We start from the raw sequence: 144,179 nt of genomic DNA, 5'->3' as shown, positions 1-144,179 counted from the left end.
TTTTGTTATCCTCACATGTCTGTGCTCTGAGCCTTGATCAGAGAAGCTTATTTTTGCAGTGGACAGTAGGCAGTGCAGAGACTCATATCTGGTCAAAGAGATGGAAATTATTAACCAAATTTTCTTTTTAACCAGTGTATTGTTCTTGTTTGTTGGATTTTTAAAAATCTTCCCTTAGTTCATTGACAATATTTATTGTAGTTTTCTATACATGTATTTCCTTTACTTCCTAAATCAATAACAGGAAAAGTTGGGTTTTTATGTTAATCTTCTTCTGTTCATGTTTTTTATAGGTTTCTTAAATTCATAATGGATTTTGTCACACATTTAAGAGTGAAGCATCACAATTTTCAAAGCTTTATGAAAATTTCAGGGCTTAAAATCTGTATCTTTCACAATAGTCATATAGCTTAAGCTATTTAGTTGGGAAAACTCTCATGTCAATACATGAAGCTTTTCTTTGTATGAGTCAAATTCTCCACTTAAAGTTCTTTAAATCTCCAGCCCCGTGAAAGCAAGTTTCCACGCCATTATTTAAGTGAGTATTTGGAAGGAGGTGAGTAGGTAAATGTATATGTATGTAACTCTTCATCTTTACCCACAAGTGGAATAAGAGGTCATAATCACTGGCAAATGTATATCTATCATGATGGCAGCATCATTCTCCATAACATTAGGTAGCTAATGTGCCTAATGTTCTTCAGATGATTTCTAGATCATATCTGTCAAAAGATCACAGTTATAAAGGCATTTTTAAAAAAAACTTATTTTTGAATGATTTTTCTTTGAGACAATAGCTCCATGGTGTCATGATCTCACAGGGATACTTTGGAAGTGTTCTTTGAGATCAGCTACCTAGAAACTCAGATACCACCTCCACTGTGTTCCAGAAGAGGCAAGAGACCTTGGCAATATCCATAAGATGCTGCTTAGGGGGTATGCAGAATGTAAGCTAATAGAGGCTTCCATTCAGGTTTCAAAAGAAGGTTTGAGGGGCTAGACTTTGTGTGGCAGGCTGACTCTGGGTGTCACATGAAGCTGTGAGAACAAAACCTAAGATACAGTGGAGACCCCTAGGATATAGAAATTTCCAGGAGTGTGGAATGTCTGCAAAGGAAAGCTACATACAATGAGTAGAGTCAAATCAATAGAGAGATCATGTGATCTGCAAACATCAATGTCAAAGGGTAGTGGCTACCCAATACTTTGGAGTTCACATTATAGCATCATGTTTCAAGACACCACACATTAACAGGAGTTAATGTTTGCCTTGCTGATTTTCAGTCTTGCTTTGCTGCAATCCTTCCTAATTCTCCTCTTTTTTCCTTTTAGAATGAGAATGTTGGAGGTACATAACCTTTTTATTTTTATTTTAATGGGTGCTTATGGTTAAGAACTTGCCTTGAGTCACAGGGAAAACTGTTAATACTGCAGAGACTCTTGAATTGAATGTATCTGGTACTATGAGATGGTTCTGGACCTTTGGGGGTCAAAGGCAGAATGCTATGGTTTCAATATGAAGTGTTCCTACACAGTATCATATGTTGAATGCTTGGTTCCCAGATAATGTCATTAGTTTGTGATGTGGTATATACTTTTAGAGGTTGAAACTAACTAGAGAGGAAGTAGGTCACTGGAGGTGTATACCTTTGAGGATTATAACTGGTCCCAGGTTTCATCCTCCCTTTCTTAGTCCTGTGTACTGTTAGATGAACAATCTCCTTCTCCCTGCACTCCCAACAACTACACTGATGTATGATGTTCTGCCTCATCATATGCATGGAGTAATTGACTATGGACTAAAATGAACAAAATAAATCATGCTTCTTTAGGTTATGTTGGGTGTTTTGTAATAGTCACCATGGAATGTATTTAGCCAAATGATTTTTAAAAAGCTTACAGTGTATTTATTATTTTACTGAAGAGAGATAATTGGTATGAATGAACACTTGGCTAGTAATAACATGGACATGGATCTAACAAGATGGAGTTCCTGCTGTTTATTTGTTTATTTAATGTTCTGTACTTAATATATTCCATAGACTGTTACAGGATACAGAATTATATCCACAAAAATAACAAAATTCTGGCTTCATGGAGATTTCTTGGTGTTAAACACTATTTTAGTGACAAGAAATACAGTTTGCCAATACTTAAAAGTTTCCTATTCTTTTTTACAAGCTTTATTAATTTTTACCTTGTGCATGAAGTTTTTATCTGCATGTCTGTATATATATCATGTTTACACCATGTCTGTGGAGGCCAGAGGAAGGCAGTAGGTCCTCTAGGACTGGAGTTACATATGGCTGTTAGTCAACATGTATGTACTGGGAACTGAACTTAGGTCTTCTGGAAGAGAAGCCAGCTCTCTTAACCACCGAGATCTCTCCAGTGCCAAGTTCCCTATTCCTGTATAGCTTACAGTGTACTTTAGTATGGGAGGTGATGGACAATAAAGGCATAAAGTGTTATGATGAAGAGTAACACTTGGTGACATTAAGTTGAGAACTCATCCAAGTAAAATTTGTAATAAAAGCATTCATAGATAGAGGAAATGCAAGTGTGCTACATAAGTGGGACAGAGAGGGCATAGTGGTTAAAGTATAACAATAAAGAAGGGAGGGCTATGGGATGAAATGGGTAGAAATAGAACAAATAGTGACTAGTTGTGTGTGTGATAAAGTGTTTCACCACCTTTATTCTGAGAGTAACAGTGTAAAGCTATCAAATGTATTGGTAAATTCAATGATATAACTTCTATTTTAAAAGAACAAGTCTGACTATACTGGGAAGGTGGTTCACAAAATTGTATACGGACAGCTTCCAGGATGTTGTGTTAAATCAGTTAAGAGCAATAAAGAAAGGCTTTGTTTTACATGCTAACAGAGAGAGGGGGGATTGAAATGCAGTGTTATCAGTGGATGTGGAAGTAGATAGAAATGGGATATGTTCCCAAGGAGGAATTAATGGGAAGATATGATGAACTGGATACAAGGCCTTGGGAAAGGAGAAGTATCAAGAACTCCATTTAGGGGCTTCTTTCCTGAATTGGAGGAGTTTAAGGGTTGGATGTGTTAATGCATGGACCAGGAACTCCCTTTTTGACATGTAAAGTTTCAGATGCCAATTGAACATGCAAGAGATGAGGTCAATTATGTAGTGTGATATGTCAATTTTGAATTAAAAAATGTAGTTACAGTGATGGAACTCAGTGCATGTAGATGCTCTGTGTAAAATCTATGAGGTCAAGTAGAATTTTCATGTGAGGGTCTATAAATGGAAAGGAAAAGTGTTCTGGGATATAAACGTAGTAAGAAAAAGTAAGAAGGAAGGCCCAATGAAGTAAGAAAGTACCCAGTAAATACGATGTTTATAAGGTAAGAGAAAATGTGTTTCAAGAAAGAGGAAGAGTGTCATTAATAAAGTTGACTGTGAGCTGGTACCATATTAGGTAATATGGAAGCCAGATAATCAGTGAAAGACTTTTGGTGAGATTTAATTAATGCAAGCTTATTTAGAATGAGTTCAGAAACAGAGGCAAGGAAGTGGAGCTGATGACTATTGTAGTTTGAATGAAAAATGGTCCCCATAGGATCATAAGGAGTCATGCTAATGGGAGGTGTGGTATTGTTAGAATAGGTGTAGCCTTTCTGGAGGAAGCGTGTCACTGTGCGAGGGAGCAGCTTTGGGGTTTCAGAAGCCCAAGCCTGGCCCAGTGGCTCACACTTTTCCTGCTGCCTGCTAGTCTGGATATAGAACTCTCATCTCTAGCACAACTATAGACAAATAATTTGATCACTTTTCCATTACTAAAGAACAGAGAATTAGGGAAAGACTAGGAAGGAAAGTAGTTTTTGAAAAATCAAATTTTATTTATTTTTATAATGATAGAAATTATTTATTAAATCAGAATAAATTAATGATTCAGGAGAGTTTAGCTTCCAGTAAAAGCGAGTGTTACCAAAACAAAACAAAGCAAAAAAACTATCCAAAACAAAAGTAACAGAAACAACAACAAAAAACCAAATAATACCCCAACTTGACTGAAACTAGACATAGTGAAGTCCTTCAGCTCTTTCTTAAGTAAACTTATGCTATGATTTCTTTCATTTGCCAATTTTTCCTATTTAGGAACTTGTTTTTTTGTCATAAATGGAAGGTAATCTTGCTGCAAAACGACTACTAGACCTGAAGTATCATAACTGACTTGGCCTGCTTAGACCTGAAGTATCATAACTGACTTGGCCTGCTTGATTAACTTATTATTACCACCAGTGTAAATAAGTTAGTGCTTTGGGGGCTAGCACTATTATTTATGACCTTGTAAGATTATTCCTATTCAGATACAGGAACCATAGATTTATTTTCATGACATCTGGGCTCTGTAATGTTTAACATGTACAAATATGGATTATGCTTTATGAATTCTGAATTTTAATAATAATATGAATTGTTACTACTGATAGGGTAGGGTGGATACCCTATGCCAAGCACTACAATGACTGGTTTATATGTTCAGGGTCTTGTTTTATTTAGTCTCTGCAATAAATTTATTAATTTGGTATAATTATCAGTCCAATTTTGCAGATTAGGAAAGTGGGTGTTAAGAAGGATGGTACAGCAGAGGGCAGAGGTGAGCTCCAGGCCCTCATCTTGATCCCAACTTCCTTCTGCTTGCCCTCTCTGGGATCTCCGGGCCTGCAGACTGCAGTCAGCTCGACTTGTCCCGGGAGGACCGAGCAACCAGGAGCCTGCTGAGAGAGCAGGTCTACTCCTGCCCCCACTCAGGGCAGAGGGTAGAGGGAAGAGCTCCCACCCACGGGAGAAGGAGTGCCTGAGACCTGTCCGCACCCACCATGAGACTCGTCACTGTATTGGACCTGCTTGCGTCCACTGGAAGACAACCTTGGACCAGTACTCACCAGGAATGGAAGAGACCCCACCTGTACCCACTGAAAGAAGGCATGGGAAGACTACACTATAAGAACAAATTCAATGACAGAAAAACCAATATGACACCACCAGAGTCTAGAGACTGTACACCACCAAGATCTGAACATCACAACACAGATGAAGCAGAAGAGAACGACCTTAAAAACATATACAGCAAACCAACAGCTAACATCAAATTAAATGGAGAGAAACTCAATGCAATTCTAAAATCAGGAGCAAGACAAGGCTGTCCACTCTCTCCATAGCTCTTCAATATTGTACTTGAAGTGCTAGCTACAGCAATAAGACAACAAAAGGAGATCAAGTGGACACCAATTAGAAAGGAAGAAGAAGAACATTCAGTATTTGCAGATGATATGATAGTTTACATAAGTGACCCCAAAAGCTCTGCATGGGAACTCCTACAGCTGATAAACACCTTCAGAAAAGTGACAGGATACAAGATTAACTAAAAACAAATCAGTAGCCCTATTATATACAGATGATAAATGGGTTGAGAAAGAAATCAGAGAAACATCACACTTTAAAATAGCCCCAAACAACATCAAATATCTGGGGATAACACTAACCAAACAAGTGAAAGACGTGTATAGCAAGAGTTTTGTATCTTTAAAGAAAGAAATTAAAGAAGATGCCAGAAAATGGGAAGACCTCCCATGCTCTTGGATACGTAGGATCAACATAGTAAAAACGGCAGTCTTGCCAAAAGCAATCTACAGATTCAGCGCAATTCCCATCAAAATACCGGCACAATTCTTCACAAACCTTGAAAGAACAATAATCAACTTTATATGGAAAAACAAAAAACAAAAGACCCAGGCTAGCTAAAACAACCCTGTTCAACAAAGCAACATCCAGAGGCATCACCATCCTTGACTTCAAGCTCTATAGAGCTATAGTACTGAAACAGCTTAGTATTGGCACAAAAATAGACAGGTAGACCAATGGAATCGAATTGAACACTCTGAGATTAATCCACAAACCTATGAACAGCTGGTTTTCAACAAAGAAGCAAAAATTATACAATGGAAAAAAGATAGCATCTTCAACAAATGGTGCTGGAAAACTAGATATCATTGGCATGTAGAAGACTGAAGATAGATCCATGTCTAGTGCCATATCCAAAACTTAAGTCCAAATGGGTCAAAGACCTCAACATAAATCCAGCCACACTGAATCTGTTAGAAGAGAAAGTAGGAGGTTCCCTTGAACGAATTGGTACAGGAGGCCGCTTCCTGAACATAACAGCAGTAGCACAGATACTGAGATCAACAGTTAATACATGGGACCTCCTGAAACTGAGAAGCTTCTGTAAGGCAAAGGACACAGTCAACAAAACAAAAAGGCAGCCCACAGAATGGGAAAAGATATTGACTAATCCCACATCTGACAGAGGGCTGATCTCCAAAATTTACAAAGAACTCAAGAAGCAAGTATCCAAAACACCAAAGGATCCAATTAGAAAATGGGGTACAGAACTAAATAGAGAATTCTCAATAGAGGAGTCTAAAATGGCTGAGTGACACTTGAGAAAGTGCTCAACATCCTTAGCCATTTGGGAAATGCAAATCAAAACAACTCTGAAATACCATCTCACTCCTCTCAGAATGGCTAAAATCAAAAACACAAATGACAGTTTATTTTGGAGAGGATGTGGAGAGAGGGGAACACTCCTCCACTGCTGGTGGGAGAGCAAACTCGTACACCCACTTTGGAAATCAGTATGGAGATTCCTCAGGAAAATGGGAACCAGTCTACCACAAGATCCAGCAATTCCACTCTTAGGCATATACCCAAAAGGCGCACATTCATACAACAAGGACATCTGTTCCACTCTGTTCATAGCAGCATTGTTTGTAATAGCCAGGACCTGGAAACAACCTAGATGCCCCTCAACTGAAGAGTGGATAGAGAAAATGTGGTACATTCACACAATGGAGTACTATTCAGCTGGAAAAATACAATGGAATCCTGAAATTTACAGGCAAGTGGATCACACTAGAAGAAACCATCCTAAGTGAAGTAACCCAGTCACAAAAAGACAAACACAGTATGTACTCACTCATATATGGATTTTAGGCATGAAACAGGGGAGTACCAGCCTACAATCCTACCACCATAGAATCTGGGAAACAGGGAAGACCCTAAGAGAGATATGCACAGTACCCCCAGAGAAGGGGAATGGGACAGGATCTCCTGAGGGGAATGGTAGCAAGGGGGGCAGGAGCTGGGAGAAAGAGACGGGTTGAAGAGGAGGGAAGAGAAAGATATGGGGGAGCAAAAAGGTTGAATCAGAGGAAGTGTAGAGGAGAGCAGGATGAGAGATACCATAATAGAGGGAACCACTATAGGTTTGAGGAGAGATCTTGCACTTGTGAGATTTCCAGAGATCTATAGGAATGACACCTATTGGCAATCTAACCAATAGTGGAGAGGCTACCTTAAATGCCCTTTCCTGATACTGTGACTGATTGATTAACTTGTATACCATCCTAGAGCCTCCATCCAGTGGTTGATGGAAACAGAGGCAGACCCCCATAGGTAAACACTGAACTGAACTCCTGGAAACTTATTGCAGAGAGGGAGGAGCGATAAACAAAGGGGTCAAGACCAGGCTGGTGAAACCCACAGAAACAGCTGACCTGAACAAGGGAGAGCTCATGGACTCCAGACTGATATCTTAGAGGTCAGCATGGGACTGATCCAGACCCCCTGACCATGGGTGTCAGTGAGGAGGCCTCAGCCTTCTTTGCCGCCTTGGGCAATAGATTAGTATTTATCCCTGGTATCCAAATGGCCTTTGGGGGCCCATATCACATGGAGGCTCTCTCAGCCTGGACACATGGGGGAGGGCCTAGGTCCTGCCCTGGGACGATATGACAGACTCTGGATATCCCCTATGAAGGGCCTCACCCTTCCTCGAGAGTGGAGTTGGGATTGGGTGAGGAGTTGGGAGGTTTGGGGGGACTGGGGGAGGAAGGGAGGTAGAGGGAGCTGGGATTGACATGTGAAGCAACCTTGTTTCTAATTTAAATAATAAATAAATAAATAAATAAATAAATAATAAATAAGAAGGATGGTACAGACTGCCCAGTGCTCCTGGCTGACACTCATGTTCGAGGGGCCTGGTTTGGTTCTGTGTTGGTTCCCAGCTGTCAGACTGGGGTCCATGAGTTCCCACTTTCTCAGGTCAGCTGTTTCTGTGGGTTTTCCCAGTGTGGTCTTGATCCCTTACTGGTTACTCCTCTCTCTCTGAAGCTGGATTTCAGGAGTTTGGCTCAGTGCTTGGCTGTGGATCTCTGCTTCTGCTTCCATCAGCCACTGGATGAAGGCTCTAGGATGGCATTTAAGGTAGTCATCATTCTCATTATAGGAGACGGGCATTTAAGACAGCCTCTCAGGTTTTGCTTAGATTGTTAGTTGGTGGTCAACCTTGAAGATCTTTGTATAACTCCCTAGTGCCGGATTTCTCTTTAAATCTATAGTGGCTCCTTCTCTTGTTGTGTATCCTTTCTGCTCTATTCCACTCTGCACTCAATCTTCCTGACCCCACATGTTCTCCTCCCCCCCTCTTCTCCTCTCCTCTTTCTCTTACCACCCTTCACCATACTGATCTCCAAAGTGTCTGTACAAGTTTGCACTCCCACTAGCAATGGAGAAGCATTCCCCTTTCTCCACATCGTCTCCAGCATGAGCTGTCACTGGTGTTTTTTATTTTAGCCATTCTGACAGGAGTGAGATGATATCTCAGAGTTGCATTACCCTGATGGCTAAGGATAATTTCTTAAGTGTCTTTCAGTCATTTTAGATTCCTCTATTGAGAATTCTCTTTTTAGTTCTGTACCCCACTTTTTAATTGAATTATTTGGTGTTTTGGAGACTTGCTTCTTGAGGTCTTTGTATATTTTGGAAATCAGCCCTCTGTCGGATGTGGGGTTGGTGAATATCTTTTCCTATTCTGTGGGTGGCCATTTTGTCTTGTTGATTTTGTCTTTTGCCTTACAGAAGCCTCTCAGTTTCAGGAGATCCCATCCCTAGTGCATGAAAGGACTTTGGGAGCCCATTTCCCATGGAGGGCCACTCTCTTAACCTAAATACACAGGGGAGGGCCTAGTTCTTGCCCCAAATCACTTGACAGATTTTGATGATCTCTCACGGATGGCCTGACCCTCTCTGGCGAATGGATGGGAATGGAATGGGTGTTGGAGAGCATGGGAGGATGGAAGGGAGAGGGAACTAGGATTTATATGTAAAATAAGATTATTCCTAAATTTGTAAAAAAAAAAAGAAGGATGGTACATACATCAATGGAATTTGCTTCAAATCGTGTTTGACTCTGTGTACTTGCTGTTCAGTTATATGGCTTAATTTGTATTAAGGAATTTTATCAGTTCAGGTTGTTGCTATAATAAAATACTAGAGACTTGGTATTTTATGGAGAATAGAAATTTCTGTAGCTCACAGTTTTGAAGACTGAAAGGTCAAATTAGGTGCTCTCATCTTCCCAGTCTCTGATGAGTTCCTCATAACTATGTCACAATATGACTGAGAAATAGAACAGGAACTAGCTATGCATATAACTGGTCAAGTAATTGGGATGGTCTTTTATAACAAGTACTCTAAAAGGACTCACTAAGAATGGCCAGCATTAATCTCTTCTAGGAATCATGTACCCATGACTTTGTTATGTTAACCTAGACTCCACCCTTTTGAGTTCCACTTCAACACCATTACACTGGGGACCAAGCTTCCAGCAATGAACTTTAGAGGGACACACCCATATCATATTCACAATAGCAAGGATTGATGGAGCTAATTCCAATTCTTCACTTCATTTTCAAATACAAATTTAATCAGACAACAGTTACATTTTTTCTAAACTGTCTCTCCAGTACTTATCTTGATGGGCTCCCATCAAAGTCAGTACATTTTAGTGGTGTACTTGCAGGACCCAAGATTTTCCAACTTTTCTTTAGGAGCCTACCCTATACTTCTTCAACATCACTAACATTTTACCAAAGTGTTAGAGGAAACTGACTCTCTCTGTCTGTCTGTCTCTCTCTCTCTCTCTGTATCTCTCTCTCTGTATCATCTATCTATCTATCATCTATATCTATCAATCATGTATATATACATATATATATATTTAATTGAGGCATCATCTCATAGTATAGTCTAGGCCAGTCTGGTACTCATTATGTAGCTCAGGTTGGCCTTGAACGTGTGGCAATTATTCTGCCTCAGCCTCCCAAGTACTGGGGTTACATATTTAGCTAAGCCAGCTAAAAACTAATCTTTTAATCTGACCCCCAAAGTCAGAGCATTTGGAGAACTAGTGCTAGCTTAATATCTCTGCTCAATGGAGCATTAGCTGGCATTTCTTGCTGTCTGACGTCTGATTGCAAACACACCTGCTCCTAAGTTAAAACTCCCTCTGGTAGCAATAGACAGAGACTTCTATTTAAGCATCTCTATTGCCACCTTCTGGAATGAGGAAGCCCTCTGTTAGCTAGATAGCTAGAGCTAGAAGGCAAAATCCCTTGAGCGGTAGGGAAGGATTCATAGAAATTATGAACCATATACCTGATAGGCAGAGTACTCCAGGGGAATAGAATGGAAAGTGTGTATGATAGAAAGCAAATGCACCAGAATGTCTTGCAACTTGTAGGGCCTGGGTAGTTCAACTATGGTGGCATTACACACACTAGAGAGACTTAGAACCTGGTAGTTGCTCAGCCCATGAAGCTGGCAGTCCCATTCTGGTTTTTACTCTTACTCTTCTTGTGTTTTGCTCTTTGATCTTTGGGTTTCTTTTGTTCTTTGGGGACCTGCCATCCAGTTCCCAAATTAATCACATATATGGAGGCTTATTGTTAGTTATAAAATCCTGGCCTTAGCTTGGTTTGTTTCTTGCCAGCTTTCCTAACTTAAAGTATCTTGTCTACCTTTTGCCTCTGGGCTTCTCCCTTTTCTTACTTCTGTATATGTGACTTTTACTCCACGGCTGGCTTGGTGGCTGGTCCCTAGCATCCTCCTCCTCTCCTTGTTCTCTTCCTCCTTCTTTCTTTGTCCTATCTTGCTGCTGCTGCTGCTGCTGCTGCTCAGATTTCTCCTCCTATTGATTCTCTCTGCCTGCCAGCCCTGCCTATCCTTGCTCCTGCTTCACTATTGGCCATTCAGCTCTTTATTAGACCATCAGGTATTTTAGACAGGCAAAGAATCACAGCTTCACAGAGCTAAACAAATGCAGCATAAACAGAAGTCACACAGCTTAAAATAATATCCTACAATACTTCCTCCTGAGGGTGGTGTCAGTGGCGGTGCTGGTAGCAGCAGCAGCAGCAGCAGCAGCAGAAAGAAGAAGAAAACACACTCACCAGCAGACAAGCAACATTGTCTTTTCCTTGGACCTTTTAATATATTTGGACCACCCATCAATGGGCTACCCACTCAGGCAAGGACCTTCTCAGTTAATCCTTCTTGGAAATGTTCTCAGAGACCTTCCCAGAGGCTTTTCTCTTAGTTATGTTAGGTCGTGCCACACTGACAATCAAGATGAACCATCAGAGACTAGTAAGTAATCTATGCAGTTGTTATCAGAACACCTTCCCTCCAGATTTGATTAGAGAGAAACACTTAAGACCCAGTTTCCTTTATAACCCCAGCTATAACTCATACTGAAAGGCCTATTCCACAAATCGGAGTCACTGTATCTGGAAAATGTCTAGGTCTCACTAATAAGGGGAAGGGTGATGGATCCTGATTGGTGGGGTGGTTGGTGGAGAGATGAGAGGTTTAGTGGAGGAAGACAGCATGGGTCATTTCCATAGGTTAAAGGCATGCTATGTGTGAAAGAGAAAGCCTGATGAGACAGGGAGGTAAAGGTAAGGGGACAGAAGTTGAGGGACCCAATTGCACAGTGAGTTTCCCTTGGTTGTTAAACTTTGCAGTGACCTCTGGGTAGGCCTAAAGGACAGCAAACCATTTACACAGCTGGGCTTCACTAATGTTTCTGTTCGCCTTCTTATGCCCTGGTGGATTCTCAGTCTCCATGGGCTGGGTGACCTCCAGTCTCCTGTCCTCAGACTTGAGTCTTTGGGCAGACCAAACGGAACATTCATGCGCAAGCTTGGTGATATAAATCAAGTGGGGAAAAATCCATTTTGGTGTGGTCACTGTGTCAACTCTTATTATTTCAGTTCAGCATGGCCTCTTATATAAATCTCCTTTAAGGAACCAGAAAAAGAGCTATGTGAAATAACATTTCTAAGAGGCATGGTCACTTGCTTCTATTAATAATTACTACTTGCAAAGCCTGGAAGTGCTTAAGATGTTCATAGTTTTTGAACGATTGACTGGCTCCTTTATTTATACATATAAGAAAAAAGCCAAGTGGGGAGAGGAAATCGTCTGTTGCTGCAGAAATGTGAAAGTCACATTTTTGGCACTGTTCCCTGGTTGATGTCATTCTGGGGAATGTGCTAAAGGCCATGATTTTCCAGAGGGAATATATATGTGCCCGTGCACGTGTGTGTGTGTGTGTGTGTGTGTGTGTGTGTGTGTTTTCAGCTGTTTGTGGGCACTTATTATCCCCTCTAAAGTAAGGCCCAAACCAAAACACAGTCAGCCTTTTTCCTGCCTTGTGTGACAATACTAGGTCACACCCACTGAGAAGCAGCATTCCAGAAGTTTTGCTGGTCACTGTGTCTGGCCACACCCGGCACCCTCTTATGCCTTCTAAGTTGTCTCTTCAGGAGTCTCTTAGTTGCTTGGCCTCTGCACAGGCTTATGGGAAGGTTGGTTTTCTCCTGCTGTGGGGAAGCACTAAGGGCTGCCAGGAGTGTGTGTGTGTGTGTGTGTGTGTGTGTGTGTGTGTGTGTGTGTGTGTGTGTGTGTAGAAGCCATCCCTGAGCTGGTTCCTGAGGTATGCCATAGTACAGTTAGGGCTTGTATCCTGCTGTTCTCATCCCCTTCTTCCTAAATGGTTCCAGACCACAATGACTAGTAAAGTCACTGCTGTTGGGGAACACAACTTGCCCCTTCCCCTTTATCCTTTGCTTTCTCTGCTCTCTGTGCTCCTGTGTGGGTGGAACTGCTCAGAGACCCTCTCAGAGCCACCTGCCAGTTTTGAGGACTGACATTTAAAAAGAGGTTGTTATATTTTGTTTAAAAAATGGACTAGAAGCTCAGTCTAGGTCACACCAAGACCCACCTTGGTGCCCCCTGTTCCTTCTTTCCCCTCAGCACAGAGGCAGACATATGAAATTTACTGTCATTCCCACCTCAGACTGTTACTCTACCCATGGTGAAATCTGTTTTGTCATATTCCTCGTACAAAAGTCATCAGTAGCTCTTTATTGTAGCCTCATCTACTTCAGCCATCTCTCCATGCATGTGTACATGCATGCATACATGTGTGTTTGGAAACAGGATCTCATTATGTATTGTAGACTGATTTTGAACACACTTTGTAGTCCAGACTGGCTTCAAACTCATCATCCCCCTGCCTCTGATACCCAAGTGTTCAGATTACAGATGTGTACCACTTCATTTTTAAGGCCTTTGAGACTTCAACTTTTATCTCCTTCTCATGCCCAGACTCATTCATTACACACCAAAGAGCACAAGCTCAGGGGAGAGAGGGCAGCTGAAGAAGCACTTTTCCTAGAGGGTCATCAGTAGGAGGTCAGTGAGTTAGTTCATTTATTTCTGAAATAATAATCATCCTAAACAGGAACTGCCTAAGGCTACACAACAGCTTAGGGGCAGAGGGAGCACTAGCAGGACTTCTGCCTATCACTCTAGGGCTCATTCCATAACTTGCATCGTGGCCATGACACATCTATTGTATTTCTTCTACATGTCTTAGTTCTTAATGTTTGTATGCCAAAAGGAGTAGGAACTGGCTGGTAGCTCTCTATTTTAGCCTGATTGAAGGGATGTAGGCACAGAGGCTCCATCTTTGTGTGCATTTGCTGGAGTGGCATGCAGTTGGCAAAGTGATGGAAACCTCTTGTCCTTTTCTTTTATTTTTGAGATTCTGATATACTTACATCATTTCTCCCATCCCTTTCTTCCCTTCAAACCCTCCCATATACCCTTTCCTACTCTCCTTCACATTCATGGCCCCTTTTTAAAAAATTGTTACTGCATATGTATACATACATATATATATATTCCTAAATATAACCTGCAGAGTCTGTATAATGTTACTCATATGTGTGTTTTCAGGCCTGACTGTTTGGTATTGGATAACCAATCCTTGGGGAAGACTATGTCTCCTGTTCTAGGCATCCCTTAATTACCTGTAAAGCTCTTCTTTTGAATTTGATCCCACTGAAGTCTGAGATGAGGGTAGGGGTTGCTTTTATAGGATGTTTGAGGCAATTTAGATCTGGAACCTAGTTATTTTGACCCAAAGACCAGTACTTCCAGTGTACCCACACTGCCTCCTTGAGCTGGGTATATTGTGGCCAGGGAAGCTCAAAAGCTTTGGGGTCTGTTACAAGCAGAGTATAATGGCAGTGTGGGCCAGGGTGTTTGCAGATGTTCAGTCTGAAGGGGAAGGACCTGGAATTGTGAGTGAAGAGAAAAGTCCATTTGCCTCCCCATATCCTAGTTGGATGTTTCACAGATTTCCTTAGACCTAAATCTCTATATGAATGGGCTCCCAGGGAGTGTTTATTCCTATTTTCCTCTTTTGTAATTGCTTCATGTTCATGCTGACTCTCATCTCTTGCTTCCATTCCCATCTTGCTACCATCTACTCATAGAGATAATTGATCTCTAGACCGATTTACCTCTTTTTCTCAATACCCCCATAGTCACTTTAAAATGAGAAAAACATCCCACAAGCCACTTTTGTATTTGCTTTTACTTTCATGCTGCTTTAGAGGTTAATTGATTTTGTGCTCTCCCAGAATGCCCAGGTGGGGAAAGGAGGGAAGGAAATAGCTAAAGGCCAGCTTCTTCCCTCCTTAGGAAGAATGTGGTTTGTACGGTACAGGAGACCCCTTACTTATCACTGTATTTACTAGATTCTATTCTTTGGATTGGTTTGAGTGGTCTCCAAGCAGTTGGTGCCTCTTCCCTGTAGGTATTTAGAAGGTAGAAGAGAAATGGTGTTCAGTTTTTGATATGATGAATTTGAGAATTCTATTTGACAACTGAATGGAGATGTTTAATAGGTAATTGGATATGCTAGTCTGGCATTTGAGAAATAGTTGTGGCTGGAAATATAATATGGGAGTCTTTGGCAAAGAGATGGCATTTTAAGCCATTGGAGCTGATGAGATAAATGTGACACTAAGTCTAGAGAGGAGAAAGTTTTGTGAGACTTCTCAGGCCCTGGTTTTCCAAGGAACTGGGAAACAGTAGAAACTGGACCCATCTTCCAAGAAGAAGCAGTTTTGCATACCACCCCATGCTGGATTGGCATTCTATCTCTAATCATGCCATATTGGAACAAGCCAAAGCAAAGTCATCCACATGTTTGGAGTCACAGTTTTCTTATGTTCATGAGAGGGCTAGATGGGATAACATTAAATTCTGGCATGCATCATCTTAAAGAATTTGTGTTAGTGGAACTGGCAAAGTCATACAAACATGTGCTGTTAGGGCAACAGGTATGCAAACATAGTATGTAAAGCAATAAGCTCTACACAAATGCTAATTGGCAATATTATGGTTTTCATCAACTTTATCTACTTTGTGGAATGTTGACATGTAAAATCCCACATTCTGCTATAGCCTTAACTTTTCCTGACAAGGCAAGAACAAATATCCACACATTTACTCTAGATAGGGCCTTGATAACAGATCAAAGACTAACTTGGTAAGCCAATGAATTTAATTGGCATTACTTGTAGGAACATAAGTGAGACAAATTTCCCTTATCCCAGAAACCCTATGGTGGGGTGGCAACTTGTATGTGTCTAGAGGGTTGACTCATGGCTGCTCATGTGCTGTCTCTTAACCCCTCTCCCCCGCCCCATAAGGGAGTATCAGTGCGCCCAATCTTGTGCCTCTTTCTTTCCCTCACAGGAAATCATGGTTGATCTGCATGATTTCCAGACTTCATTGGCTATGTCATGTGGGATGACAGGGTCCTATGACACCTGGTGAGTCAGCATATTACTTTCCTTTTGGCTCTGAATAACTTGGTGAATATGACCTTTCTCTAAGATGGTCCTCAGTTCTCATATATCATAGTGGGGGTGGTTCTTCCAGTCATTGATTTGTAACATTTTCAAAAGCAAAGCAACTGATTTTAGAAATGGAATTGATGCATCCTATCTGGTGAGTGGGAAGGAGGTAGAGATTCAGGTACATCAGAGACATCAGAGGAACCACTTCTAGAAATCCATCACATCAAGAAATGCTGTTTGATCTTCAGCTAAGTGAGCTTTCAAAGTACTTTTCAGTCTGACATTTGGAACCTTGAGGGTTCACAAGTCCAGGAATCAACATTTTTTTAAATAAAAGAGTGAATAGTAAATACATTAAGCTTTGTGGTCTACTATGATCTGTTGTTGCTACTGCCACCATCATCTTCTTTGGACTCTGAAATCCCTTTAAATATATTTTAAAAACCTTTCTTAGATAATCTGAAGTACAAAAACAGGCCAAAGACAGCATTCCACCTGTGACCCATACATTGTTAAACCCTGTATAACCTATGGTATGACTATTGCAGAAGCTTCTTGCACATGGTGGGGCGTGCGCATATGGGCATCCTCCATTTCCAACAGAACTTGTATATGGCCTGTAGTTTCCAGGCTTCTCATGGTTGGGGGTATGTACAGGTCAGAGATGGAACCTGAGCCTTAGTCCCATCTGGAGCTCTGCTTGAAGCAAACTAGGCACCTAATCAACCTCCTTGGTTGTACTAGGCCTTTCCATCTGCATACAGCCTCAGGGAAAGCACAGCTAGTAACTGTGACCCCAGCTGGCTCTGGGCCAAGAAGGGTGGCTCTTTGTTGCAGACACAGCTGGGAGAGAGGGTGGGGGCAAAGAGGATCATCTAAACATGAGTCCAGGCAGTGAGCAAAGAGCCCTAATTGGGATCAGATGTCTCTGTAGAGCAATAACACTGCCACCTGGTAATGAACATCTTAACTGCGCGAGACCCAAAGGGCTTTTCCAGACAACATTTAATTCATCTTCACTGGACTCTTGGGAAGGGAGAAAGAAGTAGAACAATTTGAGCTGTGATGGGGAAGAAAGTGCTGTGGCTTGGGAGCCAGGAGCCACAGCTTGACACTGACTTCCAGGGTAACCTTAGACAAGTTTCTTTCTCTTACTGGGTTCTCGATTTCTTCATTTATAAAAAGTAGTAGGATCAGACTAGGCGAGCGGTTCTTGAAATATGATGCTCAGATCATCATCAGCAACATCACCTGGGAATTCAGAAATGCCAATTCGCAGGCATCATCCTAGACCCAACAAACCAGGCATTGTGGGGTCAGGGCCTTTGAGAAGCCTTCCAGGCACAAAGAATAATCAAATGGTAATCGTCCAAAGCCATTCATTCCAGCTTTGATTCTCTTGATAGTATGTGACAATGGATAGAGAACGTATTAAAGAAGATGCTCTATATATTTCAGGGATGGTGGTGGTAGTGGTGGTAATGATAAGGTGATGTCTCATTGAATCTATCATACCACAAATCCTTCACTTCTCATTACTTATAGAGTCTCTGTGAAAGCCTGGACAGACAGACACCCTCAGGAACTTATTCACTGTGGTAGTAGATGAGTTAGGTAAGGCACACTGTTCTAGAAGAAATCACAGTGTGATTCATACAGGACTGGAAACTAGGCACAGCCATTATTAGAGATAGAAGAGTAAAGGAATGCACACTGGGCCAGGAGGTTGTGGCCCAGTCCTCCTGTGGAAAAATGCCCTAATATTACAAGTGGGGTGATTTCTTAAACAGAGGGGACTCAGGCATTTTCTAGGATGGTAAAAAGACTTTAAGAAACATGGATGTGAAGGAAAAGCTAAAAGCAGAATAGTTAGCATGTGAGTTTATCTTGCACAGCATTAAAACTAGGAGAAGCTTGGTTTATCTAGGACTCTGGTTGACTCTATGGAAGCTGGTTATAACTTACATAATGTCCTCCTCACTCTGGAAAGCATAAAGCCAAAAAAGTGAACATGGATGACAATGTAGAGAGGATATAGACTATGTTCTAGTGTTTGTACATTTGTATATGTATATGTAACAAATATGATTAAAGAATAAGAAACTATAAATTTGACAAAGAGTGTGAGGACATGGGAAGACTCAGAGGGAGAATCATAAAACACTCAGATACAAAACTCTCAAAAATTAAGTCATCCTAAAAATGAGATGGATCAATGGGGTAAAGCACTTGCAATACACATGTGTGGATGTAAGTTTGGTTCTCCAGAACCCATATAAAGTTGACTAAAGTAGCATGTGTATGTTAATCCAACACTGCTATGATGAGGTGAGAAGTAGGGGCAGAAGAAATGACTGTAACCTCAGGGTTAGTGAGTCTGGCATATGAATTACCAAACAGGAGACACTGTCTCAAGGTGGAAGGCAATGACCCATATTCAACATTGTCTTCTACTCACACTACAAACATACAGGAAGATTAAAACACCTATACTTTAATTTACTAGCAAATAGATTTGATATGCTTTGCATCTAATGATAGCATTGTAGACATTATGGTCAAACACATGACTTAGATAAAATCACCAAGAAAGTTGATTTGAGAACTGTGACTGGAGCTAGTTCTCTGGACTCCTAGTGCAGTGTGTTCTTCATGTGATGCATGTTCTCTTTGTGGCTTCTGGAACAGAGAAATTTAGCCAAAACACAGATGGCATTCATTTAAGGCACAGCTGGAAACAGGCGAGAGCAAGATGATTCAGAATCTGGAATGCCAGGTTGAAGCTTTTGCTCCTGTTGGGAATGGGATGCTGCTGATGGTTCTGGAGCTAAGCTGTGCCACTACTTGCGATTTAGTAGGCAACTGAAGTAGGGCAGTGCAATGATACCTGGTGGAGTGGAACGGGACAGTGCTTGGAGGGAGCCAAGCACTGCAAAGAAACATTTACAACAGGGTGCAAATGCTACAGACCCACCCCTCTTCCTGTGCCGTGAACACACCTGTGTTTTTAACAGAAGAGACGACTTAGCTTGAGAAGCCAGCATTTCCTCTAGGATTTCAGTCATTAGTGATGATGACATTTGAGAGCGGCAGTCATTTTGGCACTGGAATATGTCAAAGCTCATCCTAGATTCCTCTCAGAGAAGACCTGTGAAGGCCCAGTGCTGTTCTCGACTGTCTGGATTTCTTCTGCTCTCACATTTCTATGTGTTACAGACCCAAGGCCCACAGTTTAGAGAGAACTTGGATCTTCCTTCCTCTCCTCTCAGAAAGCCCCAGGTCAAGGGAGACCCCTTGTACATACCCCATGCCAGTTATATCACCTAGTCTGCTCCTAAGACCCTAGCTACAAAAAAGGGCCTTATAGTTTACAATTTTCAAAGCTCCCTTGTACCCATTATCTCATTTGGTTATCACAAAGGTTGTGATGAGATGTCTGCCACAGTCTCAGGCATCTGAATACTTGGTCCCAGTAGGTGACACTGTTTGAGTAGATTTAGGAGGTATGGCCTTTCAAGAGGAAGTATGTCACTGTGGCTGAACTATGGGGTTTCAAAAGTCATGTGTCATTTTAAGTGCACTCTCCCTGCTTGCTGCTTGTGATTAGAGATGGGAGCTGTCAGCTGCTCATGCCATCGTCATACCCTGTGCTCTCTGTAACACTTCCCTGCAGTGATGGTTACAGACTCTTATTTTTTCACCGGGGACCTTTTTAAAAATATTTTTTTATTTCCAACCATAGCTCTGTGTCCCACACCTCTTTCTACCCCCTCACCTTCCCTGTAGACACCCCTTCCACTCCTCCTCACAGGTAAGGACACCTATGAGAATTCAACATAGTCTGGCACAATAGGTTGAGGCAGGGCCAGGCCCCTCTCCTATGCATTAAGACTGAGCATGGCATCCTACCCTAAGTAATGGGCTCCAATAAGTACCAGGTTTGTGTCGTGGTCCTACTGCCAGGGGCCCCTCAGCTAGTTCAAGCTTCACAACTGTCTCCCACATATGGAGGGCCTAGGTCAGTCCCCTGCAGTCTCCATAATTGTAGGTCTAGAGTTTATGAGTTTCCATGAGCTTGGCTCATCTGTCTCTGTAGATTTCCACATCATGATCTTGGCCTCCCTTGCTCACATACCCTCTCCTCTCTCTCTTCAACTGGATTCCTGGAGTTCAGCCTGGTTCTTGATTGTGGAACTCTGTGTCTAGTTCTATAAATTACTAGATGAGGGGTCTATGATGATAGTTGGAGTATTCATGAATCTGGTTACAGGGGTACACCATTTCAGGCATCCTCTCTACTTTTGCTAGGGGTCTTACCTGGGATCTTCTTTATGGATTCTTGGGAGTCACCCTAGCACCAGGTTTCTCCCTAAGCCCATAGTGGCTCTCTCTATTAAGATATCTTTTTCATTGCTCTTCCACTGTATCCCTCCCCGCCTAGGCTATCTCATTCCCTAGTGTTCACATTCCCTCCCCTCCTCTCATCCTTACCACTCCCTACCCCCAGTTTATCCCATAGATCTCATGTAATTTCCCTTCTCGAGGTGGTCCATGTGCCCCTCTTAAGGTCCTCCTTATTACCTAGCTTTTCTGGTGCTGTGAATTGTAGTCTGCTTATCCTTCGCTTTACATCTAATATCCACTTATGGGTGAATGCATACCATGTTTGTCCTTCTGAGGCTGGGTGATCTCACTCAAGATGTTTTTTTTTCTAGTTCCATTCATTTGCCTGAAAATTTCATGAGGAATAACAGACTCTTAACTCTCTGGAACTGTAACCCTAAATAAACCCTTCCTTCTACTAGTTGCTTATAGTTATGGTGTTTTATCACAGCAGCAAAAAAATGAATACAGGGCTTATTATCCCTGTAGATTAATGTGATAAAGCTAAAGACCAGTGAAGGGGAAGGAAGTTTTCAGGCAGCCAGTGAGTGGCACAGCCTGCTTCTGCTGGTTTTCAGGTAATAATTCATGCTTCCCCTTGTGCAGCTTTGTCATTTAACTTTTAAAACAAGTATTTTAATTCTCTGTCTGTCTGTCCTCTCTCTCTCTCTCTCTCTCTCTCTCTCTCTCTCTCTCTGTGTGTGTGTGTGTGTGTGTGTGTGTGTGTGTGTGTGTGTACAGGTGCTTGCAGAGGCCAGACGAGGGTGTCAGATTCACTGAAGCTAGAGTTACAGGCAGTTATGAGGTATCCCCTCCACCCATGAGGAAGCTGGGAACTGATGTACTTTTAACTGCTGACCATCTCCAAGTCTCCTTCCGCAAGGATGGCTGTTTTTATGAGCAAACTGAAAAATCTCATATTTCAGAGAGGGACTAGGCTGGAGTATGGAAGAAGAAAATCAAGAGACTAGATTTCACTTCCAGAGTCCTTCCTTTAATATGGCATTGCCCCCACCCCCAATCTTGGTGGGAAATCCCTTGGTCATGTCTGATACCAGTGCACTCTAGGAGAGAATAAATAACCATTATTTGCAGCTTCTCAGGCTTCCTTTCAGCCATCCTTTGCTCTTACCTTAGGTAGCTAGAAGAAAGATGCAGCCAATCACTTCCTCTTGTGCTGCTCCAAGAGGTGCTATCCACAGCCCCAAAACTTCTTTGGACAAAAGTACACAAAGTCAATCATTTTTTCTGAGACCGGGTCAGCACTCTACTCAGCAGCCTTTAAAATCTGGATGGCACAGGGTCTTTGGCTTAAGCTGCTTTGGCCAAACCTTTCCAAGGCTCTGACTAGGTCTTCAGTGGGAGCCAAAGGCAACACCAGCCAGAGTAGCATCAGCCCGGCTTTCAGAGTTCATACAATGTCATGCTGTCTAGATTTTCATCATGAATGTTCCCGAGACTCAAACACAAAGGGAATTGGGTTGATTTCAACTGGAAAATATTCCTGCCATCTCAACGTTCTCTGGAATAACCTGCTTGCAGCTGTCATGGGGAGGCCTCCTCCCTGAAATGTGTAGCTTTTCCAAGGCTCAAGCTCCAGGGATCTACAGGGGAAGAAGAGGAGGGGACCAGATTCTGTGTTGCACCCCCACAGCCTGGCTGATGCTTGCATTTTTCAGGCCTAGAATTGAGCCTCTGGGGTTGGACTGGGGGTGGGAGGAAAGGAATTCATGGAACCAGCTGCTGCTGCTGGGGGGATCCTTGCTTGCCTCTGGTTGCATTTCTTTTATTGACCAGCTTCCAACAAGAAGAGGTCATCATCCTCTGATGAAGAAGTGTATTCCATTAGACAGAGATTCTAGCTGTTGGGCAGAGGTGGGGACAAGAAGACCTGGGTTTAGTTATAGATCTGCCACTAACTGTCACTGTGCACCTCATCAAGTCAGTCGTTACTTCTCTGTGTCTTAACTTCTTCCATTTACAGTGGAGTTCCTGGTACCTCTTGTTTACAACTGTGATGTAAGAATGAGATGGGGTGCTTGATGAATGTGCTAGCAGAAATGAAGGGATGTCAAGAATACAATACCATCTGTCTTAGTTACTTTTCCACTGTTATAAAGAGACACCATACCATGATGCATAAAAGAATGCATTTAATTGAAGATTTGCTTTATAGTTGCTGAGTGAGTCTGTGACCAGCATGGTGGGGAGCATGGCATCAGGAAGGCAGGCATGATGCTGTAGCTATAGCTAAGAGCTTACACCCTGATCTGCAAGTCAGAAGCCGGGAGTGAAAGGCTAGGTCTGGCATGGACTTTTGAAATCCCAAAGCATTAAAAAAACAAACAACAACAGCAAACTCCAAACGCAAGCATTCAAAAATGAGCCTATGGGGGCCATCCAAACCACCACACCATCTCTCTCCCCAGACTCAGTAGCTCCTCTTTTCTGTTATCATGTGGGATTTACATGACTAGAAGGCAAGGGGGAAAATCACAGCATAAATAGGATAATTTGATATCAAAGTAGAGATACTCTAAAATCTGGTCCTGGAGATGTTGGCAACTGACCAGAAGTAAAGTTGTCTGATAGGTAGATACAGGGAAACAAGATATTGAGATCAGACATGTTACCTGGGTGGCAGGAAGCAGAGAGTATCAAGAGCAAATTTTCTTGCCTCACACACCTGTACCCTGGATTGGTGCTAATCTTACTTAACTTCCTTTGCAATGACCTTAAACCCTTGGGGAGTCCTTGTTTCATAGTCATTTTCCCCACTTGAATCTTCCTAGCACTGTAGGAAGCATAACAGAAGTTATTGTAGCCATCTGACACACAAAAAACTGAGGACCAACTAGGCAAAATGATGGGCAAGTGCCTCTAGGTAATAGATGTTAATGTTAGCTGACAGTAGGGAAAATCCTGAGCAGCATGCTTCATTCCTCTCCTGCTTGCTAGTTAACTGTCTAGTATGGATGATTCTCATCCTCATACTCTCCTCATTCTCAGTAAGCTTCTCTCCATCATCATTCTCATGGCAGCCATAGACTTCCACTCCTGCCCCCATCTTGTACTCTGGAGTCTAAGTGGTCTTTGCCATGTGTAGATTCAACTATGGCACATGCCAGATTAAAACTCCCAACTGCCCCTTAGGTTCAGCAGCAAGCTCTTAGACCTGATGTACACAGCTCCATATGCTCTGTTCAACTCAGCTCTCTAGCATGTCTTTTCCAACTCTTTTGTTGCATTAATTGAACAATGTCTAGTCTTTGGAGATGAATTTATTGCTTCTGACTCCAGGCTATGCACATGCTGTTATTGGATAACTATGCTGGTTTCATAACTTAGATATTATGAACAGTGCTGTGATAAGCATTGATGTGCAGGTATCTCTGTGACATGTTGACATGGAGCCCTTCAGGTAAGTATCCAGGAGTGGATAACATGGTCATATAGTTAGTGTTCTGAAGAAGCACTATACTAATTTCCATAGTGACTGGACTAGTTTATATTCCCATCAGCAGTGTATAAAGGTTCTTTTATAGCCACATCTCATCAGCGTTTCTGGTTTTCTTAATGACTGGCATTCTGACTGGGGGGAGATTAAATTTCGATGTTGTTTTAATTTCCATTTCTCCAATGGCTAGTGAGGCTGAACTTTTTCATATGTTTATTAGCTATCTGTATTTCATCTCTTGAGAACACTCTGGCATTTTATTAACTTGTTATTGATTGGTTTGTTTGGTTTCTTATTGTTTTTTATTTCTCTGTATATTTGTATTAGTCAGGGTTCTCTAAAGGAACAGAACTAACAGAATGAACACACACACACTATTAGAATGGCTTACAGGCTGTGGTCCAGCTAGTCCAATAATGGCTGTTTACCAATGGAAGGTCTAAGAATCTAGTAGTTGTTCAGTTCACAAGGCTAGATGTCTCATCTGGGCTTTAGTATATGCTGGAATTCTGAAGAAGTAGGTTTGAATGCCAGTGAAGGAATGGACTTGCCGAGAGAATGAGGACAAACAGGCAAAGAGAAAGTGCTTCCTTCTTCCATGTCCTTTATAAAGGCAGCCAGCAGAAGGTGTGGCCCACATTAAAGGCCGATCTTCCCACATCAAAAGATCTGGATTAAAAGTGGGTCTTCCCACTTCAAATGGTTTAATTAAGAAAAAATCCTTCAGGTCCAGATGGCCTCAGTGCAGAATTCTACCAGAAATTCAAAGAACAGCTTATACCAATTCTTCTCAAAGTATTCCATGCAATAGAAGCAGAAGGGTCTTTGCCAAACTCTTTCTACGAGGCTTCAATAACTTTAATCCCCAAGCCACATAAAGACACAACTAAGAAAGAGAACTTCAGACCAATATCCCTCATGAACATTGATGCAAAAATACTCAATAAAATATTGGCAAATTGGATCCAAGAACATATCAAAACAAACATTCACCATGATCAAGTAGGTTTCATCCCAGGGATGCAGGGATGATTCAACATATGAAAATCCGTCAAAGTAATCCACCATATAAGCAAGCTGAAAAACAAAACTCACATGATCATCTCACTAGATGCTGAAAAAGCCTTTGACAAAATGCAACACCCCTTCATGATAAAGGTCTTGGAGAGATCTGGGATAACAGGGACATACCTAAACATAATAAAAGATATACAGCAAACCAACAGCCAGCATCAAACTAAATGGACAGAAACTCAACGTGATTCCACTAAAATCAGGAACAAGACAAGGCTGTCAACTCTCTCCATATCTTTTCAATATTGTATTTGAAGTTATAGCTAGAGCCATATGACAACAAAAGGAGATCAAGGGGATACAAATTGGAAAGGAAGAGGTCAAACTTTCACTATTTGCAGACGATATGATAGTTTACATAAATGTCCCAAAGAAATCTTCCAGGGAATTCTTACAGCTGATTAACACCTTCAGCAAAGTGGCAGGCTACAAAATCAACTCAAGAAAAGAAGTAGCCCTACTATATACAGAAGATAAAAGGGCTGAGAAAGAAATCAGAGAAACATCATCATTTACAATTGCCACAAACAACATAAAATACCTTGGGGTAATGCTAACCAAATAAGTGAAAGACCTGTGTCACAAGAACTTTGAGTCTTTAAAGAAAGAAATTAAGGGTTGGATCAATTTAGTAAAAATGGCAATCCTGCCAAAAGCAATCTACAGATTCAATGCAATCCCCATTAAAATACCAGCACAATTCTTCACAGACCTTGAAAGAAGAATAATCAATTTTGTATGGAAAAACAAAAGACCCAGGATAGCCAAAACAACCTTACTCAACAAAGCAACATCTGGAGGCATCACCATCCCTGACCTCAAGCTCTATTATAGAGCTGTAGTCCTGAAAACACTTTGGTATTAGCACAAAAATAGACAGGTAGAACAATGGAATCAAATTGAACACCATGATATTAACCCATACATGTATGAACATCTGATCTTCGACAAAGAAGCTAAAAATATACAATGGAAAAAAGAAAGCATCTTTAACAAATGGTGCTGGCATAACTGAATGCTGTCATGTAGAAGAATGTGGACAGATCCCTGTCTATAACCATGTACAAAACTTAAGTCCAAATGGATCAAAGACCTCAACATAAATCCAGCCACACTGAACCTCTTAGAAGAGAAAATGGGTGGTACCCTTGAACGAATTGGTACAGGAGACAGCTTCCTGAACATAGCACCAGTAGCACAGACAGTGAGATCAACAATTAATAAATGGGACCTCATGAAACTGAGAAGCTTCTGTAAGGCAAAGGTCACAGTCAACAAGACAAAAAGGTAGCCACAAAATGGGAAAAGTTATTCACTAACCCCATATCTGACAGAGGGCTGATCTCCAAAATTTACAAAGAACTCAAGAAGCAAGTTTCCAAAAAACCAAAGGATCCAATTAAAAAGTGGGCTATAGAACTAAATAGAGAATTCTCAATAGAGGAGTCGAAAATGGCTGAGAGGCACATGAGAAAGTGCTCAACATCCTTAGCCATCCTGGAAATACAAATCAAAACATCTCTGAGATACCATCTTACTCCTGTCAGAATGGCTAAAATCAAAAACACCAACGACAAAAAAAAAATAGCCAGGCGGTGGTGGCGCATGCCTTTAATCCCAGCACCCGGGAGGCAGAGGCAGGCGGATCTCTGTGAGTTCGAGGCTGGGCTGGACCGATAGCCTCCAAAACAATACAGAGAAACCCTGTCTCGAAAAACCAAAAAAAAAAAAAAAAAAACACCAACAACAATTTATGCTGGAGAGGTTTTGGTGAAAGGGGAACACTCCTTCACTGCTGGTGGGAGTGCCAACTCATACAGCCACTTTGGAAATCAGTATGGAGATTCCTCAGAAAAATGGGAATAAACCTACCACAAGACCCAGAAACTCCACTCTTAGGCATATATCCAAAGATGCCCATTCATACAACAAGGATGTTTGTTCCACTATGTTCATAGCAGCATTATTTGTAATAGCCAGAACTTGCAAGCAACCTAGATGCCCCTCAACCAAAGAGTGGATAGAGAAAATGTGGTACATTTACACAATGGAGTACTATTCAGCAGAAAAAACAATGTAATCCTGAAATTTGCAGGTAAATGGATGGCACTAGAAGAAACCATCCTGAGTGAGGTAATACAGTCACAAAAAGAGAAACATGGCATTTACTCTCTCATATATGGATTTTAGACATAGATCTGGGGAGTGCCAGCCTACAATCCCATGACCAGAGAGTCTGCGAAATAGAACCTTCATTCAATGGCTGATGGTAGCATAGGCAGACTCCCACAGCTAAGCACTGAGCTGAACTCAAGAAATCCAGTGACAGAGAGGGAGGACTGATGAGCAAAGGGTTTAAGACTGGGCTGGTTTAACCCCCCAGAAACAGCTGACTTGACTGATGGCTGGGATTCCAGCATGGGACTGATTAAGATCCCCTGAACATGGGTGTCAGTGAGGAGGCCTAGGTAATCTATTGGGCCTTGGGTAGTAGATCAGTATTTATCCCTGGTATACACATGGACTTTGGGCACCCATCCAACAATGAGAGACACACTCTCACCCTGGACTCCCAGGGGAGGGTCTAGGCCCTGCCCTGGATGAAATGACAGACCATGGACACCCCCATGGAGGGCCTCACCCTCCCTGGGGAAATGAGGGGAGATTGGAGGGGTTGGTGGGAGGGCGTGGGAGGAGGGGAGGGGAAGGGAGAGGGATCTGGAATTTATATGTGAAGCAACCTTGTTTCTAATTGAAGTTTTAATTTAAAAATAAAAATTAAAAGAAAATAAAAAAGAAATTAAAGCAATATGAAGTCGCAAGGATATGTGTTCTGGTTTTGGGGAAAGTTGAGGTGAGGGATTGGGGTTTGATATGACCTAATACAGTGTTTATATGTATGAATTTCCAAACGAATAAATTATATTGTATTTTCAAAGAATAAAATGCATTTATTTGACTTAAAAAAAGAAAAAAAATCCTTCACAGGTGTTCCCAGCCATTGGGTTTTAGTTAATTACACATACAGTCAAGTTGACAACCAAGAATAGCTATCACACTATTGTAGATGTGACTCCTGTTAGATGGGCAGCTAGTAAAGACTTTCTCCCATTCTGTAGGCTCCTTTCATTTGCTTGTTTCCTGTGCTGTGCAGAAACTTTTCATGAGGTTCCATTTGTCATTTTTTAGAATTATTTCCTGAGTAACTAGAGTCCTCAGAGTAGGATACTTTTTTCTCCAGTAGCTTGGATGGACACTTATAACTAAGACCAGCAAAAAGAAAAGATGGTATACAGAAATAGCGATTCCAAACTCCGGGGGAAGCTGCAAAGAATAATTTGGGGCTGTCTCCCTGACAGCATGCCTAGGATGAGGTTTACTATTGTTTTAATAATGCTACTAGGTTATGTCCCACATTGCAATTTATAGGCTACTTTTCTATCTGCTACTGACTATGAAACTTAGAACTTTGCTATTCAGTAGACAAAAAAATCAGGTTTTTAATGGTGCTGTGTTACTTGGGCCAGATAATAAAGAATGGCAACTTAGAGATTTCCCAATAACTAAAACCATGACACAAATCACAGGATACAATGTTACTGCACTTATGATATTTTTCTGAGGAGAGAAGTTGTCTCTGATATCTATGGGTATATTAGTGGTTAGGTGATAGAGAAATTAGGTTTTGAAAATGTTAAAAAATATTGTTATTTATTTTGTGAACTATACCCTATTGATTGTCCAATACTATTTATCGTTTTCTGAACTAAAGAACATTTTAAACTAGATACAAGACTGTATAGCTCTAGAGTATCTCCAAGCCTCTCTACAAGCTAGACATGATGGTTCTACTAAATTTGTCCCAGTATAAGAGCTGAATAAAATTTGGGGGATTTTTCATTTATTTTCCCTATAGCTGATTGGCAGAACAAAACGGGAACTTGTGTTCTCATTAGTATTATCACCACTCAATTTATTCAATAAATATTTACTGGGTGACTAATATCTGAAGAGCACTTTGAAGGTACTGAGGACAGGGAAGTAAACAAAACACCATTATTTACTTGCAGCATAATGCTTACCTTGTGGTTGGAGAGTATGAGAAACAAACAGGAAAAATAAGTGAATCACAGTGAGTGCTAAAGAGAAAGATGAAACGTGGACAAAATATAGGTTATATGTATAAGAGTTATAATCATAGATAGGGTTTCAGAATCTCAGTGAAGGACATGATGGAGCAATAAATACTAAGGAAATTAAGGAAAAGGGAGAAGTGGAGAAAAACAAGATGATTTTGAGTCTGGCAAAATAGGATTCATTTAGCAAAGATACACAAAGTTAACTTAATTAGTTCAGACCAGTCTTCCTGGCATGGAAATAGTCCTTGAAAAATGATGGGAGACGCTAAATGATGTCTTTGAGCTGTGGGCACATATGGAACCCACACGAGTGAGAACTGACCACCTGAGAAAAGTGAATGTCTAAGTCTAAATGAAAACAAGGCATCTGAATTAGAGCAGGAAGGGCACAAGGAGAGAGTTAGGATACTTAGGTGTAGGCCATGAACTTGGTTTGTAATGGGACAACATTCTTCCTCCCTGGATCTGAGTACCCTCATAGCATTCCCATTTTATAGCTCCTTCCTCTCCATCCGTTAAGACACAGCTGGAGTCTTTGCCTGTCTATGATAGCTACATCCACACACTGGGTCCTGTCCACCATCACAGTACTTGAATTATATTCCCCATTCAGTCACTTCATCTTTGTTTGGGTCTCTCATTGATTCATGTATAGATGTCTGTGTTCTTTCAGCTAGCACACTTTTATTTTTGCTTTTTTGAGACAGAGTCACTTTGCATTGCCCTTTCTGTTCTGGAACTCACTCTGTAGACCAGGCTGGCCTCTCCAGTGCTGGGATCAAAGGCATTCACTGCAGCCAGCTAGCATACTTTTAACATAGCCTTCTAGCCTTCTAACTGGTTTTCTTGTTCCAATTCCTTCTTGCCCCTTTTATACTCCAGTCTCAAGAACAGTGCCTAGTATTCCTTTGAAGATACAAGTTATGTTATACTACTTTCTGTGAGCAAACCTTGCAGTAGTTCTCAGACTCACTCTGAATAAGATCCAGGCATATGATGTCCCACAAGGGTCTTCTGTTACTCTGTTCTTCTATTATTCTGCTCCAGACACAGCAATCTCTGTGAACAGTTCTAACATGCAATTTCACAGCACTTCTTTTTTTGTTATTGTTTGTGTTTTTTTCTTTTAAGACTGTTTATCATGTCTGTTGATTTTCCATTTCTTTTTTCCTCAATGTATGTTTTTATTTAAATTAGAAAATGCATACTTCACATGTCAATCCCAGCTCCCTCTCCCACCCTCTCCTCCCTTGTTCCTCCACCAGCTCCCCCCAATCTCCCACCCAATCCCCACATCATTTCCCAGGGAAGGTGAGGCCCTCCTTGGGGGATCTCCAGAGTCTGTCATTTCATCCAGGGCAGGACCTAGGCCCTTCCCCATGTGTCCAGGCTGACAGAGCATCCCTCCATGTGGAATGGGCTCCAAGAGTTCATTCATACACCATGGTAAACACTGATCTACTATCTAAGGCCCCAGAGATTTCTGAGGCCTCCTCACTGACACTACATTCATGGAGTCTGGATCAGTCCCCTGTTGGCCTCTCAGCCATCAGTCTTCACAGCACTTCATACTTTTTATCACCCTGGAGTTATTTCCCTCGGACATGTACCTTGCTGGATCTCTCACATCTTTCATGTCTTTAATCAAACATTACTTTATAAAAAAAGACTTTTCCTAATTATCCCATATAACTGCAATGACATTCCATACAACCTCCTTTCCTTCTTGATTGCATTTTTTTCTGTTCCATTGCACTCACTGATATGGTATACCTTTGTTTATTGATTATAGTTCATCTTCCCCATTTAGAATGTATGGAGTTAGAGAATGGGGATCTTGTTTTGTTCAGTGCTACATTCCCGGATTCCAGAAGAGTGTTTATTGCATAATAAACAAAATTCAGTTGTATAATAAATGTCTTAAGGAAAAACTTGGTTCAAGTCTTCCATTCATATTCCTCATTCTAGACACACTTGTCTTAATTAAACAATGGAATTTGAGGTAGAAAGGGCCCCTAGAGATCTTGTATCTGTTTCTCTCGTGTGATAGCGGAAGGATTGGGAGAGGGGTAATGTCAGAGGGCATTTAGCAAGCTGTGGGTAGTCAGAATAAACATTCAAGTCATGTGAGTCTAGATCCAAAGTATTTTCTGCTATACTATGTTAGGCATACAAATCCATATTATTCCCCAACTACAAGGTGAAACTCAAGGCATTATCTGTCTGGGCCTGTAAGCTCTGAGGAGAGGAAGTAGGAGAACGTTACTTTTCCATACAGTTTCCCTTAATGTTTTTTTCACTATTTTTAGAGGCCAATAGACACTGAAGCGAGTATTCCCTGACCACTTCAACTGTTATACTATAAAAAACACCATTTTGATTCTTTCTTTTATTTTTAATATTATAATATAATGGCATAATTTCCTCCCAAACCTTCCTGTATATCCCTTCTTGCTTTTCTTCAAATTCACGGTCTCTCTCTCTCTCTCTCTCTCTCTCTCTCTCTCTCTCTCTCTCTCTCTCTCTCTCTCTCTCTCTCTCTCTCTGTATGTGTGTGTGTGCACATGTGTGCACGTGTGCACATGCCTAGGAAATCTAAACACAATTTTCTAACATATTAATGAGTCTATCTTTGGGGCTTAGACCTGTGCTATGCATTGGGGCCTTGAAGGTTTCATTGCTGATTCCTGTTTTTTAAGAGTGCTCTAGGACTGGCAAAATGGCTCAGAGGTAAAGGTACCTGCCACCAAGCATGAAGGCCTACATTCAATGCCTGGAACTTATACAGTGGAAAAAGAGAACACATTCCCACAATGTTGTTCCCTGACTTCCACAAGTGTGCTACAAAACTTGTATATGCATGTGTGAATGTGTGTGTCCATGTGCACTTGCACATGCATGCAGACACACACAAATATGTATCTATTTTTTAAAGTAGTCTGAATCAGGGGAGTGCCAGCATATAATCCCACTGCTGGAGAGTCTGGGAAATAGAACCTTCATCCAGCGACTGATGAAAGCAGAGGCAGATACCCACAGACAAACACTGAACTGAACTTCTGGAATCCAGTGTCAGAAAGGGAGAACTGATGGGCAAAGGAGTTAAGACTGGGCTGGTTTAACCCACAGAAACAGTTGAGCTGAGCAAGGGGGAGCTCTTGGACACCAGATAGATGGCTGTGTGGAAAGCATGGGACTTACCCAGACCCCCTGAAAGTGGATGTCAGTGAGGAGGCATAGGTAAACTATGGGGCCTTGGGTAGCATTTATTCCTGGCGTACAAGTAGACTTTGAGTGCCCATGTCACATTGTGGGATGCTCTCTCAGCTGGGATTCTTGGGAGGAGGGCCTATGCCCTGCCTTGAATTAAATGACAGTTACTGGAGATCCACCATGGAGGGCCTCACCCTCCCTAGGGATCGGGGTGGAGATTGGGTGGGAGACTGGGGGACCTGGTAGGGAGGGCAGGGGAGGAGAGGAGAGAGAGGGAGCTGGGATTGACATGTGAAACAAGCTTGTTTCTAACTTAAATAAAAAAAATAAAAAAGTAGTCTGACAGTAGAGGCAAGGTTCACACGCTTGAGGCAAATGGCTGCCAATTTATGAAGTACAGACAGGAAGTGCTGGTTAAGAATAGTGACTGACACTGAATGTATTACAGAGGAAAGAATAAATCTTTGCATCTAGTTCAGGCAGTATTGTTGCTGATGTGGTGTGTTTCTTCATTTAGAAGTGGTCACTTGCACCTATGGACCTGATCCCCTATCTCCATAGTTCTCTAAGGAAAGATGTTTTGGAGGCAGTTTTAGACACTTGGTTCCTACTCTAATGCACTTACATGGGGTCTGCTTTCAGGTTAGTCTATGCTTACTGAGTGCTCTGAGACTATCAGGCACTGAGCTGGGTTAGTATAAAACAAGAGTCAAATACAGTACTGTCATTTGACTCTGGCACACCAGTGTTGAATAGGACAGTAATGCACAAAGGTTTGTAAATTAAAATTATTTTAATGAGTTTATTGGCCAGGCATAGGGGGACACACCTGTAACTTGAGTACCTACAAGGCTGAGACAGAATTAAGTCCGGATAACAAAGAGACACCCTGTCTCAAAAAAAGTTGTTTATTTCTATTACCCTTATTTAAAAAGGAGATTTGAAATGGCAAACATAGTACATTCTGCTTATGAACAAATTGTTATGAGAGGCTAGATGAGAAGTAATGGTGTGGAAAGTCAGCCAAAACTTTCCAGACTAGAAGACACTGGATTGAACTTGGAGGCTGATTCAGAGTTTTCTAGGGACTACGGGGCTGGGAGTATGAGTGGGGGTGTTCTTCCAGATGACAAATGGAATAGCATACAAAGGTGTTCTTTCTCTAGAGTAGGAATGGTAAATGCCTGACATGATCACTGCTCTCAGTAACTACCCTGCTCTTGGCAGCAACTGCTAATCAGACATGATGTTCTTTCCCACTCAAACTGGACTTGCAATCCTCAACACAGCATACCACAGCACTCCAAATGGCTACTTGCAGCCAACTTGAATTGATTCATGAGGTGAAACATACTTGCCATCCTTGGCTGATTTGTGATGCTTTTAAAATGACAGATTTTCAGGAAACCAAATCTTGTTGGGAATCTATGTTTCTAAACATACTGACTACTCCTCCATTTCTCCCAGCCCACGATTCTGATCTGTTGAGTTCATGGAGTTTCTGTGGTTTATTATGTTACTAAGTTTACAGTCTTCTACAGTGAGAAGTTTTAAATCTGAGTAGTGCTCTGCATTTTAGAAAGCTGCCTTTGGCAACAGCATAATGAAGTCTGTAGGACAGAAAGAAAGACTGGTGGCAGGGACGCTACTTTATATGCAGCTGTGGTATTAGAGGCAAGAGATGAGTGTGTGGGAGAAGAGGGTAAGTTAGAAACTTTAATGAAGGCAGATGTTGGAGATACAGGAAGAGTCAGAACCCAGGTTCTTTGAGGGAGCATGAAAGAGAAGGAAACAAATCCTAGGTTCAACCGGGAGGCTGCCATATGGGTGGAATTTGAGCCAGGAGACTATGTTTGAAGGTCAATTAGCACTCGCAACTGAGAAGAAACGGAAAAAAGCCATTTATGACCTCTAGACCAGGAAGAGCAAAGATGTGAAAGTGGAAAAGTCACAGAGCTTGTATGAAATGCAGTGACTAGTTGGATTTGGCAGGCTTTACACTGGCATTCCCATCATCACCTATGTTCCCAGATGACGTCTCTCACGATCCAGCCTGCAGGTGCTATGGAAACAAACTGGTGTTAATATCAACTGAAGAGTGGTTGAATGAGAAAGGTCTCTCTTCTGCAAGAACGCTGTTGTAGTGCAGGTTCTGGGACTATTGGTGCCTACAGTTCTGGACTGTTCCTACTGTCATTTGCCAACCTTGAACACTGTGGAAGGAGGAGCACTGAAGGACAAAATCTTGGACTGTCTAATGGAGAGAAGAGAATAGGCCTATAGCAACAACAACAGCATCCCACAGTGGGGTTGGGGGGCATCCGTATGTACAATGGCAATCTGCAGTGCTCTGAAGAAACCCCCATCTAGGCCAAGGCCAAAAGGGTTATGATTTTTAAGAAGCACTTCAATTACATCATACATTAACTCAACCTTTTTACAAGATGAGGCATTCCCTAAATGCTTACTAACACATTTTGGTTCCCCACCTGGACTCATGGTAAGGTCTCATGGTTTTACCACCATGGCCTCTACCACATCCGTGTATGCTCAATTTAACAACGACAAAACGACAACATTGCAGCATTCTTATGAAAATAAGGTGAACTTGTACATTTTCTAAAAGAATTCCATGGACCCCAGAGTCACATTTTGAAAACCACCAGTTCTGAAAATTGTTTTTAATTTTGCAATTATACAATAAACACATTGATATTACTCAGCAAATATTCACCTCAAACATCATTCTCTCAGTCTGGTTTAAAGGCGAAATAGATGTTGCACTATACAGGACAAATATATCTGGTAGATTCTGTTAAAGTTAAAAATATGGACCCTGAAAATGTGGTCCATTGGGGTCAATGATTAGGTATCTAGTTTTCATGAAAATGTGTGCAGTCTTTTCTTTGAAATAAAAATATTGGCAGATGAGGAGGTGGCTCAGTAAACACTCTGAGGGAAAGGAGGTGGATAAGTCAGTAAAGTACTTTGGCACAAGCATGAAGACCAGAATTAGGAACCCCAGCACCCATGTAAAAGGCAGGGTGTAGTGGTATACACCTGTGACCCCAGCTAGGGAGGCAAAGACAGGAGGATGAATCCCTGGGGCTTGCAGTCCAGAGAGATTAGTGGAATCAGGGAGTTCCCACTTCAGTGAGACACCATGTCCCAAAAACTAAGGTGTAGAGTAATTGAGGAAGACCTCCTAACTTGACCTTTGGTTTCCACATACCTGTGCACACATACACAGACATGCACATGAACATGTATACACACTAAACCAAAAGCTTAACAAGACTATTCCACAATATTAAGTTTTCACCTAAAGAGAATCCTATATTCTACACTTTGAAAAGTGTAATTTTACCTTGTTTCTGTACTTAAACACTGTACTATTACAGACTTAAACTCTTTTTCAACTTCTTATTGAGCTAACAATGCTTTTCAACACCCGAGAAATGAAAATAAAAATACATACCCACCAGAAAAGTGGAAAAGCACTTTATGGGCAACTGTTCTATTTGCATTTTTCTGCTAGGCCAACAGGATGCAGAGGATGAGAAGACACAAGCCCTGTCCTTAAAAAAGTCAGTTTTCTGAGAAAGACGGACCTCTGCACATAGTCACAAGTCAATAAAATAAGTGATAGCAGAAGAATGTATTGCCATGTGGATATTTAGAAGGAAGGAGCTACTTGTCCAAAGAGGCATCAGAGTGTGAGGATCAGAGTTTCCATCTGTCACAACAGTTTGATTTCTAGGAGACAATCACATTCTTGGAGCTAGGACAGAAGAAAGGATTGGATGCATACATTTGAAGGGCCTTCCTGGAAATGTCTTTTTCCCCCCTCTGAGGCATGGCTTCTCTGTGTAGCCCTGACAGTACTGAAACCTGCTGTGTAACACCAGGTTGGCCTCAAACTCACAGAGCTCCGCCTACCTCTGTCTCCTGAGTGCTGGCTCTGGAAATGTCTATGTGGTACTCTGATTGCAATTAATTGACCACATTTGTGGTAGTCATCATGACACTCTTAGCATTTGCGTGCTGGGTTCACTGAGACCCATGGCTCATGCCAGCAATTTCTTCACTGACTTTTGGTATCAGGTTTGGTGTAGAGCATTGGATGCTGGTCTAGCAGACTGAACTGAGACATACACAGCTATTCTGCATGTGTCTCGAGCTGAAAGGTCAAGTTCTTGAGCCACCAGAAATTTTAGTAAGAATAGGGCTGGGCATCATTTGACCCACCAGTGGCAGGGGAACTTAATTGGTTAACACTTGACTTTAGTTTTTGGAGGGTCTTCTGATGCTTTGCAAGGCATTCCAAATTTACTATACAGTAGAAGATAATATAGAGAAGTAACTATTGATAAACAACTCATTGCGATGTATTCTAGAGTAAATTTATGTATAATGGCTTATGTATATACATTGGATAGAACAATAAATTGACTTTTGAGGTACAGATAAGTCTTCTTCAGATAGCCAACACTGAAACTGGATTTTTATATATGCATGGGCAGAGGGAACATTGTGATCAGTGATTCAGGAAAGTACCTCCCACAAAGGACATTTTGACTGAAAGCTATGGTGAAGCCAACTAAAAAAAGACAAAGAAAGGCTGAGGATATTTTTATTTGCATGTCAGGAAAGTCCAGCAGTTGGACAGGCTGCACACTGGTTCAGGTATGACACTGGCTCATTTCCTTTGTGGTTCTCTTAAAACTACTTTCCTGTGATTTTTGGTTTTGTCCCTACTTTAGGGGAGAACAATGGTAACTAGGGCTATTTTATATTCCATCATATAAAAGATAATTGCTTCTTGCACTATAGTACAAAAATGAATATAAATGTTTCAAGAACATTAAAATTTAGAGTAACATCTGTACCACCACTGGCTATATACTCAGAAGATACTAAGTGAACATATCACAGAGATACTTGCCATTCATGTTTATGGGACACTATAAACAACAGCTAAATTACAGGATCAGCCTCAGGGTCTGACTGGATAAAGAGAATATGGTACATATGGATAATAGAGCTTTATTCAGCCATGAAGAATAAAATTATTTTGTTTTCTAGAAATGGACTACTATATTTGTTGTCATCATATTAAGTGAAATGAGCCAGACAAATATTGCATGTGTTTTTCTAATTCATTTTAGATCCTATAGATTATGTAGCTACACAATACCATATCTATAACATAAAAGCATAAGGGAGACTGCTGCCAGGACAAAGATGAGAGGGAGAACAAGAGACAGAGGGCAGGAGGGAAGACAAACTAAGGGATATGGAGAAATGGGTATAATCAGAGTACTTTATATACTTGAAAGAACGTGTCCTTACTAAACCCATCATGATACTATTGTACAATGAATATATACTAACAAAACAAAAAATTAAGGTCAGCTTATTTAAGGCATGGAGATCCCCCAAAGTTTGTTAAAAAGCAGTTGAATAGTTGAAATAGCTTGAAAGGTATCTGGATATTTACTTATATTTAGTATTTATTTTTAGGCAGTGCCTCTTCCTTATACCTCTTACAGTATCTATTTTGATCTAGAAATAAGATACTTTTGGACTTCTAGAATAATACTAATATTTCAATATCCCAAAGGACATTCTGTCCTTGGAAGACACTCTTCTGAGCCTACAACTTCAGTTTGCCTACAGCTAATTATGCAGAACAGGTTAAGAAAACACTATCTGGAGTTTCCTGCAACTGGCTCTCACTGTGGTGTCACTTCTTGGGTATCCTGGGAAATGATTTAATCACTTAGAGCTTTAGTTTCTTTAAGAAACAGAAACAATATTAGGACTTGCCCCATAATGGCCAGAGATTACATGAAATAATATATGTAATGCATATACAAAAGTGCCCGGTACTTTTTGGTTCATTGTACCCTCATTGACTCAGTAATTTTCTTTATGGCATGCCTAAGTGAAAAGAACTATGTTACATTTGTACTTACTGAGCAATTAGGTATAAAAATGGCAATAGTACTATTTTATGAGCTGTATGTTTCCCTCAAAAATTCAAAATATCTTACAATAAACTATGCGTTGTCGATATAATCCTGGGGTCTGTTGCTGACCAGTTTAGGAATAAAACATCACTGAGGACACATTTCTCATTAACTACAGGCTGGTTTTTATTGAGATATGTCTATTATCATCATTAGAGTAGGTTCATTGGAAGAGTAGTTTCTACATGTACAGTCAAGACAGTGTCATACCTACTGTAGTGTCATTTTTCTAGGTTTACTCCCCCCCCACTCTACTGTCACTCGTTGATTACATATCATTTTTAAAAATAGATTTCATGTGCTAGATAGACATTCTTTTGCCAGGTCTGTAATTCCAGCCACTTGGGAGGCTGAGGCAGGAGGATCACATTTATATTTAGTATGTATTATATTCAATTTATATATTCAATATTGTACTTCGACCCTGTTTTAAAACAAAAAGTTAAAAGAGGACTAGAGATAGATCTCAGGGGTAAAGTGTTTTCCTGGTGTCTATGGGGTTATGGGTTCAGTCCTCAGTACTGCAAAACAAAACCAAGAATGCAAGGTTTTCTTCAGTCTCTTATAGGCCTTTCTATCATCTTCCTTCTCTTTCCCCCTCTTCCATTCTCCTTGCCCTCCTTCTTACCCAGTATCCAAATCCTGGCTCTTACCCAGGCTCTCCTCACAGTGAGAAGAGACTGGCTACCTAATTCAGGAAGAATGATTGGTCCGACTTTTGATTCTTCATTTGGCCTGTGAGCTAGCCAGAATATGGGGTGCTGTTAGCTCATTCCTGTATACATCCTTCCTTCCCGTAAGAACCAGGAGCAATCAGTTCAAACTGAGGCTACAGAAGGTGACCTGAGAAGTTGAAGAGAGTAAATCTTTGAAGTTGAAGTTGGTAGAAGATTTCTGAGTTTTTCCTAGAGGCTAGAGCTGCCTTCAGTTCTATTTGCATTTTCAGATTCACTGAAGGGAAATCTGATGTTGGAGTAATTAAAGAGGAATGAAATAGAAGACCTGTGCGTGCACTGTTGACTCCGGGCCTCCATGGTGCTGGCCGGCAGAGGTCGGGAGCGGCTGGCTGGCTGTTAGCCCCAGCCTGCAGCGTTTGCTTTGGCCATTGGGGGAAAGAGCTCTTTGTGGAAAGCCAGCCTTCCCAGCCAAGCGCCTATTTTGGTCCTGAATCTGTTGAGTCCAGCCTGAAGGTTGGCTCCAGGATCAACAGAGGCCATGGAAAATGGGACTGGATGCTTGGCAGACATCACTGTGGGCTTTGTCTTCCTGACCAGGTTAGTTAGTCCTGAGCTCATGAAGTCAGGCACAATGGGGAGCTAAGGACCTTGTAGTATCAGTACCAGAAAGAACTTGCTTGTTTGCATGGTCACTGTATCTCAGACTGGGCCTGACTTCTTTCCCATACATCCAGTCTAGTAAGGTGGGTGTGGAGGAAGGGCTGACAGAGTCTCCAAAATCCATGAGGTCTCTTAAACGAAAGACCACCAAACTATAGAGTTGCTTATCTTCCCTAACTAAAAAGGCAAGCCTCGTGAGATTCAGCATTTGTTGTCTAAGAACCCAGGCAGTGCATGTTACAGTTTCGAGAACTGAACTGGTTTCTATGTGCTTATTCAACTCTTCCTTGGTGACAGGGAAGCAGCCCTGCCCTGCGAGAGAGAGAGACAGAGAGAGAGAGAGAGAGAGAGAGAGAGAGAGAGAGAGAGAGAGAGAGAGAGAGAGAGAGAGAGAGAGAGAGAGAGTAGGATCATGCCACACTTCCTTTGCTTTGAAATGTCAAAAACCATTCTTACCTTGTGTTTTGCGTGAAAATGGTGGTAGGTTAGATATGGCCGGTGAATCCTAGTTTGCCTTTAGCAACCGCTGCTCTAGAAAATAGAACACAGACAATGGAACCAAAATGGGGAGGCTTGGCTTGACAGAAAAAAAGGATAACCAGAGTAATAGGAAAATGGGACAAGTTTCCCAGGAAGTTACAACAGTTACCTTTAAAAAAGATATAAAAGATGTTCAAGAGGTATTGGTTAGGAATGTCATAGGAAGATTCAAAGGTCTGACCATGGATTGGTTTTGATTCTTTAAAGCCTGAAGGATGGTTACTGTGTAAGGATGTTTCCATTTCTGCATATCTGTTATTTTCCATGCACTCACCATCTACATTTAAGTTTGCTAAATCATTTTATACGGTCTATTCCTCCTTGACTAACATTTGTTGATAATTGCCTCAATTTGCTCCTCATTTTTCATACATCTTATTTTCCTTTCAGAAACTAAGGGGTTAATGTCAAAAGGGCAAGGTTCGCTGGGCAGCTGCCACACTGTTGCCTAGCAACCCTCAGGGGCACCTCAGAATTTCTGCAGAAGCTTTTGTGAAAAGATGGTCTGATCCAACCATCAGGGTGGAGTAAAGAGGAAAGGAGATAATGTATGTCGAACACATTATAAATCATGAACCAGGATTTGACTCTGTCTCCCAGAATATTGAATATTCTTTTATGTCACTAGGGGGAATTAAATTTGCTTTAAGAGATTTCAGCTCTTTCCTGCTCCCCTCTTTTCCCCAGTGGTTTGCTCCAATTTCTCAGAACAGCATCCTTGTCACTAAACCTCAAGATTGGCCTGTTTCTGTCTCACAGATTATTAGGCCCTCTATACTTTTTACCCTTCCCTCTAGTTATCTAGCTAGTAATCTAGAGTGGTTTGATGGTGTCTTGCAGTAAAGCATCCTCACTCAGTTCCCTGTGCACGGCAATGGTTTGTTCCTATCTGCTGGGTATCAGCATCTTTCCCCTCCTTTCTCACAGGAATGATTAGATACTGCGTCATTGAGCATCAGGCATTTAGCCCCTCCCCCGGGGTCCACAGTGGTTTGATCCTACCTCATGGACTATTAGGTTCTTTCTGATTCCCCCTCCAGCGTCACCATTACTAATGGTATGGTCCTTAGCATCAGGTCCTTTTTGTCCCCCACTGGTCTTCTGAGCACATTTGACGCAGCTTCATTTCATTCCTGAAGCATCCTGAGCCCCTCAGTGCCTTGCTTCTGCGTAAACGCTGTAAACTGGACCAAATGGGTTGAAAATGGCCAGAAATTGATCTTGGTCACTTTAGATATTTTATGACAATTAAAAGAAATCATTTTCTGTCCATTTAAAATCCATTTGGGCCAGTTTAAGCTAATGGCGCAGGGCTGGAGCCTGAGATCCATAAGCCCAAGAAGATGGCTGAAGATGATGCTGACTCAAGCCACTCAAGGAGCCAGGTATTTATAGAAATTGAAAGTAATCTGAGGGAAAGAAGAGAGACCAGATAGACAGAAAAACACAGGAACTAGGGTTGATAGAGGGAAGGTTCAGAAGAGGTTAATACAACCTGAAGTGATTATTTTTCATATTTTTAAGGTTGAAAGGTCATTTCTAGGATGCAATACAGGGTTTGGGGCTCTAAATTCAGGCATCTGGAAGGCAGTCTGGGCGATGACGTCATCTGGCAGGCTGGAGCTGAAACTGGGTGGTTTGTGGTGCAGTGATGATGCCTGGCTCTGCAGGCCAGTTCCTAGGGCCGTTCTTTGTATGTGACTCACCCCAGTCTTTTTGATGGATAGTCCCACTCCATGAATGACAACCTTTTCACCCCTTTAACTGTGCTAGCCATTTAAATTAGGAGAGCGGAACAATGTTGAAGAAATAGCTAATTACAATAGATAAGACAAGGTATGAATGACTGAGTTGATTAGAATTGAGTTTGGGCTTTACTTCCTAATTATTTCTCAGCAAGGTACTTGGGGAAGTGGCAGCTAGAGAATAGGGCCCCATTTCTCATCCCCAGCGTGGGCTTCTCCACAGGGTTGTGGCTTTATATATAAACTGGACTGTATGGTCTAGGTATCTGTCGTATGTGTTCCTGTTGTTTGTGGGGACTGCAGTGGCAAAGATGGAGCCGAAACATGGAGGATGAAAACAATGCCATTTTCAGAGACTGCGGCATTTCTGACGCAGTGGGATGGACAGTGGGCATGCCCGATGATTCGATGACGATGACGAGTGATGTACTGCTGCAAGATGGAGGGTGGGGTTAAAGCTGGCTGGTGCAGCTGCGGGGGCGGGCGTGGTGCATGCTGTTCTATGGCTTTCTACCTGTAAGGAGAAAAACAAAGCTTTTCTAGAATGATCTAGAAACTTGGCTGCCTGGGAGGGAAGGAGGGAAGGTGATATTTGAAACAAAATTGGGAGAATTTGTTAGGATTCTGCGTGTTTAGACAGCTTCAGTTAGCCACTGCCCATTTCTCCAAAGGGAGGATGGCGGCCATTTTACTGAAGGCAGTTGAATGGCCTTTTCAAGATTAAGATGAAAAGAAATAGAAGGTTTAGAGTCATATAGCACAGGTTTTGAGTGTCATCTCTGTTATTTGCAAATTAACCTCTTAGAGAATTATGCTTATTTCTAAAATAAAGCTAATACCATCTTCCTTAAAAGTAGAAATCTTAGATGTTAATGTCTTTTGGGGTAAAGTAGCTGACATTCAACATTTTGTTTTATTAAACTGGATTGTGTGGCAGGGATTATTTTTGTGTACATATATGTATAGCTTAGCTTGATAAAGACAATTTCTTTCTAAGTTTTTAGCAACATTTTTCTATAAATGAAGCCACTGAACTATTTTGAGGATCAAAGAGAAAATTATTTTCTGGAGAATTTTATAAACTATAAAGCATACATGTAAATATTTGATGTTTCTATAATAATATGTTGATTATTACCCAAGCAGTACTAGAGAAACCCAGTATAAAATGTCTTCTGGTGTTACACACTCACAGATTTCTCAGATTCCAGATTCACTCCTTCTTCGACCCTCATCCTGGACCTGAGGTGACTGGAAGCCTTGAGATGAGGTACGCAGCATCGTGAGCCACAGGGACCCAAGATGGGAGAGGCAGGAGTGGTGGGGGGGATTGGAGATCATGTCAGAGATGCGGGTGTGAGCAGGATGGGGTATCACAATTTGCCCTGTAGTCATAGAAATATGGAAACTACCTGAGTTCAAGACCAGCCTTGGTCACCTCACCTGCATTCTATTACTGGCCCTGTAAAAATCAGGGTGAGGTAAAGGAAGGGCAATGATGTGGGCTGTGAATAATATGGTATAGTGTTGGCCACAATATCCCCATTGAGGAACTATGCTATGTAGTAAGAATTGGGAACCAGGAAATGTGGCCTTTTGATGACATTAATTAGATAACTGATCATTACAATGTAGGGCAGAGAAGAGCATGACAAAGATTTTTGTTGTGGTGCTCTTGTGAACAAGATGGAGGAACTGTGACTCAGCATTGCTCTTCTAGCTAGATTCTGAATATGTTTTTTTTAGGTAATCTTTTATTGAGTATTTACTAGGTATCAAACATGCTGATGCTTTACATATGTTGCTTATTTACTTCCCAGAACCCCCTATGCAGATGAAGAAACCGTTAACAAGGGGTGTCAGTTATTCTCTGTATTTTTCCTGGATCAGGAATTCTCATTAAGTGTGGAGGTTGAGGACCCATTCTCTTTGGGATTAGCAGCAGCAGACGGAGAAAGGCCTGTCTCCCTCTTCAGCTTTCTTCTCAGGAAGCCTGCCCCCCCCTGAGTCTCTAAGATGCTATATGAGCCACTGTGATGATGGAAATGAGTGGGTGCAAGGTCAAGTTAGGGAAAATGTTTAGCTTCACTGTAATAAAGCGGTCCTTGGTAGTAGGCTGCAGGACTCTACCTGACTCTGGCTTGGGGTCAGCATTTTAGTTCATGCCTTGGGTGGAGCTGTAGAATAGCACACTTACGAGGTGAGAAGACAGAATTGGAATGCAAGGGGGAAGTAATATGCTGGATGACAGAATTAGAAATCTATGAAGAATTTACTAGCCCACAAAGATAATCCAACAATAACAAAATAAATTTGATAAGAGCAACTGTGACATTTTGCGCTCATTTTATAAAATAGACAAAATTCTTTTAAGAAATTACAGTTCTGAAGAGTGAACCCATGTTTGAGGTGGAAATGGCAATGTAATCTCAGGTTATATTAATTATAGTATAGGCTCTAAAATTTCAGGAGTTGAGAATTTTATTCTGATCAGCATTTGTAGAACCGTATCTCAAGTACTGTGCTTGGTTATATTGTCTTTAAAAGGGGAATGAGACAAAATGGAGATTAAGAAAAGAAGCCTAGAATGTGAATAGGACATGATTGTTGTCCTCTGACATCTTTAGACTTGTCACGACTAAGAGGATTTTAGCTGTACAATCGGACCTCAAGAGGCAGATGAGAGTGATTAGGTGGGAGTAGCTATAGAGCTGCCTGGAGGTTCTCCGTGGGAAGGAATTTGCCCCTTGTGAAAGGAAGCAGAAACCACCTGATTTGTACTAGTAACTGAGCTGTGAGTCCCCAGATGTAGCCTTAGGTCTTTGAGAATTCTTTGGCAGGTGGATGATGGGGCAATGATCAGAATGGAAGGACACAGAAGGGGCCCTTGATAAAAACTAGCGAATCCAAAGCACAGTTGGCATTGGTTGGTCTGGCTCAGCAAAAAAAGTAAAATTTCATAATGATTAGGTAAATTATGTATTAGCCTTTTTGGATACATTGTACAGGTTGACCTTAGCATTGCTTTGTAGCCAAGGATGACCTTGAGCTTCTTGATCCTCCTACCCTTTCTCCTAAGTGCTGTGATTATAGGTGTGTGTCATCGACTTGAACTCCGGAGTTTTGCATGCTAAGCAAGCATTCTACCAGTTGAACAACATCCCTAGCTTTGTATGTCATCCCTGCCCCCTTTCTTCTTTTCACAGATGAGAAAACTGGGGTTCAGAAAAGTCCCATGACTTGTCCAAGGCCATGAAGCTAGTAAGTGACCCATGGGGAATGCATCAGAGTCTTGGGGTGGGGGGTACTGTATGTGCCTTGGGGTTTGCATTCTTACCTGACCATTTCTCCAGTTCAGTAACATGCTGATACTGCCAGAGGCGCATCAGGACTGTGTACAAGTACGTCATGTTGGGCTGGGTGCCTGGAGTTGATGAGAGTATTGTGAAGATATATGATCAGCCTGCAGCCCAGCAGGTCCTGGAGGATGAGGTTGGAACACAGCTGAGCTATTACACAGGCCAAATGGCATGAGCACTTATTCATAATGTCTGTACCTTCCCCAGAACATCGTCCGCTATAGATACTTGGAAGAACCTGTCTGTAAGAAGACATGGAGACTTTCCACTTAACGACCAAGAAAGTATGGTCTAGAGAGGGGCAGGAACCTCTCTCCAAGTTTTTCTACTTAATGATTTTGTCTCTGATGGTGCCAGAAATTATTTTTTAGTATAATCTAGAAAATTTAGGCTTCAAAGCACATTCATTTATGAGGCAATACCAAATCCCCTGTGAAACTGACAAGATAGGCCTGTAGGGTTGTGCTTTCACTTCTTCCTGACTATGATGCAAGTTAGTATCATGGAAATGTAAAGATACACACTCAGAGAGTCACTCAGACTGGGATTAATTCCCTTCCTGGAGCCCAGAGGGAAATCTGCTAAGAATTTTTTTCATGCAAATTTTTTGTTTATTTTTGAGATAATACTTTATTTTTTAATTTTTTAAATTACTTTAGTTTTAAATAGCTTGCTTCACATGTCAATCTCAGTTTGAGCCTCGGGTTCTTGAGAAAATTTGATTCTAGTCCTGTGAAGGTGGAGGTTAAGTGTGGATAGAGAGACCCTGGCGAGGACTAAAGCTCAGAGGAGTGCCCTCTTCTGGATAAACAGATTTGAGATTACTAGCCTAGGCGATGGATTACCTGGGCAAAAGGATCTCACCCACAAGACGGCTGTTGAACCACATTTTTTCCAGTTCTCTGAGCTTGATAGCTCTAGATATTAGCCTCTAGATTTTACATACTTGGTTATTCTGCATTTGTCTTGCACTCCAGCCTCCTTGTTAGCTCATTTGTCCTTTTGAGGACATATTGTATTTTGTTTTTTGTCACTCTTGATATATGGTACTCTAGAGCTAAACCCAGTACTCCTGAAATGGTATTAAGTAAAAGGAAAACCATCTCCTTCATTCTGGTGTATCCTAAGATTCATTAATACATTTTTGGTATTTTTGGCTCAACACTGCCTTCCATACACGTGTGTATATGTATTAGAGGTAAGTTCCCTAAGTGTTTCAGCAGGCACACCTGATAAACTATACTATCTTTCTGAGTCATTATATGCCAATTATTTGTGGCAGTGACACTATTAGCTTCACCTGGGAATCTTATTGTTTAAACCCAATTCTGAGCTAATCTGTGTCATTTATTGTATAAAAATGTTCAAGTAAAAGCAACCCTTTTTTGAGTCTGATTTTGTCATGTAGATCAGGCTTTCCTTGAACTTGCTATATAGCCCAGGGTGGCCTCTAACTTGTAATCCTCCTGTCTCAGCCTCCTGAGTTCTGGGATTACAGGTGTGTGACATCATACTTAGCTATAAATTTTGTTTTAGGACCCCTCTACATACAGTATATTTTTCCAGAATTGGTGATCAAACCAAAGTTCCCATGTCTTCTATGGAAGTGCTACCACGGTGCTCCACCCCTCTCTATTTTGGTTCTGAGAAAGGGTCTAATTAAATTACCTCATCTGTCCTGCAATGAACATAGCTTAGGCTGGTGTCAAACTTTTAGCCCTCTTGCCTCAGTCTTTGCAGTACCTAGAATTATAGTGTGTGTACCTACACTCAGTTTGCTTGTATACTATTAAATGTTTTGTGGAATTCTTGGACATTTTGTTTACGTATGCTAAGCCTATTGACATCTAGCATATTAGAACTGAAAACAATTCAAAAATCTACTAATTCAAAAACAGCTTCAATAAATTCAAAACAGTTCACAAACTAACTTTTCAATAGAAACATTATTTTCCAAATAAAATATCTATGAGTTGTGGTCTTTCATTTTTTGGTCCTTAGTGCCCTCCTCATTCAGTCTTTTGCCATATCACATAGAGGGTATTAGATCCCCTGGATTCTGAGCTACAGGGTGATGGGAATTGAACTTAAGTCTTCTGCAAGAGCAGCAAGTGCTCTTAATCTCTGAGCCATCTTTCTAGTCCTATCACGTAGTTTCTTAATATCAGGTAATTGTGACTCCATGAGTTCCTCTGGCAGAGTTTTGGGACCCTGCGAAATGTAAGATTTTCTAAATAAGTGATGCTGCCTGAGACATGGATGTGCTTTAGCACTTACAATTTTCTTATTAAAATAAACTTTTTTACACAAAAGGGCAAATACTGTTAGACTCTACTGCTATGGGTTACCTAGAATATAGAAATTCAAGAGACAGAATAGAGTAGTGGTTAATGCTGGTGAGGTAGGAGAGTATGGGGGTTCCTGTGTAATGAGTACACAGTTTCAGCTGAGAAAGTTCTGGAGATAAACAGCTGCAAACAGTGGGATTGTGGTAAAATGCCACTGAACTGTATAATTTAAAAAGATTAAATGATAAAAGTCATGTTCTATACAGTTTAACATGATTTTAAAATGCAGATTACAGATACACAGTCACCCATATTCTGATTCAATAGGTTCACAGAGTGGCACAGAATCAGCTATGGAAGCACTTGAGAGAATACAGATAACATTTGTGGCCTGGAGAGACAGCTACTAAGTGGCTTAAGATCCAGCACCTCCATGGAGTGATGAGGTAAGGCCATTCTCCCCTTCTTTTCCAGTTTCTAGAAACTGCTTACATATTCCAGAACTGACTTACATGTGTTTGGAGGAGCCTGGACCCAGGAATTGGAGTGACACAATGTTCATGATGGGGTCATTATGACTTGTGTTTGACACCTGTCCAAATGATTTCACATATCACACATGAAGCGAAGTTTGGAAAAATTTTAGAATAAAGTGTCTACATATATGTACACACACATGTATATATCAAAATGTAGGTGACTAAATTATTTCAGCTTTGGATAAACTAAATATGTGAAATAACAAAAGGATAGAGTTACATGCTTTTATAATTAAAATATAAAATTCTATAAAAGCAAGAATGACATTAAAATATAATTGGTCATCTGGGCACTCAGACGATAATAAGGTGCATTCTGTCCTTATATGAATTGCATATTAGCAAAATCAGCCTTTGCTGCAATTTAGTGATAAATCCAAGATCAGTTATAGTACTTGTGTGGTCATATTTGGATAAATGCAGTGCTGAACACCACAGACCAGAGCTCTAGCAAAGGTCCAACTATGGCTTTTGTTTCCAGTCGTAGGCTGTAAATAAATCTCCCTGCATGGTGTTTGGTGTGACAATCATCACATTTTTGATGATTTCACTGTTCAAAATGCTCCCCAAGCACTGTGCTCTCTAGTGCTTCTAAACTTAAGAAGGCTTGGAGATACCTTACAGATAAACATGTGCTTCGGCCATATGCGATAGTGCTGCTGGCTGTGATTTTGTTGTTAATAAATCAGATCTATATGCTGTGGGTCAGCATTCACTAGTACAAAGTTATCAAACTTATCAATTGTGAACAGCAGGAATCATGATTACTATCAAACATGCTGATTGCATAAACTACATGTCAATTTATGAGGGAAACAATGTGATCTTTAGAAAAAGCAAGCTATAGAAATACACAGGTTAGCTGGGATTGACATGTGAAGCAAGCTTGTTTCTAATTTAAACAATAAAAAAAGAAAAAAGAAATACACAGGTTAAAAGACTAGACAGGGACAAACAAATCATGCATGTTAACATTATTGAAAAACTCTTCCATTTTACTAATGATAAAAGAACTCAAGTTGGATAACAATGACAGGTCAGTGTTGTTCCCTATCATATTAGAAAAGATTTATGAACTGTGCTGGCCACAGTGCAATGATCTTATCATTCTTGTATACTACCAGTGGATTAAATCAGCACGACATCATTGGAAGTGGCTCAGTAATCTCTACAAAAACTTGTATAAATTTTAGTACCTCATGACTGAGAAATTGAACTTCAAAGTATATCTTCTGAGAAATAGATGTTCAGCTAAAGATTTATACACATTTAGTATAATGTTATCTGTAAATACAAAAATAGAAAAAATAGAGGAGCCTTCGAAGAGGGGGAACAGATATACTATAGATCAAAACAAGATGAAAGACTTAACAAAATCATTAATTTATTTTCAAAGAACAGTTGATGACAAGAAAAACATTTTAACTTCATTGAAATAAAGCAGATATCATATAAGTTAAAAATTAAGTTACACTTACATCATATACACTGAACTAGGTCAAGTTGGAAATAAATCAGTTTCAGGGTGAAGCACACTTTAATTTAGTACATATGAGTTGAGGGAACTTCCTAACCTGCTCCTCAGTAGCCACCCACCTCGTTTAGTTGGACAGGCCTTAGGAGGCGGGATAATGAGTTGCAATGGATAATGGAGTCAGACAAGAAAGGACAGACTAACCTTTGGCAATGCACAGAAAGGAACAATTTCATTCAGACTTCTGTGAAAACATATGAACTGGCACAGTTTTTGGAAGGCTTCAAGAAGATGACTTTGGAGATGAGTCATAAAGGATAAGTAGAATTTTAGGGTTGAAATGCAGGGTAAGTATTGACCTTTTCAGCCACTAAGTGACAGTGATGCCACACTAGACCCTCCTCTAGGGTTCAGGTAAGTTGTCATATTCTAATATTCTGATCTTGATTTCATCAGAAAAACAGACATAAATATTTTGAGAATTGTGCACCATTTGATGAGCCACATATATATGTAATGTGGAGGATGGAGGAAGGGTGGTGGGAAGGAGACATCAGAAGGAGGATGAGAAAGAAACAAATATTTGTTGAGTGCTAATGAGCTCTTCCAGTACTTAGGCCATTTGATTTTACCTAAGGTACTTGAATCCATTAAGTAGGCATCCATTCTGAATTCCTATTTTGCCTGTGAGAATCAACAAGGACCTGAAAGATAGAGATAGAGTTGCAAATGGATAGTGGTTAGAAGTACCTGCACTTGGAAATGTTTTTCAGACTAGCTACAGTGGAGGTGCAGGGATTATTAATTAGCCTAACTATAACTCAAAGATAACTAAGGAGAAAATGAGTTCATAGAACTGCACCAAAGTTACAAGAAACAGGGGCTATGGCTATACCCTGCAAACTGCAGACCATGGTACCAATAGGAGGGGTTTAGAAATTTGAACGGAAAAGGCTATTAAGAGAGGTAGCAAATTAAGAAGAGGATATTGAATGAAATGGCATTCCCTACTTTGACACTTCTACACAAACCACTTCCCTCTGCTTAGGGTGTCTTGGGGCATATTCTAAGTCAGAGACTAGAATACAGCTATGCCAGTATTTGTAAATGTATCTAGGACACAGAAGAAACAGTGATCACACCCAGAGAGGAGAATCTGGTAGGACTGGGGAGAACACTTATTCCATTTTGTACCTCTTGATCTTACATTATACATGTTGCCTCCTTCCAAGGATAAAACTGTGAAATTCATACATGCACATGCACATACACACACACACACACACACAGAGAGAGAGAGAGAGAGAGAGAGAGACAGAGAGACAGAGAGACAGAGAGAGAGACAGAGAGAGAGAGAGAGATCTTCATGTTTAGCCAGAACAGTTCAGTCTGCTTAACTGTAATCATAAAGTGTCCCCTTCTTGTTCATGAAGCCTCTCCCTGTTCATTAAAACCGAATTCTATTCTTTTTGATTTTTGTTCAAATTCTGTTCTTATCGACTACTTGGCATAGGATCCAGTTGACAGAATGAAGCAGAGCTACCAAAGGTAGCCTCTGAGTGGGAAGGGGACGTACATTACGTAGAGTGGGACCCTGAATTCAGCAACACTTCTAGTATTGGTAGAAGACCAAGTAACTTCTTCACTGGTTTGAAGGTGGAGGACAAAAACCTGGAAACAAAGATTTGTTGAGAGAAGCTGAAGAAAAGGGCCAGGGCAAGGTCATGCAGAAACTTAGCTGTGTAGAGGTGGAGTTGCGAGTGAATGTGTTGCCCTAGATCTGCTCAGAACTGGTTCAGAAAGATTGGAAAGCCCACTGTCAACTACCAGGCCCCATAACAAACGTACCCATGGCCATTTACATTTGCAGTTCACCTTTTGGTACCTCCTGGGTTTTATCAGGCTTATTTGACAAAATTTGAATGCCTGTTTCAAGAAAGGCCCAGTACAGTGGTCACAGGCACTCACAAAAGAGAGGTTTCTGTGAGAATCAATGGTTTTGTGATGGGTTAGGGCCCAACTACTGTGGATTCTAACAGAGCCGATATAGTGCTTGGTTCCTAGTAGGTGCTCAGTAAGTGTTTGTGACATAATTCGTTTATTGAGCACCTCCTATCAATCAAGCACTGTGCTAGGCTCTGGGGCCACATAGCCAAGTTAAGTAAGAGGCTCCCTCTTGAGGTCCTTACGTCTAGTAGGCTACAGTAAAATTATTCATTTTAATAGCAGTTCTGATAGGGATAGGAGAATTTTCCCAGGAAATGGAAGCAGGCTGTGTTGTGGGAAGGGAGAGTGACTATACACTATTTGTTCCAAAACCTTAGGAAGAAAAGGAGAGAGAGGAGGCAGCAAACGGAGGGGTAAGACTGAGAGACTTTTCCTTATGAATGAGAGGTTTGAGAATAGTATTCCCATTAGAGAGGACAGGGATAAAGATTCAGGAGTTAAGGCAGTGACCAATGGAAAGACATGAGGCTGTAGAGGCAAATACAGTGGAAAATGACCAGGAACTCTTCCGAAGCAGGAGAGTGTGGATTTATAGGCGATACCAGGGGATGATGGAGAAGGTTAAGAGTATGTAAAGGGAAGTGACTGAAATAATGGATTGCAGATCCCAGGCCAGTCAGAGAAGGTAATTATGCTGAGTGAGTCTGGTAAATTGGGAGAAATCAAGAGGTCTAAGAATGCAAGTGATAGAAACAAAGAAAAGTTCTTAGTGTAACAGAAGCAACCACAGAGTATGATATATGAATAGAAGATGACACAGGTGGGGCAGTTTTGGGTGACAAAAAGATGCTGGGTGGGACTGAGGATGTATATAAATGATATAGGTGTAGGAAGAGGTTATGGTAGTTGAATCAAGGATGTTTAACACCCTCTGATCATACAAAGGCTTTCACCAAGAGTTTAGGAACAATTAATATGTGGGAGAAAGTTAGCAGATGCCAGTGACAAAACTTTTTGGTGGGAGAATGTAAATGTCTTAGTTGCCCTTTGCCTGGAAAGGGAGGTGAGCAAACATGGGTGATGCATCTGTGAGCCTGGCTTCTCCTTCTCACAGGATTCTTAATGGGAATGAGATGGAAGACTTCAGCTACAATGGGAATGAACCAGTGTCTATGAAATACAGCCTATCCCAGCAGTCCTAGCTGCCCAAAGGCCTACCTAAGGATAAGGCAATGCATTGTCTGTGGCCAGTTAGTAACATGCAACTCTGCAGAAGCATTGAGAAGTGTAGGAATGAAGACAAACTGAGTCACACAAAGGAATGGAAGCACTGCTCTCTACATTAATTCCCAGAGAGTGTAGTGTATGCTGGCCTGCTCATATCTTTCCATGGTCTGTACAAGAACAGCAGTGAGGAATGACACGTGAGGCAGCTTGTTTCAGCATTGCTGTGAGAGGAATGATGGGCAGAGAGGTCAAGCTTTCCTTGTGTCCAAGGGAGTTTTTGAAGTACAATTTTGATTAACAATTCATTCTAGAGTTTAGCTTGTGGTGGGGGTGGTAGCTCAGAAAAAGAGCAGTGACAAATAAACACTCTAATCTTTGGAGAAATCTGTAAGAAAATACTGTAGAAAATATGTAATAGCTTCAAAAACTCTTTCACAGTAACAGCACCAGGAGCCACAGCAAACAGCTATAGTGATGACAATAGCTAATACATATATTGCCTTATCCTATGCAAGGGTCTGTTTTAAAGACTTTTATGCACAAGAATTCTTTTAGTACTTACAACAGCACTGTAAAGTCTAAATATCTATATTAGCCCATTTAGTGTTATGTAGAAAAATACAGGTGACTAGATATTTTATAAATCAAAGACTTTACTTTAGCTCAAGGCCCTTTGACTTCACAACCATGGTCTTTATAGAAGCATCATATGAAGAGGGGCAAGGGTCATGTAATGACTCTGTATCTTCCCTCTCTCCTTAATTTACTGGAACTCAACCATGAGAGCTCCACCATAATGGCCTTATTTTAAATGTAGTCACCTCTTAAAGGCCTTATCTCTAAACAGTATCATTGAATTAATTTTGTATTTTCCTAATATATTAAAATGGGGGAAATTTTCAACATATAAAGTTGTGAAGCACACTCACACCATAAATAAATCATAGCGGTATGACTATTATCATTATAATTTCTGGTATTCGGTGGTAAAATGTTTAACTAGCATGTGTAAAACCATAGGTTCCATCTCTAGCACCACTCACAAACACACTCACAAAGCAAGTGACTACTAGAACTCAAATCTTGCTATAACCAATTCTAATGAAGATATAGTTATGAACAGTAATGGACATCTATTTTGCTCTGTGTAGACTATAAACTATAGAGTGTACACTTTTAAAGTTTGTTCTGGATCCTCAAAGCTCTTACTGCATTTTTCCTGTGAGTTAGTTCCTGTGTATATGAAATAGACTGGTGCCTGTCTAAATTTTTGGTGATTCTGACATGCTGTGCAAATTGTATATTGCTGTGAAGGAAATCTGATACCGGAGAAGCCTTCAGCAAGTCATACGATTAGCTAGAACATGCTTGGAGAATCAATTGTTTCTAAAAGATAATACAGGGAGCTTCTACAGGGCTGGAGAGATAGCTCAGCATGTACTGAAATGAACCCAGGGCCCTGTACATATCTGATAAGATGCCTACTAATGAAACACAACCATGACACTCTTGGAAAATTTTATGTTGAGACCAGGTAGCCCATTAGGTCGACCAACTCTAGTTCAGGAAAGTCTTCAACTTGTGATCCTCCTGCCTCAGTCCCCCTGGTAGGCAGGATTACAGGTTTGTAACACCAGGCTTAGCTCACTGAGTGTTTGCTTTAACAGAAGCATCCTATTTCAGTTCCACCCTATATAACTTCATATACCATGAACTGAAAAAGTTACATATATGTATGGCCATTCAAAACAATTATTTTTACCTTTATGGTTCATTGCAAATTCATTTTTAATATTAGAACTGAGCATAACTGCTGTGTGTGCTGGCCTAGCATTTCCTGTGTTATTTTGCTGCTTTCCTTCCAGGTCATATATAAAGTCCCCTGATTTTTTTTGTTTTCTTGGTCTACCTTCCTACATAGCTTATAGCCTCTTTCTTCTCTTAACTTAAAGTCTCTCTGTCATTTATAATTGCTAGTTTTTGGGAACTGTTTATTATAGTTAGGTTTGGAGATTAATTAACATATCTCTATGGCCATTTCCTGTTCTGTAAGTCATTGGTTCCCTTGAAGCAAGTACTTTACATTTACAAGGTCATGTTTTCCTCTGTTAGTTCTACTTCTCTACTTCAGTACTTGTGGTGTCAATAATTTTTCTAGGGTCAGCCTAGGAAATTCCTGATGCTTGAATTATCACCAACAGTGATCTGTATAGTCTCAAAGAGGCTGATGCTTGTATGGAGGCCTTCTTGGCATCTCCCATATCTGTCTGCCCTTGTAAATATCACTTCTTCCTCTGCTGTAGACAAGTAATGAGCCAGAAAAGCAGAAATTCCATCATTCTTATGAACCTGTTTTGATGTCTCTTCTACCCCAATATTACTTTGCCTGTTTGAGCTTGCTTTACATAGCAGACTTGCTCATTCTGGTCACTGTGGATGAGAATCACATTGTTGAAAAGCCTTCAATACGTGAACTATTTAAAATCATCGTGGCATTGAGCCAGTGGGCTCTTCTGGCTCTGGGATGAGGGCTTCACCTCATGTATTTGCACTGCCCTTATACTAGTTACTGCTAACCTCAGAATCAGGTTGAGAATTCAAAGAAAATCAAACCCTTATGCGTTGCCCTAAGGCAAAACTGCCCCCTTACTACCTTAAGTGCCTGATTTCCACTAACCACTTTTTTTCATGGCGAAAATTAATACCACATTGAAGAAAGATAAAGTCACATGGTCTTTAGCACAGTGCCAGTATATGATCTTGGCTGATGTATAGAGGCAAACAAAAGACAGGAGGAACCCCTCTGTGACAATATAGAGAGGATCTCCACCACTAGAAAGCTGCCTTTTAGGCCAGGGTGGAAGAGCTACAGTACTAGTGAACTCTGAGTGGGCTCCAATGAAAGCTTGACTTGGAAGAATGGGACATACCATTTTATAGAATTATCCTTGGCTTCTTTTGTCAACATATGTAGTACCATACTGAAAAGGAACAGAAGGAGAAGGGTTCTGGTAGGAGCTAGAATGATGTTCTTGCCTTTCTTCAACTTTAAAGCTCCTAGCTCTGTGCCTGCTCAACAGCTGGTGTCAGTCTTAATTGACAGCAACAACAATAGTACTCAGATGACTGAATTTCACCATCAGAAAGGGATTATGAGGCCACTAATTCGTACATTGCCCCAACCCCTGCCAAGCTCCTGTGTGGGGTTACACCTAAAACAACCTCTATAATGCAGGGCTTGTCAGGAAAGGCTATCCTGCTGTTTTTCCTACTCAGGGAAACTGGAGTGCAAAGGACCAAAGGAAACAGCAAACTCAGCTTTTCTCTCTGGCCTTGCTGCATAAGGGGTCAGGCATGGAATGCCAATTTTCCAGAGCTCATACCTGGAGAGAGAGAGAGAGAGAGAGAGAGAGAGAGAGAGAGAGAGAGAGAGAGAGAGAGAGAGAGAGAGAGAGAGAGAGAGAGAGAGAGAGATGACACAGTGAGGCCTGCAAGTAAACCATCTGAGTCGTGAAGTTTCTGGGGGGTCTTCCTGATGCCTTCCAGTCATATGGATATTCACTTCTCACAAAGGCTCCTTCCCCAAGATCCCTAGGCCCCAACTCACTTCTTATCCTTGGTTCCTAGTTGCACACTGAGTGTGGTGCACACGCATGCATGCATTAGGAAAAGACTGTTTAGGATACAGCTCCTTTACTCATAGGTGGGTAAGGTGATTTTAATGTGGATGCTTATATATAAGAAAATATACAACTATCACCTTGATATTCCAGTCAATTTTCAGTTTAATAGCTATGGCCCTGGATGGATCAGAGTTGTTGAAGAAAGTAGACACTCTTAGGAGTTACAACACCGAGTCTGTTGGGCATTTCTGGGAGGGGACACAGCTTTCAAGAGTGGAGTAAAATCCAGTAAATAATGAACAGTATTACAAGTGAGGCTTAAGAGGGTGAGAATTAGGGTACATTTTTGTATTATTCTCCTAGCTATGTAAGATATGTTAGTTATGTAATACATATTAGTTTCTTTAATGACAAAATGTTATGTAAAAAGAAAAAATCAATAGACATAGAAATTTAGATAATTATTTTTAAACAAATGAAATGTAGATGGAATAAAAAGAAACAAGGGAGAACATTAAAAGGTAAAGGATGGAGAAGAGAGATAGAGGAAAGCAATTGAAAATAAAAATGAAGTAAACATGTGTCAAAGAAAAATAAAAGGAAATAACTTAGAAAGTTAAATTAGTGAAAAAATATATGGAAGGGACATTACAAGGGAATAGAAAGACAATCTGAAAGAACTGGAGAAACAAAATAATGTGGAGCTTAATCCTTTCTATCCTAAGCAAGGATTTGATTCTAAAAAGTGCAGTTCAGAATAAACGCAAAAGTCAGTTCATAATGGAGAAACACAAAAAGGTTAGCATAGTTGTGTTCTAATTGAGGAACACTTTCTAAAATCTCTGCCCACTATGTCTCAGAACTATCACTATAACCAGAAAATATGAAAAGACAGATAAACTGTCCAAGCAAGAAGAGCCCAAAGAGATGTGACAAGCAAATGTCATGTGGGATCCTTGATGGGATAAAAGCATAGAAAGAGGACATTGTGTAGAAACTAAAGGCATTTGAATAGAGAATTGACCTTAGTTAAACAAGGTAGACAATAAAATATAAAAATTATATATCATGAATGAGAGACGTTGGTAATACAGAAAGCCCATTGTTGAGGATGTTGAACCTTCTATACTGTCTTTGGAACATCTCTGTGAATCTAGAGGTGTGTTAAAATCAAGATGCTTATTTAAGTTAAAGACAAAGGAGAACACATGATAAAATGGTGGAGGAGGAGAGGAAAACGGATCTCTCTTTTTTTGAGACAGGGTGATGTCACTGTGTAACCCAGGCTGACCTTGAACTCATAATCCCCTTGCCTCCATCTCCTAAATTCCAAGATTATCAGGGTGTACCACCACAGGTGGCTGAGAGATAAACGTTTCTTAATTAAAGAAAACAGTATAGGTAAAGGAAATTTTTGAAAGAAAAATATCTACCAAAAATATCTAAAAAAAACATTTTCCCCTCCCAACAAACCTCCTAAAAAGCAAAAAGGGAAAACACAGCAGTTAAGACCCAAAGGAAGAAAAAAAAAGCGTGGCAAAGAAAAATTAAACCAAACCCCATTTTTAAAAGTGAGAAAAAGAGATAGAATAAAATACAAAATATGGAAACAAACCCAAATCTCCATAAAACAGTAAAACAAAACCCAACAAAAACATAGTAAAAGAAGTTCTACTAAACAGAAAAAGAAATTACTAAAAGTGTGACATGAATAGCAAAGAAGTAGAGAGAGAGAGAGGGAAGGGGAAATATCCTCAGCAGCAACAACAAGGAAAAATAGTCCTAAACACTGAAAGAAGAAAGAGACAAAGATTGTAAAATGTGTAAGAGAAGGAAAACTCATGACAAATAGACAATTAAAAAAATAACAAGAATGGGAGGGGACCTCAGCATGTTAAAAAAAAAACATTGGGGAAGTAGGAAGTGATTTGCTTTTGGTAGGCCTGGGGAGTGGGAGTTAAATACCCAGAAAACATGGCTGTCCATAGTGCCCTTTGGGAGCTGTTGGAAGGAATGAAAAGGGCATGTTGTTGTAACATAGGCAGACAGGCATTTAAGTGGCTCATTACCACCATATTAACTTTTTCCCATGTGAGTCTGGGAAACTGACTGTTTTACTCAAAGCCCCCGAGTCCTGTTTTATTTTACCAGAGTCTGAGAGATGAACATTTATTGATGGACCAGATCTATGATCTGTACTGGGCTCCTGCCTGCCCAGAGATAGATATTAGTTTAACTTCTTTCAAAAGTTATTTATTATGAACTATGCAGGTTCTGTCTGAGCCACAGCTAAGTGACTACTAGCTCTTCCCTCTCAGTACTTTTGCTGAATCAGAGTCCTGGAATAGCTAACCACCAAACTCACCAGGAGTCAGAGGTCATCTTTGCTAGTCACTCAGAAAATGTGATTCTTCCCCCACATAAAGGGGCATAGATTTGGGGATCATCACATGCAACCAGTATCCCAACTTGAAGCGATCCCTAACAGCCACAGTTCCACACAGGAATCTCAAACATGCTCAGCTTTGGATCTGGAATATAGTGGTCATTTTGTCAGTATTATTTACTCTACCTTTAAAATTCTTGGCTAATACTAATGGTTAAATCCTTTTTATGATCAGATTGAATATTAATTCAGCAGTGCCTAGGAGGAAGTATATTCCTAACATGATCGTTTAGTCAAGTCATCCCAATGAGGATGATGAGAATTTGAAGAAGATGAACACAGATTCCCTGTTCTGGCCTTTATCTGGCCAGAAGCAATAACAATATGGCAACTGCAGTGATGGGACAACTGGGGCACAAATTCCCCATAGGTCACATCAATGGGTGGTCAGGAGCCACCAGAGATCTTTACACCCCTGGCAACTTTTCTGGGACCTGAAGCCTGGTGCTTCTTTGCTTTGGCATATAGAATGGTGCTTCTGAGTATTTAATGATGGGGTTAGAGTGCCATGGTCCAGGTGATGGATCACACTGAGATGCTAAGTTAACAAAAATGGGATAGACATGTAGACTAGAGGAGGAACTAAGAGATCTAGAGCGAAGCACAACATGGAGGAACCAGTTAATTTTAGACAAGTCACAAAACCTCTCTAAACTTCTGTACAGGGAACATACCACATGGAAAATGAGTGTTAGGCTTTTAGAAACAGCCCCAAATTAAAAAATATAACTATATAGTAGCAGAGATGTTTGCCATTAAGGCAGGATGTAATGGTAAATTGAAGTTGTCATCACAAAATAACAACACAAAACAAAGCAGACTGAGAGTTTGAACCCAAGGCAGCTTGGCTCTCCACAGTCTTCCAAGTGCTTCACCCTTTCCTAGCTCACCCTCCATGAACATCCCAGTCAAACCATCCTATTTCAAATGCTCAATTTGCTGCATAACATTTCAGTGGGGTTTTCAATGAATTCCAAACTTAGGTTCAGATGAGAATTTGAAATGACTGATGATATATGGCAGGGGACCGGACTAGACTACTATTTTTACATGCCAAATATTTGCCCCCAAATACTGATGTGTCACATGGAGCTTCTATTTATCATTTTTGTTGGTTACACTATAAAACATAGAAGATCTTTATAAACAACAATTACTTTCTAGGGTCTTTGTTACCCCAAAAGATATTTTGACATTAAAAATGTAGAGATGATATAACATCAGGATTAGAAATTTTAACTTTATGAAATAATCTTGCACAGTCCTGCCTTTCTCATTTTCTTGTGGAACAATGGAATGTTCATTATGAACATGTGGGAGCTGGGTGCCAGTCTTTTTTCTGTGGCTAATAGCAACATTTGACTGTGCTATTTTCCCGTTTGGGGTGTCACTTTTCTCATCTCTACATAGGGATGACTAGACTCAATGACATGCAAAGGATTATCCAGCTGGAATATTCAGGCTATCCTGATTCTAGAGCTTCTCTCTAGTCCCCATATCCTTGTATTCCTGCTGCAAATAAAACCTCACTTCTAATTAGCAACCCCTGAACCAGGTGGCAGGCAGTTCACATTCCTGGCATGCATGAAGCAAACAGCGTTTGCCAGCAGCCATGATGCAAGGCACCAGACTTTTTGATGTCCTTCAGAATTTTGGAGGGGTTGCTTCTGTGACTCCACCTTGCTGTTTCTTGAATTTTCCCAGTGAATGCTGCTTTAGATTGTTCTGTTTCATGTTTATCCCCAAGTAAACAAATGCCTCTTGGGACTTGTCTCCTCTGTGTGTCTGTTTGGGCTTGGTTGCTATAGAGATATTTTTACCTCTCATCTCTTTTCTCTCTCCCTTTTGCCCCCCCCATATGTACTTTCCATGAATTCCTCCCTATTTCTTTTTCCCCTTTAGACAGAAAGCATGACCTCAACTGTTGGCACGGTCCATAAATGGCATTATCTGAATTCTTGGCAAAATCCCAATTGAGGAATGTTGGGCTGCAGTTGGTTCTAGGTAGCTGGAGGAAATATAAAATTAATTAGCAACATAATTTCAGGCTTTACCTGCCTTGTAAAAGTGCACGAGTGTTTGTACTAGAAAGCACTTTCTGGCCCCAATCCTCCTCTGCTGTTTTGAGAAGACTTGGAGTTTAAATGAGACATTTTGAGCTAAGTGGTCATTTTACTGGCAACCCCAACTTCACTAGTCCTGGGCAAGAAACTCAAGAGAAAATTTGGGACTGCAAGGCTACTGTCTTGGAGTTTAAGGCTATTCTCAGTCTGCAGTTGTCTTTATTTGTCTGCACATATGAAGTTCTGCTTCCTTGCTTCCTCCCTGCCTCCAGTGTCTCTCTTCAGATAGTTTTCTTGGCATCTTACTGTGTGACACCTAAAGAATGGGCCACTGAGAGAAAACAATAGCCAAAAAAATTCCAAACTATTGTGACACTCAAGAGCCAGCCCAAATTACAGTGGTTTCTTTTTTATTATCAAACTTATTTAAAAATAAGCCAAAGTGATACAATCCCAAAATTCGACTTGGATTCAGTTCCTGTAGTTGCTCACTGTTATGGGTGCTGTGCTATTTTGTCTTTGGGAAGACCCTAGCTGAGGAAATTTCCTTGTGAGCACAGCCTGCCCAGCCCTCTGTCTGCCTTCCAATCCCAGCCTTCTTCATTGCCCTAGAGCTGGGCCTTCGAAGCCCAAGGTAGTGGAAGCATGGCACAGTACACTTCTGGATTCTTCCAGCTGTACTCTCACTGGGGAAAATCAACTTTGAAGTAAAGCTGGGGGCCTGCCAGGAAACTGAAAAGGGGTTATTAAAAATGGCCTTTTTCAAACCACCAGTGATGTTTTGCTAGCAGAGGGTAACAGGTTACTTGGAATCTGAACTGCTTTGGGTTTTGGATTAAATTGCAAAGTTGGCCGAGATTTCAGACCCCCAGGGTCTTGAGGGCTGAAGACACAATTGAAAGCATATTAGATGCTGGCTGCATCTATACAATACCAACCAATGAGTTAAAAGGGGGGAGAATTCACTAAAATCTGTTTATTTAGTGTCATGAACACAAAAACATAAGTTTGACTTTAGCCTTGTTCTTTTTTATTTAGTTTTATTTTAATGAACACAGACTAGAATATTTTGAAAATGGAAATAGCCTGTATTCTACTAAGCATTATACTGCTTAAAATTCCACTGTATTCTCCCTCACAGCCCTCCCCCAACCACTTTAGGTAGGGACTGCACTATCTTAAGAATGCAAGGACAGGGTCACATGGAGTTCTTTCCAATGCTGTGGTTCTAGTCTCCCAACTCTTCCCCCACCACACCCTAATGCACCAATGTACCTGTAATTGTAGGATTATCCCTTTCCCCTATTGTTTATTGAGGTCTTGAGAAGTTTTTGGTTTCCAAGAGTTCCCATTCCAATATTTATGTGTTATCCAGGCCTTTATCACTGTCTCCTCTAGCTCCTAGTTGAAAAGTCCTGGACCATATTCTCCAAGGTACTTCTCACTCACCATGGAAGGTTTGCTTGGTAAAAATTCTTAGGGAAAAATCTGCTATGAACTTTATTAGTGTATAAACTTGTGTCTGGCCAGAAAACTTAAGAGTTTTGAGATATTCTTGCTTTGAACATGATCACCTGGGCTTTACAATAGACTTGGTGTTTTGTGGCCTACTTATGTTTCCCAGGACTTCCAGGCCCCTAAGAAACATGGTCAGAGGGACCTGTGACCAAGGGCTGTCAATGTTGGTGGGGGTTTGGAGTCGGGTAGATGATAACTTCAGGAGTGTAATCCCACTAATGTGTTTCACAATTCAGGACTCCAGAAGTGCCTTGAACTACTTGACTGGCAGATATCCCTTGTAGTGACCTCAAGTTGCTATGACAGAAGACCCAAAGTTAAAGTCTACATGTGCCTGAAACACACTCCTAGCCAGTGGAGGACAGGGATTAATGCTTTGGTCTGTGGAGTAAGTAGTTTAAGTCTGTAGTTGGGAAGTAAGCCGTGGTGCTGAGTATAAATCTGTGGCCAATACAACTCCCAAGAAACTGTCTTCTTCCTCCAAGTGTCTATTTGCTAGGAGCAAAGGTAAGAAAAGCAGAAGATATCAACTTAGGCCTTAGAACTTTTCAGGTTGTTCTATTCCAGTTAAATCATTTTAGGCTTTGCTGTGTTGCTCCTAGTTGTTCCTTCCCATGGGCTATCTGAGATGAGGGCTTGTCCTTCATTTTCCAAAAACAGTTGATGGAGGGAAGGTGAGGGAAATTTTCTGCTGCCATGGAAGGCCAGTGCTGGCCCAAGGCCAACTTTCCTGAGTTTCTCCCAGGCAGATTCCACAATAGATGGGGGTAGGAGGAGGCACAATTGGCCCAGACTGTTTTTATTTGGTCTGCAGTGTGGGAGATCAGACGTTCTGAAGAGAATTGAAAACACTTCTTTCTTTGGATTCCTGGGGCTGTGTAGGGGGAGCTCAGGCCCCACTTGGCACACAGTTGATTACAATGCTTTAAAAAAAGCTCCAATATTGTTGCCCAAGGCTGAATGGAAAGTTTTCCTTCCAGTCAGAGCTGACTCCTAAACCCCACACCTTCTTAAGCCTTTGACTAGCAGACACCTGCCACCAAGGAGACCAGAAAACAATAAAGCTGTGAGGGGCTGCTCACAGCACTGATGGAGGCTGGATGGGAGAACAATAGTCTACCCCCTCTGCTAGATCCCTAAGGACCCCAAACTCAGAACTTGCATGCCAAATTAAAGAACAACAACAACTAAAAAGCAACTCTCTTTGAATCTGCTGAGTTTTTCTATTTCTGACTCATTTATATTTGCTGAACTTATCAAGACTATGTTTTCATTAAATGGCACTGTGTTCAAGCATTAACCTCAGCTGACGTTTCATCTGAGGCAAGAATGCCAACCATCTCACATTTTATCATAGCCTTTTATTCAAAATGTTCTCAAGAGAAGAGACCAGAGACAGGAAGATTGCTATATTACTGATGACTTCAGGCGGGTTTGTGGTTGACAAGACAGTATTGGAAGAAACTTATGATTAATGCAAAGGAAAAAAATAACAATGACTCACAGAGGACTCTGCACTTACTAGATCCCTCAAATTAACTCGCAAACAAATGACCTCTGGAGCTAAGCCACTCTTCATCAGCGTAAAGAATTTTGTGGAAATATTAATGGTTATTTATTTATAACCCCATGTACTTGCAAAACATATTTTGGATCGCTGAGCATAAGGGTTTTGATCCAATGCGAGGTCATTGTTAAATGGCCCCTTCTGCAACTGGCCCTGTTGAGCTATTTACCCAGAGCAAAGCATATTGGCCCAGTTGTCTTGGTGATAGACAGCTTGGCAACAAGAGCTGTCTGCACAGCTCTGAGGTGGGGTTGAACTGTCTGTAATGTCTCCATTCAAGTTTGGCTAATTGAAATCAGGAAGAAAAATTAACGTAGAAAGAAGGCGAAAAAAATGACACCTCCAGTCGGGTTTTTGTATGCCTGTCAATGTGCTATATTTTACAAAAAAATGGTTTAGAGAATTCCTATTCTGTTATTTTTTACTGTGTTATTGTTATACACTAGATGGCATGTTAGCTTCCAAGACAGGGCTAGCAGTTGTGGCACCGTGCCAGTTTCCCAAGGACCCCAAGTCAAGTTGAGTTAAGCCACTAGCCATACTTCATTAGCATAACATTTGAGGCAAAGAGCAAGTATGGAACCTGTTTCTGGAAGGTGATGCTGCTAATAACTAGCTAAGAATGCTGTATGCTTAGACAAGAAAGGAAACAACGTGCTCAGGACCAAAAGAAACTAAGACAGGAGCCCTCAACTTCAAGCCTATGAACCTCCAGAAATTACAGACAAAAGTTGTGTACATTCATATTCATTTTTCTTTGAGTACTTGGTTCTAATCAGACTCTCTGAGGAAATGGACCACTTCTATAGGTATTCATGTTCACAGGCTTTACCCCTGTTTAGTTTTTGCAGCAACTGGGAGACAGGGGAATGGTTAGAACCTTTAGACCCACTATCTAGACTTGCTATAGTTTGAGAAATAGATCACTTGGCATATTATCTTTCAGATAAAATGAAAACAAAAATGTCATTTTTCTTACCTATTGTAGTATGTAGCATAGAATAAAGTTTAGACAAATGTAAACATGTATACAGGTTTAAAATTTCTATTTTTGTATCTTTATTCAGTTCTTTTTTATTTTTATCTCTCACTTCCATGGGGTATCAAAATGTTTCCTCATGGCTCCATTTCATAAAATTGGTGCATCTCTTGGCAGCTATTGGTCATATTGGCACCTCATTTGATGACACAGTTTTCCTTACTCTGGTAAGGCTCTCAGTTACCACTAACTAACCAGATTCTTTTATTCTGGACCCTCATGTTTTCCAGGGAGGCTGGGGTTATGACTCAGTGACAGAGTTGTTGTCTACTGTGGGCAAGTCTCTGGACTCCTTGACCAGGACTGAAAAATCTGAAGAAGGACATTTTAAAATATCTGTTACAATGAATAAGCCAACAAGGAAGCACACTTGTTTTGAAACTAATTCTATATGTCATAACATCCCTACCTAATTTCAGTGCTAGTTAGCGTAGAGGTTTACTTTTTCCTGTGTTGCTTTCTTTGATTATGATTTTATTGTTTGGAGTGTGCATGTGTGCTTGTGTGTGCATGCACATGTGTGTGAGTGGTGTGGATCGAAGTCATCAGGTGACTTCTTCAACCCCTTATATTTTTTGGTGTGTGATGTGTATGTATGACTGCATGTCTGTGGATGTGGTTGTGCATGTGCCATGCCACATATATGGAGGTCAGAGGACACCCATGTATGTCATTCCATGCCTTCTGCTTTAAGACAAGGTCTCTGTTGTTCCCTACTGTGTATGTCCAGTTTGTTGGCCCGGCAGCAGCCAAGGATTCCCATTTATCCACCTCTTTTTTTTCCTGGCAGCAGTGCTGTGATTACAGGTGCTCACACACGTCCAGGTTTATGTAGGTTCTAGATATTTGAACTCAGTTCTTCATGCTTGTGTGTCAAGCACATTATCCACTGAGCTATCTACCTATCCCCCACCTCCATCTTCCTTTTTGAGATAATGTTTCTCACTGACCCTGGATCCCACAAATTCAGTTAGAAGTCCCAGGGACATGTTTATCTCTGCCTCCTCAGAGCTGGGATAACAGGTACATGGCCAGGCCCAGTTTTTTATATTGATGTTCAAGATCTGAACTCAGGTCCTCATGCTTGCATAGCAAGCACTTTACTGAGCAATGTCTCCAGCCTCTCTCCTGATTTCTTGATTTTGAAAACATCAAGCGTATTACCTTTATAGTTAGAAAAACAAAATGGAATATATATACGTTATATAGATATATTATCCCACCTTCCCCCTTCTCTTTCTCTCCATACCTCTCTGCTGCAGATCAAATCCAGGGCTCTGCAAATGCAAGTACTGTATCACTGAAGAACATGCATCTACAAGTTGACTTCTAGGATATATCAATCATACTTTTGAAAGTTACAAGTTAAAGAAATGTTATAATGCATGAAATAGCAGTTAGAAATCCAATTGAAGATTTCTTGTACACTTTGAGTCCTTAGACAAGAGAACACAGTGTTGGTCAAACATCATTTGTCTTTGGTATCACTGAATTTTAGAGGAGAAAATCAGATTGTTTGAAGTATATAGATCCAGATACATGTAAACTCGCAGGGAATGAGAATATAATTTACTGAGTAGGATTGTTGGACGTTAGAAATGACTAAAGGAGGCCAGGCCACCATTCTTTGTAAATGGAAAGTATAAATATGCCAACTCTACTCTGCACCCTGCTCTTCACCTTCTGGTAAAGGCTAGCATTAGGACAAGTCTCAGGAAAGGGATAAGGACATCTGTTTTACACATTACTTGGTCATTTATAACACTGACGAAAACATGATGGTTTATTTATCTTAAGCCACATCAAAATGGTTGGGTAAAAGTAGCCAGGTCAGAAAGTTCCTGGCACAAAATGGGAGTATAAAATTGGAGCTGATGTGTAAGTGCTGCTTTTTAAGGGGGCTTTCTAAAATACCGTAAGTCAAAATTAACTGCTGTCCTTATACTGTCATAGGCCTCCTTCTGTATTTCATTCTGGCACTTATTTTATAGCCAACTAAACTACTTGAATGGAATGTTATGTTGGGAATTCGTTGAGAACATGAGACATGTCTTCATCATGTTTGCTGACGACTTAAGTGCCTTGTAGGAATTAATTCATTTATTTTCAAAATATATTATATACCAGACATTCTGATATTGGAGGCCTCCTGATGAAAATACACGAAAATACACAGTTTTTCCTGTCAATGAGCTTAATAAATATTTCATTATATAGTCTCCTTCTTCTATTATTTTGGTTTAGAATAGGAAAATAATGTGCAGGAAATGCCCATATTCTTTAGTCATCTTGAAGAACATGCCATTTTCTTCTTTTAATCATTCCAAAAGAACTCATGATAGAAACTTCCTCACAATTACTAAAGAACACTTTGGTGGTTATATAGGCTGAGAAATTAAGGTCTTAAGTGAGACATTTTATCATACAAACCTTAATTGGAACTGTAATGCATTGGGGATGGATTTGAGGTCAGAAGCAGAAAACAGGGCGTGCTAGAGAATTTACAGTGTTTCAGTGTATTTAACATGTGGCTCTGTGGTCCTCACATGGTAGACTGTGGTCCTCACATGGTAGACTAAAGGGGAAATGGAGGCGTAAGAACATTTGCATTAACATGGGTTTCCAACTTCATAATATCTTCTGTTATTAATTCAAAGGTAATCAGAGACTTCCTTGGTATGACATAGGCATATACTCATGAGGTATATTCTCTTTTGAAATGGAAGCCTACAGGATAATGGTTATGTACATTCTAAATTTAATATCTTAGTGTAGTTTTGCATATCTGCTATATACAGAATATCTGCATATGGTATATTTGTATATCTATGCAAAGAAATCACAGTGCTTGTGAGACCAAGACAAGAGGACTGGGCCACATCTCAAAAGCACCCACACAGGTGTGCATATATTTAGATATACACAGAAAAGAGTTTATTTTTACTTCATTTGTCAAAATCTTTCAAAATCTCTGTGCCCTTCTGGCCTAAGCATTTTTATTTATTCATCAAATTGAATGAATACAATCTATTAAATCTTGCCTGAATGAATGGATTGATTAATTTCATTGACAAAACTAAGTCAACATTATACTGAACCAATTAGTTGTGAGGCATAATCAAGCCATTATTAGACTGAATTATGTATTATGTAGTCATCAATCTGATAACAGAATGTTTTTTTAGACCAAAATGACCTAGACTTTTTACTTGAACATGAAAAGTAGACTTGGATATTTTTTTTATGAGTGGATCAATTCTTTGCTAGAGACAACTAACTTATTAAAATAGTTTATTTAATAGTCCATTTTGACTGTAAGCAAAATCTGAAAGCCCTTGTAGAACTGGACATTTTAAATCTACTTTGAGTATAGGAGTTTAAAAGGAATAATTTTGAATTAAAAGTCAGATTGAGAAGTTTGGAATTAAAAAAAATACCCCAAAGCCCCTACTAGTCCTCACTCTACCTACAGGCCCATGGATCTGGTGAATTAGAGGTTCACACTTCATTTTTCTTTTGGGAGAGTGCAGTTATCCAAAAGTAACAGCAACTCTTTGCTGGGCACTGGTTCATTCCTGGAACCAGATGAAAAAGTTAAAATTAGTTATTGGGAATTGTGTGTGACCTACAGAAGCAACCAAAATAGCTCATTTCAAAAGTAACATCAGAAATATATTTGTTGGGGGAGGGTAGAAAAAAGCACATATACTAAAAATACACTTAGACCTCACTGCAAATGTCATAAACTAGTCAGACTGCTGGAAACCAAAACAATGCTACTCTATCTGTTGTCAGGTAAGTGTCTCTCATAGAGATGAGACAATCTGAGCTGAGTTAACTAAATGACCTTTCATCTTCAGATAAGTATTTTTTGACATAAAGCTCTTTGATATAGTCCTGTCCTCTCCATGTTTAGGTCTATCCTTCCAGCAGTTAAAATGAGACTCAAATTTCTTTCATCCTCTAAGATCACCTTTAGCTCTTACCCTACACTAAAGATCCACCTTTCACATTGCCTTTTGTTTTGAGACAGACAAAAGTTTTCCATCTCTGTGAGTCTGTGGCTTTAAAATCAACAAAACCATGGATTCCCTGTGCATTGAGAATTCATGTGTAAAAATGTAAGCATATTTACTTTCTGAGTACCACTCCCCATCCATTATTTTACTTCAGTTCTGAGTCAAAATCTCTGATATCCTCTGAAGACGCTTGGGAAACTCATAGTCATAGCTAAAATGGCTTAGGGGTGGTCTGAGTTGCTTTTGTTTACAATTTGAAGACAACAAATGTGAAAAGTATGGAAAGTATGTGGCAGTCCCTTCTACCATCTTTCATTCTCTGGAGCTCTTGCTGAATCAAGGAGGTTTATACAATTGGTCTTCCCATCAAGCAGGAAAGTTCAGTAGGTAGGGATTTATTGGGAAACAGTTTTAAGGAATCCTTTATATCACATTTAGTGTGTGTGTGTGTGTGTGTGTGTGTGTGTGTGAAAGAGAGAGAGAGAGACAGACAGACAGACAGACAGAGACAAAGAGAGACTCCAAATTAATGAAAATATAGTTAACCTTGAAAACCAGATGACATACTTGAAGTGTTGGAATTCTCTGAAGAATTGGCCATATAGGTTACATTCTGAGCTAAGAATAGAATTTAGTGACAATTCTATCTCTGTGCAAGCTGTGGTTCAGCTCTTAGGGTCTGGGAGGGAATAAAGCATGCACAACTGATGTCTTGATGGATAACTTGACAGTCACTACCACAGTCAAGTATCAGATAACTGGAAGTATTAGCTGGCAATAAGTATCTATGGTGTGCTTGGGCAATGTTTTAAATATGTCATATGAATTTTCTCATTTAACCTTCAACAGAATATGAAAAAGCATAACTATTAACTCTATTTTGCAGATGAAGAAAGTGATTTTAAAAATCCCCAATCAGGTGACTGATCCAGGCTTCAAATCCAAGCAGTCTACCTCCGTACTCAGTCAACTCATGTTAATGGTCATTGCAACCCTAAGCCTGCATTTATAAAATTACTTTCTTTGCTAAATACAGTATTTGTACACGATACTTAGTTCAGGATGTCTAATAGCTTGGGAGTTATGTAATGCAGAAAATATAGGTGCTATTTTTCTAAGTTAGAAGACAGCTACACAGATAGGACTGGAAGCTGAGTTTAACTGACTCACAAAAATATATGTAATTATTTGACAATTCTTACAACATCTGTGAGGCAAGATTAAATGAAAGAGAATCCGAAGATAACTGAATATGTAACAATGTTCTACCAATGCCATTAGAAGATCTACTATGTATTTAGTAGGAACTGAGATACACTATTTTAGGCACTGGTAGCGTACAGACAAATGGGATGAAATCTTTACCATCAAGGAACTTGTAGTGCATATGGAGAGTAAACTGTGGTTACAGTAGTATGATCCCTACTATGATGAGAAATGAGGCATGCAGAGAGCACATTATAGATTGTCTTGGGTATTTTTATTAAAAGTTCATGTTTTTATCCTCAAGGCAATGTAGAGCCTAATGTACTAATCTTCCTAAATCTCCTGGAAATTTCATTCTAAGTAGAGAGAGCAGATTGGAGAAAAATTAGATAATATGCTTCCAACTTTGACCCTTTCCTGATTTTATTATATAATCTACAACACTCTTATTAATATCTAGATCTATTCAAAGATATCTGTGTGTCTATTGTCTTTGTTCTATTAATAAATGAAAGAACTACCATCAAAGACCTCATGGCTCAGCTGGGGAAGCATTCATTACAAACACACAGGTAGCAATACAGCCACCATTATGTTTTCCTTGTCCTATATACAGTCATAAAGAAACTAATGTTTCAAGCTTACCCTGTTGGAATGTAACCATTCCTTGAGAACATACACGTGTGCTTTATTTGCCTATCTTCGTAGAAGGAAGTGCAAATATACAGTTAGCTCAATCAGAAAGTTTTGTTGTTGTTATTCAGTATCTAGTGCGTGCATTGACAATGCCCCATAGTGGCAGCTCAGGGCTTAGTACTTAAACCTGTTCCCATGTCCTTCTTATTTCAGACAACCTTTTGACCCCTTGGTAAAATAACTATGTGAAATTGTGTTAAAATACTTTCATGGCTCATTCTTTTCTTCTTAACATAACATACAGAGTAGTTGGAAATAGTCAGTCACACACTGAATAAGACCCTATTTTAGATGCCTAGACCGGTGACCTTATTCCTCTGTCTTTGAAAGCCTTACTAGATAGGTTTCATGCTACATAAATTCAGAATCCTTAGGAGTTTTGAAGGTTGGTAAGAGTCAAGCTCATCTATTTTCTAATATCAAGTTGATATTCAATAGAGGTATTTCAGTTGGACACAGAGAGAACTGAACTCACAGTCTTAGACTTAGTAATAGCCCTTTGGGAAGGCTTTGGAGGACTCCTCAAAGAAATCTGCTCAAAGTCTGCCCTGGAAGCCTTTCAGTCGTGCTCGGTACTGGAAAAGGCAGCTGGTTATGAACAACTGCTTTCATTTTTCCCTGGTTCAAAGGCGTTCACCCCAGGCTTGCAGCTTGTGACTCCAACTTGCCTTTAATTTATAGCCAAATTGTGGTTGTTAACCCCGAGTAGGCTTTTCAAACTTTTAGATGCAAAGATTGTATCATATCCCAAGTTTCCATGCAAGAGGATAAAGATAGTTAAAATACATGGGGTGAACATTTATGGGGGTCAGTACTTTTAATTGAAAGAATTATTATTTTATAGCCCTTTGCTATCTGGGGAGCTTCGAGCTGTCAAATTGTAATTTGTCTTTTCTGAGTAGATGTATGGTAGGCAAAAAGTAGTTCCCATTTCTCATGTATAATTACAAAAGGGAGTTTAGTAGGTCTATCTGAGAAGGAGGGCAGAAAGATGGAGGTTGATAGAGAAAGCAATGAGGAAAGAGTTTTCTGTAACTCAATAGAAAGTAAAGGAAGTGAAACCAAAATAGAATTCTGAAGAAGTCTAACAGGAATGTTGAACTTAGATTATGCTAAGCAAATAACAAAATCTTGTTGCCATTTTACAAACTATTCCTAAATCCCATCTTGCTGTCTAAGCAAAAACTTGCTTCTGATAGTCATTCCAGTTCCAGGTGACTGACCCTAAACTCAGAGGGTGGGAAGGAAGGGAGATGAAGCAAGATGTTGGTTTTGAAAGCAGTTCAGGTCTGATTCAAATCTTCGTCTCTGCCCAGCTACCTAAAGCTGAAGATCCATTACATTGCACTTTATTTGATCCCTGTAGCTCTGAAACGGCAGGATGTCCTGAAGCTGGCTTGAGGGGAGACTCTCAGAGGCTGTACCAAAGGCATTTTTACCACCACAGCACAGTATTTGCTCTGTGTTGTAAATAGTATTTTAAAGTACCCAATGGAAACTACTAAGAATATTAAGTAAAAATATTGTAAGACTTGAATGATTTCCCAATTCAGAGAAATCCTTGATAGTTTTATTTGATTTGAAAGTACATGACCCAATTTTATTCATGGTGTTTTAATTTACTGTAGTCATTTCATATATTTTAGAGTACTCACAAGATAGCTATTTTATAATAGTAGAGAATCTATGACAACTAGAGTTTTGTCTAGAGGATTCTATAGGATCAACATTCCTTGGTACAGGGAGCAATAACTTATTTTAAAATAGGAAGCCTGTAGGGTCTGACATTTCAGCTCAGAAAACCTCAGAACATTGGGAAGCTGAAGTCAAATTTCAAAGGAAGGATATGTGTTGGGGAATTTTGCTGGGAAGCAAACATCCTGTTGTTTAGTGAGTATTTAAGTGTATGCTTGTTTGTGTATCTACTCTATATGGCTGTAAAGCATGCTCTTAAGACATTTAGATTAGATCATAGGATCCTTAAATAGTTGAATATCAAGTCTGTCTACCTTCTTACAGTTGAATTACAACTATAACGTCTTGTCCTGTAGTGATCTACCTCCAGGGACACAATTACAGGTCATTCCATTTTTGAACCTTTTTTTTTGAGAAAGTATGGTGTTGATTAAATAATGTGGTCTTTCAAAGTTAGATAGAGAAAAATGTGTTTCCAAGATCCACACCTTACTAGATTATATTATAAAAGATGCTTTTGTTCTTTGGACATCAGTTAGCAAATTTCCTCACACATTGCCTTTATCTGGGACAGAATGACTCGAGATCTTATAAGAAAATTTATTTTAACTCATGTTATTTTATACTTGAAGAGACAGTATCTTGAATGCTTCTTGGGTTTGTACTTACTTGGATTAAAAAATATAAAGCAGGTTGGCAGAATATTGCTGTAGGTATTTCGCTACAGACTATATTCTCCTCCTAATAAAGAACAATCAAGATCAATCTAAGTTTAAATTTCATACTTAATGTGCTATAGGCAAATAATGAATATTTTGAATTGCATAGTACATATAATGCTCCAAATAAAATCCTGGACTTAAAATGAAGACCTAGTACTGAGCACTGGCAAAGAAACACTGCTTAGCTACTAAGTACTATGTGAAAAAACTTTAGTTAGTATCTTCCAAGCTGAGTGTACTCCCTCTATAACCATACCTAATCAGGTCTATATTTTGTCAATGTCTTCTAAGATCTCATCACAAAGATGTCCCAGTGATGTCTGTTTTTAACAGTAGAGTGTTTTCTTATACTGTTTCTGCAGTTTTGTTCGTGCTATGCCCAAAACTTGGAATGCCATTTAATTTTCCTCTCATTCAGTGTAAATCCTATCCATTCTTCAGGGTAATATTCAGTTTCAGCTCCCATCATGAAGCCTTTTTTGGTCATTCCAAAACACGATGCTCTTTCCAAACACATGGAATCCATAACATGCATAATAACATTTACCCCACTCATTATGAAAATCCTTTTAAAGAAATTTCCCATGTGTTGAATACCTACTACGTGCCAAATTCTATAGGGCACACAAAAATTTGAATGAAGTCTTGAAATGTATACATGGACAGAGATGATTATTTGGGCTTAAAACAAAGCCATGGTAATGAATCTAACTGGCTTCTACCAATAGGTACATGTTTATGTGAGGTGTAGACGGTTTTGATTTATTTATTATCCTTATACATTAAAAAACAAAAGATTTTCATTGCTATTCTCATTTTCTTCTAATAGATGAATAGCAACTTTGTATTTTGTGATTATCTTATAGATAGGCAAGATGAATGATAGCAGTTTTATAAGGAATGAGAAGAATAATTTGGGAATATTGTTATAAGATATTTGTAATGTTTATGAAGTGGTGCAGTGTTTATTGAAAATGGAGTTTGATCAGTTAGGAATTTATGCTAAAACATCAGTGCCAAACACTAAATGTAAGGCTGGGATGTAGCTAATACAATACCCTGGGTTATATCTCTAACAGTAACGAAAAAGGAAAATGTATAGCTTACATACTAAGAAAGGAAACAAAATGGAATCATATACTATGATTAACAAAAGGTAGAAATAGAGTAGAAGGAAAGTGAGATCAAGAACAAGCAAACAAATGGAATAGAGAAATAGTAAGAAATGTAGACACTAATCCAACTTCATCAGTGGTGACTTCAACAACAATCGGTTTAAGTACTCCCGATTAAAAGTTAGCTGTGGCTGGAGAGAGCATATGCTGCTCTTGGAGGGAGGACCGAAGTTCAATTCTTAGCACACCTATCAGGCAGCTCGCAGCTGCTTGGAACTTCAACACCAGGAGTATTCAATCCCTTTGGATTCCATAGGCACTTGCACTCACTTGAACATATCCACACATTATATATACTTAAAAACAATAAAGTAAATCATTAAAAATCAGGGATTGCCATTTTGGTCAAAAGTAGACAATTCTGATACTACATTTCAAGATTTTCCTTAAGTCTATTAGTTCTTGAGAGATTCAGAAGGCAGAAAATCTGTAAAAATATAGTCAAACTGAACAGGACCACCAACCAACTTGGCTTAGCTGGCATTTGTATTTCAACAACAGAGTATATTTCCCTTCACTCATATCATGTATGTAGATGTTATAATGACTATTACTTTATATAATTAATATACACTTAATAGAAAGTTCAGACAAAAATATGAAAGAAAAAGTCATAAATTACTGAAATCTGAAATTAAAGAGGAGGCAAAGCCATATAAACCTTGTGGAAAACAAGGAAATGTTATGATAACAAATTTGATAACCTGTATTAAGTGGACCATTCCTCAAAAGACAATCTAGCAAACCATTTAATATCTAGCCTAACTAAATATATAATTCAAAAAAGACCACCTGTCAAAACTCAAAAAGAACTGATTCTTTGAATTATCTACTAAGAAAATTAGTTCAATAATTAACTTCTTAAAAGTATTAGACCAAGGTGGATTCATGAGTGAATTTTACCAGAATTCCCTGAGACAAACCTACATCAATTCTCTATAGCCTTCCTAAGAAAGAAAACAAAAGCAGAAGGGGCACAGTATAACAGAAAGACAACATAGTGTAACAGAGCGAATGCAGGGTCTAACCTTGACCTCAGTTACTTACCAATATGTGCAAAACACTAAACCTCTTTGACAATACTGTTATGGATTGGATTGTGTCCTCCAAATTCATAGCTTGATACCCTAGCTCTAATGTGACTGTATTTGGAAATAGGGGTTTTAGGTAGGTAATTAAGGTTAAATGAGATCATATTAGTGGGACCTTAATTTAGTAGAATTGCTATCTTTATAAGAAGAGAAGAGACATCAGCTCTCTCTCTCCCCCATTCCTCCCCTTCTTCTTCCCTTTGCCCCTCCCTCTCCCTCTCCCTCTTTCTCCCCCCTTTCTTCTTTCTCTGCATGAATACAGAGGAAAGGCCATTTGAGGACACAGTGAGAAGATGATGATTATCTACAAGCCAGGAAAAGAAGCCTCTTCAGGAACCAATCCTGACACAGAGTTTGACTTTTCAGCCTCTACAACTGTGAGACAATGAGCGTGTTGTTTACAGCACGCAGTCTGTGATATCTTGTTATGACAGACCAAGGAGTCTAATCTAACTATTCCTTAATATTGGGAACATTACTTAGAAGCAAATGATCTATGAAAATGGTAAAGTCATCTGTGTTTGCTATTCTTATTCCCCCTTTTACACCATTGAGCATTCAAAACGGTGATAGACAACTTACACTATATGCCTGGGACTCATTTCTCTTTAGCTTTTAGCATTTGATTTCTAACATCATGGTTAAGGTCTGAAAAATCCTGTCTTGATAATACACTATAGAGAGTTACAGACATAGAGAAAGGCTACACTCCCAAATTGCAGTCCCAAGAGGATTCTAAGCTTGGGTAGTGCTGATGGAGCACTCCCACCTGTGGTGCACCATTGGTTTAAAGACTTTATTTTTACTATTCTTTATATTGCAGTTTGGAACTGAGTTGTAGAACAGAGTATATCTCATTATTCTCTCCATTTGGTCTTTCTTCCCTCGCTAATTCCAAAGTATGCAAGCTATATGCTTTCTAGTTTTTTTTTCCTTTACAGACATTATCTAGGCACCAAAAACAGCGATGGAAAGAGACAGATTAAATCCAAAGCACTAGTTTCCATTACCTTAAGCTGCCTCAATGATTTTTCTGATGGGGTGAAATTTCTTGTACTTGGTCTTAGGCCCAAGATATATGCAATGCTTCAATGAAATTGCTTGCGACACATTGAAGTAAGTGCCTGGGAACTATGAGTTCGTCAAGTATTAAAAGAAAAAAGACTCAAAACTTCTTGTACAGGCAGTGGACTGAAAAATGGATAGCTTTCAAAGTTTTACTTGCTATAGATATCTACCCTCATATTGAGAGTGTTCTGTTCTGTGAAAAACACAAAGATACATATTCATAGGCCATGTCAGAAAGCATGTATTCCACAAGCTTTGTGTCAAACCCTCCACATTTTGGTGCCGGCCTCCCTCTCCAGTCTAATCTCCTGTTACAGCCCCTACTTCAGTTTAGTTACTTATTTATTACTTTACAGTTCAGTTGTTGGCCACATAGTAGGCCTTGTGTGTCCTTCCAGGCACCCAGGAGCTCCTAGCCTCAGAGGAGAACCTTTTAAAGTATCTCATGTGGTTAACAGCATTGTAGAAGCTTGGTTCGCATTGTCACACATGATGGGATTCCATTTATGACAGCCTAATAGAAGGAATAAGGACCAGGGATCAGGCTTCTGCAACACACAGTACTATGTTAGAGCTCTCTTGTGTGGAGTTTGAGTAATTCACTTCTTGCAACATATATAATATGTTGTTTTAGCTTCTCCATAGGGAAGAGTTTATCAAACTCAAAGAATAAGATACAATCAGCACTGAATTTTCTCTCAGCAGTGAATCTTTCTCCCTGAGCAAGATGTTTGGTTCTTATAACAATGTTCAGAAAGTTATGGAAAGTGCTGATAGTCCAGCACACATGTATGCAAAGGTCTTACCTTTAATCATCTGGGAATAGCAGGTTCCCAAGTTCTACTTGTTTCCCTTGATGTCCCAGTTGACAGGTAGATACTTGGTGTAATGGAGATGTGAATACTCTAGATGAGAAAAGAGAAAGGTGTGCTGAGGGCTGCTGAATATCAAAGGGACTTGAGATGATGGCTATTTTGGCTTTGGCACTGTGCCCTGTTGGTAGTGCACTCCATTCCTCCAGAGATGTCCAAAGCGAGGTCAGGGATGAGATGTAAAGATTAAGGGGAAGAAAGGCTGCTCCCCAAATGGAGGCTTGGTGTTTGAAAAAGAATGTTATAAGGCCAAGATAAGATACCCAGACTCTAGTCCTAAATCTGCCCTTGACTTATGGTCTGACCTTGGGCAAGCCATTTCTTAGTTTTGGATCTCAGTTTCTTTGTATATTAAAAAAATTGTTTGGAAGCCAGGTATGGTTGTGGGGTGTGTATACCTTGAATTCCAGCATTCAGGAGGCAAAGAGAGGTGGATCTCTGAGTTGAGGCTAGTCTATGTAGTGAATTTCAGGCCAGTCAGGGATACATAGTGAGACCCTATCTCAAAAAAAAAAAAAACAAGAGTGGTTTGAGACTGGGGATGTTGCTCAGTTGGTAGTTTCCCAGCAACACAAAGTATTATGGTGCATGCCTATCTGTAATCCTAGATTTGGGGTAGTATAGGTAAGCGAATCTGACATTCAAGGTAACCATCAGCTACATTGTCAGTTTGGGGACAGCCTGAGATATATGAGACTATCTTAGAAACAAAAAAGTTCAGTTTATCTATGGGGTGTCTTTTCACACTGACCTTAAGTATTTTTGGTCCCTTGACTTCTCTAGAAAAGGAGCAAATGCCAAGACTGTTAAGTATAGACTGGAAGTTATAAAATATGAAAAGAATAAAAGAAAGAAATTTAAAGCACACAACTGCAGAGTATGTCATGTTATTAGTATTCTACTCTGTGTATTTCCTACAATAATATTTTGTCCTATAGTTCCTGGGGAACAACTGAAATATCTTGGGACATGCAATTTTCATTGTTTCAGTTGTAGCTCCTAAATTGCCTCATTGAACCAGAAAATACTTCAGCAAGTTTTTCAACAGGAACCAGTGTCAAATTTTTGTTTCAGAAAATATGGTCACCACAACTCTGTAGCACTCACCTTATGTTCCTTAGGGTGTTCTCATACATATTAAGTTTTCCAACTATGTAAGTAATGGCCAGGGAAATAGAAACTGATTAATATAATCTGTTGGGATCACTTATTACTCACACATGACATGTGTTTGGAAATATAGTAATTCTTCAAGACAGATATTACATGTATTGTGATACCAGTTGAGAGACCAGTTAGGTTCTCCTACAGTAACATTCTGTTGCTAGAGGGCAAAAGAAACTGGGCAGCGGGAGAAATTAGCAGTTAGAAGCAGGAAGGCAGAAGTTTCAAATATACGCTGTTTACAGCCTCTGCTGATAGTGACTGGGAACCAGCAGTTTTGGATTTAGGTAAAGGAACATGTAAGCTATGCCTGCCTGGATGTCTGTCTCCAGCTCTCACCTCTCTCTTGGGTCAGAGAAGAATTTTAAAATGCTTGTTCTAGTTCTCAGTCTGACACCCGAACTGTATTTCTCTTCTCCCCAAGACCTGTTCTTTTCCCTAATTCACTGTTCTTGTTACTGGTGCTACTTTCATCTTACCAATCACTAAAAATGATAAATATGGCATTTACATTTTTTCATTACCTTGGTAAATCTAGTCATTTGCTAAGTTGTGGTACTATTGCTTCACGATTTCATCTCACAAAAGGCAACCTCTTTCATATTTCATTTTCTCATCTCATATGTGTGAGTAATTCTTACCTGGTTCATTTTCTCTAAACCTTATCCACCCCATTCAATCAAAATACAAACACACACATAACTGTTAGCATTTTTCCTTCTAGTTGTTAGGCTAAGTATATGGAGAGGTGATCTACAGTGCTACATACACATTTTGCATTGAAGAAAGGGAAGAAGGGATTATTTTCTCAAGAATATTTTGAGGCAATTTCAGAAGTCCATAGTGGCATAAGGAAATACTTGCTCCTAGTTAAGAATTATATTTTATCTTGAAACACTTTCACTGTATGCTTTTCCTCTAAACTTGATGTTCAAGCCAGCCTGACACTTGTAGTTCTCCCTGACCACAACAGGTTGGTATTTTTCATTTCCTTCTGTGTACGCTTAGAACTGCTGAATGTGTTCTTGTTGCTTTTTACCCCGAAGCCTCATCTGATCTTTCCCACAGATGTTGGGGATTCAGGGATTTCCCCATAGGTTTGAGTGTCTCCTCCCTCATTACTGGCCTTGGCCTCTTCCCATAGCCATGTTTCCATCACTCACATGGACTTGGCCACGTGGCAGCTTTGCTGATGGGCTCTTCAGCCATCTTCCACAAACCCAGGCCAAGAGGTGACATTCAATCTGTCCTCAGTGTATACCTCCATTCTGCCAAAGCTGTAAAACTGTCTGGGATTATAGTCCCATCCAGTTATGTGCATGAGAAGGCACTTTCCAAAGACATTGATCAATTCCCTAATGACCTCATGGCACAGCAGGTAGAGCTCCTGTGGTTTGCAGCAAGAAAGCCAGACTGTAGCAACAAGTCCTTCAGACTCTGCGCTCTGAAACTCTCTCGAGTCATACGGCTTGAGAAGACCACTGGGTATTTTGGAACTTGTCCCAAACACAATTAAATATCCAGGCAAAAGGGAAAAGAACTGTTGGAATACAAATGGCCTAGCTCAATGGGGGTTGGGAGTGACCCATCCAACTGGTGATCCCATCCCAGCCACCACAGATCTACCATCTCTTCACTGGGCCTGCTGAAGTCAGCCTTGTCTGCATCCAGGGGCAGCTCTAGTGGGCTTGCCCAGTATCCCAGGCATGTGCAACACTTCCACCTAACTCAAACCACATGCAGAGGATCATGTCATACTTGGCGCATAACCAATCGAGAAAGGCATCAGAGGGTGTCCAGACCTCAGCTTGTTTGAACAAATGTTCAAAAAACATTTCTGAAGGGATATTCCAGAAAAACATACTCACTCAAGGTCTTAAAACAGATGTCCAGGCTCTAGGATTGGGTTGCTTTGCAGCTACTATTATCAACTACAATAAAGCAGGACCAGATCATTTTAGGCTTGAACTAGGGTGTATGTTTAGCTTTCTTTTGCATGTTTATTGTTGGCCATGAGAGGATGTGTCAGAGGGCAGAACATAATGCCGAGAAGCAGCAAGCTATTGTGATTCACTCTCTGGCACCCGAGTCAAGCAGGCAAAGGCTTTGACCCCTGACTAGCTTGGTGTGTTAACCTATCGTAGTCTTGCTTTGTTTAGCTACAAAGCTAATGGCAACATTGCTGACTTATTACTTTTGTCAAGAGGACTAAAAATATATTACATATATAGTGTATAACATGGATTAAGCACCCAGCCAGTACAGCACTGTTATTAACACTATCACCAACAGAGCCTGAATATTTAGTTTAGCTGCTACTTTTATACTATTAACACTACTGCTGCTGCTCTCTCTAGGACAGCTCCCCAAATTACTTGGGGAGCTGAAGAGGGCCTCAGCTTTGTTCTTTAGTCTATGGAGAAGGTAAGCATACCAAGGAAGAATACTGACAGACTTCTAGCTTAAAAAGAAGAGAAAGAGAGCAGGGCAGAGCTCTTGTAGTTTATTTTCCTTATCTCAGACCAAAGCCCTTCCATCCTTCATTAGTTTGCTATGTAACCTAGCTCCAACCACTTTAGATAATTGTGTTTCACTACTTAGCCTTGAAAATGAAACCCTGTGGCACTTGTTTGCAGACAAGCTGACCTGTATCAGAGGCCTAGTCTTTGAATGGAATATACATGAGCAACTGGCTCAAAAGAGGCAAGGCACTAACTTCTTTTAATGACTCTAAGCTACCCAGCTCACAATCCAGATGTATGTTACAGCCATCACCATAATCTTTGTTAGCTCCTGGCAAACAATGACATCCTGGTCTTACTGCTGGAAGGAAAACTTTCTATACAGCTATTATTTGTATTTCACTCTTTCATTAATACTTGCTGTGCCATGATAGCTATTTTATTTTACTTTGTGTTGGGGATATGATCCCAGGGACATGTAAATGCTAGGCAAGTGCTCTATCACTAAGCTACACCCCAAGATGGATCCATAATAACTCTTTAAGGAAGTTCATCCATCTATTTATTCATCAACACCTCTCCCAACATCCATCCACCTGTCATTCAACAGGTATTTACTGAGCAATGATAACATCCAAAACATGGTTGTAGGTGCTAGAAATAAGGCAGGGAACTGCTGTTATGAAGTTTAGAATCTAGCTTCCTAGTCTCGCCAAATATGGCATACCATGCAAATTCACTGGAAAAACTTAAACTAGACTTTTGGAACCAATTTTAGTCAGCCCTTTTCAACTGGACATGTCTTTTAGGGTGCTTGGGTGGAGAGTGAGGAACTGTCTTGCATCCAGCCTGAGAAAAAGGTTCTGAGGATGGCCTGGGACAGGGCTTTAGTAACAATGTGGCTGCATTTTGATTTCTAAGATTAATCTGGTTGATACAAATTGTATACTTACTATGCTGAATGACTAAATTTTGAACTGTGAGAAGAAAACCATGTAATTTTGTTATTGTCTCACTCATAAACTGGCTCAGAAGGCAGCTCTCAAAGCAGCTTTTCAAAAATATTCTGAAAAATGGCAACATAAGAACATATTCGCAAGGGGCTGCTTCAGACAGTTCAGTACATATCTGAGTGTACAAACCTTGGTCTATTAAAAATATACATTGCCAGTAGCTCATTTATACAAAACAGTAAAAAGAAAGAATTGTAGATCCAAATTTTAATTCAATTATTGAAATATTTATGTATTATATATTTGGATATATTACTGCCATACAATTAATTCACTTTAAAATCATGAAAGAAATTTTTCTTTGCATTAGTTTTTTTCACCCAGTTCATCCTTAGTCTTCTGTATGTGAATCTTTGAAGTGAACACCACAGCTATTAAGTCATTGTCTGTTTTTCTATATCAAAGTGAATCTTCCCATTACGTGATATGCCTACAGAAATGCTACCTTCTGCTTTGAAGCCATTGTATGATAAAATTAACATGTAATTTTTTGCAGCAGAATGTTAAATCAGGAATTGTAAACAATTCCTAGGCAATGTGTATAATGTTGGTAAGTCATTCCTAGAAATTGTTCACAATGCCTGTAACATATATGCAGCTAGCAAGATACCTGAAATACATAGGAAGCCTTCAAGAAGCTAACTGCCATTCCTAGGACATCTGTGGATCATGAACTTTTTTGTAATCAATTCTACTTATTTATCTGTTAAAATAAATTACCTGAAATACATAGGAAGCCTTCAAGAAGCTAACTGCCATTCCTAGGACATCTGTGGATCATGAACTTTTTTGTAATCAATTCTATTTATTTATCTGTTAATTTATCTAGATGTTAATAATTCTGATAATAGTAGTACTACTTGATTTTCATAGCTCCCAAGGATTTCTGCAATTTTCCCAGTAATTTGGTGATACAGCAAGGTATTGGACATGCTTATTTTAAGAGGCATTAGAAAAAACAATAATTAGGAGTAAAGGCAATTATACTTGTCAGGTGAGCTAAGGCCCTGTCTAAACTTTCTTATTGCTTTACAGAGCTTTAGGCAAAGCTTCATTGCCTTTCTCCTAGCTCACTTCCAACCAGTTTTTGATATTCTAATTCTTTTGGGCTTTCCCAAGTCATGCCAAAAACTTAATTATTTTTATCAATCTTACTCTGTCATGAAAGTTTCTTGCCTTTTCCTGTTCAGTTATCTGCTAATGGAACTTGATATTCACATAATGTAGTTGCTTAATTTATGTACTCAATTCCTATTTGTATTTATTCATTTTCATTTAGTGGTTTGAAATGATCTACCTATTGGTTTATATCAGCATGGTGTGGGTTATATCTATGTAACTACTTTACATCGATTAGGTATGAAAGTAAAATGTTGAATGAGTTTTGGCCTTGAGTGTTATGATCATATCAAGTCACTGATTGGGATTCTTTGCATGTATACAGTAAAATGAATTTGCTTGACTTCTAATTGACTAGCAAAGATGGACTATCCTTGGAGCCCACTCAGATGAAGTCAGGGAATGAGATGGCTAGATCAAGGGATATCAAAAGATTGGGCAAAGACTTTTGATAATTGATCTCAGAATCTAGTACTGGTGTCAAGGAAATGACCAATGTTGTGGGATACAGCTGAGCAATATTTTAGAGTCATACAAATGGTCCTTTAATTTGCTTAGATGATGACTCTCACCCAAATCTAATCCCCACTGTATCCAGATATGACCCATCTCTCAAGGCCCACCTCAACCTAGTGTGTTAAAGTCTAACTCGTTGTATTGGTTCTCTCCTGTGTATCTTCTTTGAATGCCTCTAGACCTTTAAGGACATTTTGTCTCTCAAACTGAATTGCACTAATCTAATTATGTACTGTGTATATTTCATGGATGCCTTACACTTACGGTGACCGTATTTTCTAACCAAAAATTAGAACATATCATCTGAAAATTTAGGTGGGTATTTGAAATGAGCAGTCCTCTGGAAAACACATGTTTATGCCCTTCTGTGTCTCTCACCTATTAAACAGTCAGCATTAACTAAGATGTTAGGAAGACAAAGAAAGACAGAAGGTAACATCTACCAAGTGGCAAGTAAATGACACAGATATTTTTGGAGTATCTAGTATAGGCAGGAATAGCTTAAGTGCTTTGTTACTGTGCCTTAGAAATAATGTATTGGTTCTGAAATAAACAAAAATGTAAGAAAAGAAAAGGGATAACCGGTAGTGAGACATGCCATAGATGGATTGTATCATACAATCCAGCATGTAAGAGAAGTCTCAAAAGAGGAGGCCCTGTGGTCAGAATGACAAACATAAAAGTTTTTCACTGAAGTTCTTAAAGGTACAATTAAATTTTTAAAACTAAATTCTGGGAGGTTTTACATAACACATGAGAAATAAATTTAGGGAAATTATAATGGTGAAGAAATAGAGAATACAGCTGAGAATGCAGCTTGGAGAAGAGTTTAGCTTCATTTAGGGGCTGAGTAGTAAGGTTTGCTCCTGACTCATTAATAGAGACTAGTAAAGTAATCTTTTATAGGAAAAACAAGCATGTAAAGTTACCCACATAAAACTTCTTGACTAACTTGGCGTTATCTGTGTGTAGACTCCTCCATGTTAAGTTCTGTAGAACATCAAGAAAGAGACTGACTAGGATTAGTAGAGCCAAGGGCTTTTGAATATGCAACTTTTATGAATTAGTATGGTTTATGTCTGTTGTGAGCCCATGAAGACAGAGGGAAAAGTACTGCTTCTTTTTCTTGCAATGGAAAGCCACTTAATGTTGACTTGATACTGCTTTTCCTCTAAGGTACCTATCTTTTTCTGCCTCATCTTCATTTTTACTTTCTTCCATTTTATGTCTAGCTGAGACTGAATTAAAGGACAGGACATAAGCTAATTGACATTGTTGGTTCTGGCCATGACAGTTTCTCTCATCCAAGTACTGACCAGGCCCATCCTGCTTAGCTTCCAAAATCAAACAAGATCGGCTGTATTCAGGTATTGTGTTTCCTAGTTCTCACAGGTAGACTTGTCTGTAACTCTGTGTACCTGTTATTTTGGCTTTTTAGTGTGGGATTCCATTTTGAATTGGTTTGTTGTTTGTGAAGTATGGTATCTAGCAGTAGACCATTGATATCAAGTATTGTCTTTCTCTCTCCCCGCCCTCCCTTCTTCTCTCTTATTTTCTTTTGAGACAGACCTTATATGCATTAGGCAGGCCTCTAATTCCCTGAGTAACCAATGCTGACTATACTCCTGTTATTTCTGCCTTTACCCCTCAGATTTTGCCAATGCTGGGATTACAGGAGATACTCCCATGCCCAGCATACGCATTGTCTTAACAGCTTAGAATAGAATATAAATACTGGCTCACTAATGAACATTATGCTTTTGTTCATGCAATCTAACTTTATATTTGTATCTTGAATGCTTCATGTTTCATCTTGAACTCAGAATGAAAGACCTTGGCCTTAGTCTTCACATTCTTTGGTGTTGCAAAGTGAAGCTTCCTGGTCCAATCTTTTCACTCTTTAAACCACATGTGAGGCCTGATATATAGAACAAGATTTTGGAATTGTGTAGAAATGTTTAAGGCCAAAAAATCTCCCAAATGCAAAGCCATTTCTCAGGCTGTCTGACAAGCAAACAATTGATGGAACCTTTTTTTAGGTCTTTGATATTTTTTCCTACTTGCCACACCTCATTCCTTAATTTGAACCTTCAGATGCATTCTGGTTTTGCCATAATTACTTTGACTAAAATCTTCTGACTCCAGTTTCTCTATACCTCTCTGCTATGAGCCTTGGGTTTCTTCCCTTCTGAACATGTTCAAAACCATGAAGCAGTTTACTGTTATTCGTTTCCTCTCTGAAAATGAAAAGGTAGCTGTGCCAGATAATGCCAAATGAATGGGAACATTAGCTCCAGGGTGTAGGTAGATTACTTACAGGGTTAGTAAGGATGAGTATGTTGGAGTTAGCCACTCCCAGGCTTTCACCAGAGGCTCATCTAATCGGATAGCTCCTCAGGAGGGTGAGTCAGAAGGAATTACTATAGCATGATTGAGAATTACTGAAATCCTAATGAAAGTTCAGCCGGGCAGATCAGCTGAAGGGAACTGGTCTTTGCTGGCATCCAAGGAAACTAGGGATTTGACCAGGGTGAAGAACTTCTTGGCTATGGAGGAATGAGTAAGGGTTAACAAAGCCCTACACATGGTTTTACCAAAAGACTAGCACTGTACATATGACAGGCCCATTCTCTTCTAGTGTTCTCTGCCTGAGAGGCAAGGCAAGATAAACACCTGAATCTTTTGAGATGGATGTCTAAGTTCTGTTATGACATCTCTCATACAGCATATCTAATGAGTCAGATTCTCTCTGCAATTATTTCAAGATATTACTTGGGAGCAAGACAAAAGAGTTACAGAGCCTGTTCTTCATTCCTCTCTTCTTGGAACAGCCATATACCCTGTGTTCATACTGTCCACCATCTTCCATCTGTTCCTCCAACACTCACCCTTACCCCTGTAACAGAGGGCAGGTTTGAAAGATATGTTCTTGAAGAATAACATCTTTCCCAGAAACCTCATCGCAGAAACAATTGGCCAGGTAGCCCGCCTCTGTCCAGTTTGTTGGAAGAAATGCTGAGGTTTCCAGTATTACTATCCACTGGAGACTGGGCAGAACTGGGAAGTAGCTTTCCCTAGCAGAAGTATTGCATTAGGAAACACTTTGCTTGGAAGTTAAGGTGAGAAATCATCAGGCAAGAAAATGGTATGTTCTTAGGATCCAAAACAACTATAAAGTCACTTTTCCCAAAAGGTACATTGCATTATTTCTTGGACTGTTGTATTATGGGGGTGGCAGTGGGAGGGGGTGGAGCTAGGATGAGTAAGAGTTTTGGAACATAAACCCCTACAGTTTTTCCATTTTCTGTCTAGCTGAGATGGAATTAAGAAACAAAAAATTAAACTACTTCAAGTAGCTCCCCCAGAATATTTTCAATTCTATTATCTTTTAAAATAATCTAATGAGAGTGTATATTTAACCTCTTCCTTCTGAAAACTTGAACTCCTTGCTTCACAGGATGTGATAAATTCAAGTTCCATGAGATTAAAGGGAACTACAGAATACTTATCTGGTGTTCTACTTTCTTTCCTTCCTCTTAACATACCCCTTTGTTGTTCATTTTATGTAAAGACATCTTAGGAATATGACTAATACTCATAAAAGAATGTAGAAGCCACTGAGTGAAGCTATCTTAAGGGGGTTTGGAAGAGAGCGTAATGGAATACGTGTGATTAAAAATCAGAATAGGCAAACCATGTGGGGAAAGGAAGAGAGCCAGCCAGAGTGGGTAGAGTAGACGGGAAGGGGAATAAGAACAAAGCATAATGCTACATAGCAAAAACGCCATAATGAAGCCCATTACTTTATATGCTAAGTGAAAATTTAATTTAGAAAGAATGTAAATGTTGACAACAAAGTACGTGAGTTTCAAATATTAGCTCAGCTCAGATACTTATTGTGACCATGGATAATATACTTAATTTTCTTATAGCTTAATTTCCTTGATTGTAGAGATAATAAGACCTATCTTTTGAAGTTACTGGGTTAATTAAAAGTGTGTCTTTTTGTCCCCCTTCAAATATAGACATATACATAGGATCGGCGCTTGGATGCTCTGTTCTTATTAGGTCTATTTTGATCATTCAAGTTGGGCACAACTCTGTCTGAGGGAGAGGAAATCGAAAATATGGTTTCTTGAAACCCCTTTCAAATGAATAATTCTGGGTCTTTTAGAAAAACCCAGGTTGGGACTGACAGATGGCTCAGGTGGGTAACAGTGCTTGATACTAAGCCCGATGACCTGAGTTCCATCCTTAGGACCCATATGGTAGAAGGAAAGAACCAACTGCCACATTATGTCCTCTAACCCCCACACATGTCTCCTCCCACAAATCAATAAGAAAAATGAAATGCTTTTGTAATTAGAAAAATCTAGGTTTTATGTCTAAATATGTATTTAAGAAGAATTATTTAGGGCTGAGGATATATAATTCTGTGCTAGAACACTTGGTATTCACAAGGCCCTCTCAGTACCATCCCCCAATACAAACACACACACACACACACACACACACAGAGAGAGAGAGAGAGAGAGAGAGAGAGAGAGAGAAAGAGAAAGAGAAAGAGAAAGAGAGAGAGAAAATAAAAAAGGAAAGAATTGATTATTAGTGATTTTTCTTGAATGCCTAAAATAGCTCCACATCTAGTTTAAGGTGTATGACACAGCACATTTTCATTATGCATTTCTTGAAATGAAGAATGAATGAATTATGAAACTTAATATATTACTGATTCTATCTGTTACATGAGTTTTAAAAATATGTTGAGGCTAAGTATATTCTTATAGTAGTGATGGAGGATGGTGTAGCATACCTTGTGGTGGAGAGAAAGAGCTCAATTAGAAGAAAAGAGTGGGTTTTAATTTCAGTTTTGCTATCACCACTTAGGTATGATCAAGCAGTCACCACATCTCTTAAGTCCTCATTAACTTATACACTAAGGTAAGGCTAATAGTACTTATGATACTTCTTTCTACAATGGTGGCACCTTGTTCTTATTGGTACTCTAGACAACCCATTTTTATAGAGGAGTTCTCAGGCACCCCTACTTTGATATTCTTTCTGATTTTCCCTCTCTCGGAAGCCATTACTTGCCTAAACCTCCATATCATGCTTCCCAAAGACATTTTAAAACTCTTGGGAATGTGGAAACAGTGCAGGTGTGTGTAGGGGTGTCTAGGTACTTTATTGGGATGGGTTTATACGCAGACTCTAAGACCAAACCTAGGCTTGGGAGAATGATATCAGCTCAGAGTATAGAAAAGACAGGGGGTAAAGAAGATGAGGGGCAATCCCTAAAAACCAACAGGACAAACTACCAACCAAGTCACAAAAGCCACAGCTAGGCAAGGCAGTATGGGGATGACATGAGCAATTAAGAACCTCTGTCACACAGCATGCAGAGCTGTTGTATATGCTGCACGAACACAAACAGAAAGAGGAGTTTGGAGAGAGTGAGGGGAGATGAAGATGGAGTGAAAATTTTGAAGCAGTTATGCTGAGGATACTGCATGAATGCAGCTCAGAATGGAAAGAGAAAAATAGAAGCCATGTGAGACATAGACACCAATCAGGATGTGATACTGCATTGCACAGTTTTCCTGAAACACCAAAAACATAGGGTGGGCACCATGTCAAAATCTGCAAATAGAGACAGGCTAATAGAGACAAAGGGGTGAAGGCTACAATACAATATCAAATTCTGGAAATACTGGAGCTTGTGGGCACGCCAAAATACAGGGGAAAGGGCTGCCAATAACCATTCTGGAAAGAGAAATGGGATAATGGGATGAACACAATCTGGGCCACTGGTTAGGCCATGAAATGATGGAGAAATGCCAGTTCAGGAAGTCTATGCATTATGAAGTAAGGTACAGGTATATGCCAGCCACAGCAGGAACAAAATTACAGTTAGGACATTGCAAGTGAAATAATGTTATGGTTGCTGGTCAACGCAACATGAGGAACTGTATTACACGGTGCCAGGTGCTGGAGCTGTTGAAACCCACTCACTGCCTTTTGGCTGTGAGGAAGTTGGGTGAGAGTCTGGCCACTCTTCTGAATTGAAACGTGAAGGCCATTTGCCCACAGCAAGGTCTCTGTCCTGGGTGGGTGGGGACATCGGTGGGGGATGAACATATCTGGGTTACCGCTGAGTCTTGCGTGTTGCACAGGCTCCAGAATCCTGGAAGAGTCTTCCCCAGATGCATTGGGTGACTTCGGTGAAAAGAAAGCTATAGCCTATTTCCAAGGATGGTCTGATTGTGAGCAATAGGATCCCAGTTGGTTCAGATTGATCAGATTTGGGGATAATGTGGATATAGAACTAAAACAAAGTGGCTAGGTTCATGAAACTGTGTGACACCAGCAGGGCCTAAGAATGGGGGACAGGGTCATGGGGATATATGTACTCCACCCTCTCTAATGGGTTGCGTAAATAGTTGGTGGAAATTAGATAAGGTTGGGAAGGGTTGAATGCATGAGCACAATGGGCCCCAAGCCTCATAGCTGGGCGGCCTGGTGCACATTGCAAACAGGCCTCTGAGCTGTGGTGGTTGGTGGCCAGCATTATTCTCACTTGTTCCCAGCCCAATGTACATTCACGTAGAACCTGTGTCCCCACAGCCTCGAATTTGCCCCTTGCTGGACTAGAGCTCAAAGTGTGCATATCTATCCAGATGTAGAGTGTGGGTCCGGGGCCTGTGACGGGAGCTGTGGGCATCCTCATTTTGCTGGAATGGATCACAGGCTGTGGGAAATCTGCCTTGGCCTGGGACTATGGAATTGTATGAGAAGATCAGGATTGGGGCACTCACTGCTCTCTTGTCTTGATCCTGGAGAGAAACATCGGGTATCTCCCAAGAGTCTGTGTGAGAAATCAAGGTCTAGACCGCTTCAAGGCTCAGCTGGTGAGGACCCTGCATGATGCCCGCCCTTTCTGCTCATCCCAGTAGGGAAGGATGACTGTGGCAAGTTAGCCTGTCACCAGGATAGGATGTTGCCAAGGAATTTTGAGAACACATCTATGTGAACTATGTGCATGCTGTGAGCAGGAAGTGAATGGACAAGGATCCATGAAATACTGTCATGCAGACTACAAGATTCCAGCTACGCCGAGCAAGTAGTGAATTTTGGATATGGAGGTGTCGTTCACTCACTGTTCCCACACAGGACTCTTTGGAATGGGGACCGCATCAACTTGGCCTATGAGAGCATGTCAAATAGTATGATAATTCTTGTAATCTGGGGCACTAACTTTGCCTGCTGTTGTAAAGTCCACAGAGACCTTGTCTCCTGGCAGTGGTTCTTATCCTGTGGTTAGCGACCATCCAAAAGTCCACTGGCACAAAAGAAATTTCTGCTAAAAGTCATAGCAGAAGCACAATTACTATTAGGATGCCGCAAGTAAAATAATTTTTAGGTTGGTAGTCAACAAAACATGAGGAACTGTATTAGAGGTTGCCAGGTGGTGGAGCTGTTGAAACCCACTCACTGCCTATTGGCTGTGAGGGAGCTGGGTACAGTCTGGCCACTCTTCCTAATTGAAAAGTGAAGGCCATTTGCCTACAGCAAGGTCTTTGTGCTGGGTGGGTGGATACATTCGTGGCAGAAGAACATATCTGGGTCACCGCTGAATCTTGGGTGTTGCACAGGCAACTAGACACTGGAAGAGGCATCCCCAGATGCCGTGGGTGACATGGTTGAAAGAAAAACTACAGTCCATCTTTGAGGATGGTCAGTATGTTATCAATGAGATCTAAGTTGGTTCAGATTGAACAATTTTGGGGATAATATAGAGCTATAACAACTAGTCATGTCCATGAAACTGTGAAACACCAGCAGGGCCAAAGACTCGGAGACAGGGCCATGGAGATATTTGTGTGCCAACCTTTCTAATGGTTTTCTTAAATAGTTGGTAGAAATTAGGAAACCTTGTGAAGTTTTGAATGCATGAGCATGATGGACCCAAAGCCCCATAGCTGGGGGCCAGGTACACCTTGTGGGTCATCCTGGAATGCCTCTAAGCTGTGGTGGTGAACAGCATTAATCTGTCACTGAACCAGAAAAATGTAGTGGCAGCTACAACCTGCGTCACCAGAGAGTCTCTGGACTGTGACATAAATAAGGAGTATGTGCCAGCCTAAATCTCGCCCCTTGCAGAATGAGAGCTCAAATGTGCATGTCAATCCAGATGTGGAGAGTGGGACCGTGGCCTGTGACTGGAACTGTGGGCATCTTCACTTTGCTGGAATGTAACACAGGCAATGGCAGATGTGGCCAAGTCTGGAAATATGGAATTCTATGAGGAGCTCAGGAGCTGAGGCACTCAATGCTCTCATGTTTATAAGTGGAGAATAACAATGGGTGTCCCCCAAGAGCCTATGTGGGAAAGGCAAGGTATAGACCGCTTCAAGCCTCAGCTGGTGTGGAGCCTGCATGATGCCCGCCCTGCTCATCCCAGTAGGGAAGGGTGACTTTGGCAGGACAGGATGTTTCCCAGACCTTTTTGATGCCACATCCATGTGAAGTATGGGCTTGATGTGAGGAGGCAAATGGATAGACCAGAATCCATGAAATACTGGCATGCAGGCTACAAGATTCCAGCTAAGCCTTGCAATGTAGTGAAATATGGGTGGGGAGGTGTCATCCACTCACTGTTCCCACACAAGACACTTTGGAATGGGGACTGCAACAACTTAGCCTAATAGGGCATGCCAAATAGTATGATAATTCATGATATCTGGGGCACTACTTTTGCCCGCTGTAATAAAGTCAACAGAGACCTTGTTTCATGGCAGTGGTTCCTATTCTATGGTTAGCGATCCACCAAAAGTCTACTGGCGCAAAAGAAATTTCTGCTAGGAGACATAGCAGAAGGAAAATTGCAATTAGTATGTCGCCAGTGAAATAATTTTTGGTTGGTAGTCAACACAACCTGAGGAACTGTATTAGAAGGTGCCAGGTGGTGGAGCTGTTGAAACCAACTTACTGCCAATTGGCTGTGACGAAGTTGGGTACAGTCTGGCCGCTCTTCCTAATTGAAAAGTGAAGGCCAATTGCCGACAGCAAGGTCTCTGTCCTGGGTGGGTGGAGACATTCGTGGCAGAAGAACATATCTGGGTCACTGCTGAGTCTTGGGTGTTACACAGGCACCTGGACCCTGGAAGAGGCATGCCCAGATGCAGAGGGTGCATGGTTGAAAGAAAAACTACAGTCCAACTTTGAGGATGCTCAAAATGTTATCAATGAGATCCCAGTGGGTTCAGATTGATCAAATTTGGGGATAATATAGAGCTGTAACAACTAGTCATGTCCATGAAATTGTGCAACACCAGCAGGGCCAAAGACTCGGAGACAGGGCTATGGGGATATATTTCTGCCACCCTTTCTAATTGTTTTCTTAAATAGTTGGTGGATATTAGGAAACCTTAAGAAGTTTTGAATGCATGAGCATGATGGACCAAAAGCCCCATAGCTGGGGGCATGGTGCACCTTGTGTGGCATCCTGGAAAGCCTCTAAGCTGTGGTGGTGAACAGCATTAATCTGTCACTGAACCAGAAAAATATAGTGGCAGCTACAACCTTCGTCCCCAGATAGTCTCTGCACTGTGTTGTCAGTGATGAGTATGTGCCAGCCTAAAACTCGCCCCTTGCTGAAATAGAGCTCAAAGTGTGAATGTCAATCCAGATGTGGAGAGTAGACCGTGGCATGTGACGGGAACTGTGGGCATCAACACTTTGCTGGAATGGAACACAGGCTATGGGAGATGTGCCCAAGCCTGGAACTATGGAATTCTATGAGGAGCTCAGGAGTTGAGGCACACAATGCTCTCATGTTTATAAGTGGAGAGTAACAATGGGTGTCCCCCAAGAGCCTGTGTGGGAAAGGCAAGGTCTAGACCGCTTCTATCCTCAGCTGGTGTGGAGCCTGCATGATGGCCGCCCTTTCTGCTCATCCCAGTGGGGAAGGGTGACTTTGGCAGGACAGGATGTTGCCCAGGCGTCTTTGATGCCACATCCATGTGAAGTAGGGGCATGCTGTGAGGAGGCAAATGAATGGACTAGAATCCATGAGATACTGGCATGCAGGCTACAAGATTCCAGCTATGCCTGGCAATGGAGCCAAATTTGTGTGGGGAGGTGTCGTTCACTCACTGTTCCCACACAGGACACTTTGGAATGGGGTCCACTTCAACTTGGCCTATTAGGGCGTGTTAAATAGTATGATGATTCATGTGATCTGGGACACTAACTTTGCCTGCTGTTGTAAAGTCAACAGAGACCTTGTGTCCTGGCAGTTTTTCCTATCTTGTGGTTAGCGACCCTCCAAAAGTCCACCAGCGCAAAAGAAATTTTTGCTAGGAGGCATAACCCAAGCAAAATTACAATTAGGATGTCACAAGTAAAATAATTTTTTGGTTGGTAGTCAACACAACCTGAGGAACTGTTTTAGAGGTTGCCAATGGTGGAGCTGTTGAAGCCCACTCACTGCCTCTTGGCTGTGATGAATGTGGGTACAGTCTGGCTGCTCTTCCTAATTGAAAAGTGAAGGCAATTTGCCAACAGCAAGGTCTCTGTCCTGGCTGGATGTAGACATTCGTGTCAGATGAACATATCTGGGTCACTGCTGAGTCTCTGGTGTTGCACAGGCACCTGGACCCTGGAAGAGGCATCCCCAGATGCCGAGGGTGATATGGTTCAAAGAAAAATTACAGTCCATCTTTGAGGATGGTCAGTATGTTATCAATGAGATCTAAGTTGGTTCAGATTGATCAAATTTGGGGATAATATAGAGCTGTAACAACTAGTTATGTCCATGAAACTGTGCAACACCAGCACGGCCAAAGACTCGGAAACAGGGCCATGGAGATATATGTGTGCCACCCTTTCTAATGATTTTCATAAATAGTTGGTGGAAATTAGGAAACCTTGTGAAGTTTTGAATGTATGAGCATGATGGACTCAAAGCCCCATAGCTGGGGGCCCAGGGACACCTTGTGTGGCATCCTGGAAAGCCTCTAAGCTGTGGTGGTGAACAGCATTAATCTGTCACTGAACCAGAAAAATGTAGTGGCAGCTACAACCTGCGTCGCCAGATAGTCTCTGAACTGTGTTGTCAGTGATGAGTATGTGCTAGCCTAAAACTCGCCCCTTGATGAAATAGAGCTCAAAGTGTGCATGTCAATCCAGATGTGGAGAGTGGGACTGTGGCCTGTGACGGTAGCTGTGGGCATCGTCACTTTGATGGAATGGAACACAGGCTATGGGAGATGTGGCCAAGTCTGGAAATATGGAATTCTATGAGGAGCTCAGGAGCTGAGGCACACAATGCTCTCATGGTTATAAGTGGAGAGTAACAATGGGTGTCCCCCAAGAGCCTGTGTGGGAAAGGCAAGGTCTAGACTGCTTCTATCCTCAGCTGGTGTGGAGCTTGCATGATGGCCGCCCTTTCTGCTCATCCCACTGGGTAAGGGTGACTTTGGCAGGACAGGATGTTGCCCAGGCGTCTTTGATGCCACATCCATGTGAAGTATGGGCATGCTGTGAGGAGGCAAATGAATAGACTAGAATCCATGAGATACTGACATGCAGGCTACAAAATTCCAGCTATGCCTGGCAATGGAGCCAAATTTGTGTGGGGAGGTGTCGTTCACTCACTGTTCCCACACAGGACTCTTTGGAATTGGGACCGCATCAACTTGGCCTATTAGGGCGTGTCAAATAGTATGATAATTCATGTGATCTGGGACACTAACTTTGCCTGCTGTTGTAAAGTCAACAGAGACCTTGTTTCATGGCAGTTGGTCCTATCCTGTGGTTAGCGATCCTCCAAAAGTCTCCGGTGCAAAAGGAATTTCTGCTAGGAGACATAGCAGAAGGAAAGTTGCAATTAGTATGTCGCATGTAAAATAATTTTTTGGTTGGTAGTCAACACAACCTGAGGAACTGTATTAGAAGGTGCCAGGTGGTGGAGCTGTTGAAACCAACTTACTGCCAATTGGCTGTGACGAAGTTGGGTACAGTCTAGCCCCTCTTCCTAATTGAAAAGTGAAGGCCATTTGCCGACAGCAAGGTCTCTGTCCTGGGTGGGTGGAGACATTCGTCGCAGAAGAACATATCTGGGTCACTGCTGAGTCTTGGGTGTTGCACAGGCACCTGGACCCTGGAAGAGGCATCCCCAGATGCAGAGGGTGACATGGTTGTAAGAAAAACTACAGTCCAACGGTGAGGATGCTCAGAATGTTATCAATGAGATCCCAGTGGGTTAAGACTGATCAAATTTGGGGATAATATAAGAGCTGTAACAACTAGTCATGTCCATGAAACTGTGCTACACCAGCAGGGCCAAAGACTCAGACACAGGGCCATGGAGATATTTGTGTGCCAACCTTTCTAATGGTTTACTAAAATAGTTGGTGGAAATTAGGAAACCTTGTGAAGTTTTGAATGCATGAGCATGATCGACCCAAAGCCCCATAGCTGGGGGGCCAGGTGCACGTTGTGTGGCATCCTGGAAAGCCTCTAAGCTGTGGTGGTGAACAGCATTAATCTGTCACTGAACCAGAAAAATGTAGTGGCAGCTACAACCTGCGTCGCCAGATAGTCTCTGAACTGTGTTGTCAGTGATGAGTATGTGCCAGCCTAAAACTCGCCCCTTGATGAAATAGAGCTCAAAGTGTGCATGCCAATCCAGATGTGGAGGGTGGGACTGTGGCCTGTGACGGGAGCTGTGGGCATCGTCACTTTGATGGAATGGAACACAGGCTATGGGAGATGTGGCCAAGTCTGGAAATATGGAATTCTATGAGGAGCTCAGGAGCTGAGGCACTCAATGCTCTCATGTTTATAAGTGGAGAGTAACAATGGGTGTCCCCCAAGAGCCTGTGTGGGAAAGGCAAGGTCTAGACCGCTTCTATCCTCAGCTGGTGTGGAGCCTGCATGATGGCCGCCCTTTCTGCTCATCCCAGTGGGGAAGGGTGACTTTGGCAGGACAGGATGTTGCCCAGGCGTCTTTGATGCCACATCCATGTGAAGTATGGGCATGCTGTGAGGAGGCAAATGAATAGACTAGAATCCATGAGATACTGACATGCAGGCTACAAAATTCCAGCTATGCCTGGCAATGGAGCCAAATTTGTGTGGGGAGGTGTCGTTCACTCACTGTTCCCACACAGGACTCTTTGGAATTGGGACCGCATCAACTTGGCCTATTAGGGCGTGTCAAATAGTATGATAATTCATGTGATCTGGGGCACTAACTTTGCCTGCTGTTGTAAAGTCAACAGAGACCTTGTTTCATGGCAGTGGGTCCTATCCTGTGGTTAGCGATCCTCCAAAAGTCTCCGGTGCAAAAGGAATTTCTGCTAGGAGACATAGCAGAAGGAAAGTTGCAATTAGTATGTCGCATGTAAAATAATTTTTTGGTTGGTAGTCAACACAACCTGAGGAACTGTATTAGAAGGTGCCAGGTGGTGGAGCTGTTGAAACCAACTTACTGCCAATTGGCTGTGACGAAGTTGGGTACAGTCTAGCCCCTCTTCCTAATTGAAAAGTGAAGGCCATTTGCCGACAGCAAGGTCTCTGTCCTGGGTGGGTGGAGACATTCGTCGCAGAAGAACATATCTGGGTCACTGCTGAGTCTTGGGTGTTGCACAGGCACCTGGACCCTGGAAGAGGCATCCCCAGATGCAGAGGGTGACATGGCTGTAAGAAAAACTACAGTCCAACGGTGAGGATGCTCAGAATGTTATCAATGAGATCCCAGTGGGTTAAGACTGATCAAATTTGGGGATAATATAAGAGCTGTAACAACTAGTCATGTCCATGAAACTGTGCTACACCAGCAGGGCCAAAGACTCAGACACAGGGCCATGGAGATATTTGTGTGCCAACCTTTCTAATGGTTTACTTAAATAGTTGGTGGAAATTAGGAAACCTTGTGAAGTTTTGAATGCATGAGCATGATCGACCCAAAGCCCCATAGCTGGGGGGCCAGGTGCACGTTGTGTGGCATCCTGGAAAGCCTCTAAGCTGTGGTGGTGAACAGCATTAATCTGTCACTGAACCAGAAAAATGTAGTGGCAGCTACAACCTGCGTCGCCAGATAGTCTCTGAACTGTGTTGTCAGTGATGAGTATGTGCCAGCCTAAAACTCGCCCCTTGATGAAATAGAGCTCAAAGTGTGCATGCCAATCCAGATGTGGAGGGTGGGACTGTGGCCTGTGACGGGAGCTGTGGGCATCGTCACTTTGATGGAATGGAACACAGGCTATGGGAGATGTGGCCAAGTCTGGAAATATGGAATTCTATGAGGAGCTCAGGAGCTGAGGCACTCAATGCTCTCATGTTTATAAGTGGAGAGTAACAATGGGTGTCCCCCAAGAGCCTGTGTGGGAAAGGCAAGGTCTAGACCGCTTCTATCCTCAGCTGGTGTGGAGCCTGCATGATGGCCGCCCTTTCTGCTCATCCCAGTGGGGAAGGGTGACTTTGGCAGGACAGGATGTTGCCCAGGCGTCTTTGATGCCACATCCATGTGAAGTATGGGCATGCTGTGAGGAGGCACATGATTGGACTAGAATCCATGAGATACTGGCATGCAGGCTACAAGATTCCAGCTATGCCTGGCAATGGAGCCAAATTTGTGTGGGGAGGTGTCGTTCACTCACTGTTCCCACACAGGACCCTTTGGAATGGGGACCACTTCAACTTGGCCTATTAGGGCATGTCAAATAGTGTGATGATTCATGTGATCTGAGACCCTAACTTTGCCTGCTGTTGTAAAGTCAACAGAGACCTTGTGTCCTGGCAGTTTTTCCTATCCTGTGGTTAGCGACCCTCCAAAAGTCCACCGGCGCAAAAGAAATTTTTGCTAGGAGGCATAGCCCAAGCAAAATTACAATTAGGATGTCGCAAGTAAAATAATTTTTTGGTTGGTAGTCAACACAACCTGAGGAACTGTTTTAGAGGTTGTCAGGTGGTGGAGCTGTTGAAGCCCACTCACTGCCTCTTGGCTGTGATGAATGTGGGTACAGTCTGGCTGCTCTTCCTAATTGAAAAGTGAAGGCAATTTGCCAACAGCAAGGTCTCTGTCCTGGCTGGATGTAGACATTCGTGTCAGATGAACATATCTGGGTCACTGCTGAGTCTCTGGTGTTGCACAGGCACCTGGACCCTGGAAGAGGCATCCCCAGATGCCGAGGGTGATATGGTTCAAAGAAAAATTACAGTCCATCTTTGAGGATGGTCAGTATGTTATCAATGAGATCTAAGTTGGTTCAGATTGATCAAATTTGGGGATAATATAGAGCTGTAACAACTAGTTATGTCCATGAAACTGTGCAACACCAGCACGGCCAAAGACTCGGAAACAGGGCCATGGAGATATATGTGTGCCACCCTTTCTAATGATTTTCATAAATAGTTGGTGGAAATTAGGAAACCTTGTGAAGTTTTGAATGTATGAGCATGATGGACTCAAAGCCCCTTAGCTGGGGGCCCAGGGACACCTTGTGTGGCATCCTGGAAAGCCTCTAAGCTGTGGTGGTGAACAGCATTAATCTGTCACTGAACCAGAAAAATGTAGTGGCAGCTACAACCTGCGTCGCCAGATAGTCTCTGAACTGTGTTGTCAGTGATGAGTATGTGCTAGCCTAAAACTCGCCCCTTGATGAAATAGAGCTCAAAGTGTGCATGTCAATCCAGATGTGGAGAGTGGGACTGTGGCCTGTGACGGTAGCTGTGGGCATCGTCACTTTGATGGAATGGAACACAGGCTATGGGAGATGTGGCCAAGTCTGGAAATATGGAATTCTATGAGGAGCTCAGGAGCTGAGGCACACAATGCTCTCATGGTTATAAGTGGAGAGTAACAATGGGTGTCCCCAAGAGCCTGTGTGGGAAAGGCAAGGTCTAGACTGCTTCTATCCTCAGCTGGTGTGGAGCTTGCATGATGGCCGCCCTTTCTGCTCATCCCACTGGGTAAGGGTGACTTTGGCAGGACAGGATGTTGCCCAGGCGTCTTTGATGCCACATCCATGTGAAGTATGGGCATGCTGTGAGGAGGCAAATGAATAGACTAGAATCCATGAGATACTGACATGCAGGCTACAAAATTCCAGCTATGCCTGGCAATGGAGCCAAATTTGTGTGGGGAGGTGTCGTTCACTCACTGTTCCCACACAGGACTCTTTGGAATTGGGACCGCATCAACTTGGCCTATTAGGGCGTGTCAAATAGTATGATAATTCATGTGATCTGGGACACTAACTTTGCCTGCTGTTGTAAAGTCAACAGAGACCTTGTTTCATGGCAGTGGGTCCTATCCTGTGGTTAGCGATCCTCCAAAAGTCTCCGGTGCAAAAGGAATTTCTGCTAGGAGACATAGCAGAAGGAAAGTTGCAATTAGTATGTCGCATGTAAAATAATTTTTTGGTTGGTAGTCAACACAACCTGAGGAACTGTATTAGAAGGTGCCAGGTGGTGGAGCTGTTGAAACCAACTTACTGCCAATTGGCTGTGACGAAGTTGGGTACAGTCTAGCCCCTCTTCCTAATTGAAAAGTGAAGGCCATTTGCCGACAGCAAGGTCTCTGTCCTGGGTGGGTGGAGACATTCGTCGCAGAAGAACATATCTGGGTCACTGCTGAGTCTTGGGTGTTGCACAGGCACCTGGACCCTGGAAGAGGCATCCCCAGATGCAGAGGGTGACATGGTTGTAAGAAAAACTACAGTCCAACGGTGAGGATGCTCAGAATGTTATCAATGAGATCCCAGTGGGTTAAGACTGATCAAATTTGGGGATAATATAAGAGCTGTAACAACTAGTCATGTCCATGAAACTGTGCTACACCAGCAGGGCCAAAGACTCAGACACAGGGCCATGGAGATATTTGTGTGCCAACCTTTCTAATGGTTTACTAAAATAGTTGGTGGAAATTAGGAAACCTTGTGAAGTTTTGAATGCATGAGCATGATCGACCCAAAGCCCCATAGCTGGGGGGCCAGGTGCACGTTGTGTGGCATCCTGGAAAGCCTCTAAGCTGTGGTGGTGAACAGCATTAATCTGTCACTGAACCAGAAAAATGTAGTGGCAGCTACAACCTGCGTCGCCAGACAGTCTCTGCACTGTGTTGTCAGTGATGAGTATGTGCCAGCCTAAAACTCGCCCCTTGCTGAAATAGAGCTCAAAGTGTGAATGTCAATCCAGATGTGGAGAGTAGACCGTGGCATGTGACGGGAACTGTGGGCATCAACACTTTGCTGGAATGGAACACAGGCTATGGGAGATGTGCCCAAGCCTGGAACTATGGAATTCTATGAGGAGCTCAGGAGTTGAGGCACACAATGCTCTCATGTTTATAAGTGGAGAGTAACAATGGGTGTTCCCCAAGAGCCTGTGTGGGAAAGGCAAGGTCTAGACCGCTTCTATCCTCAGCTGGTGTGGAGCCTGCATGATGGCCGCCCTTTCTGCTCATCCCAGTGGGGAAGGGTGACTTTGGCAGGACAGGATGTTGCCCAGGCGTCTTTGATGCCACATCCATGTGAAGTAGGGGCATGCTGTGAGGAGGCAAATGAATGGACTAGAATCCATGAGATACTGGCATGCAGGCTACAAGATTCCAGCTATGCCTGGCAATGGAGCCAAATTTGTGTGGGGAGGTGTCGTTCACTCACTGTTCCCACACAGGACACTTTGGAATGGGGTCCACTTCAACTTGGCCTATTAGGGCGTGTTAAATAGTATGATGATTCATGTGATCTGGGACACTAACTTTGCCTGCTGTTGTAAAGTCAACAGAGACCTTGTGTCCTGGCAGTTTTTCCTATCATGTGGTTAGCGACCCTCCAAAAGTCCACCAGCGCAAAAGAAATTTTTGCTAGGAGGCATAACCCAAGCAAAATTACAATTAGGATGTCACAAGTAAAATAATTTTTTGGTTGGTAGTCAACACAACCTGAGGAACTGTTTTAGAGGTTGCCAATGGTGGAGCTGTTGAAGCCCACTCACTGCCTATTGGCTGTGATGAATGTGGGTACAGTCTGGCTGCTCTTCCTAATTGAAAAGTGAAGGCAATTTGCCAACAGCAAGGTCTCTGTCCTGGCTGGATGTAGACATTCGTGTCAGATGAACATATCTGGGTCACTGCTGAGTCTCTGGTGTTGCACAGGCACCTGGACCCTGGAAGAGGCATCCCCAGATGCCGAGGGTGATATGGTTCAAAGAAAAATTACAGTCCATCTTTGAGGATGGTCAGTATGTTATCAATGAGATCTAAGTTGGTTCAGATTGATCAAATTTGGGGATAATATAGAGCTGTAACAACTAGTTATGTCCATGAAACTGTGCAACACCAGCACGGCCAAAGACTCGGAAACAGGGCCATGGAGATATATGTGTGCCACCCTTTCTAATGATTTTCATAAATAGTTGGTGGAAATTAGGAAACCTTGTGAAGTTTTGAATGTATGAGCATGATGGACTCAAAGCCCCATAGCTGGGGGCCCAGGGACACCTTGTGTGGCATCCTGGAAAGCCTCTAAGCTGTGGTGGTGAACAGCATTAATCTGTCACTGAACCAGAAAAATGTAGTGGCAGCTACAACCTGCGTCGCCAGATAGTCTCTGAACTGTGTTGTCAGTGATGAGTATGTGCTAGCCTAAAACTCGCCCCTTGATGAAATAGAGCTCAAAGTGTGCATGTCAATCCAGATGTGGAGAGTGGGACTGTGGCCTGTGACGGTAGCTGTGGGCATCGTCACTTTGATGGAATGGAACACAGGCTATGGGAGATGTGGCCAAGTCTGGAAATATGGAATTCTATGAGGAGCTCAGGAGCTGAGGCACACAATGCTCTCATGGTTATAAGTGGAGAGTAACAATGGGTGTCCCCCAAGAGCCTGTGTGGGAAAGGCAAGGTCTAGACTGCTTCTATCCTCAGCTGGTGTGGAGCTTGCATGATGGCCGCCCTTTCTGCTCATCCCACTGGGTAAGGGTGACTTTGGCAGGACAGGATGTTGCCCAGGCGTCTTTGATGCCACATCCATGTGAAGTATGGGCATGCTGTGAGGAGGCAAATGAATAGACTAGAATCCATGAGATACTGACATGCAGGCTACAAAATTCCAGCTATGCCTGGCAATGGAGCCAAATTTGTGTGGGGAGGTGTCGTTCACTCACTGTTCCCACACAGGACTCTTTGGAATTGGGACCGCATCAACTTGGCCTATTAGGGCGTGTCAAATAGTATGATAATTCATGTGATCTGGGGCACTAACTTTGCCTGCTGTTGTAAAGTCAACAGAGACCTTGTTTCATGGCAGTGGGTCCTATCCTGTGGTTAGCGATCCTCCAAAAGTCTCCGGTGCAAAAGGAATTTCTGCTAGGAGACATAGCAGAAGGAAAGTTGCAATTAGTATGTCGCATGTAAAATAATTTTTTGGTTGGTAGTCAACACAACCTGAGGAACTGTATTAGAAGGTGCCAGGTGGTGGAGCTGTTGAAACCAACTTACTGCCAATTGGCTGTGACGAAGTTGGGTACAGTCTAGCCCCTCTTCCTAATTGAAAAGTGAAGGCCATTTGCCGACAGCAAGGTCTCTGTCCTGGGTGGGTGGAGACATTCGTCGCAGAAGAACATATCTGGGTCACTGCTGAGTCTTGGGTGTTGCACAGGCACCTGGACCCTGGAAGAGGCATCCCCAGATGCAGAGGGTGACATGGCTGTAAGAAAAACTACAGTCCAACGGTGAGGATGCTCAGAATGTTATCAATGAGATCCCAGTGGGTTAAGACTGATCAAATTTGGGGATAATATAAGAGCTGTAACAACTAGTCATGTCCATGAAACTGTGCTACACCAGCAGGGCCAAAGACTCAGACACAGGGCCATGGAGATATTTGTGTGCCAACCTTTCTAATGGTTTACTTAAATAGTTGGTGGAAATTAGGAAACCTTGTGAAGTTTTGAATGCATGAGCATGATCGACCCAAAGCCCCATAGCTGGGGGGCCAGGTGCACGTTGTGTGGCATCCTGGAAAGCCTCTAAGCTGTGGTGGTGAACAGCATTAATCTGTCACTGAACCAGAAAAATGTAGTGGCAGCTACAACCTGCGTCGCCAGATAGTCTCTGAACTGTGTTGTCAGTGATGAGTATGTGCCAGCCTAAAACTCGCCCCTTGATGAAATAGAGCTCAAAGTGTGCATGCCAATCCAGATGTGGAGGGTGGGACTGTGGCCTGTGACGGGAGCTGTGGGCATCGTCACTTTGATGGAATGGAACACAGGCTATGGGAGATGTGGCCAAGTCTGGAAATATGGAATTCTATGAGGAGCTCAGGAGCTGAGGCACTCAATGCTCTCATGTTTATAAGTGGAGAGTAACAATGGGTGTCCCCCAAGAGCCTGTGTGGGAAAGGCAAGGTCTAGACCGCTTCTATCCTCAGCTGGTGTGGAGCCTGCATGATGGCCGCCCTTTCTGCTCATCCCAGTGGGGAAGGGTGACTTTGGCAGGACAGGATGTTGCCCAGGCGTCTTTGATGCCACATCCATGTGAAGTATGGGCATGCTGTGAGGAGGCAAATGAATAGACTAGAATCCATGAGATACTGACATGCAGGCTACAAAATTCCAGCTATGCCTGGCAATGGAGCCAAATTTGTGTGGGGAGGTGTCGTTCACTCACTGTTCCCACACAGGACCCTTTGGAATGGGGACCACTTCAACTTGGCCTATTAGGGCATGTCAAATAGTATGATGATTCCTGTGATCTGAGACACTAACTTTGCCTGCTGTTGTAAAGTCAACAGAGACCTTGTGTCCTGGCAGTTTTTCCTATCCTGTGGTTAGCGACCCTCCAAAAGTCCACCGGCGCAAAAGAAATTTTTGCTAGGAGGCATAGCCCAAGCAAAATTACAATTAGGATGTCGCAAGTAAAATAATTTTTTGGTTGGTAGTCAACACAACCTGAGGAACTGTTTTAGAGGTTGCCAGGTGGTGGAGCTGTTGATGCCCACTCACTGCCTATTGGCTGTGAGGAATGTGGATACAGTCTGGCCGCTCTTCCTATTTGAAAAGTGAAGGCCATTTGCCAACAGCAAGGTCTCTGTCCTGGCTGGATGTAGACATTCGTGGCAGAAGAAGATATCTGGGTCACTGCTGAGTCTTGGGTGTTGCACAGGCACCTGGACCCTGGAAGAGGCATCCCCTTTCTGCTCATCCCATTAGGGAAGGGTGACTGTGACATGTTAACCCGTCACCATGACAGGATGCTTCCCAGGTTTTTTGATGCGACATCCATGTGAACTATGGGCTTGCTGTGAGCAGGCAAGTGAATAGACCAGAATCCATGAAATACTGGCATGCAGTCTACGAGATTCCAGCCATGCCATGCTATGTAGGCAAATTCGCGTGGGGAGGTGTCGTTTAATCACTGTTCCCACACAGGAATCTTTGGAATTGGGACCACATTAACTTGGCCTATTAGGGCGTGTCAAATAGTGTGATAATTCATGTGATCTGGGGCACTAACTTAGCCCGCTGTTGTAAATTCAACAGAGACCTTGTCTCATGGCAGTGGTTCTCATCCTGTGTGTATCAGCCCTCCAAAAGACCATCTGCGCAAAACACATTCCTGCTAGGAGTCATACCAGATGCAAAAATACAGTTGTCATGTAGCAAGTAAAATAATGTTATGGTTGCTGGTCAACACAACATGAGGAACTGTATTACACGGTGCCAGGTGCTGGAGCTGTTGAAACCCACTCACTGCCTTTTGGCTGTGAGGAAGTTGGGTGAGAGTCTGGCCACTCTTCTGAATTGAAACGTGAAGGCCATTTGCCCACAGCAAGGTCTCTGTCCCGGGTGGGTGGGGACATTGGTGGGGGATGAACATATCTGGGTCACTGATGAGTCTTAGATGTTGCACAGGCTCCTGAACCCTGGAAGAGTCTTCCCCAGATGCATTGGGTGACTTCAGTGAAAGGAAAGCTATAGCCTATATCCAAGGATGGTCTGATTGTGAGCAATAGGATCCCAGTTGGTTCAGATTGATCAGATTTGGGGATAATGTGGATATAGAACTGAAACAAAGTGGCTAGGTTCACGAAACTGTGTAACACCAGTAGGACCTAAGAGTGGGGGACATAGTCATGGGGATATATGTACTCCACCCTCTCTAATGGGTTGCGTAAATAGTTGGTGGAAATTAGATAAGGTTGGGAAGGGTTGAATGCATGAGCACAATGGGCCCCAAGCCTCATAGCTGGGTGGCCTGGTGCACATTGCGAACAGGCCTCTGAGCTGTGGTGGTTGGTGGCCAGCATTATTCTCACTTCTTCTCAGCCCAATGTACATTCACACAGAACCTGTGTCCCCAGCTAGATATTTCAAGTGTCATAAGGGACAGATATGTGGCAGCCTGGATTTTGCCCCTTGCTGGACTAGAGCTCAAAGTATACATATCTATCCAGATGGAGAGTGTGGGTCCGGGGCCTGTGACGGGAGCGGTGGGCATCCTCATATTGCTGTAATGGATCACAGGCTGTGGGAAATCTGCCCAGGCCTGGGACTATGGAATTGTATGAAAAGCTCAGGATTGGGGCACTCACTGCTCTCTTGGCTTATTCCTGCAGAGTAACACCAGACATCTCCCAAGAGTCTGTGTGAGAAATCAAGGTCTAGACCACTTCAAGGCTCAGCTGGAGTGGACCCTGCATGATTCTCGCCCTTTCTGTTATACCCAGAGTAATGGGTTTCTGTGGCAAGTTAGCCTGTCACCAGGACAGGATATTGCCAAGGCATTTTGAGAACACATCTATGTGAACTATGTGCATGCTGTGAGCAGGCAAATGAATGGACAAGAATCCATGAAATACTGACATGCAGACTACAAGATAACAACTAGACCTGGCAATGTAGAGAAATTTGTGTGGGGAGGTGTCGTTTACTCACTGTTCCCACACAGGACTCTCTGAATGGGAACCGCATCAACTTGGCGTATTAGGGCATGTCAAATAGTATGATAATTCTTGTAATCTGAGACACTAACTATGGCTGCTGTTGTAAAGTCCACAGAGACCTTGTCTCATGGCAGTGGTTCCTATCCTGTGGTTAGCGACCCTCCAAAAGTCCACCTGCACGAAAGAAATTCCTGCTAGGCGTCATAGAAGAATAAAAATTACAATTAGCATGTCGCAAGTAAAATAATTTTTGGTTGGTAGTCAACACAAACTGAGGAACTGTATTAGAGGTTGCCAGGTGGTGGAGCTGTTGAAACCCACTCACTGCCTATTGGCTGTGAGGAAGGTGGGTACAGTCTGACGGTCTTCCTAATTGAAAAGTGAAGGCTATTTGCCCACAGCAAGGTCTCTGTCCTGGGTGGGTGGAGACATTCGTGGCAGAAGAACATATCTGGGACACTGCTGAGTCTTGGGTGTTGCACAGGCCCCTGGACCCTGGAAGAGGCAACCCCAGATGCCGCGGGTGACATGAAAGCAAAATTACAGTCCATCTTTGAGGATGGTCAGCATGTTATCAATGAGATCCTAGTTGGTTCAGATTGTTCAAATTTGGGGATGATATAGAGCTTTAACAACTATTCATGTCCACAAAACTGTGCAATACTAGCAGGGCCAAAGTGTCTGGGAAAGGGCCATGGGGATATATTTGTGCCACCCTTTTTAATGGTTTTCTTAAAAGTGGTGGAAATTAGGAAACCTTGTGAAGTTTTGGATACATGAACATGATAGACACAAGCCCCACAGCTGGGGTGCCAGGTGCACCTTGTGTGGCATCCTGGAAAGCCTCTGAGCTGTGGTGGGGGACAGCATTAATCTCTTTATCCCAGCCGAATCTAGTGGCAGCCAAAACATGCAACCCCAGCTAGTCTCTGCACTGTGTCGTAAGTGATGGGTATGTGCCAGCCTAGAGCGTGCCCCTTGCAGACCTATAGCTCAAGATGTGCATATCCATCCAGATGTGGAGAGTGGGAACGTGGCCTGTGACGGGAGCTGGGGGCATCATCAATTTGCTTGAATGGAATACAGGCTACGGGAGATGTGGCCATGCCTGGGACTATGGAATTCTATGAGGAGCTCAGGAGCTGAGGCACACAATGCTCTCATGTTTATAACTGGAGAGTAATACCAGGTGTCCCCCAAGAGACTGTGTGCGAAAGGCAAGGTCTAGACCGCTTCAAACCTCAGCTGGTGTGGAGCCTGCATGCTGCCCGCCCTTTCTGCTCATCCCAGTAGGGAAGGGTGACTTTGTCAGGACAGGATGTTGCCCAGGCATCTTTGATGCCACATCCATATGAAGTATGGGCATGCTGTGAGGAGGCAAATGAATGAACTAGAATCCATGAGATACTGGCATGCAGGCTACAAGATTCCAGCTATGCCTGGCAATGGAGCCAAATTTGGGTATGGAGTTTTCCTTCACTCACTGTTCCCACACAGGAGTCTTTGGAATGGGGACCGCATCAACTTGGCCTATTAGGGCGTGTCAAATAGTATGATAATTCATGTGATCTGAGACCCTAACTTTGCCTGCTGTTGTAAAGTCAACAGAGACCTTGTGTCCTGGCAGTGTTTCCTATCCTGTGGTTAGCAACACTCCAAAGTCCACTGGCACAAAAGAAATTCTTGCTAGGAGTCATAGCGGAAGCAAAATTACAATTAGGATGTCGCAAGTAAAATAAATTTTTGGTTGGTAGTCAACACAACCTGAGGAACTGTATTAGAGGTTGCCAGGTTGTGGAGCTGTTGAAACCCACCACTGCGTATTGGCTGTGAGGGACCTGGGTACAGTCTGGCTCTCTTCCTAATTTAAAGCGAAGGCCATTTACCCACAGCAAGGTCTCTGTCCTGGGTGGGTGGAGACATTCCAGGCAGATGAACGTATCTGGGTCACTGCTGAGTCTTGGGTGTTGCACAGGCACCTGGACCCTGAAAGAGGCATCCCCAGATGCCATGGGTGACATGGTTGAAAGGAAAATTATCAGTCCATCTTTTAAGATGGTCATTATGTTTTCACTGAGAATCCAATTGGTTCAGATTGTTCAAATTTGGGGATAATATAGAGCTGTAACAACTACTCATGTCCACAAAACTGTGCAACACCAGCAGGGCCAAATTGTCTGGGACAGGGCCAAGGGGATATATTTGTGCCACCCTTTCTAATGGTTTTCTTAAATGTTGGTGGAAATTTGTAAACCTTGTGAAGTTTTGAATGCATGAGCAATGATGGACCCAAAGTCCCATAGCTGAGGGGATAGGTGCACCTTGTGTGGCATCCAGGAAAGCCTCTGAGCCGTGGTGGTGGACAGCATTAATTTGTCTTTGACCCAGCCGAATGTAGTGGCAGGCTACAACCTGCGTCCCCAGCTAGTCTCTGCACTGTGTTGTAAGAGATGGGTATGTGCCAGCCTAGAGCTTGCCCATTGCGGACCTAGAGCTCAAGATGTGCATATCCATCCAGATGTGGAGAGTGGGACCATGGCCTGTGACTGGAGCTGTCGGCATCGTCACTTTGCTGGAATGGAACACAGGCTATGGGAGAAGTGGCCAAGCCTGGAATATGGAATTCTATGAAGAGCTCAGGATCTGAGGCACACAATGCTCTCATGTTTATGACTGGAGAGTAATACCGGGTGTCCCCCAAGAGCCTGTGTGGGAAAGGCAAGATCTAGACAGCTTCAAGCCTCAGCTGGTGTGGAGCTTGGATAATGGCCGCCCTTTCTGCTCATACCAGTAGGGAAGGGTGCCTTTGGCAGGACAGGATGATGCCCTGGCGTCTTTGATGCCACATCCAGTAAGGGCATGCTGTGAGGAGGCAAATGAATGGACTAGAATCCATGAAATGCTGCCATACAGGGTACAAGATTCCAGCTATGCCTGGCAATGTAGCCAAATTTGTGTGTGCAGGTGAAGTTCATTCCCTGTTCCCACACAGGACTCTTTGGAATGGGAACCAAATAAAATTGGCCTATTAGCGCATGTCAAATAGTATGATAATTCTTGTGATCTGAGGCACTAACTTTGCCTGCGTTGTAAATTCAACAGAGACCTTGTGTCCAGGCAGTGGTTCCTATCCTGTAGTTAGCGACCCTCCAAACGTCTACCGGCGCAAAAGAAATTTCTGCTAGGAGTCATAGCAGAACCAAAATTACAATTAGGATGTTGAAAGGGAAATAATTTTTTGGTTGGTAGTCAACACAACCTGAGGAACTGTATTAGAGGGTGCCAGGTGGTGGAGCTGTTGAAACCCACCACTGCCTATTGGCTATGAGGGAGCTGGATACAGTCTGGCTGCTCTTCCTAATTGAAAAGTGAAGGCCATTTGCCCACAGCAAGGTCTCTGTCCTGGGAGTGTGAAGACATTCATGGAAGCAAAACATATCTGGGTCACTGCTGAGTCTTGGGTGTTGCACAGACACCTGGACCCTGGAAGAGGCATCCCCAGATGCCGTGGGTGACATGGTTGAAAGAAAAACTACAGTCCATTTTTGAGGATGGTCAGTATGTTATCAATGAGATCCCAGTTGGTTCAGATATATCAAATTTGGGGATAATATAGAGCTGTAACAACTAGTCATGTCCATGAAACTGTGCAACACCAGCGGGGCCCAAGAGTCTGGGACAGGGCCATGGAGATATTTGTGCCACCCTTTCTAATGGTTTTCTTAAATGTTGGTGGAAATCTGGAAACCTTGTGAAGTTTTGAATGCATGAGCATGATGGACCCAAAGCCCAATATCTGGGGAGCCAGATGCATGATGTGTGGCATTCTGGCAAACCTCTGAGCTGTGGTGGTGGACAGCATTAATCTGTCTATATTCCAGCCGAATGTAGTGGCAGCCACAACCTGCGTCCCCAGCTAGTCTCTGCACTGTGTCATAAGTGATGGGTATGTGCGAGCCTAGAGTTTGCCACTCGCAGACCTATAGCTCAAGATGTGCATATCCATCCAGATGTGGAGAGTGGGACCGTGGCCTGTGACGAGAGCTGTGGGCATCGTCAATTTGCAGGAATGGAATACAGTCTATGGGAGATGTGCCCAAGCCTGGGACTATGGAATTCTATGAGGAGCTCAGGAGCTGAGGCACACAATGCTGTCATGTTCATGACTGGAGGGTAACACCGGGTGTCCCCCAAGAGCCTGTGTGGGAAAGGCAAGGTCTAGACAGCTTCAAGCCTCAGCTGGTGTGGAGCTTGCCTGGTGCCTACCCTTTCGGCTCATACCAGTAGGGAAAGGTGCCTTTGACACGACAGGATGTTGCCCAGGCATCTTTGATGCCACATCCATGTGAAGTATGGGCATGCTGTGAGGAGGCAAATGAATGAACTAGAATCCATGAGATACTGGCATGCAGGCTACAAGATTCCAGCTATGCCTGGCAATGGAGCCAAATTTGTGTGGGGAGTTTTCCTTCACTCACTGTTCCCACACAGGACTCTTTGGAATTGGGACCGCATCAACATGGCCTATTAGGGCGTGTCAAATAGTATGATAATTCTTGTGATCTGAGGCACTAACTTTGCCCGCTGTTATAAAGTCAACAGAGACCTTGTGTCCTGGCAGTGGTTCCTATCCTATAGTTAGCGACCCTCCAAACATCCACCGGCACAAAAGAAATTTCTGCTAGGAGTCATAGCAGAACCAAAATTACAATTAGGATCTGGAAAGGAAAATAATTTTTTGGTTGGTAGTCAACACAACCTGAGGAACTGTATTAGAGGGTGCCAGGTGGTGGAGCTGTTGAAACCCACTCACTGCCTATTGGCTGTGAGGAAAGTGGGTACAATCTGGCCGCTCTTCCTAATTGAAAAGTGAAGGCCATTTGCCCACAGCAAGGTCTCTGTCCTGGGAGGGTGAAGACATTCATGGAAGAAGAACATATCTGGCTCACTGCTGAGTCTCTGGTGTTGCACAGGCACCTGGACCCTGGAAGAGGCATCCCCAGATGCCGTGGGTGACATGGTTAAAGGAAAACTACAGTCCATCTTTGAGGATGGTCAGTATGTTATCAATGAGATCCCAGTTGGTTCAGATTGATCAAATTTGGGGATAATATAGAGCTGTAACAACTAGTCATGTCCATGAAACTGTGCAACACCAGCGGGGCCAAAGAGTCTGAGACAGGGCCATGGGGATATATTTGTGCCACCCTTTCTAATGGTTTTCTTAAATGTTGGTGGAAATTAGGAAACCTTGTGAAGTTTTCAATGTATGGGCATGATGGACTCAAGCCCCTCAGCTGGGGGGCCAGGTGCACCTTGTGTGGCATCCTGGGAAGCCTCTGAGCTGTGGTGGTGGACAGCATAAATTTGTCTTTGACACAGCCGAATGTAGTGGCAGCCACAACATGTGTCCCCAGCTAGTCTCTGCACTGTGTCTTAAGTGATAGGTATGTGGGAGCCTAGAGCTTGCCCCTTGCAGACCTAGCGCTCTAGATATGCATATTCATCCAGAGGTGTAGAGTGGGACCCTGACCTCTGACAGGAGCTGTGGACATTGTCACTTTGCTGGAATGGAACACAGGCTATGGGAAATGTGGCCAAGTCTGGAAATATGGAATTCTATGAGGAGCTCAGGAGCTGAGGCACACAATGCTCTCATGTTTAAAAGTGGAGAGTAACAATGGGTGTCCCCCAAGAGCCTGTATGGGAAAGGCAAGGTCTAGATAGCTTCAAGCCTCAGCTGGTGTGGGGACTGCATGATGCCCGCCCTTTCTGCTCATCCCAGTGGGGAAGGGTGACTTTGGCAGGACAGGATGTTGCCCAGGCGTCTTTGATGCCACATCCATGTGAAGTATGGGCATGCTGTGAGGAGGCACATGAATGGACTAGAATACATGAAATACTGGCATACAGGCTACAAGATTCCAGCTATGCCTTGCAATATAGCCAAATTTGCGTGGGGAGGTGTCGTTCATATACTGTTCCCACACAGGACTCTTTGGAATGGGGACCACATCAACTTGGCCTATTAGGACATGTACAACAGTATGATAATTCATGTGATCTGAGACACTAACTTCGCCTGGGTTGTAAATTCAACAGAGACCTTGTGTCCTGGCAAGGGTTCCTATCCTGTAGTTAGCGACCCTCCAAATGTCCACCGGCACAAAAGAAATTTCTGCTAGGAGTCATAGCAGAACCAAAATTACAGTTAGGACCTGGAAAGGAAAATAATTTTTTGGTTGGTAGTCAACACAACCTGAGGAACTGTATTAGAGGGTGCCAGGTGGTGGAGCTGTTGAAACCCAATCACTGCCTATTGGCTCTGCGGAATGTGGGTACAGTCTTGCCGCTCTTCCTAATTGAAAAGTGAAGGCCATTTGCCCACAGCAAGGTCTCTGTCCAGTGTGGGTGGACACATTCGTGGCAGAAGAACATATCTGGGTCACTGCTGAGTCTTGGGTGTTGCACAGGCACCTGGACCCTGGAAGAGGCATCCCCTGATGCTGTGGGTGACATGGTTGAAAGAAAAACTACAGTCCATCTTTGAGGATGGTCAGTATGTTATCAATGAGATCCCAGTTGGTTCAGATTGATCAAATTTGGGGATAATATAGAGCTGTAACAACTAGTCATGTCCACGAAACTGTGCAACACCAGCAGGGCCAAATTGTCTGGGACAGGGCCATGGGGATATATTTGTGCCACCCTTTCTAATGGTTTTCTTAAATGTTGGTGGAAATTAGGAAACCTTGTGAAGTTTTGAATGCATGAGCATGATGGACCCAATGCCCTATAGCTGAGGGGCCAGGTGCACCTTGTGTGGCATCCTGGAAAACCTCTGAGCTGTGGTGATTGACAGCATTAATCTGTCTTTGACCCAGCCGAATGTAGTGGCAGCCACAACCTGCGTCCCCAGCTAGTCTCTGCACTGTGTTGTAATTTATGTGTATGTGCCAGCCTAGAGCTTGCCCCTTGTGGACCTGAAGCTCAAGATGTGCATATCCATCCAGATGTGGAGAGTGGGACTGTGGTCTGTGACGGGAGCTGTGGGCATCGTCACTTTGCTGGAATGGAGCAGAAGTTGTTGCAGATGCAGCCAGGCCTGGTACTACGGAATTCTATGAGGAACTCAGGGTTGGGCCTCACTGCTCTCTTGTCTTGTGTACCTGGAGAATAACACCGGGTATCCCCCAAGAGCCTGTGTGGGATAGGCAAGGTCTAGGCCGCTTCAAGCCTCAGCTGGTTTGGAGCCTGCTTGATGCCTGCCCTTTCAACTCATCCAATTAGGGAAGTGTGACTCTGGTATGATAGGCCCTCACCAGGACAGGATTTTGCCCAGGCGTTTTGACGCCACTTCCATTTCAATTATGGGCTTGCTGTGAACAGGCAATTGAATGGACCAGAATCCATGAAATACTGGCATGCAGACTACAAGATTCCATCTAGGCCCAGCAAGTTAGAGAAATTGGGGTGGGGAGGTTTTGTTCACTCACTGTTCCTGCACAGGACTCTTTGGCATGCTGACCCCATCAACTTGACCTATTAGGGCGTGTCAAATAGTGTGAGAATTCATGTGATCTGGGGCGTTAACTTTGCCCGCTGTTGTAAAGACAACAGAGACCTTGTCTCGTGGCAGTGGTTCTCATCCCAGTGGTTGCGACCCTCCCAAAGACCACCTGTAAAAAACACATTCCTGCTGGGACTCATAGCAGGAGCAAAATTACTGTTAGGATTTTGCAAGTACAATAATGTTACAGGTTGTGGTCAACACAAAATGCGGAACTGTATTACTGCTGCCAGGTGGGGGAGCTGTTGAAACCCACACTGCCTTTTGGATGCATGGAAGATGGGTAGTGTCTGGCCACTCTTCCCAATTGAAAGGTGAAGGCCATTTGCCCACAGCAAGGTCTCTGTACTGGGTGGTTGGGTACATTGTTGGGGGCTGATCATATCTGGGTCACTGCTGAGTCTTGGGTGTTACACAGGCTCATGGACCCTGGAAAAGGCATCTCCAGATTCCGTGGGTGACTTTTGTGAAATAAAGCTACAGACCTTCTACAAGGATGGTCTGACTGCGAGCAAGAGGATCCCAGTTGGTTCAGATTGATCAGATTTGGGGATAATATAGAGCTGTAAAAACTAGTCAGGTCCACGAAACTGTGTAACACCAGCAGGGCCAAAGAGTCGGGGACAGGGCCATGGAGATATATTTGTGGCACCCTTTCTAATGGTCTTTGTAAATCGTTGGTGGAAATTAGGAAACACTGTCAAGTTGACAGCATTAATCTGTCTATGTCGCAGCTGAATGTAATGGCAGGCACAACTTGTGTCCCCAGCTAGTCTCTGCACTGGGTCGTAAGTGATGGGTATGTGCCAGCCTAGAGCTTGCCCCTTACTGAATGAGAGCTCAAGGTGTGCATATCCATCCAGATGTGGAAAGTGGGACCATGGACTGTGACGAGAGCTGTGGGCATCTTCACTTTGCTGGAATGGAACACAGGCTATGGGAGATGTGGCCAAGCCTGGGACTATGGAATTCTATGAGGAGCTCAGGAGCTGAGGCACACAATGCTCTCATGTTTATAAGTGGAGAGTAACAATGGGTGTCCCCCAAGAGCCTGTGTGGGAAAGGCAAGGTCTAGACCGCTTCACGCCTCAGCTGGTGTGGAGCCTGCATGATGGCCGCCCTTTCTGCTCATCCCAGTAGGGAAGGGTGACTTTCTCAGGACAGGATGTTGCCCAGGGTTTTTGATGACACATCCATGTGCAGTATGTACATGTGGTGAGCAGCAAGTGAATGGACCAGAATCCATGAAATACTGGCATGCAGACTACAAGATTCCAGCTACACCTTGCAATGTAGCCCAATTGGGGTGGGGAGGTGTCGTGTCGTTCACTCACTGTTCCCACACAGAACTCTTTGTAAAATGGGACCCCATCAACTTGGCCTATTAGGGTGTGTCAAATATTGTGAGAATTCATGTGATCTGGGGCACTAACTTTGCCCACTGTTGTAAAGTCAACAGAGACCTTGTCTTGTAGCAGTGGTTCTCATCCCGGGGTTCAGTTTTTGACCATAGGTCTTCGGATTGTGTATTTGTGTTACTGCATTGTCTTTTTTAATGCTTTTTGTGCCCCTTTCCTCTATGGGCTCGTGTACCTCAAGACTAACACTAGTGGAAAATTGCCTCTGAAATCATGTCTTTGTTCCTACTATGCTGCATTTATCAGAATCTATGGGATCCCAGCCAGTCCTGTAATTATAGAATTCATGAGAATTTGATATTTGGGAACTTCACATATTGGAATGTTGCATATGCATCACGTTGCTATCTGTGCCTAAGTATTTGGGGATATTTAGTTTTAATGCAGCTATGCCCCAGTCAATAAATTGGGCTGGTTTGTGGCTGTATGATCCCAGCCTTATCTGCAAATTTTTAGTCACCAGGATGTGATGAATCACAGGGTTTTTGCCCATAGAAGGATAATGGCCATCTTGTTGGAAAGCAGAATACTGGATCAGTCTCATTGTCTAGTGTGCAGTGTGCAAGATACCAATTAATCATAGGTTTGTAAGGATTGGGCAGTTTCATAAGAGTATGTTTCTCACTTTGTTGTGGTAGGGTTCTGATTGCTACATTATCTATGCCTGGGATTATGAAGGGCAGGGGCATTCTGGGTTCAGGAGCACTTACCTGACTCAACTGGTGTATAAGCTGTGAGATCCAGAGTAGGACTGGGATTTTTAGGCCAAATGGGTGGGTGAACATCTGGGTCACTCTGCAGGCTGGCAAGGTGCCAGGCAGCATGGTCCATGCTCAGACTTGTACGTGCTCAATTGTGGTAGCTGATTATTTGGTGTCCATAGCTAGGTCTTTTTTGTTAGTTAGCATTTGCTTGGTTTCTGTGAAGTTATTTTTCAAGTATGTGCCAGTTATTTTCCAGGTTTTTTCCCCTCGATACTAGGATTAAGTGTTTTCTAGTTTGTTTCAGGTTTGTGTGTTTTTCAATGATAAATTCTTGAACAATTGGTATCTTTCATGTTCATGTTCTTCCCTTCATTGTCTGGTCTAACAATAAGAAATTTCAGCTATGTGACAATGATTACCTGTTTGGTGTTTAATGTTTCCTATGCCATGTCTTTCATAGGCATTGCTGTTCTGATATCCATAACCCCTTTATGTCTTTTCTACTCTAGTTTTAAATAGAAAGCTTTCCATTTGATATTCTCCACATTAATCCCTGTATTAATCATAATAGTCTCTGCATTTTATGATTCCAGCTCTTTCTACTTTGATCATTCAAAAGTGTTCTGTATCTCGTTTTTATCTAGTTACCTGTGCTCTGGTGAGGAGGCAAATCTTTAAACTCAGCCACTCCCAAAGAAAACATGTCATGTAGGTTTCAAAGGAAGTTTGCCATTTCTGTATCTTCTTCATCATCATTTATTCTAGCCATGAAGGGATTATTGCATTTATATGTCTTCCATAGCTGGATTTATTTTGGCAACACAGCAGTCTTCAATATCTATGTCTTCTCGAGTTATAGCTGCCTTCAAATCATAATATCTATTCCATATTCTTTTTTTGGTTTTCAAAACAGGTTTTCTCCGTGTAGCTTTGGAGCCTATCCTGGCACTCGCTCTGTAGACCAGGCTGGCCTTAAACTCACAGATATCCATCTGCCTCTACCTCCTGAGTTCTGGGATTAAAGGTGTGCACCACCAATGCCCAGCCTACTCTATATTCTTGTCTTTTCCAGGTATATTCTTTGATAGCTTCTGAAATTTTCAATTTCCATATATTTCAAAGCCATATTTTTGTCAAGTATTTCCCCACCACAGTAATAAATGATGATAAAAATGGCTATCATTTTCCTATCTGCTTCATGAAATGTACTCTTCATGCTATATTTTCTACCATACATAGTTTTATTAGGAAATAAGCTTTCTATCTTATGTCTTTACTAACATATCTCTTTAATGCATTGACAAAGTTTTTCTTATCAATTTATTATTCAAAATGAGCACCCATAAAAGATAGAATTCAATTGTCGGTCTTGGATAATCATTAAATATTTTGGTTGCAAAGAGAACATCTAGTATGACTTATTCACTTATAAGGGTTTTTTAAATCACATTATAATTTTCCATGCCTATATGTTTCTAACTCGCAACTACTCTGGCAATACTCTGGAATTCTTTGCAGTCACATCCTCCCTTTTACTTTAGTACTGTAATATGTCATCCATCACTATGTCTTTCCCTAGATATAGATGCTGTTGACAAGAAAGTGATGCTCAACTTCTATGTCATCTCATTCAGTGCAGGGTTGTAGTTGTGAAATGCTTTCCAAATCCATTTCATCATGAGTTAAAGTTGCTTGGTAATGCAAGAAGTTTTCCATTACCATGTCTTCCCAATCCATATCCACCCTACTTAAGGAAATTTTCCTGCTTCTCCTCTTCTATAGGCTCAACCGAGTTGGTCAGAAAAAAAGTTTCTATCACTGGCTAAGAAATAAGTCCTTCACCTTCATGATTTTTCCAGGTGCATCTACTTTGATAATGTAAGAAGTCACTCCTTGCTCATGCCTTTAAAAGTCTTTCTGCTCTGGTTATGAGCTTGGCTTTAAATGCTATATGTTGTAGCTCCCTCTATAAAAAAACATATACCTTCTTGTTTTCACAAACTACAGCTGTCTTTGTTACATAATTATATTTTCTGCTATCATGACTTCTCAATTCATGGCAGCTTTGATCATGAGAGCAGACTTTCCACAGCACATTCTTTGCTGTTTTGGATTTTAGGAAACCTTCTAACTCCATTCCTGTCCAGAAATACCTATTTTTGTCACATTCTAGTTTTGGTTTCCTCAGTTTCTGCATGCACAGTTACTTTGTCAAGTAAACAATGTGCCTAAATCTAGGATTTCTCCTGCTGCATTTGCTGTCCATGTGAATGAAATCTGTTTTAGTGACCACAGAAGGTTCCTCTTTCCTCTTTGGCCATTTCTTCTCTGACCACTGAAGAGTTTTCTGATTGTATGTCTTATGTGACCACAGCAGTTCTTTGTGTATTTATATTGAGATATAATCTCATCAGTCAGTGTGATCTTGAATTCACTATCCTCCCACAGTGCTAGCTAGCATCTCTTTGATAAGTGTATCTGAGCTTTACAACACCCACATAGTTAATAAATCTCTACAGAAATATGAATCAATAGATGTATTATCTTACATGCTTGCTTTTTGTGACAAAATCAGCTAAAATCCACTTATTCAATAAAAACCCTAAATACAATATGTTGCCATACATCATGTCTCTATACTTGCTCCTCCTACACACCTGCTATATCAGGATTCCTTTAGAACCGTTCCCTCCTCTTCAACACAGTGAAAGTTCCCTTGCAGAACCAAGTGTGATTCCATCCTGCTACCTCCCACAGTTCCAGCTTCACCCATGTCTTGACAGTGTATAGGGAAACATATAAAGAATATGTTAATCTCTCCATCCCTAGCTTAGGTGATAATTAAATACTGAGGCTAGTTCAAGACTAAATAAATCTCCAGTACAGTGACAAATCTACGTGTATAGCTTGAGGTATTAAGAAGTGCCCCCATCTACTTTCAGAAAAACTTAAGTAATATGAACTTAGCAATATGTATGTTTCAAAATTAAGATAAGCCAAAGAGTGATCACCTGATAGAGGAGATTGTCCATCATGCCAGTATTTTATCTGCATGTGATGAAGACAAGGAATAAGCACTATTGAGACTTCACTGTGCCTAAGCCCTGTATAGGAATACTGTGGTGAGGTACACAGGGTATAGAAGATAGTTTGTGCTTTTGATTTCTACTATGTACTCTATGTCTACCTCTGCTTCTTTGTGTGAAAAAAATGTTTAGAGTTGATGAAAGGGAGTCAGCTATGGAAGGCAGAGATACATAGTTAAAGCCCAAATCTATCTATGAATAAAGTGTGTGACCTTGGAAAAGTTAAAAAAAGAATATGCTAATTAGTACACAGTTCTAGGCAACAACTGTCAAGTAGATAAGCCCACTTTGTTCTCTTCTGTATAGTTTTGCATTTCTACCTATGCCTATTTATGTGAATGTATTCCATTTTCATGCTGTATGTTTTGGCTTTTTACTCTGTATCCCAACTGAGTCCAACCTGAGAAAGAGGCTATAAGTGTAGCACGGAGAACATATTGTAATTATGGTAAGACAATGGCCAATACATGAACTATTCTGTAAAAGGTGAATAGATCAAAGAAGCAACCACTGAAACACACCCTAAAACATCAGGAACTCATTAGAGTGCAGTGAGGCTTTCTACGGGCAAAGATAATTTCTGCCTAAGATAAAGGATCTGGGGTTGTCTGTTTGTCTCAACTCAGCCCCTTCATCAGACCAAACATACCAAGAAAACTCAGGCTTGTAACTTGTAAAAAGTAACTTGTGGTTGAAATACTCTTTTCATATGAATACCATGAGTGCTGGGCTTGGTGGTATACTTCTGAAATCCTAGCACTAAAAAGACCAAAGCAATAGGATTACAGCCCACTATGGGTTGCATGATAAGAACCTGTTTTAAAATGACTAATATTATTATTTTTACTCATACATGCTCTTCTTTTTTTGGAATATCCCTGGGTTTCTGAACTCCATTTGGCTCAACATCATGTCTTCTTATACTCAACTGAGGAACACCTTTGGACATTTGTATCTGGATTTTCTTCAGGCTTAGTGTTTGGCACTCCTTATGTAGACCTCTACACCCTAATTACAGGTAAGTAGCTTTCATGGCTTCTACCAAATTGTCTGGTTCATCTTTTTGCCTAAAATTTCTACCATAAATGCTTGGTTATACTGCACAAAGAAGGAATAATACTAATCTAAATGTGGTAATACATGCTTACTGCCAGGTCAAAGATAGCTAGAATCAATCCACCTTCTCCACTATTTTCTTCTCATAGACCTACTGCATGTCTAGAGCTAGCTCTCAGAAAAGAAAACTGGGATACTCTATGGACTGGCATTTTTATAAGTACTAAAAATACTATGCAGTCCAAAACATGTGGGTATTAATCACCACTTGGAACTATTGGCAATTGTTAGCTTCTAAGCAAGGGAGGGATAGTTTTCTTTTCAGACTGGAGCCCCTGCTGAGTTGACCATGTTCCAGTGGACGATTTCACATCCAAAACTGTTTGAGCAGCACAAACTGATCTCAGCGGGTTTCTTTTAAAAAGACACAAAGTTAGGTGGATAGAAAGGGGGCGGGTAGGTGTGGGAATAGTTGGGGGAAGAGGGATAAATGTGATTTTTAAAAAGTCTCAAAGAGGCCACTGAGTCCCCCAGAGAGACCTGGAGACAGAAAGAGCCATCCAGCATCTGCCGCCATTCCTATCTTAGACCAGCACACACTGGAAGAGATGAGTACTGGGCCTTTTCCTGATCACCTTTCCCTGTTTGAGTCCCCTGACCTGTGGCCCCCAGATCCATCCTGTCCCACCACCGAATCCCCCAGAGACACCTAGAAGCAGACTGAGCCATCTAGCATCTACCATCATTAGAGTCTTCGACCCACCTGCACCCACTGGGAGAGAGCCTTGGACCCATACCCATTAGAAGAGGGAGAGAACTTACCTGTACCCACTGGAAGAAGCAATGGGAAGGCAACAGTATAAGAATACATTAACAACAGAAAGATTAATATGACACCAACAGAGTCTAGGGATTCTACACCAGCAAGACCTGAACATCCCAACACAGATGAAGCAGAAGAGAATGACCTAAAAAACAACCTTATGAAGATGATAGAGACTCTCAATGAGGGAATGAGAAAATCCCTTAAAGAAAAGTAAGAAAAAATGGAAGAAATGGAGGAAAAGACAAACCAAAAAAATGCAAGAAATCAACAAATCTATTAAAGGAAGCAAGGAAAGCCAAGAAAAAACAATCAAACAGATGAAAGAAACAATTCAAGCAGTTCAAGACCTGAAAACTGAAATAGAGACAGTAAACACAAACTGCAGGAATGCTGGAAATAGAAAATCTAGAGAAACAATCAGGAATTACAGATGCAAGCATAACCAACAGAATACAAGAGATGGAAGAGAAAAATCTCAGGTGCTGAAGATAAACTAAAGTCCAACAAATCCTCAACAGAAAACATCCAATAAATATGCAACACCATAAAAAGGCCAAACCTAAGAAGAATAGGTATAGAAGGTGGTGAAAAAGCCCAGCTCAAAGGGCCAGAAAAACATATTCAACAAATATCATAGAAGAAAACTTTTCCAACCTAAAGAAGGACATGCCTATGAAAGTACAAGAAGCTTTCTGAACACCAAATAGACTGGACCAAAAAAAAAGTCCCCTCATCACATAATAATGAAAACACCAAACATACAGAATAATGAAAGAATATTAAGGTCAGCAAAGGAAAAAGGTCAAGTAACATACAAAGGCAAAGCTATCAGAATTACACCTGACTTCTCCATGGAAACTCTGAAAGCCAGAAGGTCCTAGATAGATGTTCTACAAACACTAAGAGACCACGGATGCCAGCCCAGACTACTATACCCAGCAAAGCTTTCAATCATTATAGATGGAGAAAACAAGATATTCCATGACAAAACCAGATTTAAACAATACATATCCACAAATCAGCCCTACAGAAAGTACTGAAAGGAAAACTCCAACTTAAGGAAGTTAACTACACTCACAAAAACATAGCCAATAGATGATCCTACATTACCAAAAGCCAAAAAAGGGGGGGGAATCCACACACAATACTGCCACCAAAAACAGATAAAAAACAACAATCAATGGTAATTAATATTCCCAAATATCAATGGTCTTAACTCACCTATAAAAAGACAAAGGCTAATATAATGGATACAAAGATAGAATCCATCCTTCTGCTGCATAACAGAAACACACACCTCAACTTCTAAGACAGATGGTGCCTCAGAGTAAAGGGTTGGGAAAAGATTTTCCAATCAAATGGACATAAGAAGCAAGATAGTATAGCTAATTTACTATCTAACAAATTAGATTTATTAGACTTAAAATTAAAATTAATCAAAAGAGATGAAGAAGATCATTTCATATTTATCGCAGGAAAAATCCATCAGGATGAAGTCTCAGTTCTGAACATATATGCCCCAAATACAAAGGCACCCATATTTGTCAAAGAAACATTGCTAAACTACAAATCACACATAAAACCCCAAACCCATATAGTAGGAGACTTCAACACCCCACTGTCACCACTGGACAGGACTACAAGACAGAAACTTAACAAAGAAACAAAAGAACTAACAAAAGTTATGACCCAATTGGGTTTAACAGACATCTATAGGACATCCCATCCAAACACAAAATAATATACCTTCTTCTCAGTGCAATATGGAACCTTCTCTAAAATCGACCACATACTCAGCAACAAAGCAAACCTCAACAGATACAAATAATTGGAATAGCCCCCTGTAATTTATCGGATCACCATGCTTTAAAGTTAGAATTCAACAACAACACAAATTGCAGAAAACCTAAAAACTCATGGAAATTGAACAATGCTCAATTGCATCACTCCTGGGTCAAAGAATAAAGAAAGAAAGAAATTAAAGACTTCCTAGAATTCAATTAAAATGAAGGCACAACATACCAAAACTTATTGGACACTTTGAAAGCAATGTTAAGACGAAAGTTCATAGCACTAAGTGCCCACATGAAGAAACTGGAGAATAGTCACACTAGAGAATTAACAGCACACCTGAAAGCTCTAGAGCAAAAAAAAAAGCAAACTCACCCAGGAGAAGGAGATGCCATGAAATAATCAAACTGAGTGTTGAAATAAAAAAAAAACTAGAAACAAAGTTTCTTTGAGAAAATCAACAAGATAAACAAACCATTATCCAAACTAACCAAAAGGCACAAACAGAACAAAAGAAAACATGCAAATTAACAAAATCAGAAATGAAAAGGTAGACATAACAATGGACACTGAGAAAATCCAGAGAATCATCAGGTCATACTTTGAAAACCTGTACTCTACAAAATTCAAAAATATATGGGAAATGGACAATTTTCTGGATAGATATCACCTACCAAAATTAAATCAAGAACAGATAAGCACTTTAAACAGACCTATAAGCCCTAATGAAACAGAAGCAGTCATCAAAAGCCTTCCAACCAAAAACAAAAAACAAAAAACAAAAAAACATGGCCTGATGGTTTCAGTGCAGAATTCTACCAGAAATTCAAGTAAGACCTAATACCAACATGTCTCAAATTGTTCCATTCAATAGAAGCAGAAGGGTCATTGCCAAACTCTGTTTATTAGGCTACAATTACCTTGGTACCCAAGCCACACAAAGACACAATTAAGAAAGAGAACTACAGACTAATATCCTCTTGAATATCAATGCTAAAATACTAGCAAATAAAATCCAAGTACACATCAGAAACATCACCCACCATGATCAAGTAGGCTTCATACCAGGGATGCAGGGATGGTTCAACATATGAAAATTCATCAGTGTAATCCACCATATAAACAAATTGAAAAAGAAACACTGCACAATCACCTCACTAGATACTGAAAAAGTCTTTGACAAAATCCAATACCCCTTCATGATAAACGTCTTGGGGGGATCAGGGATAACAGGAACATACCTAGACATAATAAAAGCAATATAAAGCAAGCCAACAGCCAACATCAAACTAAATGGAGAGAAAACACAATTCCTCTAAAATCATGAACAAGACAAGGTTGCCCATTCTCTCCTTATCTCTTCAATGCTGTACTTGAAGTTATAGTTAGAGCAATAAGACAACACAGGGAGATCAAGGGAATACAAATTGGAAAGGAAGAAGTCAAATTTTCACTATTTGCAGATGATATGATAGTTTACATAAATGACCTGAAAAACTCTACCAGGCAACTCCTACATCTAATAAACACCTTCAGCAAAGTGGCAGGATACAAGAGTAACTCAAAAAAATCAGTAGCCCTCCTATATAAAGATGATAAATGGGCTGAGAAAGAAATCAGAGAAATATAACCCTTTACAATAGCCACAAACAACATTAAATATCTTGGAGTAATTCTAACAAAAAAAGTAAAAGACTTATAGGACAAGAACTTTGAGTCTTTAAAGAAAGAAATTTAAGAAGATACCAGAAAATGGAAAGATCTCCCATGCTCTGGGATAGGTAGGATCATCATAGTAAAAATGACAATCTTGCCAAAAGCAATCTACAGATTCAATTAATCCCCATCAAAATCCCAGCACAATTCATTAGAGACCTTGAAAGAATAACACTCAACTTTATATGGAAAAACAAAAAACCCAGGATAGCCAAAACGACCCTGTGCAATAAAGGAACTTCTGTAGGCATCACCATCCTGGACTTCAAGCTCTACTATGGAGCGATAGTCCTGAAAACAGCCTGGTATTGGCACAAAAACAGATAGGTAGACCAGTGGAATCAAATTGAAAGCCCTGATATTAATCCACACACTTACGAACACCTGATTTTGACAAAGAAGCTAAAATTATACAATGGAAAAAAGAAAGCATCTTCAACAAATGGTGCTGGTATAACTGGTTGCTGGTGTAGAGAAGATTGTAGATAGATCCATATCTATTGCCATGGACAAAACTTAAGTCAAAATGGATAAAAGATCTCAACATAAATCCAGCCACACTGAACCAACCTCTTAGAAGATAAAATGGGAGGTACCCTTTAATGAATTGATACAGGAGACCACTTCCTGAACATAATGTCAGTAGTACAGACACTGAGATTGACAATTAATAAATGGGACCTCCTGAAACTAAGAAGCTTCTGGAAGGCAAAGGACAAAGTCGACAAGACAAAACAGCAGTTCACAGAATAGAAAAGGTTTTCACCAACACCACATCTGACAGAGGGCTGAGCTCCAAAATATACAAAGAACTCAAGAAGATATTCACCAAAACACTAAAGAACTAGAGAATTCTCAATAGAGGAATCTAAAATGACTGAAAGACATTTAAGAAAGTGATCAACATCCTTAGCCATCAGGAAAATGCAAATCAAAACAACCCTGAGATACCATCTTGCTCCTGTCAGAACAGCTAAAATCAAAAACACCAATGACAGCTCATGCTGAAGAGGATGTAGAGAAACAGGAACACTCCTCCACTGCTGGTGGATGTGCAAACTTGTACAGTTACTATGGAAACCAGTATGGTAGTTTCTCAGAAAAAATGGGAATCAGTGTACCTCATGATCCAGCAATCCCACTCTTAGGCATATACCCAAAGGATGCACATTCATACAACAAGGACATCTGTTCAACTATGTTCATAGCAGCATTGTTTGTAATAACCAGAACCTGGAAGCAACTTAGATGCCCTTGAACCAAAGAATGGATAATGAAAATATGGCACATTTACGCAATGGAGTACTATTCAGTAGGAATATTGAAATTCGTAGTCAAATGGATGGAACTAGAAGAAATCATCCTGAGTGAGGTAACCCATTCACAAAAAGACAAACATTGTATGTACTAGCTCATATATGGATATTAGACATAGAGCAAAGGATTATCGGTCTACAATCCACACCCCCAGAGAAGCTATGAAACAAGAAGGACCCTAAGAGAGACATACATGGTCCCCTGGAGAATGGGAAAGTGACAAGAGCTCCTGAACAAATTGGAAGCATGGGAGAGGGTTGTAGGAGAAAGAGAAGGGGAGGAGAACATGAGGGATCAGAAAGGTTGAGTTGGGGGGATGAATAGGAGACAGCAAGAGAAGAGATACCTTAATAGAAGGAGTCACATTATAGGTTTAAAGAGAAATCTGGCACTAGGGAAATGTACAGAGATCCACAAGGATGACCCTGTCTAAGAATCTAAGCAATAGTTGAGAGGCTACCTAATGTGTCCTTCTCCTGTAATGAGACTGATAACCATCTTAAATGCCATCCTAGAACCTTCATTCAGTAGCTGATGGAAGCAGAAGCAGAGATTCACAGCTAAGCACTGAGTTGAACTCCTGGAATCCAGTTGTAGAGAGGGAAGAATGATGAACAAAGGGGTCAGTAACATGCTGGGGAAACTCACAGAAACAGGTGACCTGAGAAAGTGGGAGTTCATGGATCCCAGCCAAACAGCTGGGGGAATCAGCATAAGACTGAACCAGGTCGGTGACATTTAGGAGGCCTGGGCAGTCTATGGGACCTCTTGTGGTGGAACCAGTATTTATCACTAGTGCAGGAATGGACTTTGGGAGCATATTCCCTATGGAGGAATACTCTCTCAGCCTAGATACACAGGGAGAGACTAGTCCCTGCCCCAGATGATACGATACACTTTGATTATCCCCTATGGAAGGTATCACTCTCCTTGGGGAGTGGGTGAGGGTGGGATGAAGGGGGTGTCAGTGGGGGGCATAGGAGGATGGGAGGGAGAGGAAACTGGGTGATATGTAAAATAAGATTATTTCTAATTTAAATAAAAATATTTCAAAATGTCTCAAAGAGCTATTAAAAACTGAAACATGTAAAGTGTATGTCTGAAAAGCTGGTATTCCTAGAAACTTGACTACTGAAGGAGGTGTTTGTTTAGAGGAGTGGTACTGCTTATCCTATAGTATGTGGGAGGATATTTCCTCAACTGGAGTGCAAAAATTATTCATAGCTTACTATTGCCATCTCATAACACTTGTTTGTTTCTGTCAGGTGTTTTTAACCAGAAATGCCATCCATTAGCTCTATCAAGAGGAACAGCCAGTCAACATGCCACCACATTTCAACAACCTGCCTAGGAACTTGTCACAAGCTCAAGTCCCAAGATCATCTGGCTATCAAGACTCACTCCTTCATATTTCCACAAATGTTAGTTTGGCTGTGCTTGCAGTCCATGCTACTTGGGTGGCTGAGATGAGAGAATTACTTGAGTCAAATAACCAAATTTACTATCCTAAACAACACAGTATGACCCCATCTCAAATAAAAAACCAACCAAACACCAGGAAAGAAATCCATAGACTTTCTAGTGAGCTTGCTGAGGAAAACGACTGTATTGTTAAATGTTAAGGGATCTTGCCTTTACTGTATTATATTGATGGTTTTTTATTATTTAAGCTACAAAAATATTCATTCTGAATAATACACATTCTTGAGTGAACTTTTGGAATGGGTGAGATACTTATATGTATACATGTGATGAGATAATATTTGTGGCATTTTAGACTGATATTGTTATTTGTAGTTTACTCATGGTGCATTGTTTATTTTTTCATTAAATTATGTAAGATTGAAGGATTAGAATTCACAAATCAGATGGTAAATTAAAAGCTACTTCTGAGCCAGCAGATAAAAATTTTATGATAAAAACATAATAAATGCTATTTATATACATTAAAGACTAAAAAGCATAAAAAGGCAAAGTTTGAATTTCTCTACTATGAAGGAGCCAGGTCCACCAGAAATCAGTTGTGGTATTCCTCCCACTGACTGACATCAGCTGTAGCTGCCAGCCTTGTGTTCTCACACCATGAAAGCCCAGAAGAGAAGGCCTGGGCTATGTAAACACAACCAGATGGATAAAAATTACATATGTAGAACAGGCTGTGAGTAGTAGAAATGTGGTTTGAAAATCTGAAGATCACTACCCATTAATAAATGGCACAATTTATCAAGAAGATTACAATATTATTAACATTTATGCACTGTACAATCAAGTGGGAGATTTCAATACTCTCATCTTTAGACACATATTTCAAACTAAAAATCAACAAACAGCTTAAGTAAATAACACCATAGAGCATTTTTTCATTATTTATCAACCACATTTCCACTCCCTCCTCTTCTGCTCTCTCGCCCCACATCCCCCTACCCCTTTCCCATCCACTCCTCTTCAGTCTCCACTCAGATGGGGTAAGGCTTCCCATGGGAATCAACAAAGCATGGCATATTAAGCTGAAGCAGGACTAAGCTCCTCCCTGCTGCATCAAGGCTGAACAAGGCATCTGCTAGGGACCCAAAAGAGATCAAGCTACACAACTGTCACCCAGATGCAGAGGCATAGGCCATTCCCATGCCACCTCCCTAGCTGTCTATCCAGTCTGTGAGATTCCACAAGGTCAGATCAGCTGTCTCAAGCAATTGCATTTAACAAATACAACGTATTCCATTCAGCTAATAGAGAATGCACATTATTCTCAACAGCACATGGGGCTTTCTCTAAAACCATTTACATTATAGGACGCAAACCAAAGAATCAAATTCCTTACATTTTATCAGATAATAGAAGAATAAAAGAAGCAACACAAATATTTAATACTGAGCAGTTACATTTTTAAATGAACAGAGGGGCATTGAGGAAATCAAGGAAAGTTTTTTAAATCCTGTAAACAAATGAAAATTATGATACAACCTATCAAAACTTATGGGATACAAAAAGACACAAGAGGAGGGTTTATAGCTACAAGTGCTTACATTAAAAATTCAATGAGATTACAAATAAATAACCTAATTGTATACCTCAAGGTTCTAGAAAAAGAAGTCAAACTCAGGTCATATGAATGTCAAGAAGCAGAGACTAATAATGCACAGAGTCAATCAAACAGAAAGTTAGTTATTTGACAAGTGAAAGATTAGCAATCTAATGAAAAATAGATAATATCCAAGAAAGAAAATGTAGACGTGCAAAAGGAGCTATTGCAGCAGACTCTAATAAAATCCAGAGGGACATTAGGGAATACATAGAAACCTTATATTCTAAAAAGCTAGAAAGCTGGGGCTGGAGATGTAGCTCAGTGGCAGAGTGCGTCTCTGGCATATTCAAGGCCCTGGATTTGATTCCTTGCACTGTCAAAAAACCAAAATGCTAGAAAATTTTTTAAAAATGGATATAGTCCTAAACCCACATAACCTGTCAACATGAATTCAAGCAGATATGAATAACTTCAAGAGATACAAAATAAGCAATGATATTGAAGTCCCACATGGACGAATTCACTACTGAATTCTAAAAAAATCTTTAATAAGTCTAGCATCAAAACTTTTTAAACATTTTCATAAAGAAGAAATGGAGGCGACACCATTAAACTTATTCTGTGATGCTGGTATTATCATGATACCACATTTCCCTGGTGAACAGATATAAGAATTTTCAAAATACTTGTAAACAAAATTCATTAACACACTAAGAACAAAATACCACCACCAAATTGGTTTTATACCAAGGATGCAAGTTTGGCTTAAAGCACACAAATCAGTAAATATAATGCACTATATTAATAGACGTAAGTACAGGATCACATGAGAATTTCTATAGATAGAGGAAAGTCATTTTCAAAGTTCAACATATGCTCATGATAAAATGTCATGAAGAATTTAGTAATTGAAGGGACATATTTCAACATAAAAAGGCTACATATGACAAATCCATAGCTAACATTATATTAAATGGGGACAAACCAAGAGCACTTCTAAAATCTGGAACAAGACAAGGGTGCCTACTCTTAACCACTTTCATAGAACACAGTGTTTGAAGCCTTAGAGCAGTAAGACAAGAGAGAGAAAAGGGGGATATAAATAGGAAAAGAAGTCAAATCAAATTATCCTTATTTGCAAAATGACATGACCTTCTACTTTAAAAGACTCTTAATACCACAACCAAAATCTCTTAGATGTAACACATTCAGTACTTGTTAGAATACAAAATGATGTAGTCACTGAAAAAATTATGGTGATTCCTTGAAATATTTCTTAAAGTTATATAATCTAGCAATTCTATTTGTGGATATTCACTCAGGAAGATTGAAAACAGGTTATTCAAGAGAAATCTGCATATCTTTAGTCAAAGCTTTTCTTCACAACAGTATGAAGGTAGAAATAACTCAAGCATCTATCAGTGGAAGAATAGATAAATGTGGCAAAAATATGCAGTAGAATCTTATTTATACTTTCAAAAAGAGGGCCAACTTGTAGATGCTACAATATGAATAAACTTTGCAGATACTGTGGTAAAGGAAATAAGTCAACCACAAAAGGTACAGACAACATTATTTCACTAAGATGAATGTCCAAAGTAGTCAAATCATAGAAAAGTATTAATGGTGATTACCAGGGTCATTGTCTTAGACAGTGTTCTATTGATCTGAAGAGACACCGCGACCATGGCAACTCTTATAAAGAAAACCATTTAACTAGGGCTGGCTTGCAGTTTCAGAGGTTTAGTCCATTATCATAATGATAGGGAATATGCCAAGAAGTGTTTGGCCTGGCAGTATGAAGGCAGATATGGTGCTGAAGAGATGCTGAGAATTCTACATCTAGATCCAAAGGCGGAAGGAAGAGAGACAGAGACACTGCCTGGCTTGGGCCATTGAAAACCTAAAGCCCACCCCTCAGTGACATGCTTCCTCCAACAAGGCCACACTTACTCCAACAAGGCCATAACTCAAAATCTCTCTCAAGTAGTGTTACTCCCTAACGACCAAGCATTCAAATATATGAGCCTATGGGGGCCATTCTTTTTCAAACCACTGCATTAATGGTGATGGAGAAAAGGACTTTTGTTTTTTTCATTCTCCTCATCCTCACTGTTCTCATTACTTTTACTTGTTTTTATATATTTACTTTTGCAACATGAAGAAATTCTATAGATCCATTTTAATATAATGTGAATATAGTTAACATTACTGTTATACATTTTAAAGTGATAAAGATGTTTTATAGACACATTAAATTTGTCACTGGCCCTAAAATGGAAGTGATTGGAAAAATGAATTAAAATTCAAACTACATTGTTGTATGACTTTTCCTGTGGGGGAGGTATAAAGAAATGACTATTCATTCCACATAGAGCATTAAATACAAACTAAAAACCTAAATCTACCTAAGTTTAGCTTGGTGCATCAGTGGGTTTATTGGAGTTACTTATGGGAACACGGGGGATTGGGCAGCTGCGTCATCAAAAAAGTCCAATCCAAACATGAGTGACCACTGCATGGGTGATTTTGGCAGCTGATTCACAGAATAATCAACTCCAGCATGTGTGACCACTCACAGATGCTGCATAACTGGAGTTTTGCCTCTAGTCATCCTTCTGCTTCCTATATTCTCTGTAACTTCCCAAGACCACATATAGACGAGAGGTTAAGGTGTGGTGACCTTCCTTCTAAGAGTTAATGTTAATAATCCAATTATAACAGTTATTAACCTAGCTACTAACGTGTTGTTTTGCTTATTTTAGTACTGGAAAATTACTGTGGAATTAAGGTATTCTATAGGTCATAAAACCACCCTAGTTTCATGATGGTTATGGTCATGATGTACTTGTAGAAAACAGCTATACCATACACATGTCCTGTATTGAGATATAATTGACAAATAAAAGTTTAATATATTTAGTAGTGTTCAATTTTTTCATAACACTAGGGTTGAAACCCAGGGCTTCACCAATGTTAAGCAATTAGCCTGCCACCAAGTCACAGTCAGACCTTAATGCAATGTTTTGATACATGCATACATTGTGAAATAATGTAACCAAGCTAAGTAACATTTGAATCACTCCACATAGTTTCCATTTTGGTGGGAAAAAATAAGAATCTCACTTTAGATACAAAGGTGAAATAGATTAAAAGTGAACAAATGGAAAAGCATATTCCATGTAAATAGTAGCTAAATTGAGGTTTAAGAAAAAGTAAACTTATGTCAAATGTTTAAAAGTGATAAAAATATTACAGATTGATAAAAGTGCAGTTCTTCAAAAATATATAGCAACTACAAACATATACATACAACAAAAAGCAGAGTAACAAATATATTAAGCAAAAAAATGAAAGGGCACAAAAGATAAGTCTACAATGATAATAATAGACTTTGGTACATTTTTAATTCATAGAACTAAAGATACATAAGGAAATTTAAGATGTGAGCATTTCCATACTTCAAGCAAGCATGTAGAGCATATACCACACACCACTACCAGGATATACATTTTCCTCAACTGCATAGGTTAGAACACAAAACAATAAATAAGTTAAAAATCAAAATCCTGTAAATTATGTTCCCTAAAACTACAAAACTAAATTTCAACAATGTCACCAGTATCTCTCTCTGGATGTCCCTTAGCAACTTGGTCCTTGTGATCTCCGTTGAAAGAATTCAGATCACAGTGTAGAAGATGTGCAGTTCATTATAATGTAGAAATACCTCTCAAAGGATTAGAGTAGATGGTTAAAGGGACCATTGCAGAGCAGAGGACATTCTCAAAAGTGTGAAAGTAGGAGCTGGGTGTTGGTGGTGCAGGCCTTTAATCCCAGCACTTGGTAGGCAGAGGCAGGCAGATCTCTGTGTGTTCGAGGCCAGCCTGGTCTACAGAGCGAGTTCCAGGACAGCCTCCAAAACAATACAGAGAAACTCTGTCTCGAAAAATCAAAAAAAGTGTGAAAGTAGACAGTTGCCAAAGGGGCCATTGTAGAGCAGAGTCCAGTATCAAGAGGTAAGGATGGCCAATGACCAAAGGGGACATTACAGAAAAGAATGGAGTCTCAACAAGTAAGAGTGGACAATGGCCAAAGATTGTTACAATATATTCTTTAGGCAGGCTTTATACTATTTCTGTAGTGTGTAAAACAAACAGATTTTCCTAAGGAACTTTATCTTTTCCAAGTTATTGACAGGCTCATTTGCATTAACTCTTACAGGAGGGACCATTGGTATGTTGTTGTATGACACTGTTCCTGGAGAAATTTGAACAAACACCCACTTATGCCACATAAGGAACCAACAACAGACCAAGGATACCAACAAAGTCCAATGTGGTGAACCAATGAATTGTATCAGGGTTACTTACAGGAACAGAAATGACACAAAGGCTGCTGCATTACCAAAAGCCTACCCATGGATGACAGCTCACTAAAGCTGTGAATCTGAAATACACTGCACAACTTGTAGGTATCTCCACAGTTTGTAGATTACCATTTCCAGGAAGTTCAGCTAGTCTGATTGTGTATTCCTGCAGTCCTTACTGCTTATACATGTTTGGGGATGTGGGAACCTAGTGCATCTATTCAGTTTCAGGGACTTTCCAAGATTTTTGAGTTGTTTACTTTTTTGGTCTTAACTAGCTTCCTAGAACAATATAATGCTTCATGCCCCCTTAGAACATTCACACTCTTAATGAACTTCCCTCCAAGATGGAATATTTTACCTTGAAGGAAATTGCTACACAACCCATGTCCTTATTTTTATATCATAAAAGATACTTCTAAATAATAACCTTAAAGGATTTGGACTTTTAGAAGCTAGGCTTAGATTGTTACCTATTATGTTGTGGGTACTTTAGGACGCATGTGTCCTCCCAGAGACAAAGATATGACTTGTCTCATATTTCTGACTTAAAAAAACAAACTTTGGGGCTGAAGAGATGACTCAGTGGTTAAGATCACTGGCTGCTCTTCCAAAGGAACTGGTTTCAATTGCGATCACCCACATGGCAGCTCACAACTGTCTGTAACTGCAGTTCCAGAGGATCCAACACCCTCACACAGACGTAGATGCAGGCAAAACACCAATGCACATGAAATAAAAATAAATGTTTTTAAAAAGTGGATGGTAAGTTAAAAAAAACTTTGTCATCTCTAAACAAACCCAAATATATAAAAGGATATCTATAAGGTACTTCAAAAGTACTGGGACCAGGAGCTGAATGAGGGTTTACATGGATTCTAACTAGGGTTATTAGTAGTATTTTCCTCCAGGTAAATAATGAGTCTCTTGGCAAAGCTTTTTTTATGGTTTTCGAGACAGGGTTTTTCTGTGTAGCTTTGTAGATCACACTGGCCTCAAACTCACAGAGATCTGCCTGCCTCTGCCTCCTGAGTGCTGGGATTAAACGTGTGTGCCACCACCAGCAGCTTTCAAAGTTTTTTAATGGATGGACTAAGGGTCTGGTTAACATAGTTGCCTGTCCAGAGGACTTAAGTCTATAAGCAAAATGAAGATAATAACTAAGTCCCAGAAGCTTAGCTACCCTGTAAGCAATCTGTAATAGAAATAGAAGAATGACAACTATCACTTTGAAGAGATCTAGGGAGGTTAGACTGAAGTATAATGATCTGAAAGTTAATCTATAGCATTCTTGAACTGTTGACTAGGGAAACAACATGTGTTAATAACAGCACAGACTCCCATCTCGATCAATTAAGAGTTAATACAAGATTAGATGGGGTTTGATGGTGGCAGTTAGAGCTTGTACAGCTTGTTGGTGGGGGGAGCTAAAGTGACCATGTTTTTAGTGAAAATGTTAGGGTGTCTTTATAATACAAGATCTGGTAACATTTTGAATAGGATGAATAATAAATTTTAGAAAAGCTACTATACTGACTGGGACTCTGGGATTTTTATGACTGCTGATTAAGAATCCACCAGAGTGGTTAGAAACTGTAGAAATTTGTTACTTTTCTCTGTACACTCTGTGCACACATGCTCTTTTGAGTATAATAGTTGGCATAGTATTTAGAATAATGGTTTTAGTATAACACTTAAAGATTAACAAAATAAATATATTTTTAAAAATTATTCTTGATTCTGTAATGAGACAGTTTCTTAAGTAGCTAGAAAGCCTGATAAATTAAACAGAAAATAATGTAAATGCTTACCTTAATAAAACAGATGTTTTTGTTTTCTAAGCCAGTTTTGTATAAATGCTTCTAACAGCAAGTCTATATCTTGAGAAAGTATTACTATTATAATAGTGAATTATGTAGAATTTATATTAGGTCTCAGAACTAATGAAATATTTTTATATAAATGAATAAGATCTAATAGTGTGTCAAGATCCTAATCATCTGCAGGAAATGATAAGACATACAGGGTCACACTTGCATGTAGCAATCTAGAACAATTCTTGTAACTGTTAAAATGGAGAGAACTATTATTACAAGTCATCTGAAAAACAACACAGTTGAGTACAAATCCTCGTTTTGAATCTCAAATGTCTACACTGCACCTTTGCAAGTCCTATATCTATGTAAATGCTGTGTAGTAAATAGTGAAGTAGCAGCGCTGAAATAAGTGACACAGCTTTAGATAGCTCATAAAATGCACATCTCACTTGGCAGTTTAATCTTTTGATGTCACAGATACCAATGTCCATTACTTCTGAACTGATTACTTCTTATAAAGCTTTTCAAGAGAACAAATAAGTGATATTTGCTATAGTTAAGGTGCACTGTTTCCAAATTTTTAAAATAATGACGGAATAACAGTCTAGGAATCTCTGATGCATTATTTTGTTTCTTTGAGAAATATTTCTCATTAAGTATTGGTGGAAATCTCTGTTAGCTGAGGTAGATCACATAGAATGGTATAAGCAAATTCATGGTGATAGCCTGTGAGATATGGCCCATACTTTTCAAGAGTTGCATATCAACGTTAAATTTTAAAAATTGTTTTATACATGAATTTTTGTGTATATTCAAGATAGATAATGATGGATTCCATAAAGATATTTTTATTAGTGTAATATGTAGTTTGTCCATGTTCAGTCTTACTCTCCTCTTACTCCAATGTTCTCCCATCTTTTGTATTCATTCAAGTTCATTTTTACTTTCATGTTGTGTGTGTGTGTGTGTGTGTGTATGATTTTATGTATCTCTCTAAAATCTAGGATTCTAAGATAAAGAATAAGATATAAATGCTCACACTTACCACACTACTCAACACAGAACTGCTGGTCCTACTTAGTGATCTTAGACAAAGAAAAGAAAGGGCCTTAGTAATTGTTCGTTGCAGTGAAGAGACACCATGACCATGGCAACTATTATAAAAGAAAGTGTTTAATTGGGACTTGCTTACAGTTTCAGCAGTTCAGCCCATTATCATCATGGGGAGCATGGTAACAGAGTTCTATACTCAGGTCCCCAGGCAGCAGGAAGAGAAAGACACTGGTTCTTGTTTGGGCTTTTGAAGCCTCAAAGCCCATTCCTAGGCCACATCTTCTAATCTTTACAAAGAGTGCCACTCCCTGGTAAATCACATTCAAACATGAGCCTATGGAGGTCCATTCTTAGTTAAAACAAACATAGAAAAGGAATCCAAAGTGAAATTGTCTGCCTATAGATGACTGGATCATAAATAAGCCTTAAGTCATCAAAAAATAAATCCAGTAAAGTTCCAGCATAGAAACATCATTCAGGATTCTATACACTAACAATGAATTATCAAAAAAGAATCCCTTTGAAGAACATAAAAATATTTAGAAATTACTTTAATCTGAGAGGCGAAAGACCTGTGCATCTGACACTATAAAATATCAAGGAAAGAACTTGAATAAGGCACAGATAGATGAAAAGATACTGTGTCCACAGATTAGAATATTTAGTATGATTAAGCAATCCATACTACCTAAAGTGATAACAAATTCTAATATTTTCATAGAAATAGCAAATCATTCTTAAGTCATTCAGGTCAACACAAAATCCTGAATATCCAAGGAGATTTCATTGAATACGATAATCAAGACTGAGATCATCACTCTATTAGACTTAAAATTATACTTTTATGATATTCAAACCAAAACAACATGTAAAACAGATCTAAGCAGAGAATTCTCAACAGAAGAATCTCAAATGGCCGAGAAACACTTAAGGAGATGTTCAACATCCTTAGCCATCAGGAATATGCAAATCAAACAACTCTGAGATACCATCTTACACCTGTCAGAATGACCAAGATCAAAAACACTAATGACAGCTTATGTTGAAGAGAATGTGGAGTAAGTGGAACTCCTCCATTGCTGGTGGGAGTGCAAACTTGTACAATCACTTTGAAAATCAGTATGGCAGCTTCTCAGAAAATTGGGAATCAATCTACCTCAAGACCCACTTTTAGGCATATACCCAAAGGATGCTCTATTATACCTCAAGGATATTTGCTCAACTATGTTCATAGCAGCTTTATTTGCAGTAGCTGGTACATGGAAACAACTTAGATGCTCCTCAACTGAGAAATGGATAAAGAAAATGAGGTACATTTACACAATGGAGTATTACTCAGCTGTTAAAAACAAGGACACTAGGAAATCTGAAGGCAAATGGATGGAACTAGGAAAAAAATCATCCTGAGTGAAGTAACCTAGATCCAGAAAGACAAACATGGTATGTATTCACTCATAAGTGAATATTAGCTGTAAAATAAAGGATAACTATGCCACAATACACAGACCCAGAGCATGTGAACTGGAGTGTGGCTTGTGATCAGGGATTGAGAAAGCTAAGCATTAGCCTTGATAAGTTAATAGGCACCACAATCATATGTTAATGGAGGGCCACACATTATCTTGCCAGAGATAAGAATGCCTCCCTTTTTAGCAAGCAGGAACTTTCTTCAAGCCTCTAAAGGAATGGGGACTTTTATCTAAATGCCTGACCTTGGGAAAAGGAGGTTGCTGGGGGATCAGACACTCTGTTACAGACTATTACAGTTTTTGTATGGCTAAGTTTATCTAAATAGTTAAAGCTTAAAGTGAATACAGACAAAGGTAGACAAATTATCACTGTGAACCTGAATAGACCTTAGGAATTTATAAATCTCTATTATCAAATAAACCTTATTTATCAAGCATAGCATGTTACTTATCTAAATTTTCTAGCAGCTTGGTGTTAACTTGTGTAGGAGTAGGCAGTATTATTACACAGTAGCAGGGAGTTTTTCCAAAGAATTATTTTGTTTAAAGAGGCTGCCATTTATACGTTTTCATCCCTAACCAAAGCCTCCATAAATTTTCCCAAAGGAAAAGGCATAAGCAGCTGGGCGTTGGTGGCACACACCTTTAATCTCAGCACTCGGGAGGCAGAGGCAGGTGGATCTCTGTGAGTTTGAGGCCAGCGCCAGCCTGGTCTACAAAGTGAGTTCCAGGACAGCTTCCAAAACAATACAGAGAAACCCTGTCTCGAAAAACCAAAAAAAAGGCATAAAGTCCTATAACACACAGTGAGAATCACTGAAAATGAAAGAAAAAGGATGCTAGAGAATTGTGAGCTACAAAGTCAAAATGTTGAAACTTTGTCAAGCAGCAATGGTCACTATGTGGTCCACACCAGATAACAAGACAATTGTGGCCCACTAAATAGGTGTTAGATATCAAATGAAAGAAGCATAAACGATACTGGCTCAAGAGGGGGACAGATAATCAAAATTTAATGACTAAAGTAAATAAAAGACAGTACAAACAGAATACATGAGATGTACTTTAGTATAGATCCAGCTATACTACTCTTGGGCATATACCCAAAGGACACTTCATCCTCCCACAGGGATACTTAATCATGTTCATTTCTGCTCTATTCATAATAGCAAGAACTTGAAAAGAACCTAGATGACTGTCAACAGATAAATAGATATAGAAAATGTGACATATTTACAAAATGGAATATTACTCAATTGTTTAAACAATTATGAAGTTTGAGAAGTGGCTTGGCCCTTTTCAGGCCTGAGCTAGCAGAGAACACAGATGGCTCCACACTAGACATCTTGGTCTTGGGGTGGGGGTGTGTGTGAAGGGGTAGCAATCAACCAGAAGCCACTAGTTCCTTTGTAGGCCTGAGCTGACAGAGGACACAGATAGCTGCCCCCAGACTTCTTGTTCTGGGAAGGAGGTACAATCAACGAGGAAACTGCCCAACACACCTAGTGCCAGGCAGTCAGGCATCATCAAAGCAAACATTGCCTGAGGTTTCTAACCTAGAGGAGAGAAGAAAAGCAACAGCTCCGTGCCATGCCTTGTGACTGGGGTAGGAAGGAATCAACCAAGCACTAGCTGTGACCCAACCAAGAGCCCTGGTATCAAGTGGTTGGGCACCAATATGGTGACTGAGTACAGGGTAGGGAAATAGATGAGTGTGTGTATGTGTGTGTGTGTGTGTGTGTGTGTGTGTGCGAGAGAGAGAGAGAGAGAGAGAGAGAGAGAGAGAGAGAGAGAGAGAGAGAGAGAGAGAGAGAGAACTCTGGGGAGAGAGTCAGTTCTGAAGAGGTGAAGAGGTGAGGGTAATGAGGAACAAGCTAATGTGAATGGCTTGCTGGCCACTGAAGTCCAAAGTGATGTCCGGGCCTGGGATATTGCTAAGGGGCTGGTCTTGGTTCAAGGCCCTGAAGCAGCCCAGGGGTCCGAGTTGATGCCTGTTGATTCTGTTGCCACTGAGAGCCATGTAGAGTCTATGGTCTGGGCTGCCACCTGGGGCCATGTTGGTATCTGAGGGGGGACATGCTGCCACAGGGTCCATGCCAATTTGGGTGGCCTACACTGCCACTTGGGGTCATGGTGACATCCTGGCCCAGGCTGCTGCCAAGGACCATGTCTGGTTCCATGGTGCTAAAACAGCCAGAGTCTTAATTGGTGTCCCTCACACATGATACCACTAGGGGCCATATGGATGTCCAGGGTCTAGGCTGCAATCTATGACCATGTTGGTGTCCTGGGACTGTGCCAACACTGAGGCTAAGCTGATTTGAGTGACCAGTGCTGTCACCTGGGGCCATGGTATTGGCCTGGGCCAGGGCTGCAGCTGAGGGTCATGTCTGGGTCTGTGGCCCTGCCACAACCAGGGTCTCTGTTGATGTCTGTAGCTCCTGAGAACATTGAAGGCCTTGCCAATGCCATGGGTCTGGGCTGCCATCTTGGGCCATGTTGATGTCCGAGGGCCATGCTGCCACAGGGGCCATGTTGATCCTAGTGGCCTGCACTGCCACCTGGCATCATGGTGACATCCAGGTCCAGGCTGCTGCCTAGGGCAATGTCTGGGTAAGCTAGCTGAGGCAGTGCTGGAGAACTTGCCTGGGTAGTGAGGATGAGGGAAAGCTGGCAAGCTGAGCAACCCAGTTACCACCCTGGCCCAGAACCGGGGCTATGAGTTGGCTCACCCCAACATCCACCTCATCTATGAATTGTTGGAACAGATGAAGGGGATGAATCTACAGATCCAAGGCAGCAGGATCTACAAGACACAGAACACAACAGAGTATCTAAGAGGAGCCCCAGTGAGAGCCCATTGTTGGTGGCATAGCAGAAGCCAGAGGCCTCGAGCCAGACCAATGACTTGTGGCAATGAACACTTGCAAGTAAAGATGAAGGGACTAAAGGGTACACTGTATGACTTAATGGGCCTACAGCCTCCACAACAAGATTCTTCTCTTTTTGTTTGTTTGGTTTGTTTGGTTTGTTTGGTTTTTGGTTTTTCTTTTAAATTTGTTCTTTGTGGGGAGTTGCAAGGGCAGAGGGAGGATATGAGGGGACAGGGATATAAATGGGAATCGATTGCATGATATGAAATTCACAAAAAATCAATAAAAGTTAAAAAATCATAAAATTCACAGGTAAATGAAAGGAGATAGAAAAAAATCATTCAGACTAAGGTAACCCAGATCCCAAAAGACAAATATGGTATGTATTTACTTGCATGTGGATATTAGATGTTAACTTTTGACAAGCATGCTACAATTCATATAACCACAGACATATTTGTAGAGTAAGGGAAGTAGAGGAAGAGGGAAGAATTTCTTTAGGGAAGTAGGGGAGGAGGGAAGAATTTCCCTAGAAAGTGGAAATAGAATAAGACAGTCATGAATGAATGGGAGGGTGGGGAAACTGGAACTGGGTGATTAAATGGGGATGAGATGGAAGAGAAAGATAAGGACAGTTGTTGGCCAAAGCAGGTCCATGGAAATCCCCGAACAACCCATGATATTGCCAAGGTTATTGGTTGGCATAAATGATGGTAAGACCTAATGCTGAAGACAACACTTACATAACTTATTAAATACGGAAAATCCAAGCTGGTGCCTGCCTAGAGCCTTCCTCCTACTAACTAGTGCTCACGGTACTGAAATATACTCTACATGCTACCAGAGGAGAAAGATATATGCCAACCCAGATCCAAATCCTTCGACCTACAATGGTGACCTGCCTTTAAAAAATGCTAGTACAGTAGTGGCACAAAATTGTGGAAGTGACTGACCTTTATCTGATTGGATTTAAGACCCACTTCATGAGATGGAACCCATGCCCAACTTGCTTAGGTGGCTATGAACCTGGGACTAGATAGGCCATGGCCTATAGGGAAACTAAATTCTACTGTTCTCCTAAATGAGAATAGCAATAAAATGATTCCTGATGACATTCTGTTATACTCATAGATTGGTGTCTTGCTCAGCCATTATCAGAAAAATTTCCTACTGCAGTAGATGGGAACAGAGACCCACAACTGGAAAGAGCGAGAGATCTTGTAATAGTCCTCAATGAATATCTCTATTAAGTCTCCCTGCTCAGGGCTCAGGAAACTCTGTAGAAGAGAAGATGGAAAAATTCTAAGAGACAGTGGGGATGGAAGACACCAAGGAATGAAGGCCTTCCACACACAACAGGACTAATGTTCATATGAACTCACAGAGACTGTGGCAGCATGCATTGGTCCAAACCAGATGGAGTCTAAGTGGACATAATCTTCCATCCCTACCCAGAAGCTATCCTCAACTGCTCACAAGGGGAAAATTAGTTTTCTCCAACAGAGTCTTACTGGGTATACAAATCACCCTTAAGAGCAGGCCCCATGCCCAGCAGTAGATGGCTAACGACCAACTCAGTGGAATTTTTGGAGGTCTTTTGTTTGTTTGTTTGGTTGGTTGGTCGGTTTCATAATGCTTTTTCTGGGCATTTGTTTCATCTTACAGGTCCGTGTTTTATATATTATGGCTTCCACTTTGGTATTTTTATGGAATTTCTTGTGTGTAAATGTGTATATTTGTGTATGTGCTTCTTGTGGTTTTTCTTTTATTTCTGCTTGTTTGTTTTGTCCTATTCTGGTTTATTTGTTGTTGTTGTTGTTGTTAGTTTAGATGCCTGCTTTTCCTAATGAGAGAGAGAAGAAAGGGTGTGGATTGGGGCAGGTGGGGAGGTGGGAAGCATCTGAAAGGAATTGGGGTAGGGGATACCACAATCAGAATATATTGTGCAAAAATGTATTTCCAATAAAAAAGAAAAGAAAATATAGTGGTGAAGCAACATTGTCTTGTATTTGGCAATGGCTTATTAGCCCTAACACCATTAGCACAAGCAATAAACAAAAAAGTAGAATATATTTGAAAATTTAAAATCTGTGGATCAATTGTATCATCAAGAAAGCAAAAAAGGAAAACAGAGTGCTCAAAATATTTCCAGGCTATATGTTACATATGGTTATAATGTCCAGGATTAGTGAAGAATTTTACAAATCCAAAATAGTCTGGTTCGAATTAACGAAGAATTTTAATAAGACATTTCTCTAAAGAAGATATGTGAGTGACCAATAAACACTTGAAAAATACTCAACATTATTAGATGTCAAGAAAATGCTAATGAAAACAATAACGAGATACTATGTAACACTCACTAGGATAACTATAATGACAAAGGGAAAACTATTGCTCATGAGGATGTGGTAAAATTGAAACTCTTGTACATTGATGGTAGGAATGTGAAATGGTACAACTGCTGTTGAAAACAGTATTCTTGTTCTTCAAAAGTTAAACATATAAATACTATATGACTCCACAATTCCCTTTATTGGTATATCTATCCACAAATAATTGAAAACAGTCAATCAAATACTTGTGTACAAGTTCATAGCACATAAAAGGAACAAGTAAAATGTTTAACAATGAATAAATAAATATACAAATGTGCTTTATTCATATGGTAGATTTTAGTTATAAAACATTGAAGTCTTGAGTTGCTAAAATGTGCATAAACTTTAAAATATTATGCTAAGTGAAAGAAAAGGTCACATGTATCATTTCATTTCTATGAAATGTGTGACACATACAAATCTATAGAAGTAGAAAAAATTGATAATTGCTACAGTATATATGGACCATAAAAGTGAGTATAAGAATTTGAACATATGGTAATTAAAATAGGGTAGGTAATCAAAATGTTTTTATGCTTGATATTCAATCAACCTTATAGAGTTGCTAAATACCATTAAACTATAAAGCCTACAAAACGATTAATTTATGTTGCACCAATCTTACTGTTAAAATAAACAGCATTGGAAATGAATGAAATTGAATCTATTTTGTGCCCTTCTCACTGGCTTATCACATCTGTATCTATATCATCTAAATATTTAGAGCCCAGAATTTCTACTTTTCCTTTCCACCCATTAGAAGTATGTTAATGAAACAACATCTTTTTTAAAAAAATTATATGATATATTTTGATCATCCTCCAATTCCTTC

At 41.1% G+C, this 144,179-nt stretch overlaps 1 long non-coding RNA gene across 3 annotated transcripts; it reads left to right on the top strand.

Annotated features, from left to right (window-relative positions):
- The first annotated feature begins 41,391 nt into the window (after positions 1-41,391).
- LOC106022511 lies at positions 41,392-132,313 on the top strand. 3 transcript variants are annotated; one of them, XR_005876808.1, is made up of 7 exons: positions 41,395-41,660; positions 43,216-43,290; positions 45,227-45,281; positions 47,995-48,113; positions 75,977-76,091; positions 85,161-120,678; positions 127,632-132,313. It is a non-coding gene; the product is annotated as an uncharacterized LOC106022511 (long non-coding RNA). The 3 variants fall into 3 exon arrangements; XR_005876807.1 differs by having other exon boundaries at positions 41,392-41,660; positions 43,225-43,290; positions 75,977-120,678; XR_005876806.1 differs by having other exon boundaries at positions 41,392-41,660; positions 75,977-120,678.
- Positions 132,314-144,179: the final 11,866 nt, after the last annotated feature.

The sequence above is a fragment of the Mesocricetus auratus genome, unplaced genomic scaffold, assembly GCF_017639785.1.
Source record: "Mesocricetus auratus isolate SY011 unplaced genomic scaffold, BCM_Maur_2.0 Super-Scaffold_100003, whole genome shotgun sequence".
Classification (NCBI taxonomy): Eukaryota; Metazoa; Chordata; class Mammalia; order Rodentia; family Cricetidae; genus Mesocricetus; species Mesocricetus auratus.
The sequence above is the reverse complement of the archived record's forward strand: the minus strand, read 5'-3'. Positions and strand labels throughout refer to the sequence as shown.